The sequence below is a fragment of the Copadichromis virginalis genome, linkage group LG23 (genome assembly GCF_057382275.1).
Source record: "Copadichromis virginalis isolate Kocher_CV1m ecotype Utaka linkage group LG23, C_Virginalis_male_GT1.1, whole genome shotgun sequence".
Lineage (NCBI taxonomy): Eukaryota > Metazoa > Chordata > Actinopteri > Cichliformes > Cichlidae > Copadichromis > Copadichromis virginalis.
In genome coordinates, this window is record NC_140639.1 from 5343895 (window position 1) to 5462819 (window position 118925).

Consider the following 118925-nt stretch of genomic DNA (forward strand, 5'->3'; position numbering starts at 1 on the left):
CCATCTATTAATCGTTAAACAGAAAGAAAAAAGTATAAATTTGAATAAAATTTTAAAATTCTAAAATATTCAAGGGAGAAATAAATGAATACACATCACTTGGGAAGAAGTTGTTGTTGTCTAATTAGTGTTGGTCATTCAAATACGTTAAACAACAACGCTTAACTCGATTAGTCTGCACTCGACTCATCGAGCCTTTAACATCGAATATCGCTCCTTGCGATTAGCTTGGTCTCATTTAAGATGGCTGCCTAGTGTTCTGAAGTAACGCGGTTATTACATGTCAACATGTCTCTTCTTAGAGTTTGTGCCTTTGCCAAACTTCTGAGTCGTCGGAGCGTAATTGAAAAATGCGCTGTCCGCGTGTCTTTTGCGGACTGCTGTCAGCTGTGTGCGTCGGTGAGAGGTGGCACAGTTAGATGGATATCAGGTGAGAAAACAACAGTGTAACTGCAATGTGAGGGGCACATTTGGCGACTTTCTTTTGGGACTCTTTGTTGTATATCATTGCCTTTGTATGCTGACTGAACGCAGGGATTCCCTGTCGGATTTCGTGTTAGTAATTCAGATACTGCTGGTGATGCGTGGGCTCAGTCGGAAGCTTGGCGGTGCTTTGCTCTCCTCGTCCTTGAGGAAAACGTTGAACCTACTCCTCTGTGCAGTAATGGTAAAACTAAAGTAAACTAAATTTTAAGGTTTCACATATCAGGATATAATTATAAAGCATTTGATCCGTACCAGGTTTTAAAATGAGGTAAATGAAAGTTGAAATGAGGCGCAACACATGACACACCACACGTGTCATTATTTATTTAACAGAAATCGAGCCAAAAGCAGCTTGTAGAACCTCTATTAGCAGCAGTAACTTGAAGCAATGTTTTTTATCCGACTTTATCAGCCTGTCACATCGTTGTAGAAGAATACTGCCCCCCTGTTCTTTGCAGCATTGCTTCAGTTCATTTGTGCTTTAAGATTTAGCATGCCATCTGAACAATCTAGGGTCTGAGATAGAGCTCTTTGGGTTTGTTTTTTTTTTTTGTAATTTCTCTGAGAATTGCAGAGAGTGGAGTAGGATCACTTCCTTTTAAGATCATTGCTGATTTCTCTCCTCATTGTCTTGGTGTCAGCACACACCTGACAGCCAAAACCTCTGTTTTCATAGAGGTGCTCACACTTGCTCATGATCAGTTAATAAGATGCATTTAATTAATAGCAGGTGGCTGCTAGTTACCTTTTTAAATCCAATGGAAGCAAAGGTGTACGTAGATTTTCAACACACTGCTTCTGCATCTTGGCTTAGTTTCTGATAAATAAATAAATAATGACACAGCATTTGTGGCATTTGTTGTTGTTCATATGAGATTGTGTGTGCCTAATTGTAAGAGCTGGTAAGTGTCAGATGATTATTTATTACATCCTGATATGTAAAACATAGAACTGAAAAAGCAAATACTTTCTTTATACCGTGATTGCATGTGGAGGTAAAATACAGCCCGGGGTCAATTCAATTCAATATTGCCAGGATTTTTGACGTTTTGACACGAGGGAATGGGGGCTGGTGGGAAGGTGGCGGGTTGGGGTATGACAAATTTCAACTTTAATCTCCTTCAGATTATCCCTTTAGCTAATTGGTCCGATCGGCTCTGCCATCCTGGCGGTGTGGCTCGGACGACTGTTTATGAAGGAGTTTCACCACTGGGACAGCTTCTCTCGGACTGACTCCTGTGAACCATGGTGCATAGAGAGCACTGGTAACACGGTTACTTTGCTGACATTACGCAACTGGCGATATCAGAATCAGAATACTTTATTAATCCCGAAGGAAATTAGGGTTACAGCAGGCAGCATGCTAATGGCGCACTTACAAAGGAACCTTCTGACCAACTTTACACAAACATCACATTGGGCAGACATGTCAGAAAGGTAGGCTGATAGGAGAAAAACAACGAAAATACATAACATGAGGTAAGAGGAGGAGAAAAAAAACTCCACTCAGACTGAGCTCCTAGTGGGAGAACAGTTTGATAACAGAAAAAACACCTCAGCACAAAAAGCACATGACTATCAATACACCATAGAAACACAAGACGAGCAACAGGGGCGGGTAAAGGGTGAGAGAGAGCCGGTGTAGACAGCGCATCCGGTCCTGCAGCATGTCTGCGCTGGTCCAGTTGACTGCCATCTTCCCCGGTAGGGCACAAGCATCGAAGGCGTTTGGAAAGGGAGGGGGGATCAGTGTGTGCATATCAGTGTATGTGTGTGTGTGTGTGTGTGTCCAGAGTTCAGCTGAGACAGTGTCCTTCGCCCCGCCAGGCTAAGTAAACAGTCTTCCAGCCAACCCAGGTGGCCTTGCATGGAATGGGGGGAACAGTCTAAACACAGTTGTTATCAGGGTGTTTTGTTCAGCTCCTGCCTTGAGGCCGCAGCTGGCGCCAAAGGGGTCTCCACATGAAGTGATGATAGTTTTTACTTTAGTGCGAACAACTCATATGAATTTCAAAGCTGTTCTAACAGTCCAACACTGGTCTCTCAATCTCCCTTTGGAGAGCCGTGAGCTTTCTATGATGTTATCCAAACTTACGTTCCGTGATGTTGTCGTTCTTTTTGCTCAAAGAGCAGGTTCTGAGAACTCACGACCGCAGTGCACTTCCCCAAGATGTGATCGAATTTGCGCTCAAAGGTGTTGTTCGAGCTAGCCCCTCCAGATGTAATCCAGTTTTTCACTCAGAGGTCTTGTTCTGAGTATTCACGGCAGCTGTGTGTTCTCCAAGATCTTTTCCGTGCTGCACTCAATGAGCCCATTTTTAGAAACTCACGCCTCGTCCCATCATTTCAATCCCAGCGGGCAGCCTTGTGGGGGTTTGAACAGCCGGTTCCGCTTCCTTAATTCTTCGATAAGTCAGGGCCAAGCCAGCTCCGATCAGCAAGAACCCTGTTACCATGGTTCCGAATAGGTAGATATCTTCAGCAGTCAGGCTCACCCGAGCCCAGACTTCTCGTTGAGAAGGGGTGTCAATTGCATTCAGAGACCAGTTGATCAAATCCAAATCCATAATTCCTCTTTTAGGTTTTAGAGAACAGACTGTGAGAGAGTGTTCCAGGGAAAAGTAATACAAAAAAACCCACGAGACTAGACAAGGACATAAGAGGCTAAGCAGGGAAGCTAAGGGAGAGGAGGAGAGAAGAAAAAAAAAATGCAGCTTTTCTGACTCAGGCGGTGTCTATGGGCACTGTGCAGTCGGCATGTGGTCATTACCTATCCAGGCCTGTTTGGTTCGGAGGGTGTTCACGAAGGGCAAACTGTGAGAGGTCTCTGAAGCAGCACTCTCCAGCAATTGCACATAAATTATCTGGGGCCTCTCGCTTTTGGGCTTCTCCAAAAGCGAGAGGCCCAAATCACGTTCTTGTGAGGACAGACAATGTCATACCAGCCATGCCATACCAATACCAGCGTTTTATTTTCATGGGCAGGGCCTATAAGGGCACGTCTATCACTAAGCAGCGGCTCTCACAATGGATTGTGTAGGTGATTGCTCTTGGGTAGGTTTAGGGCAGCAGGCACCAGAGGGCCTGGAGGCTCACTCCACTTGTGGTCTGGCAGCGTTTGGGGCCCTTTTCAGAGAGGTGTCAATTCAGAACATATGAGCAGCAGCAAGCTGGTCTTCACTTCTCACATCTTTCCGGTTTTACAGGCTTGATGTTTCCAGTGTAGCCTAAATTGAATTGAGTCCGTGTGTGAGTGGCCTAAGTGATGGCGGTTACTCAGACCATGGCTCAGATTAGTGAGGTGGGTGGGCAGGGGTGAGATGTGAGATAAATGCTTCTGAGGAATACGCAGGAAGGCACATTCCATAGTTAGACATCTCACTGATGCTGCTCTGAGAACCAGGGTTACACAAGTAACCTAAATGTTTGCATTGTAGTTGTCTGTATCTTTAAACAATAAACAAAATGCCTTCAAAAGTGAAAAGCCAGGCCTAAGATCCAAAATAATATCTCATCATTTGTTTGTTTGTTTTATAGGAACATCTTTGCAGCTTCAAAACATAAATGTTTCATCTAGAATTCCAAAGACAGATGAAGCAAAGAAACGCGCACTGAGACAGTTTCAGCTGTTAGACGGTATGTGACTGCAGATGGCAGTTCTAGATCTTTGTGTTGTTTGTGATATGTTATTATAGTATTTTACAGGCTAATGTAGACTGTGGTGCTTTCTGTATTACTCCTTTAGTAACATTTTTGTTATGTTCCCTCTCAGTGCTTGAGGCCAGAATCCAGCAACTACAATCTGACGTCGTTCTAGATGTCCAACATGCAAAGGTGCAGTTTATGAAGGCGCCTTCTCATGGAAGAGGTACTTCATCTGGTAAGGGCCACAGAAGCACACCCCAGGAGAAAACTGATATTCCTAAATCTGGACAGACTGGCGATAAAGGCTCCTTTAAATCTCAGCCCCGCCGCTGGATAGAAAAACTAACTCAAGAGAAGAAGAACAAACTTAAAAAACAGCAGCACCTCCAGCAAAAAATGCAAATATGTGTCAAAGAGAAACTACAAACATCATCATCTAAAGGTACCAAAAGCAGCTTGATGTCCACCGGTACAACACATAAAACAATATCTACTGGAGTTAAAAAGAGCAGAGGTCATTCAAAACTGTCAGATGAAATACGAGCTGCAGTTTCTTCGACAGCTACAGCAGCTGCTGCCACTGCCATGGCAGGAGCAGCCACCGTGCCACAAAAAGCATCTAAAAAGAAACGAAAAGACTCTAAAACACATGCTCTTGAAAAAAAGGGAACTGAACTGACTGGTACTGACCCTCAGGGCACAGCCGAGGAGTTGGCTGAGGTGGAGGAGCTGGAAAAGAGACTCAATCAACAAGTAAGCCATTGGACATTGTCAAGTAAACCAGAACGCATGCAGGAGGGCAGTGTGGGAAATGCGTGTCAGGACATCAGTCTTAGCATCTGCTCATACTTGGAGGCCTGTATATTTGTCGGGGACATCGAGCGGGCACATAATTTCCTGCTCAGTCAGCACAGAGTTATGAGTCGACGAAAACATCTCAACACAGGCGTTTACAACATCATGATGAGGGTGTGGGCCAAAAAGGTGAGTTCAGAAATAAAATTCAGGAGATGAGCAAAGCAGCTAAAGGAAATTCAGACATGACTTTTATTGCTTGTGCTTTTTTTTAAGTGTAATGCGTCAAAATATGTTCTGTGACAAACATCCATGGACCTAGGGCTGTGCGATATGACCAAAATCTCATATCCCGATATAAGAATTCTATCGTCCTGATAACGATATAAATCACAAAAATGTAACATTTTCTGTAAATTCTGTGAATCTCGGGCAGCTCGTCTTGCGGGAAGTCGAGTGTTTTAACCGATGCATGAAACTATACATTTTTAGACATAAGTTGTAAAGGTGTCCAAAGACATGCACTTAGTGGGGATAGGTTAATTGGATAACCCAAATTGTCACTAGGTGTGAATGTGCGAATGAAAGTGAGTGCGAATGGTTGTCTGTCCCTGTATGTTGGCCCTGCGACAGACTGGCGACCTGTCCAGGGTGTACCCCGCCTCTCGCCCTATGACAGCTGGGATAGGCTCCAGCGACCCTGAAAAAAAGGATAAGCGGAAGCGAATGGATGGATGGATGGAAGTTGTAAAGGCCGCTGTTTTCTTTGTGAGTATTTGTTACACGGTGTGCTGCGGGGAAAAGCCTGTTCTAACGTTTGAGTCTAAGGTTTATTTTTAGCACCTGGCGGCTCTTTTTTAAATTCTCACCCGTAAATAATCTGCTCTTTCACGTGATTCAGTTTATTTTGAAAAGTCTCAACAGGATATTGAGCTTTATAGTGAAAGGTTTACGTGGAATATAAACAAGCGGACACGCGATGCTGTTACCGTCGTTGTTGCTAACCAAAACGCATAAAATCAGGCGCTTGTCCGTCCTTAGTGTGGTTATATAAAATATAAGAGAAAGAGAGAACTTTAAGAAATTAATATATCCACTACAGTGACCATCAAAACGATGAAAAAATATTGCCGTAAACAGTTTATTTTGCGACACCACGAAACAAAATGAAACGACGATTCATATCGTTATATCGAACAGCTCTACATGGGCCCACTGGTACTTAATTGTTTAGGGCCCTTTTCAAATATCTGTGGGCAAACATGCAGTTGAACATGCTCTTATTCTCTCTGCCCTTTAATAATGATCCGAAGAAACTAAACTACGCCTCATCTTTGGTCACTAATTCTGTTGACTTTAATTTTCACTTGTTTGCTTGGTATCATGGACTCAGGATAATTAGGCTCACTGCTCTCCCTTATATCTCTTTCATTTGTAGGGTACATTAAATCAGATTGGCCGCATGTTTATTCTTTTAGAAGAGGCTGGTCTGAAGCCAAATCGTGGTTCCTACTTTGCTGCTTTGGAGTGTATGGGTCGCAACCCAAACTGCTCCCCAAAGGTTGTTTCAAGGTATGTTGCAAAGATACACACGCACAGGGATCATAAAGAGGTGTGTTTATACCAACGTGTTTCACATTGCATCACATGTATTTCAGCACATGTGACATTTCAGAAGAGAGCTGACACTGTGTAGCAACATCAAGATTTACCAGCAGGGGTCATAATCAGCTCAGGCTTTTTACTTTTGGGTGAAATTTCTGTGAAAGTGCATTTATCTTAAGGTTTCTGCTGATGTGATAGTAACATACTTGCTCATTTTAAGAGCATCAATTGAATGTTTTTCGTGTAGTGTTCAAGGAATCATTTTCCTTTAGCCTGCAGGGCTGAAAAAATTTGATTTCTAGCTGCATGTCCTATATTCTCTTAATATGTTTTTACAAAGGTGAGCTCCTTAATACCATGCACATCTAAGAATTGTGGTCTGTTATTGTTTTATAAGTCTGTTTTGCAGTTTGGTCGTCTTTTGTGTCACTGGAGAATTAAGGAATGCTTTTTTTTGATAAAACTGTGTATTAAGCTGACACCTACCAGTATTCCTTCTACTTGTACTAATCACTTTTGTGGTTTCCATGGAAATCCAGCATGGCATTATTATTATTTCCTCAACTTTTTGTCAGTTGTAAATCTCCCTATTAATTAGTGCTGCTCTCACAAGGTCGCTTGAATTTGTTTTGGTTGTGGCAGCATTTTGACACAGTCTTAATGAGACTGGGTGAGGACTAATTAAATTTCTACAAGGCAGCTGAACCATACAGATAATAACTGTAGTGTAGTTAATTTCTTCTTGGATTTTGCAAATGTATTAATCAAGGACAATCTTGACAGTGTGTAGCCCAGTTCCATCTCAGCAATAACTGGGTCATCCTGACAGATCGCTGCAAGCTGGGTTTGGATGCTATTTAAAATATAAATAAAACCAATGTGCAATTATTTGCAAATAATTTAAAACCTCTAACCCTAAAAAATGTATTTTTTTCAAAAATGCATGCCTTTTAAAAATTTTATGCAGCTAAATGCTAATATTGGAGGTCACACCAGGACTTCAGGGAGGTCAGCTTAGCACCCGGAGTCTTTTACTGCGGAGCCCTGGTGGAATATATTGATACTAGCCTGCAACCAGCCTTTCTTTAAAATGTCCTCTTGATGTCAGCATATGTCGCTCCTTCACAGATGTGCCTTATGCACTACTGCACACCTCTATACATTTTTGTATAGAGGTGTGCTTTTGAAGGGTATCCTAATAACCAACCTGAGTATTGCTCTTTGTAGCAAAGAGAAAGTGGAATCCATGATTTCAAATAACATTTTATAATTTTGATTCATTACACTGTAGGAAGTTATTCCACTTCATCTTAAAAAAGTTTGGACCAAAAGTCAGCTGTTTTAACTACATTTGTGGATCCCGCTAAAAACCTTTTTCACTTAAGTGTTTCTGAGCCCATTGAATTTTTTTTTTAAGTTAGATATTATCTTTTAAATTGTGTCAATTTTAGCTGCTTTGAATCATTCCAAAATATTTTACCTGGTAGATTATAAATGCACCATTTGTTTTCACAAGATTTAATAAATTGTAGAATTTTTAAGCAGTAATCCCCTATTTAATTTTTCCTTTGTCATTCTTATCCCAAATATTTTAACAGATGCTGCTGGCATCCCATTCAAAATGTCTGTATATGTTTGAATAAGCAAGTTCCAACCTTTCAGCATGTCTTTGTTATGTTCAAATAAAAATGTGGTTTCTAAAACACTTTAAAAAACTTTCTGGAAAGAGTTATATTAATTTAATTTCTGAATTGCATGAGACTCAGAAAATATAAACTTGCTAAGCAAAGCTCACAGTTTCAGGAGAAGCCTGTATGTTGTCACAGCACCGGTGCCTGTTTGATAGCAACTAGGAGAAAATGCAGGCAGCTGGCCTGCTGCCGAGGCAGAGGCGGGGCTCATATTTAATTTTCTTTTTTCCTTTCTGATAAATCTAACATTAGTCTTATAGCAGATGAAAAACTACAGAGCACAGGGGTTGTGTTTTTTTATTATCTCTCTTTTATAATATGCAGCCCCTGTTTGAACACAGCTACATAAATGCTGCGTCCTTGATGAGAATGCTGTCTGACTACAGAAGTTATTCTGACAGCAGCTGAGAAACATGGATGATAAATGAATACAGGTATCATTCTTTATACAGAAAAGATTGACTTTTAAAATGTCCTGCTCAAACTTCCTCTTAAGGCTTTTAAGAATTCTCTGAGGTCATAAACATCCGTTTCTGTTCCAACCATGCAAACTTTGTTTGTTTTTGCCTGTCTCGTTCGGCACTGTAGCAATCAGAATTATTGTCTAAAGGCCAAGAAAAATGCCCAGAAAATTATTTTCCCAGGTGGATCATTACGGCTTTGTCATCCTGGTCCACTTAATTGATGTTTATTATTTATTATTTTTTTTACTTTTAAGTTATTACAGTGGTAACAGACAGGACCGGGGGATAGGAAAGACAAGTACAATTGGGGAAAAAGCTCAAGAAAAGGAGCAGGAAAGAAAAACAGGGGGAAGAAAGACAGAGAGAAAAGAAACAAAAAATCTGCTTGATCACCTGCTGGGAAAAAAGAACAAGCAAAAAGAGAACAACACAGTAGGGAAACCACAGCAACAACCAACATAAGCATAACTAACAGTAAATAATGAATATTGAATGTTACTGAGCAGCACGCAAGACCGACAACCCTCACATCACTTCTGGCTGTAATCAGTACTTTTCCAGATTTCATCTGCTTAGTCATGTCACGTGCTTTTGCTGAAAACGTGTACAGAACAACACGGACACTTAAGTCTTTGACTCTGAGGACATCACCTTAGGCAGTGTGCTCCAGTGGCGATACAGGTGGCAGGGCATTAGGGTTGGCGGTGGGTATCTGGTTGGTCCATCGATCACTGTAAGCTGATGCTCATATGACATTGTTGTTCAGCAGTGCTGCCCTCCCGCTCTGTCTCTGGCTAAGCAGCTTCTTCTTTCCCTTACCTTATTCATTATCTTTCACTACTTTTTGTTGTTGTCATTAAATCCCTGTTTTCCCTATGCCCTCCCTCCCTTTTTTTCTTTTTTTATTAGTCCAACTGCTATACTCTTCTAATACTGAAATCCCCAAAGTCTCTCCTGCAGCATCCTTGCCCTCAGTGTAACAGTGTGCTTCTTCTCTCTTTTTCTCACATGCACAGCAACATTCTGAAACACACACTCTCATCCCTTTATATTTTGCCTTTATAAGTCCTGTATCCTCCAGAGCGCTATATTCCCTAAGGTGCAGCCGAGCGGTCACAGGGCTGATTGTGCTCTGTCTTTCAACCTCTCTGCCCTCTTTGTTCCTTTGGACCACATTGCCAGCACCCAGACTAATCCTGTCTTTGTTCAGGGCTCTCTCATTTACCCAGGACAAAATTGCATCTTGCATCACAAGAGACTCTGAGGCATGAGTGAAAATGCTTCTTTTTTTTTTTCTTACCTCTTTGGCCTCGTTGAAAATATTCCCAAACTTTTGAGTAATATTACAGTCCCTCTTTTGTTTGTTAATCAGTGACTTCAGAACAGTGCACTTCTGATGGATCTCAATAGGTGGAAACTGCTGAGCCAGGGTTTTCTCCAGTTGCTAATTAACGTGCTGTTATTTATAATTGTCTTGAGTAAAAGGTGTGCTGGGTGAAGCAGAGCTCTGTTATCCGTGTTGTCAGTGATAAATGGGTTTTCCTCACTCCTCTCTTGGCTTTGTCATGTAGTTCTGTTGTTAACTTTAAAGGAGCACTGGTGCCAAACATGCTACCTACATTTTATATGTACATTATTTTTTAATAATATTATCACTTTTTGTCTAGCTAATAGTATCTCAAAGATGCTGCATGCACAGGACTGATAGTCTGTTATTTTGTTTTTTATTTGTACAGTTTATAGTAGCTGTGTTTCTCCTGAATCCAAGGCTTAAAATACTTTATAATATGTATTTCATAGTTTGCATATGCAGATTCTGAATTAAATATTACATCTAATAGGACTGCATATCCATAATAATGTACTCAGACCTTTTAACCCCTGAGTCGCACTAGTCATAAAGGAATAAAGCTGCAGCAGACGGAAAAAATATTAATTCACAGACCTTTTTAGGCATCGTGTATCAAACTGAGTTATAGACTACTCATTACATTACACTTCTCATTTATATTCCAACAACACTGGAGTTTTCTGCATTCTGTAGTCCAGTCATGGAGTCTGCGCTCTCTCTAGGAGATTCTGTTTAAATAAACATTTCACTGGTGTCATCAGTGGCCATCTGCCTCTTGATTAAACTCATATTTTTGAGACTGACAGAAGGCTTGTCAATGCAAATACTTCAATTGATATTCTGCAACTCTTGATCAGGGCAGAAGAAACATATACAATGATGCCAGAGAGAGGTTTGTGTTTTTTATTAATCAGAGAGCCAGGAAGTTATATAATTAAGTTATCCTCTTCCCACATCAGCAGGCAGGTCAGATGTTATAAACTCGACTTGTGATCATACTCTGTGGTCTGATCCATCATAATAACCATAATCTCCTTTGAAAATGAAAATCTACCTCTTGTGTCCTCTTAGTGGCATTCCAGCTAGCTTTGTGAGTGCTCCCTGGCTAATCTGATGGAATGAAGAGGTGCTAATACCTTCTGCGACGAGTTTGAGGAACATTTTTTAAATATACAGTACTATGCTTTGCTTCCAGCACATTCATTTGGCAAGTGAAAGGTCATTGGTGTGATTCCAGCCAGAGACACAAATCCCTGTTGGTGTTGCGTCAGGAAGGGCCTTGGATGTAAAAGTTGACATGCAGAGCTACCCGCTGTGATGACTCTTTGCGGGATGGGAGAAGCCTATACTGTACTGTGCAAAGTCTTGAGCTACCCATCATTTCTTGATGTTTTACTTCCACAGAGCCAGAAGTTCTGCTAATTTAATTAAATTAAATTTCATAGTTTCTTTTTTTCCACTTTGTTGTATCAGCCTGTCACAAAGACATTATGTTTCCTTTTTGTTAGTCGAATCTATGAAAAATGCCAAAGACATCACAGTTTGGTAGATGTAAAATAGCATTTTTGCACCAACGAGGTGAGTTAAGAGCTATTGACCAAACACTTGTATGTCAGCATGGTGTGCAGTGTGTCCTTAAAAAATTGAGGAAACTAAACAGTTAAAAAGCCTAATTACAGCTGATGAGCAGTATCAGAAAGTCGTGAAACAAAATTCAGCAAAGACCTGACGCTGGACCTGAGTCGACCCATTTAAACAAACAACAACCTTTATTTGTCACTTACAATCATACAGAGTACAACTTGTAGTGAAATGCTTGTGTCTGAGCCGCGCCATTCCAGGGCTTGGTTTTAGCATGTGGGAGTCTAGCCAGGACTCTTACTGGATACCAAGTGGGAATCAAACTTGCGACTCCCACTCTGTTTGCTGAAGCCTCATCAGAAATGGGTGGCTGTGAAGAAGCCCTTTTTAAAGAGGGAAATTGGGGGGAAAAGAATGAGGAATGTTAAAATTGGTCATACTGAAGAACATTCAAGCTCAGTAGAATTGTAAAAACTCTGTTTTGGCTTATATGCTGTATTTTTTTTTTTTCAAATTAAAACAGGGTTTAAATTCATTGCAAATGATTGCATTCTGGCTTTTTTACATTTTTTTTAATACTGTCACAGCTTGTCCCACTGACTAGTATCTTTAGCTTTCTACTGACATTACATAAGTAAAACCCTGTTTTAAGAGATAATATACATGTGGCACAAAGACTGTACGTTTCTGCATTTCCAGGTGTCTGAGCCAGATGGAGGAGGATGGCCTCTCTGTGGATGATCTGTTCAACCAATGTGTTTTCCGGCAAGATGAGAAGGACATGCTGCTAAAAGCCATACGCATCGTAAAGCCAGAGTATCAGCCCAGGCTCAACATGCACACAAGCAAGTGTTCTTCATTGCTGGTTCAAGACTTCTACTCAGAGGTATTACAGAGTCAGGTCTTTTGTTATCAGCGAACTTATTTACTGACAAGCTGGCACATGGGATTATTAGATGCCCATCTTTTCTGCTGATGTCAAGATAGTGGAAGTTAAATAATTAATCCACATATGCACATGTTCATCTGGTCTTTGATCTTGACATTATCTTAAACTGAAATCATTGGAAATCATGGTGACCGCTGCATTTTTTTTTATGGTCGGATGACAGAATCTGCATCTTTGTATTAATTAACCATTAGCATTTACTTTAGTTGGCGTTCACAAAAATCTTTAAAAGCATTATGTAAAGAATTTATTTAGAAACTAAATGTGACTTAACACAGGAATTATTTTTAAGGCTCACTGTTTTGCATGTTTCGCCAGTCAAACCGTCAGAGCTGGGGAAGCTGTCACAAGGCTCCAGCTTGACTACGAAAGATTTGATTGTCAACCCTTCACAGCCAGACAGGCACTGTTCTATTTATAGTGAGCCACGTCTGCTTTCTAATGGGTCCTCTGCTTTAGTTGCCTCTCCTCCTCTCACCTCTCCTCCTCCTTCCCACCTTCCTACTCCTCGTGATTCTCACACAATTCGTTAACAGCTTTTCGTGCCATTGTAGTATTTTTAGCCTCAGTCCATGCAGCATATTCACTTTTAGACCTCTCAGTCTTATTGTTAGTGTGTGTGTGTGTGTTTAATAGAGGGATGGTAGCAAGGTCAGCAGGTCTTATTCTATGAGTGTGAATGTGGGACTGTGCCACTTCATGATATGCCAAAAAGGTCAAATGTGACCAGATCTTTCCTGCTGGCTTTTAATGCATTTATAAAGGTAGTTTGTCATTTATCTGACTCTGGCTTTTTTTTGGCAGGTCGTAGGGGCTTAAAGGCTGTTCAAATAACTGGCCCATTTGATAACAGAGTGACACAATGAATGATCTCTGGAGGGTTTTCAATCAGTTTGAGCAGCACAAGCACAGACTAATTAAAATACTGTTTGCTGCTGTGAGAAGAGATTTTGATTAAAGCTTCAGATCGTACAAAATGCAGTTTGATCTAGTTTCTACTTGTCTTTGGAGAGTGTATTATTCTCTCATTTAATTATCTGTTTCATTGGGAAAGTGTCCTATATTTGCATACTTTTTTTAAAACCATGCTTTTAATATTGCTCATCTTGCTGTATTAAATACAGCTCACTTTTCCTGCTCAGACCTATTCCAAAAAGTACATTATGATCACTAGGGCTGTGCGATATGACCAAAATCTCATATCCCAATATAAGAATTCTATCGTCTCGATATAAATCACAAAAATGTAACATTTTCTGTAAATTCTGTGAATCTCGGGCAGCTCGACTTGCGTGTAGTGTTTCCAGCTGCGCGTCATGTAGCTGGAGTCGAGTGTTTTTACAGATGCATGAAACTATACATTTTTAGACATAAGTTGTAAAGGCCACTGTTTTCTTTGTGAGTATTTATTACACAGCGTGCTGCGGGGAAAAGCCTGTTCTAGCGTTTGAGTCTAAGGTTTATTTTTTAGCACCTGGCGGCTCTTTTTAAATTCTCATCCGTAAATAATCTGCTCTTTCACGTGATTCAGTTTATTTTGAAAAGTCTCAACAGGATCTTGAGCTTTATTGTGAAAGGTTTATGTGGAACATAAACAAGCGGACACGCGATGCTGTTACCATCGTTGTTGCTAACCACAACGCATAAAAACAGGCGCTTGTCCGTCCATAGTGTGGTTATATAAAATATAAGAGAAAGAGAGAACTTTAAGAAATTAATATATCCACTACAGTGACCATCAAAACGATGAAAAAATATTGCCGTAAACAGTTTATTTTGCGACACCACAAAACAAACGATAGCGTAAAATGAAACGATAGACGTTTTTATATCGTCATCCGATATATATCGTTATATCAAACAGCCCTAATGATCACGGAGTGGCCTCACCAGTCTCCAAAGCGGCAAACAAGAAACCTGAAACATTTAGACAGTTCTTGTAAAGAGGAGTGGGTCGACCTGGTGACGAAGGTTTCTCCACCAAGTACTGTTTTCTTTGGGGATCAAATACTTATTTCACAGAATGAGATGTGAATATATATGGATATTTATATCTTTTATGTATTTTTTTGTTCTGGATTTTTGGCTTATATTCTGTCTCTCTCCGTTCAGATAAAACCACTACAAAAATTAGTAGCCAATACCATTGAGCCATTACCTAAAGAGCTATTCGCCACAGGTGAAGCTCCGAGTTTTAAATGGAAGCAGAATTAGATAAGTGGCTATGTTGGTGGTTGGACAGGTGCCTGGGTTGAGTCGAGTTTGTTCCGTTAGGGTTTTTGGTTTTGAAGGTTAGGCTCAGGCCAAGAAAGATCTGCACTGTACAAGATATCGTTTGTGTCTGTCTGATGTTTGGTTACGTGTTATGTTTTAGAGGGCGGACCACATCTACCCAAAATTGGACTTCACACAGGAGGATCTCCAGGAGCGTTTTAAACGTCAGCTGAGTGTGGAGCAGGCCTGCACGATCACCATAGACTCTGTGGAAGCTGCCAAGCCCGTCACTGAAAACATGGCGAAAATGGTAAATCAACCGACTCGGTTCCCCTTTTCGTCTTCAGCTTGTCCTTTATGTTGACTGTTGCTCTGATGCTCATGAGAATGGATTGTGTAATGAAAAGGATTCAGGTATTAATGACACACGGCTAGTTGTTTTGTTTTAGAAACAACAGCTGTCTTAAATGACACAGATCAGGTCAGTGGTGGTGAAGCGTTGCCTTTGCTCTGTTAATGTTAGTTATGGGTAATTAATTATTATAATTTGGGATAAGATTGCATGCAGGTGATCTAAACTCAATGCAAACATTATGTATTTTGTTGCCCACACCCACAGTAGTGTTCTGATTCGTGAGCATGTGGTGGTATATGTCTTTTAAAGAAAGATACGTTTCACGGTAACTTTTTCTTCTCTTCTCTTTCTTTGGTTGTTGGAATGAAAAAAAGTTTCATTTTTGCTGGAAGAACATTGCATTCTTGCTGTTTTGTGCTGACAGTTTATCCTTTTGAACCACAAAAAAGCCTACAGATCTCCAGCAAAACACAGCATACTGGCACCCAGTGTAATATTCAGACTGTAGAGGATGTTTATCGTCTTGGCAGTAATCTGCTTTTTTTTGGTATAATTATGATAATATTTATAATGTTTTACTGAGATATAATTATTTTTCTCTGATGTAAAATTTAAAACGATATGCATGCAGGCTCGACAGGTTAGATGAAGAAACATTGTATTCCTGCGGTGTGCTTTTTTACGAACTCTGGCATTTACAGTCTTGGCTGGGCCGTCTGTCTGTGCAGATGGGCTATGTGGGAAGCAAGCAGGCAGAGAGTCCCTGGTGGTCAGGAAGCATTTACAGACAGGCAGGGCAGAATAATAATGTATTGTAATGGAGGCCGCTGGGGAGAATGCGGAGTCACCCCTCTATTCACAATCCAGACTGGGTCTCTGTTTCAGTCAAACTAAAGAGAAAACATTAACACATGCACACGCAGACATTTAACTTGAGTGCAAGTAATGTAAGAGTCAAATGTTGCTCAGGTTCATAGCAGCCATACATCTGCTAATTCTTAGTTGGCAGTTGATCAGCTTTGGAGGTGAAAAGGGCCAGCCTGGTCCACGCTTCTCTTCATAAAGCTTGTTTTTTATAGGTCCTTCTAGAGTAGTGTGTCTTGGTAATCACTTGAACTAATCAATCATTAATTAGTTTGATGCATTCAAATTGAAATTTCTAACAGGCTAGACTTTGAAAACACAGAGCAGACTCTTCCTTTCTGTTTTAGCCTTAGAAAAACAAGTGCTGACCCAGTTGTGTTGTCTCAGAAGGCTAGTCTCGCTTCTCACTGTCATTTGAATATATCTGGGCCGAACAAGCTTAAACAACTAATGAAATTCATGGCCATGTTAGAAACAAGGCTTCCGTCCAGTGTGATATGACCATTTCTACTGCATATTTCAAATGATCTTCCATTTGGATCATGTAGTTTCTGATAAAGGCTTCTGGATTGGGTTTTTTTTGTTTGTTTTTTGATTTTCTTTTTCCCCCTAACAACTTCAACAAATTCACCCTTTATGGTTTTTATGCTATCGGTCACTTTCATGAAATTGATCCCGTAGTGTTGTCCTTTCAGAGAGAGCTGTTGGCAGAGCAGCGGATTCAGTGGCAGAAGATCCTTCTCCAGGCCTTAAGGGAGAGCAAAATGATCCTGGCAAAAAGCAACACCAGGGACTACAGACTTAACCTTTATCCGTATCTGTGTCTCCTGGAAGATAAAGAGTATGTTGACATCATGATACAGGTAATACAAGCCACCTAGCCCAGCCTACCGATCAATGAAAAGCCAGAATTTTAAGATATTACAAAGACTTGTCTCTGTTTTGATAAAGTTGAGATCAATTTTATTTTACTACAGCATTACAAAGTGGTCTGTACTGATGTTCTGTCTTTTTTTTTTTTGTCGTTGCGTTTGTGTAATTTGACACAACCAATATGGGAAAAACCATAGAACACAAATCAAGTAGCTAACAGTGGCAATGTCCATCAAAACATCACATTGTAAGAGTTAAGCAGGACATGCTTTCATCAGATATCTTTGCTTCCAGTACAGGAGAAATATGCAGGGTTATGAGAACCAATTCTAGAACACAGTTTGCATTATAATCTTTCCCTCTGATCCCCCCAAACCCCTTTTTTTCCATTAGACTAATAAGACTTTACAAAAGCCCTGAACATTCATTTGCTGTTTTTTATTTATTTATATATTGTTTTTTAATGTAAGATATCTTTTAACTGTGTTCCTTTGTCCAGAGTGTTGCCAACTTGCCTCCTAGCGGAGAGTCGCTAAAGATTTTAGCTCGAGATCTCGGCAATAGGGTCTTCACCAAGTACTGCGTGCGTCAGAAGCACCAGAATCAGACGGTGGAAAAGCTGGGCAGCATTTATAACGCCTACACAGACCTACTGGCCAAAGATACTAAGGTAAAAAGAAAAAACTCCTCATACTTGTTAGCAAGAGATATGCTTTGCATGCTGTACTGCATGGCAGTTGTTATAAAATCTGCAATATTATGGCTGAAGTATGATGTAGCTACTACTGATTTGAAAGCACAATACAGATTTCTAAAGTTTAATCTTCTGTTTTATCATCCAGTGTGGACTATCGGCTTTCATTTCTCAGCGCTGCATTCTTTTTTTCTTTTTTTTATCATATTTTACTTCCCAGAAGCCAGACCGAATTTGTTTGACCAATTAAACTACAATATTTTCATGTTATGAAGCCAAATGTTATAGACTTCTGTAAACTTTGTTTGCGACCTTGTTCTCAAACTCATTGAAATGCTGTTTACTCCTTTTTAGTAAAATGAAGGACTGTGTTTCCTCAATGGGACTGTACAGGCAGGATCACTGACTCACTGTTTTGATGGTTCTGGAGCACTCAGGGAAAATGCGTATGTCATCAAGACTATAATGAGCAAGAGCTCATTATAGTCCACCAGTTAGTTAGACTCGATGTTAGTTAAGGTGTTTTATGAAAGGCACTTTATATGCAGCCTTTGTAGTTAAAATGCTGCCTATTAAAATGTTTTTCATTGTTGTTTTGACAGCGAGTGTTACTTTAAATTCTCCCTTGTCAAAGTTCTCACTTTACATATTTACGTGTTCAAGGATCAATTTTGAAGATAAATGTCAGAAACAATAGGCAACGCTCCCTGTTACTGAAGGCTAGTAGTGTTTATGTAGAGTATTTATTATTAAACGTCTACGTAAAATTAAAAATTGGGCACCGGGACTCCTCATATTTCGGGGAGAGGGTGGACTGCTATGGTATTAACTGACATTAGCGGGGTTAGTAAGCTGCAGCAGACAGGCACATTTATGCTAATCAGTAACAAATAAACAAAAGACAAGAATTAGACTTTTCAGAACTAAAGCACAAATTTCTTTTCTGGACTGTAGCACACAGTGAAGCCATATTATTTGTCAGATAATTCAACTAAAGTGCTCCAAAAGGCACCAGAAGCACAAACGTAGTCAAGGGGTCCAATCGGTGATTGCAGTCAGTGGACGTGAGACCTGGCAGGCAGTAATAAGCTACAGCTTCCTGTGTTTGCACATCTAATGATCAAAGCAGCTATTCTAATAACCTTAATTGTTTGTCAGCCCTGGGGTTGCCATTTGAGTTAAATTCAAAATAACCATAAAGCAGTTTTAATTAAAAAATAGCCAGAATAAATAGAAAAATTTGTTCATTTATCTGATGTAATATCTCATATGGCTTAGGAGGAGTGTGAATGTAGTCTTGGTCTATAACCAAGCTCTGGGAAAGTCAACCGACCGATGTAGCTTGCATTTATGAGTGCTGACTAGTAGTGATTTAAAACTTAATTTCTTAATATTCAGTCATTTCACCAGTTTTGGGGGTTTTTTTGTAAAGTTTTCTTGTATATTTTTGTATTTCAGTTTTCCAAACTTTTTAAGAGCCTGGTAAAAAGATTTAGATTTTCTCTTCCCTCTGGCGTTCTTTGCTTGAGTCTTCTCCTCTTTTAGCCACTGAATAAGCAGAAATAACAGAACGAGCTGAAATAACTCGGAGCCAGTGGAAATTATAATCACTAGCAACTAGATACAGCGGAAACAAGAAATGCAGAGACAGGCATGTGGGGTACCCGTTCCATCAGTCGTGGTGATCTGGAGGATCCAGGACTTAATACCAAGGATATACGTGCAGACCAAATAAAACCAGCAAATATAAAGCTTGCTCATGCTAATTTTCATAAAAGAGAAAATACTAGAAAGTGGTTGTAACTCTGAATCTTTATGTCTTTGAGGTATTTACAAAATAACACACTTTCCTCACAAAATTAAAACAGCCAACCTTTTATCCATGCAGGTGTATGACGTCCTTCCAAGGGAGCAGTGGTGGAAGCTGGAGATGGAGCAGAGTTCAGGACCTACGCTGCAGGGGGGCGAGACAAGCTGGCCATACATAGTAACTCTGGAGCTTGGCACGTACATGGTGGATATGATGGTTAAAAATCTTAAAATTAATAGCGACATCCTGAACCCAGCCTATGACAGGAAACTCATCCCCATCCTCTACCACATGTACACCTTTCGCAGCACCCGGCAGGTACAGTGGAAGTTCTCTCCTGGTCTGTTCCACAGAGGTATCATTGAAGCACATGATTTGATAACCTAGGGTTGGTGGTGACTCTATTAAAGCATTTTTTAAATGAAGCACCTATTACAGATTCCTGACTAAATAAGAAGGTTGACACAGATCCTCTTGATTAGGTTCCTTTTTTTGCGTTGCAGACTGAGAGACATAAAGTAAAGTAAAATTTTATTTATATAGCACCTTTCAAGGTAAACAAAATCGCATAAAAATCATAAAAGTTCTTCAGAAACGGACATACAACCTCAAACAAACAAAATCAACCAAAAGCAAGTTTAAACAGATACGTTTTTAACTGCTTTTTAAAAGAAATGAGTGAGTCCACAGATCTCAATCTCAAAGGGAGCGAGTTCCAGAGTCTGGGAGTCACTGATACAAACGCTCTGTCATTTTTCTTTTTACCCTTGTATGCTGGACAACCAGCAAGTCCTGGTCACAAGACCTCAGGGACCTGCTGGGGCAATAAGGAAGAAGAAGATCACTGATGTAAGTTGGGGCTACACCGTGCAGGGCCCTGTAGGTCATGATTATAATCTTAAAATGGACCCTGAACTTGACAGGGAGCCAATGCAGTTGGATCAGCAGGGGAGTGGCATGGGAGTATTTGGGATACTTTGTCAGAAGCCTAGCAGCAGCATTCTGGACAACCTGCAGTCGTTCCAGGGAGGCATTACTTAAGCAAGTAAACAAGGAATTACAATAATCTAAGCGAGATGAAACAAAAGCATGAATAATCATTTCCATTTCGGAGCGTGACACAATGGGACTCAGCAATATTTCTTAATTGGTAAAAACATGAGCGAACCAAAGATTTAACGTGTGTGTCCAGCGTCAGAGCTGGGTCAAGTGTAACACCAAGGTTCTTAATAGAGGGTTTAATATAAGAAGCAAGAGGGCCTAGATTTTTAACCACGAGGGGAACAAATTTCTCAGGAGCAAAGACAATGATTTCAGTTTTCTCAGCATTTAGTTTAAGATAATTTCAGTCATCCAATCTCTAATGGAATCAAAGCAGGGCTGGAAGATTTGAAGCTTAGAAACATCAGGTGGCCTAAAAGAGATATATAGCTGAATATCATCTGCGTAACAATGATACCAAATATCCGTAATCGAGCTAAGAAGTTGCAGAAGAGGGAGTAAATACAGAAACAGTAGTTTCTGTTGAAGTCCAATACCTTCTGATAATCTGATAAAAGGATGTCTGAGTATTAACCCAGACCAAGAAAAATATTCTTTCAATTGAGATTTATGGGGGAAAAAAGACCAAAGATTAGGGGATCTCCTAGAAACTAGGGAAAATTATATGATGGATTAGAAAAACAAAACACAACTGTTGATTATAAGGACTCTCGATCAGGCAAATCAAATTAATTGTGAATTTTTGCTAATTGTGTAAAATTAGTCTGATTAAATGATTGACCCAAAAGAGTTTAAGAATAGCAGACTTTTCATTAAAAGAAAGAAGCCATGCAGAAGCAGAAACAAAGCGGGAAAAAACTTAAAAAGCCTGACCTTCACTTTGGACAAGAGAACTGTTCTAAAGCCCGTTACCTTGAACACTTGAGCAACCTCCTATCCAGTGTGACGCTCAAAAGAGTGTCTTTTATAAAACCATTTACCCACAGTGTGAATTGGCAAAGGGAACAGTTGAGTGAGATGAATAGGTCTCACGCTAATCCCTTTTTTAGTGTCCCCTTAATTGGATCGCTGATTTACTGCCACAGGACCCTGCAGGAGGGTGAGGCATGTGTTGGGGGGTGAGTACAAAGAGAGAGAGAGAACTGTGGATTTTTGGGACTTGATGCACTTTGGCAGCGGGGCATACCTATTGCTGAATTTCATTCGTGTGTAATTTTCTGTCTCTCTTTGTTCCATTCTACCTTCTTTTCTCTTATTCTTCCCGTCTCCCTTCTTTCCCTGGGTGGAGGTTAGCCCATCAGGGGGGCATCCTAATGATTTTACTGCGCAGCATGAAAGTCTGACTCATTCGTGCAAAGCTGAGGTGTTTCTGTCAGGTTACAGTGATTTTTTTTTTTTCTTCTTTTCCTGTCACTGCGGTAACTCTTTAACATCAAAGCCCTGTTCTTGGAAAAACTATCGTGCCTAATCCTCTGGCTCCGGAGCGGGGTTGGCATGTAACAAATATAACTAGAAAGTGCATTTTCTGAAGAAACTGCAGTGTGAATGCTTGAATCTGAATGTATGCACTGAAATGAATTAATTGCTGAATTTTGAGTTAAAAATATTGAATGAGATTAAAAAAAAACAAAAAAAAAAAAACGAATTTAACCTGAAAACAAAAGTGCTGAACTGCTAAAAGCTGAAGGTTACACAGAAGAAGGAGTTGGAAAAAAACTGAAAATGTTTTAAATGTAAATTAGAAAACCCTAAGAAATGAGAAAAGAACATTTAGAGTCAGAAAACATCTGAAAGAATATTAAAAGGTCATATTCTTTGAATCACTGAATGACTAAAATGTGATCCCTCCACTTGGACCCACACAGTTTAAAAAGTTTACATCTCTGAGCTTTGAAAGACAAGATGTTGGAAAAAGAACAACGATGGCGACGTTTTGAGGGTAAAATGATGGCTTTAACACTGTGGACACAGCAGCAGTTGAAAGAGAAGTGTTTAAGATGAATCTTGGCAGAGTGAGAGAGAGAGCTCGTTAAGCAGGCAGGTGTGAGCCTGGTTGCTATAGTGACCGCACCCAAGGGCTCCATACACACGCACACAGACATGCACCTCACTTTTGCTGCTTAAAATGAACAGAAAAGTCAGGCCGAAACAAATCGCTCCCAAATGAAAAGTAAAAGTCGTATTGACAAAATTCTTTCACCGTGAGCGACAGCAATGTCTAGTCTACCTAATTCTCAGTTTTCATGCCTGTGGAGCTTATTATATGGACGTGGTGACAGTGGAAAGACACCATGCTCTTCTGATTTTCAAACGAACCTTCTGAGCCATTTTAACATTAGAGTCTATGGAAGAGTTGGAGGGAGGAGGCTGTGCATTGGTGGCATTTATGAAAGAACCATAACACCTAGTACAATAGTAAACACATTGGATGAAAGAGGACAGCCATGGCTACGTTTTGAGGGTAAAATCATACCTGTAGAGCAAACGCTGTGGACACAGCAGCAGTTTTAAAAAAGATTTTAAGATTAATTTTTTTGCTCCTCTCACTCTAGCAGTTGAGCTGTCTCACTCTAGCCCCAACATTCCGTCCCATACACACCCATTATAAACTCTGAAACGGGTGAAAAAACATCATGAAACTTAAACTGGAACTGAAGAAAAAGTATAATAGATATTGAAAAGATAAATACAAGTTGAATAGTTGAATGTCTTGTCTTCGTTTTAAAGTTTGAATGGTGGCTCTATGTCAATGTATGTGGAAGTAGTAAGAGTTTAAAAATGAGTAAGTTGAATGAGGATTTGAAGGGTCTCCCCATTGAAATACATGGGAAATTTTGGGAAATTTTTGTTGAATAAAGTTGAATAAAATTAAAAATATAAATGTTAAAAATGAGAAAAATAGAAGCAGTCATGTCCAAAAGAAGAGGAATCTAATGGTGTTTGAATGGTTTTTCTAAGTTGAACGGTTTTGAAGGAGTAGGAGTACAAAAAACGTACGGAATACAGAATAAAATAGAATAAAGATTAGAAGAACAATACTGTGAATGCTTTTCAAGCATTCACACTAATAACAGTCAAGTAAAGATGTTACACTTGTTTGTTTTTTTTCACATTTGCGGAGCTACAGTTGCCCATTTTATTGTGATTTTCAGTAATTGTTTAACACAAGTAGTATGAATGGCAGCACTGATATTAATATATTTTTTTTAATCTCAGCTGTTAGTTTTTTTTAAAGATAAGATTCAGATTATAAGATGTTCTCACATGTCAGTTATGATTCAAACTTATGATTCAACAGAAGTCGAAGCGTGTTGCTTTTATACCTTTATTAATCAAATTTGCACTTGATGCTGACCATATCCTGTCATGATTAACCAAGCTTTAGAAATAAGCTGAGGCAGTCCCTTTCATATTGTTGTAATTGAAACAGCAATCTCTGTTCACTGGTGTGTCTGCTCTTTTTTAGTTTGCGACTGATTTTCTTGTGATGTTTTACCCGCCAGGTTGGCTTCATCAAGCCCCACCCCATCCTTACTCAGATGCAGCAGGAAGCCATGGAGACCAAGTTGACTTTTGACTCCTATGTGATGCCGATGCTGTGCCCTCCAGTGCCCTGGACATCAGTCAAGTTTGGAGCATACCTGCTCACGCCGACGAAGCTGATGCGCACAGTGGACGGGGCGACCCAACACGAAGAGTTGTTGGAGAAATGTCAAAATCTTCATGCCATCTATGACTCTCTCAACCAGTTGGGCAACTGTGCCTGGAAGATCAACAAACCTTTGCTGGACATTATTATCTCCATCTTTAATGATCGTGGAAGCGATAAGCTAGACATCCCACCTCCTTTGTCGGAAGCCCCCAAAATCCCCCACTTTAACCCTCAAGACCACAGTTATACAGCTAGTGAGAAGGCCCACATGAAAAGACAGGTGATCAATGCCAAAAAGAAATGCAGCGAGATGCACAGCTTACGTATGGATGCTCTCTATAAACTGTCCATCGCCAACCACATGCGAGACGAGATCTTCTGGTTCCCTCACAACATGGACTTCAGGGGACGTACCTATCCATGTCCTCCATACTTTAATCACCTGGGAAGTGATGTCACACGGGCAATCCTTGTGTTTGCGGAGGGGAAGCTGCTTGGTCCCAAAGGCCTGGACTGGCTAAAGATCCACTTGGTGAATCTTACAGGATTAAAGAAGAGGAGCTCACTACAGGGCCGACTTGAGTATGCCAACACTATCATGGAGGACATACTGGACTCTGCCGACAACCCTCTAAATGTTAGTACTTGCTGCTCATTCACTGTATAGTAAGACGTTCCACGTACACTCGTCACAGTCATAGAAATCTTGGTAATTTGGGGTTTTTAATGAGTTATTTGAACTTGTTTGTGCTGTGGGCAACTTTAATGACTTTATTAAAAAAGAATTGAGTTTTTGGATTTTCTCTAATCCATACAGACTCAAATATATACATACACACTCACTAATATTTGGTTATTTTCTCTTTATACTTGTTTGTACGTATATGTATTTCATAAAAGTGGATAAAGCATTTTTTAATTACTGGGACAATGCCAATGACACAATGGTTTAACTGTCGGTCTAAACATTGAATATTAGAATATGTCAATTTTTTTTTTTGTATTCCTATGAAAGGTATGTATGCAGTATAATGTGCTATGTGCTTGTGACTTTTTCTCTCAGGGTAGAAAGTGGTGGATGAATGCAGATGAGCCATGGCAGGCTCTGGCCTGCTGCATGGAGATAGCCAATGCTGTGAGATCTCCTGATCCAGCACAGTTCATCTCTCATTTTCCTGTTCATCAGGTACGTAACAGACTGAGAGAGTCATGCTTAATGAGTAGCATATCAGTCATGTAAAAGTCCAAATAAAATGTAAAAACTTTTTGAATTATGGAAAGCTTGTTAGAGTTACTCATCTTACGTCTTCTTATTGTAGTTCAGGTTTATGTCTTTCGAGGAAAAAAAAGGTTGCATCATTCAGTGGGTCTATTTTAGATGGCAAATCAAAGTTAACAAACCAAGACCTCCTGTGCGATGTTCACCGTTTTGTCATCTGCTATAAACCTGTCAACCTTATCTTGCAAGCCAGAAGCCTTTTTGACATATCCTGCACGAGGATCTGACATTTAAACCAATGCGTTTTCTCAACGGAAAAAAGCAACAGAAAAATCATATGAATGATTGTTATTCTTAGTGACATGCTATATTTGTAGAACAGTGTATATACATTAACTGTGGAGCATCTTTTTGTCAAGAATTCCCTGATTTAGACCATTAACCAAAATATGTGGCTGAGTAAAGCCTCATCTCATCTGCACCGCAGGCCTTTGTTAATAAGGTTCTTATAATGTTGTTATAATGTAATTTTCTAATTTTATTTTCACTTCTCAAAATGTCTCATTTTTGTTGCAAAAGAACATTTTAATCCCATTAGTGATTACAAGCTATTGTCTGTCTGATTAATTATACCCAACATCGCTGGAACGCACACTAATAATAATGCATGAAATGTAAGGAGCAACATTTTCCCATGCCTTCAAAGAATAAGACAAAGAAGCTGAAAAGAGGATTTATTTTTTATTTTTTAGACCATTAGACCAAAAGTGAGTGTAATTCACAAAGTATTTAGCACTTCCTCTTTGTAGATGTGTTAAAAAGACAGTATCTCCAATACTTCACTTCGGGGGCGATTGTGGCTCAGGAGTTGGGAGTTCGTCTTGTAATCGGAAGGTTGCCGGTTCGAGCCCCGGACAGTCTCGGCCGTTGTGTCCTTGGGCAAGACTCTTCACCTACTGCCTACTGGTGTTGCCGATGGTGGGGCCGATGGCGCGATATGGCGCTTCTGTCAGTCTGCCCCAGGGCAGCTGTGGCTACAACTGTAGCTTGCCTCCACCAGTATTGTGAATGTGAGAGTGAATGAATAGTGGAATTGTAAAGCGCTTTGAGGGTCTCAAAAAGCGCTATATAAATGCAATCCATTATTATTATTATTATTATTATTATTATTATTATTATTATTATTATTATTATTATTATTATTATTATTATTACTTAATTGAGTGGTGAAGTTCAGCTAAACTACTTTAGATAAAATTGAGGCTTAGGGTTTGAATGAAATTAAATGCATATAAAAGTAAGCCTCAGGGCTCAATTTTATTTACTTTAATTCAATTTTATTTATTTTAAATCTGATTGATGTAATTTAGAGTTTACTGCCTTTGATAGATATTGAAATATATGGATAAATAAAGTTGATGACCAGGAGTCAAGTTGGGTGAGCTTAGACTTACAGTTGTGAAACTTAAATGTTGCCTCTCCACAACAACACATGCAAGCACTATATTAGTGTTACATAGGGGACGAGGATCAAAGAAGGATGGACAAGAATGAAGATTTATCTGTCCTGATACCCAGATACATATATCTACGTTGCTTAGCTTGGTGTTTAACAGCTGTAATTATGATAAAGTGAAACCCAAAGAAAAAAAAGATGAAACTGTATTATTTTATACACTTGTAGGTTACATGTTGGTTTGAATAGAGTGAAAAATTAAGTTTAGTCTTTGGAATTAAGTGCAACAAAGCCTCAACCACATAACATATTCCCAACATATCCTCACGTTCATGCAATTCATCTTATTTATTCTTTTTTTGTGCTTTATTATTTGTTTATTGGCAGAAAGGCAGACCTTTAAACCTTGCTCCTTGGATGACTTGACCCAATCAGTGCGGATCCTTGTGATTCTTTCTCTGCTGTCTGCCTCCACAGTCGTGCTTTAATCTTTTTCTTCACCTCTTCTCCAGGACGGCTCCTGTAATGGTCTCCAGCACTACGCCGCTCTAGGCAGAGATGTTATTGGTGCTACATCAGTCAATCTCATGCCCTGTGATGTGCCCCAGGATGTCTACAGCGGAGTTGCACAACAGGTCTGCTCTGTTACTTTCTTTGAACTGCACAGACTTACGGTTACACAGATTAATGATGGCACATATCAGTTGCAAAGCATGTTGCAGATCTTCACCTGTTAGTATTCAGACGGCCCAGTGGATCCCACAGTGAGTGACAAGCTGAGGCATTGAGATTATATTTTAGTCTAGGCCTTGTCTTCAGAAGTGCTTGGTTTCTCTTGCTTTGCATGAAAGTGCAGAGACGAGACTGTCTCATGTCTAAAGTCTTGAATGGTGAAGCATGAGCCTGCGTGCTTTTAGGAGGCACAGTTGGAAGATAAGTGTGATGTGCTGACATTTCAGTACCGGAAAATTCAGAAAGAACAGAGCAAAAACATCCATTTCAGAAGTCCACACACAGTGACTGTAATGTTTGCCTCAGAGTATTGCGTTTATTGTTAGATACCATGATGACATTAGCTGTGATGTTAGAAGCTACATGGATAAATAAGTCGTCTTGGGGTTTACTGTACAATAACCACTGTCATTGGCTGGTTTGTTGACCTTGTCTCCAGGCACAGTTGCTAATCTGTAGGGACCCTGTTAAATTTGTGAATACCTGGACCAAGGTTTCCTCTTCTAGTGACCAGTCATCGTTCATGAATTCAAATTCATTTTAAAAAGAACAATAATTGCGAGGCAATAATTGCACTTCTGCTCCTCTTCTGCTCTCCACATGGACTCTTTGCCTGCGTACAACCAAAGCCTGTTTAAAGATGATTAGTCTAAAGAATTTGGAAAAATCGTAAAACCTTCCCTACAGACTCACTATATTGTTGTTGTTTTATGTTAAACAATAAGTAACACTGTCAAGAGTCACATTACTTAAGACTGCTTTACAACAAGAGCTGAAAAATAGCTTTGCTGATCATGAAATGAGTTTTCTGCTTCTAGTCTCAAAGTTGTGAGGACTCACTTCTGTTATAAGTGAAAGCAGTTGTGACATATTATATTAATGTCACGCAGATGTTATCTGTGTTCATTTTTGGGGAAGCTTTAAATTGTCCTCCAAAAGACCTCCTTTTAAAAAAGAAAATTCATATGTAAGTTGTCTACATGTTCCAGGTGGAGGAGTTACGAGCTCGGGATGCAGAGAGCGGACTGAAGATCGCCCAGGTGCTGGAGGGCTTCATCAGCAGGAAGGTGGTTAAACAGACAGTGATGACTGTGGTGTACGGAGTCACTCGCTATGGCGGACGCCTCCAGATAGAGAAAAGACTGAAGGAGATTGACGAGTTTCCGAAGGTATAGCAACGGTGAAAGAGGGTGGCGAGTGAAAGAGTTCCTTCATACACGCTACGCTATTTTTAGCACGGTATCAGCTCAGCATGACAGAGCGGCCCCTTAACACAGGACCTCCTCTGTGTGAGGGGTTCCTCTCACTTTGTGTATGTTCTTGCAAACGCTTTAAACTCTATTTTTAAGTAGCTTTTTTTATACTTACTCTTTTATCTTCTGCATGAGTGTAAAGGGTTTAAAGGATTTAATGCACTGCAAATAGCGGCCACATACTGTATTGTACAATCATCACATTTGTTTCTGCAGCCAAAGGTATTTCAGTCAGTTTGACCTTGACGTAAAGAGTCATACTACACTGTCTCTAAATGAGCTGCATGGAGCCTGAACCGATGCTTTTAATATTTACTTTGATCAGATTTATTTATGATCACATTGCATGGACGTTTCAGGGAATGCAATCCAACAGTAGCTATATTTGGTATCCTACGCACAGCCACTGCGTGTCTATTTTTAGTTATCTGCACTTTGATTTGGTTGGGCCTGAATTCTCCTTTGATGGACACACCCATTCTGTTACATGACACCAAGAAAGGAGAATGGAAGAACTGAATCTTCTCACAGCGCTCCAGTGTTCCATAGCTACACAATTCCTTACAACAGTTAGAGTTAATCTCATTGTCTGTGTAGATGGGATCAGCATAACTCTGTCTGCTGTCTACTATCTCACAGGCATTCTGCTAAATGACTTCTGGATAATGTTCCTAATTGTTTAAACAGGGAATTAGGGGGGAGTGTAATTGTGAGTGATTACAGTGGGATGGATGGTGAAAAGAGGGCAAGGCCTTCTGTAGAGATCATATCAGTGTAATGAGATGCAAATGAGATACACTAATTTGCATCATACATGTAGCCACCATTCGAAGCACAATTAAAAGCTAAAATGCATGTTTTTAATTTTTAAAATTGGACAAATTAAACAGTTTGACCAACTATGAAAGACTCCTGTGTTGTTGTTTTTCCAGGAGTTTGTGTGGGATGCATCCCATTACCTGGTGCGTCAGGTGTTCAATGCCTTAAAGGAGATGTTTACAGGGACCAGAGAGATACAGGTGAGCTCATCACACGTACATTACAACATATGCAAATGATAAAATGATCTCATCCAACAAATTATCATCAATCTGTGGTGGCACTTGATTAGAAATATTGTTAAACACATTATTTGGGGAGATATAATGACTTTTTTTTTTCCCAGGGAGTGCTGGTGTCCTTTGTTTTCTTTATACTCGGCACTCTGTATGTTCTTTAAAGTTTTGGAGATGAGAGCACTATTGCTATTCTGGATAGCAATGTTGTATTCTCGATATATATGCAAGTTTCACTAGAACACATGCAGTAAAAACAGCAAAAAAATACAAGTATTCATTAAAAACTGCAACTAAAATAAAAGTATTCAAGTCTCTGTGTTTATAACGAAGATACCATTTATTATGGTAACGTTTTATTTTAGATGAGTTTCTTTAAAATGTTTCACAAGAAAAATCTATTATTTGATACTATCAAAGAAAATAAAAGAGAATATGCCTATAATTAGTGTGTAACCTCTATATTTTTTTGTTTTATTTTTTTATTTTTTCAGTGTACAGTAAGTTAATTAACAAGCTACAGGCATATATTTCAGCATATGTGACTAATAATTAATCAGTATTTGCTTTGACATACAGACTTTTAAAGAAATTTCTGTGCTTCATATACAACAAAACTCAACTCATTATAGTCTTGCAAAGATAAATCTGGAAAAGTTTTAGTCGGCACTAAATTACGTTGTTTTTAAATGAGGTTTGTTTAAGTCGCTAGGACATTACAAACCTCTAAAGCATGCTCTGCTTACTGATCTACTGCTGCAGATAGGCTCTTATTTGAATTTTATTAATGGCGTGTTTACTTTACTGTTACCCTGCCAATGGCACCCATTCATCACATAGATTCCATTAATAGATTTAGGACGTGCACCTGGTAGGGGATTGTATATTATCTCTAGAGGCAGAGAGGAGTCTGCCGAACCATTATTACCACCAACCACTGTTTTTGTGTGCGTGTCCTGTGGGAAACACGCAGGGATGGCCCAGTCTGAGATGATAAATACCCTTCCTAACATACCTTGGTGCCGATGTGATGCTATTGCCAGCGTGAGTGCGTAAGTGTGTGTATCCCCCGCTGCTTTTATAGGTCACATCCACTTGCATTTCACAGGGAAGAGCTGAAGTATGAGGGGAAAGAGAGGCAGCTGAAGAGCTGAAGTATGAGGGGAAAGAGAGGCAGCTGATCAATCCTTGACGCTGTTATCCCTGACCTCGCCTACGTTCTCTGTACATTTCCCATTTATCCTGTCAACACTGCTGATCACCTCTGTCTGTATGTTTGCCAGTCAGTCAATTTTTCAAGATGTTTTTCTTGTTAATCTCTGACGTCGGTTTCTTTGCTTTTGCGGTTTTCTTATTTTGTGCTTTGATTGTAGGAGGCGAGGTGATGTTTAATGGACCAGCTTCTGGTCAGGTTGCTAACTCCAGTTGCTAGGACATATTTATCTTTCCTACAGCTCACTGAGTGTGCATTTGTATGTGTGACAAAACCCTTATGGGACATCAATAGGGCTTCCATTTTTGGAGGCAGACTATTCCAGACACATATGCAAACAGTGCTGTCGGATATTCCAGACTAAGCGACACTTCACTGTTCAGCAACAAGCCTGCAACAGTTGTTAGTAGGGCTGCCACGATTAGTCGACTAGTCACGATTATGTCGACTATTAAAATCGTCGACAACTAATTTAATAGTCGACGCATCGTTTGAAGCTTTGTAAGATCACAAAGGACGCAGGAATGAGTAGTAGGATTTAAGGGTGTAATAACGGACTGAAACAGAAGATGGCAGCACTGCATGTACAAGGATGCCAGCTGCCGTTAAACCCCGAAGAAGAAGAAGCTGTGTCCCAGAATTCATAGCGCAGCTGTCAACAATGGCGGCAGCTAGTTAGTTTTAACTTTACTCTTATTATTCTTTCTGGGTCACAAAATAAACGTTTAACATATTTTCAGGCGAGAATGTAGCTGTGTAAACCTCAAATATCTGCTCAGTTTATCAGGACACCACATATTTTCAAAAGCTCTCCGACGTTTTCGGAGACGTCTGTTACCCACTAGCTCGTTAGGTAGGCGGGGGCAAGGCTAACTAGAGCCGTGAGAACACCGGACTCCCGGCAAATCGTTTTCAAACCCACCACTGTCTTTCGCTACTCAGGTTAAACATGATATATAAGTCACTTAGATAACTTAAAATGTTATTGTTTGGCTTTCTTTAGTATTTTATTTGTTCCTGAGTAAATCGGTTTGGCTAAGATTAAAGTTATAGTTTTTGCACAGCTAAATAAACTTCAAGCAGACAGCTGATCATCAGAAGTTTGAGACGCTGGATAATATACTCCGGTGTCCTGTTATATTTTAGAAAGCAAGGAGTTTATTAAACTTCACCGAAACAATCTGCAAATTTCATTAAAAATTAATAAACTACCATCTTGTCTTTATTTTTAGTTAGCACAAACACTTCAAGCTGTAAGCTAATGATAGTTATATAAGACCAGATGCTGCTGGTGCAATAAGCTGTATGCTGTACGTCCAATGGATGATGATCTGATTAGTCGACTAATCACAAAAATAATCGGTGACTAGTCGACTATCAAAATAATCGTTTGTGGCAGCCCTAGTTGTTAGTAGGTCCTTAAAGCAGCAGAAGTAGAATGAGCAGTAAGTGCATAAATCTTTTGTTGATGCTCTAGTCTAGGCAATGAAGTCTCTATTTTTTTCCCTGCATCGTAGTGTTTTTTTACGGTTTAATTTTGTGAATGCGATAACTTGAGAACAAGGCTCCGTTGGATTTTGGGATTGATACCACAGGTGTGCCTACTTGGAGGCTCAGAGATAGCATTGGTGTCTTAGCCCTGTCTAGCCGAACCTGAAATCTCCATCAACCTCATTTAACCTGATTTAAATTTAGTTGCACTCTTGTCAGTAACATGCTCTAAACATACAAGCATGTCACACACGCATTCTTGACTAATATTAAATATTTCTATCACTGTGGCCCTTCATGTTACCTCTTATTGAATCCATTTGTTACAGGACTGGCTGACTGAGAGCGCCAGGCTCATCTCTAAGTCGGGTCACACTGTGCAATGGGTGACACCCCTGGGATTACCCATCATTCAACCGTACCACCGCACACGCAACCAAGTGGTAAGTCTCACCTTAAGACAAACGTGGAAGCTCTTTAACCTCCTCTCTGTCTCTCACCAATCTATTGCAGTTTTAACATGATATCTGTTGCTTAAGTAGTAACATTAGTGGCAGTTTTCTTTGTGTCTGACAATACCTGTTATCTCTGTTGGCCTTGTATGTTTTGATATTGATTGATATACCTTTATTAGTCCCACAAGGGGAAATTTCATAAGGTTAGTTATGTTAATCTGTTTCTTACTTGATGACTGTGTATCGCTTCTCTTCATGGTTATTCCGACAGCTGAGCCAATTCATTTCCAGTCTTCATTTCACTATGTTTTGAGAAATTCACCACCTGACCTTTATGCTGTTTTCTTGTATCTTGGCTTGTTTGTCTTTCTTCTCTTTATCTCAGCTTTCGCTGGTTTCTCCACACATCTACAATTGACCTTTTCATAGCACATACTTGGGGTGGCTGTAGCTCAGGTGGCAGAGCAGGTCAGCCACTAATCAGAAGGTCGGTGGTTCGATCCCAGGCTGCATCCTGGCTGCATGCCAAATGTCCTTGGGCAAGATACTAACCCCATGTTTGCCTACTGGTGGTGGTCAGAGGGCCCGGTGGCGCCTGTGTCCGGCAGCCTCGCCTCTGTCAGTGAGCCCCAGGGCAGCTGTGGCTACAATGTAGCTTGCTATCGCCAGTGTGTGAATGTGTGTGTGAATGACTGAATGTAGTGTAAAGCGCTTTGGGGTCCTATGGACTAGAAAAGCGCTATACAAATGCAGGCCATTTACATACTTTACACAACTTTTGACACGAGTTAGAGAACAAAGTGTTAACTTTTCTCTGACATACCAAGCATTTATTGAAACCTTCTGTCCTATTTTGTTTGTCACATGTAAGTTTTGATCCATCATTGTATTTTTGCTCTGACTAATATTTCATTGATGTATAAAGGTCTTTAGGTTAGTTGGACTTTATGGAATTTCAAATGAACCTGGTTTGTCATTGGCTTAACACATGAGCTGAATAAGCATTTACACGTATTTATAGTAAGTACCCTGTACTAAAGGTACCCTGGCTTTTAACCGGTTTTAAACAACCTGGATTTTGTTAGCGTTTGTTTGTTAGTTTGTTTGTTTGTTTAGAGAAGCAGGCCATCATAATGCTGCTGATAGAATATTGTAATTGTTGTGAGCGGACAAACTTTAATGGAGCTCCCCAGAATCACTATGGAGATCCTGGCGGTATCATATACAGAGAACATATCTGTGGCTTTTATATAATCAACAACACTGCGGTGTACTTATAGGTGTTGTGCTGTTGATTATATAAAAACCGCTGTGACCGCTAACATTCCTGTTTATGAATCAAGTGAAAGGTGAAAGGTGGAGACAGACATGTAGTGTGTGCCAAGTACAATCAGAGAGCTAGCTGTGGGCTTGCCCAGCATGCAGCCTGCTCTTTTAGTGCTCTTTTAGTATGACATCAAGCATAAGGTTAGCTTAGAAAGGGAGTGACACCTCATGAGCAGGTGCAAGAGAGCGAGGGTGACAGATGGTTTAGTCCCCTGAGGGTGCATCTCTTTCTCTCTGTTGGTGTAGTAGGACACGTTCCCCTGATTTGATCTGCTTCTTTTAGTGTCCAACAGGGACAATGGAAATGATTAGCTGTGCTTCTTTTCAAGGCCTAAATGAATGAAAAGATAACTTCATGGCTGATTGAGGTCTTAGCTTATGTTTCACAGATAGCTTTCTTCACCCCCTACAATAACTCACTAATCCAGTTGCATCACTGAGCAACAAAAATGAAACTAACTTGCAGAAAGGTCACCTTTTCTCTGCATAGCTGGATTAAATTCAATCTCCCAGTCTCCTCTCTGCCTCTTAAATCCAAGGCCACTGTGTTTTTGAGGGTCATTAGTAATTAGACTCTAGATAGAGTGGAAAGATGAAGTATAATGCACAATGAGAAAACCAATAACTGGGGAGACAGTAGCTACAGTGGCATAACATCAGAGTGTGTGTGTGTGTGTGTGTGTGTGTGTGTGTGCGCGCATGCATGTGTGTACATTGCTTCATTTCTGTTGGTTTTCCCTGTGCATACGGAGTTGGGATACAAATGCTGACCTTTGTAATCAAGGATTTTCCATGGCTGATGGAAGGTGAGGAAATTGGAGTAGGATAGAGTAGCTGAATGAAGCATGAACATACATCAGGGAGGCAGCCTAACAGGATTGGGAGATACTAATCGGATCATAGGTCACTCTGGCTTAGATACCCTGTTTATTTTTATTCCCTCTCCCAACACAGCTACAGTGAAATCTCACTCGCTGCGGATGGTGACACGAGGGAATCATCAGCTGGATTGGCTGGATTTGACTGGATTTTGAGTTTATAGGGTGACTAAAAGCATGTGATCTAATGTCCTCTATGCGGAAAGAATCAGTTACTTTGGTTTTTGGTGGTGAATGCTGATGGGCACTGTGCATAATTTCTTTTTTTGTACAGTACTAAAGAGTAAAGTACAGTGGTGGTGGCCTATAGCAATACAGAAATAGTGCAGTGCTAATAAATAACTAAATGTAATGGGTCACAAACCCTCGGAGCTAATCCCTTTGAATAAAAGTTTTAGCAAATCGGTCATGGATGGATTATGAGACAGTGGGCCCCGAGCACAGAGATGTAAAAGATTCCCTGCTCCCTGATATGAGAGTGAGATACATGCACATTGGTGGTCATTTTTTTTATAGCTTTCTGTTTGTTTGGTTGGTTGTTTGCAAGCCTTTGCCATCTTTTGGCTCGCCTTAAGTTTTATTTTTTTTCCTGATTTACTCGCCAGATTTCTATGAGCTTGGTATGTGTTCTCACTTCTACCTCTCTGTTCTCACTTGTCTAGTAATGAAAAGATGGTAGGCTGTGTCTGTGAAGCTTGTTTTTCTTTTGGATATAAGCACGTTTTCTCAAAAGTTGAAAAACACGTGGTCTGCACAGAATAAGTTGGCTTTTCATTCAGATTCTGGTGAACTATCTCTAAATGTCGATGTGATGCCCTCCATACCTCCTCATGCTTTGGAACAGAAGAAATGCTGTTCCCAGGAGAAGCATGATGTTTCCTTGAATGTGCAGAATCTTGTGGCATTTTGGGGTGAAATCATAAATGCAGTTTGAGTATCAAAGACACCCCCCAGAGGTAGGCAGAAAAAAAAAGTTTGTAAGAAAGAAGATTTGGAAAAGGTCAGTGAAAGTGTTGCTTAGGGGGGCGGTGTGAGATTGTGAGTCTCCAGCTGTTTTCATCGGTCTTCTGGAGGAGAAGGGAGAGGCCCAGAGGATACACAACAGCAGAGAAAGGTGGCGTGTTAAAAAATAAGGTGTGTGTTATAAACCATCATGTGATGAATAGGAATACCCCTCTTGGCTTTTATGTAGTTACTGATGGCTTTTGTATCCATGACCATCTGCACCACAACCCTGACGTGATTTAGACTACAGGACCTTATTCCCCACAGACACACAGCAGGACTGGCCGAGATCTCATTAATCACATCCAGGGTTTCAGTCGGGTCCTGTACACAAATCACACACGTATACATTAAAATGAAGGTTATGGCTTTTGGTAGTGACCTCATTAACAGCGTGGCAGTCCATTACTCACATCGATGGTAACCTCCATTTCTTTCTCTCTCGCCACATCCATGTCAGTTTCTCCTTTCCTTTCCTTAAACATGTTCCCTCACAAGTCCCCCTAAAGTGATGATTGATGATGTGGCAACCATTGCAGAAAGTAAAGGGATGCAGTGCACATCTGTTCCACAAGCCTTCATTCATAATCGTTTGATTCTGTCATTCATTACTCACCATCCTTAAATGCAGTAGAGCCACTAACTGAAGCATATAAACCACGTCACCTTTCCACCAGACCCTAGAGAGCTTACCATATGACATGTTTGCTTTGCAGGAGGTAATTATAGACTCATGGGGAAAAAAAACAAACAGCTGAATTGGGAATAGTTAAAAGAGAGATGTGCACCCCTGTGAGTCCTCAGTGCTCATTGAGAAGAGAAGCAAGCTGCATCAGATAATGGAGTTGTCCATTAACACTTGACTTGCGGTTATTTAAGTCTCCTAGGGGTGTCATAATGGCAGTGGTCATGCTGTGGTTCTTTTAGAAGTCATTTGTGCAAACTTGGGATGCTGTGCGGTTGTGATTCAACCTTGTGCGTTAACTAGAAGTTAACTAGTAGTTCAATCCCGAGTTCCTCTGGGGCGTCAAAGTTCCAAATGCATCCATCAGAGATGGGTGTGATATTTAGTCTTTGAAGGCTTAAAATAAGCAGATTTGTATGAATGTGGCTTGGTAGAAAAGGACTTGTTGTGTCTCACATCCTTTAAAAACATCTGAGGAAACCAGTTGTAGTTTTTGAAAGTAAAATGTTCCCCCATTTTTCAGCTGCGTAACAGTTTAGGGCTTTCTTGTTATTAGCACACTATGGGTCAGATTTACTAAGGTTCTGTTCCAGTAAGAAACCCACTTTTGCCTATGAAAAGCTTCTGTCAGGATTTACTTTGCAGTATCAATTTTGCAACAAGCATTTTTGTGGCTGGTTATTTACAGCACACAATTTACTGCAAGTTGGGGAAAAATATTTGAAAGATGAACAAGTGCATCCTGGATGTAAGCCCTGTGCCTCTTCACTGAGTCCTCACCATCATCCTCACATATACTTGGCCCTCAGTATTACTGTTTTTTGGTTAACCGAAGGAGAACTTATATGAATTGAACTAAACTTAACATAGCATGAAAGGGAATGAGGACGAGTATCCCAAAACAAAACACCTACAAGGACGTGTGTTGTTTCACAGACAGCCAGGTTACTTTTTACCACGAGGAGAGATCTGTACACACACAGACATAGAAAATCTTTTCTCAGCAGTGTGCACACACACAGCAACTTTTCATGTTTCTTTTTTCTGTAATTTATCTATTGAAGCCATTATGTACTATACTGAAATGCCACTTTTAATGAGTGAATGAAAATAGGGGCGATCTGTGCATTTATGCATGCGGCATGGTAACAGTATCTTCATTAACACACCAAGGGCTTAGGATCTGACTATCAATAATGTTTTGTGCTCTTCTACATATTGTCCAGGTCAGCTGTTACAAACAGCTTTCAGGTTTATATGATGGAAAAGTTTGTAATAATGTATCTATCCTTTAGATAAACACCACACTCAGCCCCCAGCAATTTCCAACACAAGAGTTTGTCCGTAAAAGCTTATTGATTGTCCTTCAGCTGCTTCTCATTCATCTGAGTTTTCAGAGAGAAATACATGTAGAATACCTACACTTACTCTGTAATATTTTAATTATTAGGCTATTCTTTACCTAATCAGGTCTGCTTATTTTTGGCTCACTAATTTGTAATGCTCTTGATGGAATTCTGGTGGTTGTTGAAATTAACTGACCGTGTCCTTGTTTATAAATTAGCATATTGTTAGTAGATGAGCCACAGAACTTTCCGCTTTTTTGCAATTGCAGCATCATGCTAATTTTTCATATTACAGTGTTCAATGTTTCAATGTGCAGGTACTCCAGTTTTTGTATCTGAACCCTTACTTCATGCCACGGTGTTGTGGTAAGTGTAGAATCTGGTTTAGCGTAGTGTTGGTGACAAAAGGCCTTGCCTGAAAAAGACACACAGATCATAGCGTTTATGCTAAAGGAACTCTATATATTAGTATTATTATTATTATATAAAACTCATGTCTTGAAATGCTATTTTTACACCCAGTTTATACTAGCCTGATGCCAGTTAACGTAATTAGTTGTAACTGATGTGCAGATCACTGGAGTCACATTTTACACAGTGTGTTTCCACCACTTTGAAAAAGTTATCTTATGAAGAGTAAAACGGATGAAACGATTGACCCAATCCAGAAACAAATTTTGACAAAACAGATTTTACGGTGAGTCAAAAACAGCCGGTGACTGATAGAAGCATCCATCTAATGGACACCTAAGCCACCCAAACTGAAAGGCTCATCACTCAGCCATCATGCTACTCAACATGGATTTGATGATTATTATTTGCCTGTTTGTGTTGCAGTCCACGTGTTGACCTAAAAAGCAAGGAAATGGATGCAAATTTGTTTTAATGAGAGCTCATTAATTATTGGGAACAAACAAACTCAAACACATTTTCCATTCAATCATAATGCTGTGAGTTCAACTTGTTCTGAACAGTGAAAATGATATGCGATGACATTAAAAGCACTTGGACTACTCTTAGTACAGATAAATGTGTTTCACTCTGAAGGTAATAAATGGCATCAACCAGCGTCAACGCTCCATTCCAACAGTGAAAAGAATAAAATAACATTAGTTTAGGCTCAGTGCAAGGCAAGCAAATTCATCAGTGTGGTTGCCTGTTCCTAGAAGTATCTCTTTCTTGATAGTACCCTTCATTCCCACCCAGGCATGGTTCCAAGGGTCAAGGAAAGACTGACCTGATATACATGTTTGGCACAGCTAAATGGATGGACTCCAATCTTACAGGGACCAAGTCTTCTCTCTATCAGCAATAACTATGAGTAAAAGCCTGAGTAATGCTGCATTTCATTTATCCTTCCTTTTAATTTGGTTTGCTAGTTATTTATTAGGGTTAAGTGGATAATAGCCCTATGGAAGCCACTTCTTGGTGGCTCATACATGAGTATTGGACTCATGATGGATATCTAAGGAGTCAAAGCCTACATTACCCACAGTGCACAGTTCAATTTAATTACATTTTTTCTACTATGGCTCTCTTTTCAATCTCTTATACAAATGCAACTTCTAGATGTTCCCCCCCTGTCCCTGTGTGTGTAAGTGAATGCTGGATTCACTGGAATCGATCCCTGTTTTGTTTTGTTTTTGTTTTTTTAAAAATCAATCTTATTGTGGGGTTGGACCACTAAAATCCTAACTGTAGACAAAAACCACAGATATTTTAATTTAATTCTTCTTGGTGGAGTATCTGTACCGCTCCATGTATTCATTGATCTAAATAAGCAGTTAATGTCTGAAACTATTCTATGTGTTATTAAACCCTTTGGTGGCGAATAATGACATTTTCAGCCTATAATCAGGTCAGGGTGTTGGGCGTCTACTAGGGCTGGGCGGTAATACCGGTATAATGTTGGGCAACGATAAGAAAATGAAATATCGCGATAGAATATGGGTAAAACGCGCATGCGCAGTGCCTTTGTTTTCATACGCACATGGCGGAAAAAGCATGGCGGAGAATGAGAAGGGCGAAAGCGGATCGTTGAATGAAACAGATGAACCAGAACTGGTTTGTAAAAATGCTGCAACTTCAGTGGTGTGGAACTGGTTTAGCTTTCGCCCATCAGATACACAACAAAGCACTATTTTTGGTAGCGCATGCTAGCGGGCCGTCGTTATTACCGTGTTTTTTGGAAAATACGGCACACTTAAAATCAATTCTTTGATTTTTCTGAAAATCGACAGTGCCCCTTATAATCCCGTGTGTCTTATGTATGAATTCTGGTTGTGTTTACTGACCTCGAAATGATTTTATGTGGTACACGGCGCTCGAAAATCTGTCAAATGCTTTAGTACGACTTTGCTAAGCTATGAACCCGCACCGCTTGATGGATTGTTGGAGCATTACGGCTATCGTTGGCAGGAGCCTCGCGGAGTGATACGTACTGCGCTTCAACATAATATTACTGTATTGTGTGTGTGTGTATAACCTCTTTTTAAGTTTTGTAGATATTCTACATGGTTATGCTGAGGATATGTCGGCCAGTTTCCACTGGAAATGCCTTTTGGTTAAACTGTCAGCAAGAAATGTGCATTTGCACTGAATTTTTATATAACTTTAATGCACATAAAAACAGCTGCTTGTTTAAGTGAAAATACATTGATGGTTTGTTTTTTGCACTAATAAAGTTGTGGAGTTGTAAAGTATTTTGTCTAGTGTCAATTATATCGTTATCGCAAATTTTCAAATGTATATCGTGATAAATATTTTTGGTCATATCGCCCTGCTCTAGCGTCTACTATAAACAATTTTAGTTCAGAGAGGGATGATCATTAGCCCTTTACCTTGTTTTGTTTATTTTTTTTCTCAGTTTTTGAAATGTCCATTAAACAACTAGATTTAAATGAGAGCCTGACCAATACAGGAGGAACATCTTGTGCAGAATTCCAGTATCATTTAAGAGTTTGACTCTGTCTTTTCCTTTTGTCTCTCCAGCTGAAGAGTACCATGCAGCACATAAACCTCAAGATAAGCCACGACACCAAAGAGTAAGTTCTCCTGTTTCTGTCAGTTTCTCCTCTTGCGTTGTTAACCTTGACCCACAGCATATGTAAAGTGACCCCATTGATGTCTTCAGCTGAAAGGTCCATTATTGACCTAGAACAAGAACACAATGCGGGTAATTACTTCAGGCTCTTTGTTTCTTTCTTTCTTTCTTTTGGTTGCCTTTGACTTTTGTAGTCACAAATTTTAGAAATGTACCTTCAGACTACTCGACAAATCTCTTGTTAGCTTATAGAGGTAAAGAAATGTGGAAATTAGAGCTCCCTTGGGGCCGTTAGGTTGCACTTCGAGGCACTTCAGCCACACTGTCTCCTGTAGCTGTTTTCACTAATTGCATACTCAGACTTTGAAATATCTTCGCATTTGTCATAAAGTAGAAAATGACATCAGAGGTTTTTAGGAACCTCTTTGAAAGCATAGTTTGAAAGCACACTGTCTGTTTCAATTATAAGTGGAACTGAGATCGAAATGAGTTGAAAAATAAGTTCAGGCCACTTTCCACAAAGCCTCATTTATAGATCTAGTAATGAAAGTCAAATAACTGGCTCAATACCTTATTAACTTGAAGAAGATGGGATTATGCAATAAGAAGAGGCTGCACAGGCTACAAAATCTGTCAGTCAAGATAAGAAAGCATTAACATGTGAGAAATGGTGAAATATATTCCACTTATTTTTCTATAATAAGAGGCACTTTTTACAGTAGTGTGCAAAGGTTCTTAACCACACCTAATTTCTTTATATTGTTCTAAGAAATGGGAAGCGGGTACAGCAATTGTTTGAAATATGTTCAGACATACATGGAAATCCAGTATATAAGGAAAAAACAGAGTTTGCACAATTCGAAAATCAATATTTGGTATTAGCACCTTTATTCTCCAGCACAGCTTGAACTCCCTTAGGTAAGCATGTGTTTTCTTCTTAAAGGTATGCTTTTACTACATTGGCAGTGTGTATATGATAGTTACCCCGCTGAAAAATCAAATGTTGCCAATCAGAAGCTTTCCACATGGTATCGTGTGGTGGATCAGTAAATCATAATTACGTCAGATTTGACAACAACCCCAACACAATTGGCTGTAAAGCTCCAAAACACAACAAGACCTGCATAGTGTTTTACTCGATGTTGCACCTCTCCCATGCTCTCCTTTGTAAATATTGATAATGATTTGAACAAAAAAAAATTAACATTTTAATTCATAACTCCATAAGACCTGTAGTGGCCAGTCTGACTTTACAATGAATTAGGGCTGCACGATTAATCGTTAGAAAATCGCGATCTCGATTCATACTTATGTGCGATCTCATTTCCAAATGACAACGATTTAAAAAAAAAAAAAAAAAGACGACGACGACGACGACTGTACCGCATTTTGATCCGGGACGTACTCTGCATGAAAACAAGCGCTCACTCTTCCTGCTCAACAAATGACAAGGGCGGAGCCTTATACAACGTGATACAGAAGCTGTGCCGTGTGATGCTAACATTAGCAGGGAAAAAACAACGGAGAACACGTCAGGGATGACGAGAAAGTGGCAGGAGAAAATCTGTCCCGGTCAACCACCCAAACATCAATAACGGGAACCTTATACAGCGCTTCCCTATACCTGTCGAACTCCCGCAGGCACAAAGAAATTACGGAGGCTATCACTTATCACCTGACCAAAGATATGGCTCCCATCAACACTGTGCAAAACGAGGGATTTAGGAAAATGATCAACACCCTAGACAAACGCTACACAGTGCCGTCCCGCAACTATTTTTCTATTGTTGCACTACCTGCTCTATACACGCAGTGTCGAGCAACGGTGGAGACGGAATTTCAAGCAGTACAACATTTTGCAGCAACAACAAAACGTGAGACATTTGTTGTTTTTATGTTTATTTATTGTTTTTATGTTCAGTCTCAACTGTTACGAAGTTGATGTGCAGTTAATAAGTGCAATAAATATTTATACTGGAAAAGAAAATCGTGAGAGAATCGTGATCTCAATTCTAAGCCAAAAAATCGTGATTCTCATTTTATGCAAAATCGTGCAGCCCTACAATGAATAAAATATTCCTCTGAAAATGGTCAGGCAGCCGATACCCAAAGAAAGCCTAGAGAAGTTTTGCTCGATACCACTATAAAAAAGTTACAAGTCTCTTTTTTTTTGGAGGCAAAATGAACTTTTGCATAGTACTCTACATTAAAGATTGCGTGACACAGCCTGAAAAATGCTTTTTAAAATTTACTTAAGGGTTAAATTTGAGTTATACAATTGTCATACAGCAAAATAACTGTCTTCATGACTAGAATTTCAATGTTGAAATTTAATAGTTCTTAAATGTAAATTGGCTTCACTCCTTTAAAGCCAAACATTCATCTTCTGGTACTGATGAATTTACCAAGAGAGGTTGAGCTATAACATGCCAATGAATTCAACATGTTGAAAGATGAATTATCACTAAATTTCTTTTTGCCATCTACAAAACTGCAAAGAGCTAGAAATGTGTGGATAGAGAGGTTAAAGAAAAGACAGAGAGGTGAGCAGAGAACAAAAGGAGACAGAGTGAGAGACAGCAATGGAGTCTAGGAATGACAGAGTGAGAGCACTGGAGACACAGATGACAAAGACTGACAGCCATCCTCCTCAGTCTGACATCTACAGTACACCACAGATCCAGTCCTTTGAATATCAAAACAGGGCAAGGGTTAGAAGAAGTCAGAGGGAGGAAAGAGTTCAGTCCGAAACTTGAGATTTGCTGTCAGCGGAAGCAAGCTGACATTCTGAGCCAGACTCCACACAACCATTGTGATTTTCTTTGGCCTTTCACTCCCCACACACAGATACACAGAACCACACATATTTGCATGATCTCCTTAAGGTAAACTGATCCAGCAGTATCGTTTTTAAGAAGGCGCAGTAGTAAGGGAGTACTGATGGCTTTTTCTCAGTTCTCTTGCTTTTTCCTTTAGTCTTCTTTTTTTCTTTTAAAAAAACAGGTGTTGTTAATCCAGGCCTGTGCTGTGAAATACAGTCTTTTTGATTCAAGCCCTATAAGAGTTGCTTGTTTGCTCTGTAGAGAGAGCAGTTTCACCTCAGAGACTCAGAGTACTCCCTGTCTACCTTTACATTCTGTTAGGCTTATGTGATTTAAATCTGACATTTTTGTTTTTTGTGTATGTGTGCATGTGAGGAAAAAGAAAAAAAAAATTTCTGTGCACTGATACGCAAGCGAGCTTGCAAACAAATGTCCAGAAATCTTGATTTTGCTGAGCTTAAAGCTCAAACAGCAGAACTGAAAGCACTTGGTAAGTCTACATTTCCAAGCCAAAAGAAAAATGGACAGACGGAAAAGAAGACTGACCGAGACAGTCATGGTTTATGCCTGTGTGTTTGATTTAGCTTTGGCTCAGGCTGTCTGTGCTCTTTCTGCATTCCCATTAGAATGTTGTCGTCTGTGGCAGCCCAGAGGATTTGAATGGCACAGGCACAGGGTAATGGGAACACAGGGGATGCAGATTGGCAGGATGTTTTTTAACCACCAATTTCATCATCAGAATCACCAGCATTGCATTTGTATTACTTCTGTAAGCATAAAGCAGGCTGCGCCCCGGAGATCACATAGCACAAAATAAATATTGATGTTGAAATCCGTCCACACAGCAGGGCTTTATTCCACAGTGTGACTTTTATAGCTCAATTATGACTAATAATCTTAGCGATGCATCCATTAACAGTAATAAATTCATGTGTGCTCTTCCTCCTACATTGATTTTTATTAGCTGGACATTATTGTCCATAATCAAATAAAGTTTATTAGACTTCTCGACCTATAAAAAAAAAAAAAACGTGGACAATTAAAGATAGGGCTGGGCCATATTATACCGTTCACGGTAATACCGGTATAATGTTAGGCAACGATAGGAAAATGAAATATCGCGATAGAATGGGAGTAAAACGCGCATGCGCAGTGCCTTTGTTTTCATACGCACATGGCCGATTGTTGAGTGAAACAGATGAACCAGAATTGGTTTGTAAAAATGGTGCAACTTCAGTCATGTGGAACTGGTTTGGTGTTTGTCTGTCAGATACACGACAAAGCACATTTTTTTGCAGAACATGCAAGCTGCCGTTGTTATTGTCATATTTGTCGGACTAAGATGCTCTTAAATCTGGGAGTAATCTGGGTCCTAAACTCCGTGTGCTTCAGGTCAAACAACACTGCAGCATCACTTAGAGTTAAAAACTGTCTAAATTCTTTCATCTTTAATAAAACGATCAGCATTGCTGCTTTACCAGGTGTAACTATAAAGTTTAACTTCCAGGCATCCATGAAAACAAAAGTTATTACATTTAACGGAGTTAGAAGTTAGCAGGAAGCTAGCGGAAGTTAGCTCGCTAGTTTCGCTAGTTACCTAAGCATGATATAGCATGTTCTGACGGAGAGATTTCTGAAAAAAATCAAACGTGCAGCTCTGCTATCACTTCCAACATAAATGAAGACAGGAAACTAAACAGCATTGACGTTTGTAGGGTTACTGAAGTTGGGCTAGCTGGTATATAATGATGTGCTACGTGATCGCTAGCGACACAGCTATGTTAGCATAACATAAACAGTGAAGCTGGAGGACGAACACTAACACTTTTCCACTTATAAAAGTTAACGTGAAGGTTCTTCATGGTTAGAGACAAATGCAATCGCATGGCAGGATGCTGTAAACGGACCAAACTTCAGTCAGGAGAACAACTGAGATAATCCATCCACAATACGAGGTTAGTCATTAATATACTGCAACAACATGGGAATAGAGCAGCTGCCAGAGAATTCAACATTAATGAATCAATGGTACAGAAGTGGAGGAAGCAAGAAGAATGAGTTTAATAAAGTTTGATTTATCTGACTGCTTTGTTTCGCTTAATGTGCCTTATAATCCCGTGCACCTTATGGTCCGAAAAATGCGTACTGCACACTGCAGTTTAATGTTGCAAAGCACCTCTTTTTAACTTCAGTGGATATTATACATGGTTATGCTCAGGATATGTCAGCCCATTTCTACTGGAAATGCCTTTTGGTTAAACTTTCAGCAAGGAATTTGCATTTGCACTGTTACATTTTTATAAAGCTTTAATGTACATAAAAACCAGCTTCTTGTTTAAGTGAAAATAAATGGAAGGTTGTCTTTTTGCGCTAGTAATGTTGTGGAGTTGTATTTTGTCTCGCATCAATTATATCGTCGGTTATATCGTTATCGCAAATTTTCAAATATATATCGTGATAAATATTTTTGGCCATATCGCCCTGCTCTAATTAAAGACATGTTTAAATAAAACACAGTTCTTAAGCTCCAATCTGTGCGTATGTCTGGCGAAAAAGATAATATGACATTTCATTGATAAGGTTTTCTGAAGAAATAATCTCAGTAACTATAAAGTTAATGGAAGTTAAGCCTGGCCTAAAGACAACACAGCCTTCATCTTTCTGTACCGTGGCAGGTTTTTATTTATCACTCATTCAGTATGAATGTGGATAGATTTGGTCAACATGTGAACCACAGATGTGTAGTTCAAAATAGAGGTCCAACATTGGTCATTAGTACTAATGTAATAAAGACCACTGAACACTCTTGGATCAGAATGTCAACTTGTTAATGGGCATTATGGCTTCCTTATCTTTCAGCCTCTGATCTAACAGTCCATAATGGTTAGCACAAGGTGCCATTATAATGTACAGTGACTCCACCTACAAATCTATTAGCCATATGTGATTTCATTCTGGTAGACCTCCCCTTAATGGCTGTCTCATCGAACAGCACTGCATTACTTTGAGCACAGCTTTCATTTTTAGTCTCCATCTGACCACATGCTGGATTTTCTTCAGTGAGCTCAAAACTGTTTTAAGTGAATTTCATTTTGGGGACAAGGACATGTATTGTAGATCAAAGACTTTGTAGTTGGGCCTGAAAAACTCCCCCTCCTCCTCCTGTCTTTACAGTGTGCTGCATTAAAGTGTACCATGTCATACCATGACATCTCCACCAAATATTCTCCCTCAAACCTCTGAACGCCCAACATTTCCCCACATATCCACACAATGTGCACACAAGGATTAGACACATGCATATAGACTGTGCACCTTATACTTTTATAGATATCTAAATATAAAAGACGCTGTTGTAAACAAAGTTTCAGTGTGTGTCATATTTGGTGAACTGCAGCAAGCTGCATGCCTCCACATTGATATAACAGCAGGATCATTGTTGCTCTCTAAAGTTAGTTTCACATTTACACACCTGAAGCAACAGCAGTCACTTCAATAATGATCCTTGACACACAGACAGCATGTGTCAACATTCAAGTTAAATAGCGTGTACTCTCTTTATCAGAAGAAAGTATAAAACAGGTTGTTTTTTTACAGTGGGAAAGTTGGTCTTTATTGATATACTGTACATTAAATTCTTGTTTACAAGAAGCTTATACTAGTATAGAATGTAAATGACTATTACACCGACCTATATTCGACCTACATGGCTACCCATGTGTACCCATTTACTTTATCAATAGTTAAGTAGTTATGTGATAAGGCCACAGTGGCTGGGACATTTGGCACTTAATATGTCAGACAGTTAAAGATGTTACAGTAGAGCTCTGGACGGACACTCTGACCCTGTGACTGTTGGAAAAAACAAGAAGGCTTGCTCCGGGTCATGCTCCTGACTTGAGTATTGCCTCCAGGCTTGGGCATGAAGGACTATTCCACGGAAAACTCCACTTTTGTCTCTGAGCTGTAGCCAGGGTCTCCGCTTACTCCACACCAGTGAAATCCTTAACGTGAAGTTTTATGCAGAGTTTGGGGTCTGCACAAATTTCCCCTGTTGCTTCGCAGATGTGTGCGTGCAAGTGATTGGAACGTATCTTCGATGAAGCAAAGCTCACATAGTTTCTGAAGTAACCTGAGGTGCACAAGGAGACACTATTGATGGGGATGGTGGAAAGATTTTATTTTTACAAAGACTTAAACATAAACAAAAATGATAGATTGGTAACTGTCTCACTCTGGGGAATTATGAGCACGGTTCATAATGAGGCCATTTCAAGCTTGTGTACAGGAACCATTAGAGAAAATAACTATATAAGGTATTATATGTCTGCGCTTTGTTCTCTGTCTTTTCACAGGAGACCAGACACAGTTAAACAGAAGAATGCTTTTCCACCAAACTTCATTCACTCTCTGGACTCCACACACATGATGCTGACATCTCTCCACTGCTACAGGTAACGTGTCAAAAGCCTGAAATAAAAGATTCTTTACGTTTTTTGTTGGTGTTACAGAATCATTTTTATAGAGTCAGATATTGGCACTCTCTGTATTTGCATGATCCCATAGGAGTGCAGTCTCATATTAAGTCCATTCATCACCTCAAATAGGGATTCTGTTAATTCATTCCCTCTTTATGACACTATAATTGGCTTTGAATGAATAACTGCTGTTGACTTGCTAGGTTTCTAATAAAGTCCTGTGCACTTACCTTTTATAGACCACTGTCTACTCTTTCTTTTGTCCTTTTTCTGTGATGTAATTGCTGCACGTGACCTGTCATGATGCCTTTGTCTCCTCTCTTCTTGTCCTCTCTCAGTTCTGGTCTGACTTTTGTCTCAGTTCATGACTGTTTCTGGACGCATGCGCTCACTGTGGACACCATGAACAAGGTAATGTTTTAAAGCAGTCATTTTTTTGCTCCCGCCTGTGCAGATTACTTCATTTTTTCACAGCTGTTTCCAGCATGTTTTGATCATGTATATTCAGGGTTTTGTGCTTGCCTTCTTTTGCTGATTAATTAAAGTTAAAAAATGACACCACTGATTATGTCTTGCTTTCTTTAGTCGAAGCTGAGCAGTGTTTTTGTGTTTCTGAAATCACTGAGACCTGAGCTTCTTTTAGCATTTCTACAGCCGAAGCAGGTGATAAAAATATTTTGTGCAGCACCTATGACTAGTGCTTCAGTTTTGGGAGAACAGCTTGGTGATGCCAGTGAAACAAACTTCTTTTGTCACTGCTTTGTACATATACAGGCTGCAGGTAGCACCAGCAGACAGGCTGATGTGCTGAATAAATGACTGCCTGCCCCCGCCAGCTGAAACTCAGTCATCAGGCCCAGACTGAGACACAGCATTGAATAAAATGGATCAAATTACCATAAGGCCCCAATTTTCTGTAGATGTAGCTTCAGAGCAGTCAGGATTTTATGTCTTCACCCAGTCTCAGAGGAGTTAGAACCAATGAAGCAGTTCCCTCTCACTATATTTATTCCCTTGCATATTCTCCGTCTCATCTGTGTGAGTGTACGCCTTCCTCATTACACAGGTAATTGAACACAGCAGTAGACGGAGGGTATTAAATATCTTGGTCAACACCTAAGCACACGAAGTAGATCCTTGTTTTAATGGCAACTGATTCTTCCTTCACCTGCCAATTTCTCTGGACTGCGCATCCTATTAAAAGGGCACGGATCCTATCAGTGCTGGGTGAGGTGTGGAGTACACCTCTGATTCACTGTGAAATGCACCCACAGATAACAATAATTAAAAGTTTAAGGAAACTGATTTAAACAACATAATTGATAAAGGTAACTCATAAAGGAAAGAAACTTTAGTTCTAGCTCTTCTGATACGTTCAGACATATAAACTTTAAAAAGGTGGTGTGGATTTTTTTTAACAAGATGTGGGGGAGAAATAGTCTGATAGTAAAACCGTATATGTTACTGTATATTTACAGTACTGTGCAAAAGTCTTGACCCACTCTTCGTTTCTTTATATATGGTGAGGAAAATTGTTACAGCACTTAATCTGCAAACATACATGCAAATACAGTTTAGAAGGCAAAAAAAAGTTTTTACAATCCTAAAAAGCTTGAAAGTCAATATTTGATATTGACTTTAATATATTTTGTTCTGATGAGGAGTTAAACCATGAACTTTCAAATCTGGATTCGTGACTCTATCAGATGTGTTATCGCTGATTTTCAGTCCAGTTCTTGTGTAATTTGGCAAACACCAGTCTTTTCTCCCCATGTCCCTTCCTTTAGAATGGCTTCTTGACAGCCTCCCTTCCCCTGAGATGATTTCAGATTAGCTTTCACTGAACATTAGAGAAGATAAATAAGCTGAAGGTCTAGGCTTGATCTAGGTTTAGTCCTGACACATGTTTTGGTTTGGTTTTTGTCCTCCACTTTGTTTTCTACTTTCTGGTTTTCTTGGATATCTTTTTAAGGATGCATGGTGCAGTGTGCTGCGATATTAGCTTTCAGCTAACTGCTCTTTGGGAATCACCATGTTGGTGCAAAAATGCAACTTTATGCTGTCATGGTTGTCAAATTGTGTTATCTTTGGAAATTTTCATAGGTTCAAGCAAAGAAATGGAAGAAGAAATGTTTTTGTGACAGGCTGCTCGTAACAAACTGGCTACATTTTTATGTGTAACAACATAACACAGGTTCGTCCCTTGAGTATTGGTGCCTTTTTTATGTTGAAGTGATTCATAGGTCAGAGTTAAGGTGCAGCACACAAACAAAACAAGTTCCTCTAAAAAGGTTTCGGCACAATGACTGAACTGAAAATGAGTCCAAAGGAAAGTCAAAGACCTTTTTTTTTTTTTTTTTTTTTTTTTTTTAAAGAAAATTACAGAGTTTGGCTCCTTGGCAACAAAATCTAAAGAAATGACGAGTGGCTCAAGACTTTTGCACAGTACGATATCAGCATTTACAGAAGGGTGCAAAGGTTTTAGGGTCTCTGATAAGCAGTTTGACGTGCCTGTAGAGATTCCGTGTGATATTGTGCTGGATGATCTATGATCTTCTCATGAATGACTGTTAATTAGCTATTAAATTAAGTCACCTCGAGCCAGCAAATGTGTATCATGGGGTTCTTTCAAGTTATGGAAAATAATTTGATTTTAATTAGACCTGCGTGATATCCAGACCTGCATAAATATGGAAATACTAACGCAATAATATTACAACACAGCTCATCTTTTCCTGTTATCTTCTTTAATAAATTCTTTCCACCCTACCTTCTCTTTCAGTACATTTGACAAAAATGGGTTTTGAAGCAGAAATGGAGAAAACATACAGCCAAGGCAAAGTTGTTTCAGCTCTTGGAGCTGGTCCATTTGCCAGATTTGGTTGCATCCCTTGATTTTTTTCTTCTTCTGTGCTCCATTCATTGTTCAGTTGGTCAGCAAGCCAGAGTCAAACGGTCAAACGTTTAAACCGAACTAACTCAAAGTGCACTTCTCTCTGCCTCGTCTTCCTGCCAGGTTTGTCGGGAACAGTTTGTCGCCCTGCACAGCCAGCCAATCCTTCAAGAGCTGTCCAACTTCCTGCTTTACAAATACTGCACAGGAGTCCTGTGAGTTTGCACCCACATGGAGGAGCACTTTTGACTGGGCTCATACACACAGATCCCAGGAGCGCTACTGTGGTTGCTCAGGCAGCAAAATATTTGTCATACAATATCAACATTTCAGTGAAATATTATGTAATAGCTACTAGTTCATATTTTCATACTTAGTTGCACCTATCTGCTGTCTGTCCCTCTTGTTCTTACATAACAAGCCATCATTCTCACGAGTCTGTGTTTATGCTAGATTGTATTACCTTTAATGAGATTTTTATGATATTTGTGATATGTGCCACCACAGATTGAACATATTCAGCTACTACATGTGCACAGGTTATAAAACAGAAGCTAGACAAACATAAGAGGGCTTTATAGCCACTAATCTCAGGGCTTTGTGTCCTTGTAAAGCACTGAGATTTTCTACAGTTTCTACATGACATTAGATACAACATGATTCTCTCTCCCCATGTCCGTCTTACTATCCTCCGCCTCAAGATGGGTTATGCTCATCATCCACTTCCACTGCACCTTCTTTGTCTCTCTTACCATTGTTACTGCCTAGTTTCACGAACACATTTTTCATTCTAGGATGTGTCAGAGAAGAGGAGATGTGGAACTACAAAGGCATTTTGGGTTTCTTTATTCATCAAAATGTTAAAGTAATTTTTTTCTAGTATCAAAAAATAACCCAGCTCACCTGTGCACAAATGTACTTTGCTGTGTAGAGTTTTTATGCAGAGTATAAAGTTGCTCTCACACTGATCTGCAGAATGACAAAACTGCACAGACAAACAGAGCGGACTTTACAGTGGTGGCAATGAGACCTTCTTCCCAGTAGTTACATTTTTAAACCAAAAAACATATTTATATATTCAATTAGTTTTATTTTTGTTAATAAGGAAGAAAGAACAGGTAACTGTGTTTGTAGGAGGGCTGAAAATCCTTTGACTTTGTACTCCTATAGAGACAAAAGCACATTTTTCTCTGAGTTAACTTTATTACTCTCCTCTTTGTGGCAGGACTGAAGCCAAGAGCAAAAAGTACCAGGAGTATAGAAGGCTGATGATGCTGCTGGCCAAAGTGCCCCAGACAGGTCAGTTTGAATGAGGCTGTGTGGCTCCCAAACACCTGGACTTGATGGAGTGTTTACAAGGACAAGGTACAGGCTGATGGGGTTTGTTCCTAATTGGGCAGAAGAGAACTTGTACAGGTATACCTTAAAGCTCTTAGCAGAAGGGCAATACTGGTGGACCGTATGAACTGGATCCATTCACAATTCTGCATTTTCCTCCTTGCTTTATAATTCTGATTAGTGTTGAATATTGTCCATACATATCAGACTTGGTCAAATAGCCTGATTTGGTCCCAGATTAGAGTATCCTACATTTTCAAAAACTAAATAACTAAAAATAATAAGTAAAAACTAATAAGCTTGTGTCATTGTGTTTCGTAACCTGCATGGCCACTTGCAGGTCCAGCTTCCTCACTTTACCTTTTGATGTAATTTGCGTTTCTATCCATTGTTCTCCTAAATGGATGTGGTGCACAGAGGCAGTCTCTCTCTCTGTCAGGTGGATGCAGGCTTTTCTGTTATGCAACCTCTTGCTCCATCTCCATTTGTACACTTATGATCTGCTTGGCACTGACAGCTGGGTTGTACCAATTGATTGCTGTTAATTGTGTCCCTCCTCTGCATAATCAGCTTATGTGGCTGAGACCGGTCAGGTGTGCACCTCGGGCGTCTGTTTTCCCGCATGTCCGCAGTTTTCATTTCAATAGAAGGCCCCACTGAATGTGGAGTATAATCTTTACTATAAAGGATCCGAAACGTATGATTATCCGGTTTCAACGTGTGTGTAATGAAGAGCATCAGTTGATGAGGTGTATTTACAACTATAAATTTAGGGTTTTAAAAAAGGCTGGAGAGAGAACTCAATAACCTGTGAATGTTTTACCGGCTGGAGTCTGAGTTTGGGAATAACTGATTGGCCGTCTGTGAGAATAATGATGGCTGTCAGCTATTCTGTTTGTGTGCTGGACTTGGAGTTAAGAATACAATTCAATGAATCGGTTGTGGGTGCAGTATCTTATTATCAGTCTGACAGAGCCAATAATTGAAGGAAAAACATAATAAAGACAATAAATTATTATGCATAGTTTATGGGGCAGTTTGGATGCCTGCTAAGAGGGCAGCAAGTATCCAAACATGAATGAAGGAACAAAAAACTGTATTGATATCTATGTTAGTTAGTTAGTATATTAACTTGATGTCAGCATGTTCCAGCTATAATAAGCCTTTTCACTCTTCACTTTTTGTGTCCTTTCCTCAATAATTTATACAGCAGCTCCTGCTGGTGTACCTAACTGTCAGAGAGGCAGAGCACACAAGGCTAAGCACAGAGTGCAGGACAGGACCTCATTCAGACCTAAAATTAGCATTCATGTGGTAATGGAAAATTTACTTGTGCCCTCCAATTTGAACATTAAAGTTTCACTTAAAAAACCCACTTAAAAGAATAATTTTCTCCTCTTCTTCTGTGGCATAAAGGTTGTAGTTGGTCTTTTAGAACAGTTTGCTCAGATTTAATCAATTTGGGATGAATCATAGATTATTTTTAATAATTTGGATTATGCAATGTATTATGCAGTCACTTAAAAATAATTTTAAAAAAGTATGTGATTTAAATTTGGCCAATCTGCTCTTCAGGATCATCTTGGTTGCTGACTGGAAGGAAGTGACCGCACTTGCTCTCGTCGCGTTTTCACCATGGTCTTCAAACTCCTACAGATAGCAAATATAAATGTTCTCATTCAAACAGACCCAAATTTGCAATGGTGAATCAGATTCTGGGATGCGAGTTGACTTGGTGACTCTGTTATGCTGTAACATCCTGAGGCATCAGGGGGAAGACATTTAGTGGAAACAACCTAAACTGTGGTGTGTGCCAGCATGCCACTGAGAGCATGAACAGAGCACTCTGAAAATGGGTTGTGTTTTGTGGGCACACCAACATAATGTTCACTCATTCCTCCTCCTTGACTTCATAGCACTTCCTGAAAATGAAAATCAAGTTCAAGTTTTGACACCCTAAAGCAGGGGTGGGCAATCTCAGTCCACGAGGGCCAGTGTCCCTGCAGGTTTTAGATCTCACCTTGGGTCAACACACCTGAATCACATGATTAGTTCGTTACCAGGCCTCTGGAGAACTTCAGGACATGTTGAGGAGCTAATTTAGCCATTTAAATCAGCTGTGTTGGTTCGAGGACACATCTATAGCCTGCAGGGACACTGGCCCTCGTGGACTGAGATTGCCCACCCCTGCCCTAGAGGATCCAGCAGATAGTACAAAGAGGCATAATGGACCTTGAATGGAGTGAGCTAAAAATGGTACCTGTTCTAAAAACGACTCAGACTTTTACAAGAAGTTGGTCTTCATTTATATATGCTCGATCCCCCAACCTTTTGATTGCACCTAATATTTTGGTTTATTACCAAATGCTATGCTGCTAAACTTTTCCCTTATCATGCAAATATAACAGCAGCTTAACTTTAGCTAATTGTTGCTGTTCTTCATGCATTTATTTTAATTTTCAATCCAAAAGTAGCTCACAAATGTTCCTTTAATAAAGTAAACATGATAGCTCACGCTGCCTTTAATGTGTTCCCGTGGAAACTAGCTCTGTGAGAATGATTCAGTTGGAGGAGATGTCTGCACTTTTTTTTAAATAATATAAGAAATCAGTGTTACACAGCAGTTTTTTTTTTTTTCTTCCACCAAATGCAGCAATACTGCGTGGCACTTATTTATTTGTTTTTATGTAGGTCATATAATTTGTATAACTACTGTCCAGTGACTAAATGTGCTCTGACACATTGCGTCCTGCCTCTCCAGGTGATTTTGATCTCCAGCGGGTGAAAGAATCTACTTTTTTCTTCAGCTGAGAGCTTGGTGAGAGCGAACCAGTAGAAGGAGATGAGTGGAATTGACAGAGTGCAGCAGGGAAGCTGCAGGCTCCAGGGTCCCTACCGGCTTTTCTTCCACAGACATGAGGACATTGATCCAGCCGCACCCTGCCTGCCTCCTGGTCCTCAGCCTGGCTGGAGCTGTTGGAGGCGTACACAGCGAACTCGCCTTATTAACTGACTTCTAGACTGATGGGAAAATGGTGGATTGTGGGATACTCATCCAAGTGAAAAATGAGGGAATAAGCGTTGGATGGAAATGCTAAGACTTCAATTACGGAAAAGTACCTCTGTTAGTAGACTCTACCTGGCCATATTCAGGTTTGTGTGAGTGTGGGTGGGAGTGAGTGAGTGTGTTCATTCGCTATACTGAATACAATGTGAACTGTGCCAGTCTGTTCATCACTCTAATATTTTTGCTACTCGAGCAAAAAAAATTCTACCTACAGTGTGTTATTGTGGATGAGTGTGTGTGCGCGTGTGTGTGTGTGTGTGTGTGCGTGCGCGTGTCTGCTGGTATCATGATGTAAAGATTTCCACTGAGCACTGACCTGCCTCTGCAGCCCCTACCTCTGAATGGCAGGGTGGTGTCTGAAACATTTTGTCTTCTTCAGAAGACGTTTAAAGAAGAGACATTTGAAAGATGTGTTTTACTGTAAAATGAGTGTAAAGGACACAGAAACCAAGACATGTCCGGACGTGTCGGGGTCTCTGAGATGGAGCCATAATATTCTCACCTTCTTGGAGTAACTAAACACTTGACGGTTGCAATAAAATAAACATGCTTCTTAAAATGACTCCTTACTTATTCAAAGCTTCAGTCAAACATTTGGTATTCTTAGTGTGCTTAAACAGGATGAATCGGACTGCCTGTTATTTAATCGTATCTGCATATTTCAGTGCTGCTGTTTAGACTGTTAGATGAAGGCCTCCTTTTAGATGTACCACAAAGGGTTTGCAGGCTTCACTAATCAACTCAGATCTTATTTTTCTGGGCCAGTGCCACATGTAGAAATAAAAATAGCAGAAGTGCTATCTGATCATTGCTGGAAACGTTACAGCAGTTTCAGACAAAAGGTGCCATTGATGTTCAAAGGCAAATGTAGGCTCAGCCAAACAAAGCTGGCTGAGTGGCAGTGTAATGAAATGGAAATGATCTTTGAGGGGGCATAAGTAGTGTGTGCTGATTGCACTGCAGGTTTTTGGGGATGACAATTAATGCTGAGTACTATAAGAAAAGTTAGTTAAACATTTGTCTTTTAAATATATGTGTGAATTTGTGTGAATGGGTGAATGACTGAATGTAGTGTAAAGCGCTTTGGGGTCCTTGGGGACTAAGTAAAACACTATACAAATACAGGCCATTTACCATATTATTAGAAATTATTCTCAAACTGGTGGGTGCAGAGCCACTGTAGGTGAGGTGTATCAAATAATCAGTAAAACTAAGCTGAATATGATTTTTCAGGGCAAATATGAGTTTGATGGTTGTATGTGCTAAACCTCATTTACTAAAATTCATAAAAGGTTTGAAAACCCCTGGTATGACCAGGGCAAAAAAAGGCTTTCATTTTGAGAAATGAGCATGTTTGCTGTCTTGTAAATGGCATTAAGGTAAGCTAACCTGGTGCAGTTAGTTTTTTTTTTTTTTTTTTTTTTTTTATAGCCAGCACACCTTTAGAATAAAAGTAAAATCTACAGTACTGTGCAAAAGTGTTGAGCCACACCTCAGATCTTTAGATTTTGCATCCAAGGCACCCGTACACCAGACTTTCTGTAACTTTTTAAAGTGCTCTGAGAAAAACTTCAGGGTCTTTAAAAGTTTTACTTTGGACACTGGTTGCTTTTTAACTTATTTTCAGTCCAGTCCTTAAGTTACTTAAGTAAGAGTAATTTGAATGTTATTTCTATAGCATCTTTCAAGATAAATGTCAGAAAGTGCTTCTCAGCAAAATACCAGAACAGAAAATTGAGTTAAGCTCTCAGATCTGATGCTCAGATGTAGAGAGTTCCAGAGTCTGGGGGCCACTGTTGTAAACGCTCGGTCTCCTTTAGTTTTAGTTATGATTCACAATCAGTAGACCCTGATCACATCACCTCAGAGAAAATTTAGGGACGTAAGGATGTAAAAGTTCACTGTTGTAAGCTGGTGCTTGTCCATGAGGAGCACTGAAAGTCAAAACTTAACATCAATGACTCATTCAAGCATAAAAACACCCCAAACTCAAAGAATAAAGCAGTGTAATCTGGCAATTTACCAGTTGTAAAATGGATCCTTGGGTGCTGTTACTAGTAGTTTCTCACAAAAACACATCACTAATTCTCATTTATTTAGTTCAACCTATGAGAAATGCCAAAATTAACAGTTTGGCAGGTATGGAATTGTATTTTGGGTGATTCCCAAAGAGCTATTAGATGAAAACTTGGCATATCTCAGCACGTTGTGCATTGTGTCCTTAAAAAAAAAGAGTAAACTGGACAATGTTAGTTTTTCACACCTTAAATTTCATTTTGTCTGTCTACAGCAAATGAACAGTATCTGAAAGTCATGTCTTTCAGAAATAGGAAAGAATGTCAGCAAAGACCTGACACAGAAGCTGAGAGATCCATCTGGACGTGCAGCTGATCCATCTACTGTTCACTGAAGCCTCATCAACAGGATTCAGTCACAGTGCAAGAGTGGCTGTCAAGAAGTCATTCTTAAGGAAGAGAAATGGGGGGAAAAGGCTGAGCTATGCCAAAGAACTGGACTGAAAGTCAGCGACAACACGTCTGTCAGAGTATAAGAAGGCAAGGACAGATGCACAACAGTGAGTGCCGCAGCGATCTGTAAAACAATGTGGCTGCTCTGTCGTGGTTTTGGCATTTCACTCAGTGGCGTTAGAGAACTCGTCAGAATTGATGGTCATACAAAATGTTGGCTTTCAAGCTTGTACAAACTTAACTTATGCTCAGCATTTCCAAGCATTTTTGCACACGTATTCAATGAACTGCTTCAAGACTTTTACACAATTCTGTGATTCTGATTTAACTGTCATGTTTTTTATTGATTAATAAAGAAAGCTATGATTTTGACTTTAATCTTAACCTGATGCACACCAGGCAAAGGTCTCTATTCAGCAGACAATAGCCCAGAGCTGCCTCTCCTTTCCTTTGATTTTTTTTTTTTCCCAACTGGGCTTCAAGGACGGAGCTCTCTCCTGTAAAGTGCTCTTAGGATCACACATACTTAATACGTATCATGTTTCACAACACGACTGCCTGACAAAAAGTGTTACTTGACCTCAGCTTTGCACCAAGGAGTGGTCATGAATGAGCGCCGCATACCAGATGCCTGCGTGGGATGTCTGACTATAGTATAAGCTTTAAAAGTATTACTCTACAACACTAAAAATGGTGGAACCTGTTAGCAGGTTACTGTAGAGGGGGGGAGGTCAAGGAACAGACATCTGTTTTTGTTGGGAGGAGGTGTGCTGTTTGCCAGAACTGTGGATGACTTTGGCTAAGGGAGTGCACAGGATATTGAAGATGATATTACAGCTGACGTGTGGCTTGATGGGCCTGTCGTGTTGTCTCTGAGGTGATTCCCTGGATGTTTGCTGTTAGATCCTTTGAGCTTCGCTGGTCAAACCTGCACTAATGGAGCAAGGCTTGAAGCAAGAAATAGTCAGGTAGCTTCCATTACAAGCCTGCATAAGAGAATATATGTATTACGAGCAGATGTTGGGGCAGATGTTTGACAAACCCTTCACGTGAAGGCCTCTCTAGAGAGATTAAAAGGTAGAGCATAATCTTCAAGATTGCACATATGTTCTTTTAATGTACATGAAACAAGATTCTTTAAGCGCCTTATTTTATAGTCACTTTTTAATAATCAAACCTCCGCTAGCAAGTCTCAGAACCTCCATCTAATACAAATCTGGTTTGTTATAATGCTTTAACCAGATGCTGGATGCTTATTTCATTCATTTACATAAAGGTGTAAATCACTGTATTCTGTTTTTAATTATATTTTAGGCAGTTTCACAAATGTTATGGAAACGGGAAGGGTATTTGTGAATGTAAGGAGTCGCTGAGGTCTGCTTTCTGTTGGCAATCCAGCTACAGTAGATTAGAGTTAAGTGGGGACTCTAAATTGGTGATAAGTGTGAAAGTGACTGGCTACATTAGAGCTGTGATAAAGTGAGGGCATATGTGGGGTGTTCCCCTGTCTCACACTCTAAGCATTCTGGCATAGTCTCTAACCCACCATGGCCAGAAATAGAATTAAGATATATGCATAGAAGCAATAATACATTAATTATTCAAAAAATCTTAAATCCAAAAACTTCGAATATTTATCACGGCCTACCTTGAATGTACTGTATGTCACTGAATGTAGAAGCACCATCAGACATCAGTGGAGGGCTTTTACTAAGCTCTTTATTCTAGCTGCAGCATCATCAGAGAGGAGACACCACAGAAGTGTTGGTCGCTATCTGTGAGACATGCCAGAACTGGTAGTCACTCTTCGATAGCCGCACCACTCACTTTTGCCGAGAGGACTTTGATTTCCTTGCCAGGCTCCTGGGCTCTCCTCGTCTATCTCCCAGCACTCAGCAGCACTGGCAGGGGAGCACACTGTACAGACAACCCTTGTGGGAGCAAACAGGGTCGTAACTCTATGATAGCAGGGGAGAGGAAGCAGAAGGCACTGCAGGGACGGGGGCTGGGTGCTCTGGTGTTTAGAAGACGGGTGGTACAGTGTTGGCAAGTGTGTGTCAGGTATATTAGTATTAGTTGGTCTGACCTTTAGTCTGGCTGACTGGCGCTGATGCATGATTAACAAACATCAATTTTCCTTTAAATTTCAGATGGTAAGAAGTAAACCCTTCGAGGCTTCTTTAATCATCTGCATGTCAACCTCTAAGTGGCAAACTCACACAATAAGTGTGAAGTCTATTCAATTCCCCCTTTGGAGACCATCTGTCTCAACACTGCAGGGAAAACTGTGGCTTTTGAAATGGCACTCCAAAAATGTCTGAGCAAGGACGTCAAGAAGTGGAAACTTTTGTGATTTCTGTGCTTGAGAGTTTTTGAAGGTTTTCAAAATGGTTTAGATTACTCATTTAGAATTTTAGAATATTTTGTCTGCAAAAAAATATGAAAAAGTAAGACACAAATTCATTATTTTATTTACATACTTACTTTAAACAACTGAATATTTTATGATTCTTCAGTTTGATCACATACAACTCTTCTGTGCCCACTAATCATACAATTTGACTTAAATATATTTCCACCTTCCATGTGCTGGATGTCTGTTGCAGCTGACTTTGCATTTTTGGCCTTGCTCCCTGCTGTTTTTATGGAGCGCTGTGTGTAAAAATTCATCCTGCACAATATATACATTACTTTTCCTATATGTCAGTTAAGATAAGTACTTGGAATGTTAAAGGGTCCAACAATATGGTGAAAAAAAAGTCCATTTTAAATTCTCTGAAGAAAGATTTGACTCACATTGCTTTTTTGCAAGAAACCCATTTGACAGATGATGAACACAGAAAATACTGTAGAGAATGGGTTGGTCAAATTTTTTTCTCATCCTACTCCACAAATAAAAGGGGGGTTATTACCCTTATACACAAAAATCTTCCCTTCAACGTTATAGCCACTCACAAGGACAATGAAGGAAGATATATATTGGTTAAAGGGATGTTGCATGGGGAAACTGTTCTCCTAGGTAATATATATGCGCCAAATGCACAGGATGGCGAATTTTATACGGTATTATTTAGTCAATTAGTGGACATGGACTGTGCTAATATAATATTAGCGGGTGACTTTAACTGTGCTTTATGCCCTAAAATGGATAAATTTCCCCCACAATCTATCTTGACCAAAAACTCCAAAGCCCTTTGGCAAATTATAAATGAGCTTGACCTTATAGATGTCTGGCGACACTATAATCCACTATCTAAGGAGTACACTTTCCATTCTAACCCTCACTTGTCAGCATCTCGTATAGATTATATTTTTATGTCCAAGTGTATCAGTCAGTTAGTTCAGCAGGTAAATATTGGTCATATAGGTCTCTCTGACCATGCTCCTGTTGTCTTAACCATTCAACCCATGAGACATATTGAGCGCTCTAGGTCTTGGAAGATGAGCACACTGTCTCTTTTGGATGAGAAATTTATACATTTCATAACAGAGCAAACAACAGTATTCCTAGAAATAAATGATAAAGAGGAGATAGACACGAGAACTTTATGGGATAGCTATAAGGCTTACATGAGAGGGATGATTATTTCATACACAAGTCATAAAAGGAAGCAACGATTAACAAGGCAGTTAGAGATCGAGAATAATATCAAAAAGCTGGAGAAACAATACTATGTAACAAAATCAGCTGAAACATTAAGTGAGCTTAATATTGCCAGGACATCTTTGCGTAATTTGATAATGCGAAAGGCTGAAAGAGATGTCCTTCTTGCCAGACAACGGCTTTTTGAATCAGCTAGTAAGCCTAACCGCTTTCTGGCTCGTCTTGCAAGGAATACTCCATCAAGTTCCTTTATCACAGCTATTGTGGATGTGAATGGTGAAAGACAAGTAGGAAACCGTCAGATTAATGAGTGCTTCAGAGAATTCTATACAAACCTATATCGATCTGAGATGGACATAACAAGGCTTAACTCAGGCTTCTTCCTAAACGACTTAGTATTCCCTCAGCTTTCTGAAGATCAGGTAAGCCTGCTGGAGTCACCCATAACAATGATAGAGGTGGATAAAGCTATATCTGCACTCCAGTCAGGGAAATGTCCTGGGGCAGATGGTTTCCCAGTAGAATTTTTTAAGGTAATGAAAATGAAGTTAAATAGTTTATTATTAAGGGTTTTTAATAAAGCATTTGAAGAATCGAAACTCCCAGAATCTATGTACCAGGCTAATATAACATTGATAGCTAAAAAAGATAAAAATCCAGAGTCATGCTCATCTTACAGGCCTATTAGCCTTCTTGGTGCTGATAATAAGATACTTTCAAAGATACTGGCTCTTAGGCTAGAAAAAGTAATGTGCTCTATCGTGCATGCTGATCAGACAGGTTTTATTAAGGGGAGGAATTCTTATAATAATACTCGACGCCTATTTAATATTATTCATTTTTTAAATTTTCATCAGATCCCTGGGGTTGTTGTTTCTATGGATGCCGAAAAGGCATTCGATAGAATTGAATGGGAATATATGTTTGAAATAATGAGAAGATTTGGGTTTGGAAAAAACTTTCTGGGGTGGATCAAAATTATATACAAATCGCCAATAGCATCTGTGTTAACTAACGGCTTGTTATCTTCCCCATTTTCACTGAGCAGAGGTACAGCACAAGGTAGCCCATTGTCACCACTATTATTTGCTTTGGCCATCGAGCCCTTGGCCATGGCCATTAGACAAAATCCAAGTGTTCTTGGAGTTAAAATTGGGGATAGACAACATAAAATTCTGCTTTATGCAGACGATATTCTTCTGACACTGACTGACCCGGTTAACTCTTTACCCGTTCTTATTAGGTGCATCAAGGACTTTGGTCTTATATCTGGATACAAAGTAAATTTTGATAAATCTGTTATAATGACTTTGTGTAGTGGAGGGGATAATGAACCTTTATATGTTAAACCCTTTCATTGGGCACCATCAGGTTTTGTATATTTGGGAGTTAAAGTTACACCAAATGTTGGACACTTATATAGAGAAAATATTAATGGAATGGTTCAAGATCTTCGGGAGATGCTGACAAGATGGAGATCACTTCCGATATCATTTTTGGGAAGAATAAATCTCATTAAAATGGTAATCCTACCGAAAATATTATATCCCACAGGCATGTTGTTTGCAATCTTGAAATCAGAAGATATTAAAGTAATTAACAAGGCTATGGTGGATTTCATTTGGGCAGGAAGAAAACCCAAAATTAAATTGGAGACACTACAGTTACCGAAAGATCTGGGCGGGTGGGGAGTGCCAAACATAGAAAATTATGTCCTCTCAATACAAGCGAGGATTCTTTCTTCCTGGATACATGAACATTCTGATCTGCCATGGCTAAATATTGAGGAAGTATTATGTAAACCATCCTCACCTGTTAACTTCTTAGGGAAACGTCTAAATGACTTACCTCACGTAATAAAGCATAACCCACTGATATATAATGCTATGTGGACGTGGGGAAAACTGAGAAAAATTTTTAACAGTAGTCTTCCGTTTAATATCTTGTCAACGTTTATAAATAACCCAGACCTTCTGCCACAAAACATAGGGTCAAGCTTTGTGGGATGGCATAAAGTAGGTGTAAAGAGACTGACCTCTTTAAACATGGTGAGTTTAAATCATTTGAATCCTTGAAGTCCCAGTATTCTATGTCAAAGACTGAGTTTTATAAGTATTTGCAATTGAGAAATTATGTGTTAAAAAATGCTAAAACATTACGAATCTCAACTGCCTCTTTTCGGTTGGAGAAATTTTTTTTGGATAATAGGGAGCATAAACATTTTGTATCAAAGTTTTATTCCGAGATTTATGCCCTAATCGAGGATAAACTGGCATGGTTGAGAAAATCTTGGGGGACGCTGCTTAAATGTGAAATAGATATACAGGCATGGGACAAAATCTTGCTCCTTCCATCCAAAATCTCTGTTTGTAACCGATTTAAAGAACTGCAGTACAAAATTTTGCACAATGTGTATATTTCTCCATATATTTATAGTAAGTATAATATGGGAATATCTCCAAACTGTCTCAAGTGTAAGGTCAGAGTGGGCACTAGATTCCACTGCTTGTGGGAATGTGCTATTATTCAGTCATTTTGGAAAGAGGTCTGCGCCAATATTAGTACAGCCATTGGTCATCAGGTGACAGAAAACCCATTAATGTGTATATTGGGATATATTCCTGTCTCACTGGTACAACATGAGCATGTAATTCAGTCACTGTTAATGTTGGCCAGGAAAAGCATTATGTTGAGATGGGTGGGGGCTGAGCCTCCCTCCATTTCTCTATGGAAGTCGCTCATCATTGAAGTTATGACTCTGATCAGGCTGGGACATTATATTGATGGGAGCTCCCGAATTTTTGTTTACAAATGGAAGAGACCACTGGAAGCACTGGGAGTAACCTATAAACTGGATCCTAGAGGACAACAGTTATGGACATAATGTTGTAATATTCTAGTGCTGTGTAGTGTTATTATTTTGGATGTGAACCAGTCTTATATTTGTTGGGGAAAAAAAGTTAAATAAAAGTTAAAAAAAAAAAAAAAAAAAAAAAAATTCATCCTGCAGCAAAAACAAAACGAGGCATATTGGCATACTGATGATACAATCACATTGAAAATGTATCAGTGGATCACATGGCACAAACTCAGTGTGTTTAATCATATAGACATGGATTGGATAATGTGCTGCAGTTCAAAGTGAGCAACAGAATGATGAAGAAAGGTGCTTTATGAGACTTATTTGGATAATATTGGCTTGTTGATGCCAGATTTCAGAAGAAAAAGGTCAAACTGCTTCATAAGAAGTAAAAAAATAACTCAAGTGCCCACTACAACCAAAGTATGTAGAAGAGCATACCTGAACAAATAACACATCAAACTCTGAAGCTGATGGGCCACAGCAGCAGAAGACTACACTGTGCAGCACTCCTGTTAGTATAATTCACCATGTCCCAGAGCTCATCTCAAACTGGTTTCTTTAACCTGACAGTAGGTTCATTGTACTCAAATGGTCTATAAAGTCACAGGATCTCAATCCAATACAGCGTTTTGGGGTGTGGTGGGACAGCAGATTCACATCATTGACTTGTTGCTCACAAATCTGCAGCAACTGTGTGATGCTAGTTCGTCAATATGGACCAAAATCACTGAGGAATGTTGTGAACACCTGTGCATGAAGAATGAAAGCAGTTCTGAAAGAAAAAGGGGTGCAGCCTCAGCAAAGTCTACCAAATACAGTAGCCAGTGAGTGTATACCATAGCTTGGATTTAGGTACCATAGCATAAAGTAATGATACTATATAATGTTCTATAATTTTGGTTGTTGGAGGCTTGGGTAATTTTTTTGGTGGTGATGGGGAAATCATTTTGTGTTAGTATCTTGTCCAAGTACGTTTGCCAGTGATTACTTACATTACACGCTCCCTTGATCCTTTGCAACCTTTAGCTCGTGGAACCAAGAATGCACACAACTGAGACTTCAACTCTAATTGACATTGACCTGTTAACATTATTGTTGTCTATGATTAATTACAATAATTACATTGCATAATGAGACTTGTTATTCCTGTCCCAGGTGTTTATCTAGATCAGAGACTTGCAGGGAAAGGTCACGTAGAACAGCTGGGTAAGCTTTCCTTACCAACTGCTTAAGTCCCTCTTAGGAGATCCCCACACGAGCTGTGAGAGCATTTATATTAAACACAGTCTTCTAATGTATATTTGTATCAGAAACACATTTGTAGTTCAGTGGAAGTCAAACACTGTAGATGGAAAAACAATATATTAGACAGGTAGCATTTATTGATGTTAATGAATCTGCCTTTTAATCGAGACTACCAAAGGGGAGCACACCTCAGCACAAGCATTGTGTGGAATAAATCCTTCATGCTGAATGATATCTTGCATAATTAAATAAATATTTGCACAAGTAAATGAGCCTCTTCCAGCCCATGGTCAAAACGCTCAGAATGCCACCAAAACCACAAGTAAGCTGAAGTCTAATATTCACTATATGACTGAGCAAAAGATTTTTGATGATCGCTTTCTGTTTTCTAGAAGGTTTTCTGCTAAATCAGCTAGAAAAGCAGAATAAGATGGATATTAAATCTGTTAAAACACCCCTATATGTAGGTGATAACCTTTATTTGAATTGTAAATAATAACTTTACTTTCAACGTAAAGTTTTTGTTACAGGATCTTCTAGACAGATTTCTTGGTAAAAACGTTAAGATCCCTGTACATGCGAGATGCGTCTGTGGTAATTTGGTACATGCCTACTTCCACATACAACCTGGATTCATCATGAATTTTTCAGACCAACATGTAGCCAGCAAGGTAGGTGGAAGTGCAGCAGGAATCAATAACCCCAAGGTTCATGTAAATTATTGATACTTCCCAAATGCTCAGAAGGAAAGGACTAGGTTGAGTGGCGCAAAAAGGACTAATAAACATCACATTTCTGAAGAGAAATCTTAACCAGTTGTGTTTTTAAAATAAAAGCTACAGAGAGAGAGAAACTAGAGAAAGGCGTTTAAATTTGCAGAAAAACTATTGCAGTGTTTTAGATGTAAAAATCAATAACAGCTCTGATAAATGAAAAAATACCTTCAAGACCTACAGCGAGCAGAGACAATCATCTGCTTTTACTGTATTAAGAAGCTCTGAATCTATTATAACGCAAAATTATTGACTCTTTGCATGTTTGTGCTTTTCTAACATGCTAATCTAAAATAAATCACCTAAACATGAGGCAGTGGAATCATACTGTAGTCAAATACAATTTATTGGTTTAACTCTGTAGTGGGATATATGTAACAGTGACGTTTGCATTCTGAGGAGCTCGCATTTTTACAGCCACACACAAAGAATATAGTATATGTATGTGGAAACTACCATATTTGCTAGGCACTAGGTATGCACAGTACATGTTAGGACACATGACAACTGCAGAGTGGCTCAATAAAAGAAATTCAGGTCCCTGACTCAGAAACGCCTGCACTGCACTGTTGATTTTTCTTAAAGTGACGGCTGGAGATTGTCGGCTTGCTTCGAGGGAGTTTCCCAGAAAAGAGGTTGTCTACATTTGTCTGTAGATTTAAGGTATTGATTGGCTGTAAGTATTGGCTTTGTACCGAGTCACTGTAATATGGAAGGTTGTTAGACTCACAAGTCAGGGATCTGACAACAAGGAAAGAAATAATAAATAGAAACCGAATCATGTCACACCAAATCCCATAAAACACAGAAACAGCCAGTATAAAATTTGCATCATATATTTTTACCTTCTAGTTGCTTATTGGTCAGTAAGAGTGAAATAATCCAAACTCGTTCGCATAATTGTACATCTATGATAATGTCGATGACACAAAATCATATCGTCGCTCGGTTGTTATGAACAGCCCTTGTATGTAAACATTTTAAACACCCTGAATCCCCACGCATTCCTCCTATTGATGACCTCAGAGAAATAAAAACTGGAATGGTAGATACTGTAGTTTAGCGTCAGAGCAGCACTGAAGCTAAGAAAAACGAGGCTCTATGAAGAAAGCACAAAAAGAAGCAAATACAGATGCTTCTGTTGCCGTTTCCACTGCCGTGTCTGAGCGTGCATGTGTGTGTAAGCACAGCTGACTTACCAAAGCCTTGAGCGTGTACTGAAAAAACCGAACAGCTGAGTTTTTGTAACATTTACATAACACTAAATATGTTTGTAAAGTTGCAGAAGAAGAAAAAGTGCATTTACAGGATTGAGGGGAGCACGCTATTGACTCATCAGGGGAAAAAATAACCCCAAAATGCGCTGGTAAAAGAACCAGGCTTTGCAAGTTGACTGGGGTGTGACATTACAAAACTAACTTAAAACGCAAACAGTAGAAGAAACCATGCAGACCTCACAGCAACTGGCACGTGAGTATATACAAACTCTGTGTGGTAACTGTAGAAAAACAAGCGATGCATCCTCTGTAATACAAACAGCTTTTCTCTCCTTTAATTATTATTTTCAAGTAATATCAGTTCATACCAGATGATAATATGCATTCTGTCAGAGATTACAAAGAGATTCTTTTTTTTCAAACATTTTCTTCATCTGTTTTTTTTTTTTTTTATAGCAGATCTACATTTACAGTAAACTAAGTTACATTAATTAATAGTCTGGTTTACATGATGCACACTATGTTTACACATAGAAATACCATGTTTGTCAAGTTAGTTTGAGTGGACAGTAAGCGCGGTTTAAACGTATCTGTTTTCAAAGACAGATGTTCAACAAATTCTCAGTAAAGTTTGGGAGCGCAGTCTAAAATATGAAATATTGCATCTTCGTTAACACCTCAAGGGCAGAACATCTTCTGCATACAGTGGTCATTCACTCCATTTCAAACAGTTATTGCTTCATGTGATAAACATCACTTTCAGACAATAGGACTGAATGAGTGTTGTCTGATTTTTATGCTAAATCACTGTGAGGTTTGCATACAAAAGAATTGCAATCGTTGGAACTTTGGTTTCACTATTTCCACACTTAATTAAAACATGGGGTTTATTTATAATTATTAAAACTGAGCTAGTAATATCTTGTGATATGAGTAAAGGTATTGACTCAGTCTGGTTTACTCTCTTTCTCTGTTACCCCATCATCCTTTACTGTGTGCTTTCCACTAGAGTAAAAATATCTAGAAACTAATTTAGTCACAAATGCATTTCCTGTCCTAACAGAGTGCCTCCAGGAAACAATGTGAAGTTCAGCAAAATACCATTCTCATAACAAGCCTCTATTAATTATTTTGGAGTAGCTAAATAGGTTCCACAGGGCATAATTTGGGGATAAAACAAAAGCACAACAGACCTCAAAAACACGATACAAAAATACTTATAAACCTTCAACTTTGTCCCATTTAGAACTCTCAAGGTGGATAACAACGCCTGAACTGAAACTAAACAAAATGAAAATGCAAAATGATCATAGGAGAGGAACTCATTATTGGCACTGTATAATGAAATCCAATTGAACGAGAACAATAACAGTCCAAACAGACCCGGGGGATTCCAATTTCCACACTCATTACCCAGTAATGGTTCAGGCATTAGTGAGATGAGGTGAATAGAATAGCAGGTCCAGGAGAAAAGGTTCCCTTCCTAATGCTTTTGGACACAAATTGCCAGTATTCCATGACCTCTTATTGAAGCCTTAATGACAGAGGCACACTGCAATATACATCCTGCAAAGTATCGGCACGGTCCTTGGCTGTGGACCAAAACCGTAGCATCAGCAGCGGCATTGAGCTTCGCGGGAGTTTCATTATCGGTGTGAATTGACTTTGGCGTAGTGACACATGGCCCAAACTGCAACTAAAGAAAAGTGAGATTAGGGGTTAGGAAAAGAATGAATTTACATTTTGATGAGGGAATTTACATTTTAACTATAAAATTTATTTTACTTGGCTGGCAGTGAATTACAATTTGTAAGGTTAAACAGAACATTTTCACAATTGTGGGATATTACCACTTACATGACTTTAGTCCATAAACCTGCACTCCAGGGGATGATGTGTGTGTTCGTCAAGCTCAGGTCCTCCATCAGAGGCCATATATATGTAATTAAAAGGAATTATATATTTACACGTCTTTATGATCTACTTAAAGCCGCATGAATCAGTTTGTAGCTACTTGAGGGCAAAAGTCTGACGTCACTTACCTTAGAAAGTTGCTCACATGAGCAGTATTACACTACATATTATTGCATCACAGTTCTTTTTTACTGGGATGCTGGTTAACTCTGTTTTGGTCTCAACAAGGTCATTAAAACATTATTCAACAGCTTGTTGCTGAATTTGTCTCTGTTGTTGCTGCTGTGCAGGTCATTTCAATATTAATCATTTGCTGGAAAAAGACTGAACAGTACAACAAACTTGCAGGTGTTAAAAAAACACCTGATTAGAGTCAGTGCTAATTTAAAGTATAGTGATTAATGCAGCTTTAAATAAAACAAACAGGCAGACATATACTGTAGAAATCAGTGGCTTGGCTTGAAGAAACAATACAATCGTAATTTCAGCATTGAGGATATTAACTGTCTGTGATCTGGGACTTATTTATCTGAGTTAAGGGCTATCAGATCTTATTAGTCTGATTTTAAAAAGTCAAAGTAGACTGCTTTTAGACTGTATACTTTGAAATATCATCATTAATATTGTGTAGTCTTGTTCTTATAAATTTGGCCTTTTGCAGCCAACCTACTGAGAAAATCTGCTCAAATATAGCAATAAGATCCCACTAAAGTGCCAACTTCTGATACTTTAAGCACATCCCTGAATCTCTTTAACTCTCATCCAACCCCAAGTTTGCATAAAATGAGGTGAAGGAAGTGGTAGTGAAGCAAATCTCCCATGTGTTGTGGATTATGTTGTGAATTAAAAACACTACTGTACCATTACCAATCTGTGCAACTAGTACTTCTGTGAGTAGAAACATCTGAGTGCTGCAATTTTAAAAGTCACCATACCGACTTTATTATATTAGAATGGTCGCCTATCAGATTCTCCCTGCTGCATCTCATTCGACATTCATACGATCGGATAGTCAAACTGGAATAAAGAGAAGAGGAACTGTAGGAGAGATAACAGAAATCTCCCCATGTTCCTGTAGTCAAGATCCTTGTTGAGTCACTCTCCAAGTGTTTTTAATCAGGTTCACAAGTTTGAGGATAGCCTGGATTTGACTTTGATGTGGTCTGTCTCAGGAAGGCTCACTAAAGAGTCCTTCTTGGGGAGTCCCGATTCTCCCAGACCAGTTCCCACTCCTCCTACTGCTACCCCTGCAACAGGTGCAAAACCATGAACAGAACCAGGGAGGGATGCTACAGGAAAGGCCCCAACAGACATCTGGTGTGGGAGAACCACCCTGTGTGGTATGCCGCTCCGGATGCCTGTGTGACCCAGTGGGGTGTGAGGGGGCTCGATGGAAGTAGAAGAGACTCGTGTAGATTGGGGTGGACTAGGGACAGCTGGTTGTCCCATCTCGTGAGGCAGTGAAGGCTGAGAAGCTGACAGTGCCCTGGCATCTTGGCTCAGACTTCCCATTTGCAAAGAATGGGTGCTCTTATGTGTGCTGGGCCTGTGCACGGGGCTGGCTATGTGCTGCTGGACTAGAGAAAGCTGTGAGCCTGAGGTGGGACCAGCCAGGGCACTGGATCCATACTGGAATGATCGCCCACCGACTGCTAGTGGGCTTTGGACAGGGGGGCTGGACAGGACCGGAGGAAAGGCACCAGAAACAAGGAGTTGAGACTGAAGTGGAGAGGCTGAGACAGGGCTCGATACACTTTGCATCACCTGAAATCTCCTCATCATCCTGGGAGACTGCAGGTTACCCAATCCCACAGAGTTTCCTTGCATCGGGGCACAAAAATTCATGGCTACAGCCTGCTGGAGAGTGGCAACTGCTGAATTGTGGGCAGAGGAACTTGGAGGCGTAAAGATCCCACCGGTCAGTGGAGGCGTCATGGACATGGCCCGTGGGCGTGGCAGATCCACCTGTTGAACCATCTCCCGATCATATTTAACTATCTCCTGGATCATCTCGTTCTCACGATTGTTGAAAACACCTGAGTTGAGATCATGCTGAACTTTGTGCATCAGGATCGAGTTCTTCTTGCCTGTAAAGACATGGAAAAAGGAAGAAGTGTTGCTATAGCAAACAGAAACAATGCAAAAAATTAAAGCAAAAACAAAACAGACTTTAATGCTATATTTCCATACCCTACAATTTGTTAATAATATGCTAAACAGAAAAAAGCTTAATTTACACATATATACTGATATAAACAAATATACTGCCTGTATCCATTTTTTGCAAACAAGCAATCCAAGACTGATGGACACGCAGACACAGAAACACCCTCTGCCTACTGTAGGGTAATGCAGAGGTGCAGGCAACCATTATTTCTGCAGTGACCTCAGTGCATATGATGTAAGAGGGAGCATTTCACTGACAATATATTAGCCCTACAGGAGAAAACACTATTTACTTCAACGTATTTCTAACGTATATGTGCAGCTAATTGACGGCTATTGCAACTGCTAATTTAACAGGTTATCAGTAAACAGCACCAACTGATGCCTTTATTGCTAAATTTGATGATCGCAAGCATCATAAACTGCAAACGAGAGATTAGTGAAACCATCTGAGGAAAAGGTCTGTGTCCCAGTTTATATGGCATGGGGAGTCTCGCCTTGTGTTTGCTGGCAGATGCTAACAGACCACATCCAAATCAGGAAGCCAACCTCTGATTTTTATGTGAAAAAAAAAGAGAGAACCTGAGCTGCCAGCAAAGCACTGAATCCAGCCTTGCCAGCTCAAAGCACAGCTGGATCCAATGCTGGATGAGTGACCCCAATTTCAGAAGCAGTTGCACAGCCGACTTGAGGCTTTTCCCCATCATCATCTCAGCTGTGAGTGCGGTGGCCGAAAACACGCACTTGAACAAGTGATGTGTGATCTATTTTCTTAGCAGAAGCATACACTTGGTGAAGTAAAAAAACAGTCACGTGATGAATCCGACACTAAAAACTGCAATTTGTCCAAGGAAAGAAAAATACAGTATATGCACTCTGATCTACAGTAACATGGAATGCACAGGGCATGAATCAATGAGTTAGAAACCATCCCAGCATGCACCAGTTCATTCCTTAATTCAGTTGTGTGTTATAAATTCATGTGGTGGTCATAATGCTTTAAAATATCAAGCTGGTTTATGTGATCTCAGACTGTAAATGACTCACAGAAATGCACTGCTTCTTATAAGCAAAACCTCTTGAAAGCACTCAAAAGTAAAACAGTAAACCAGCTGGGATTATAAAGGCAGATTTGTACGAGGCATTATGATGTATGCCACTGAGGAGTGAACTGCAGAATCCCACTTAGTCCTGAAAAAACTGTCTGCACAGATAAAACTAAGACAGAGTAATTCAGGTGAAAGCAGGTGTGCATTTCAGCTGAGGGCCATCCTGGGTCACAGTAGTACTGCAGAGAAGAGAATAATGGGATCGCACAAGTTCAAACCCACTGCTGTCAGGCAAGTAAGATGACTGTGTTAGAGACTATTGTGTATGATACCTGCTGAGTGCCTTCCCTCTGATGTGAGGCCCAGATAGGCTGATAGTCAGTAAACAGGCTCTCTCTCTCTAACACTAACACCTATTCACTCTAACCAGTGGCTTACATGTGAGGAGAAGGCAACTAACGGTGAGATCAGGTGAACAAATCCTCAATATGTCAGATTTCAAGGAGAAAAGTAGAAGGTTCATTGCAGGTGAGCATTAGATACTGTTTAAAACAGGAGGCAATGAAGTATGAGAAAAAAAGATGGACACTGTGATGTGTTGCTGCACGGATTGGACATGTTGAGACCAAAGACAAGATGTTGGCAGCCTTCCTAGCAAAATCCAGATGACCCAACATCTGTTGTGCCCTGGTAACAAAAAGGGACTCACAGCAGAGCACAGCATGTAGAGAGGTTTGTGTGTTCATATGGAAACTGTAGTATTGTCAGCTCGATTCACCAGTGCGGATGGCAGCCTGGAAAGCTGACTTCAGAGCTAGGTTATTTGTAAGTGCAAAGCCTGAGATCTACTGTACATCACAAACAAAGATTATTATTCTACCACAACCAGCTGCTAAGCCAGAAGGAGAACATGAGGGGAAGGCTGATGATGATTTGGTGACTTGTGCTTCACCAGCATGATACATTTGCTGCATGTGTGGAATAAAAACACTCACAGCTTGGGAGTTTAATAGTGGAATTACAGTGTGATTATGAAAATCTGCACTAGAGTGTGCAAACACATCTATACAGGTTGATCATATTTAAACGTCAGCAGTTTTGCTTGATTCTGTGTATCAAGCAAGATTTTCCCACAGATGGGATTCTCCTGATAATGCCAACAATCAGAAAAGGGGGAAACGCTGTAACATGTGTGGCCCTGGAAAGGTATGATTCAATTTAGCTTTTATATAGACACACAAAAAATCAGAAGGCTTGGAGAAAATTAATCAAAAGTGTGGGTGTTCCTGGTAAGTACTGTTGCTTCATTCCAGCTCTGTGTTGAACTCCTCCTCCTCCCACTGACTTTTATGGGGATTTTATCTGCTGATAACACAGAGCTACTCTCTGAGGTGTTTGGAGGCTTGGAAAGAGGAGACAAAGGAATGCATATTTGTTGGCTTGCATCCTTGGAAATTCTCTTAGGGAAAACAGCAGTTGGAGAACTCGGCATCACACAAAATTATTGTATCAGTGTGCAATGAATGTGCGATCTAGCTGCCTTTGAAATGGTTGCATTGAAGGGGATCAGGTCTGCATCTACTCGCAATCCTATTGCGATCTTCAAAGCTACTTTGGTGCATCGAGACTGGCAATAAAACAGCAATAAGACCGAGTCAGTCTGCTATCAGTTTGTGATTGAATGACATCAAACAGATGAACAGGTTGAACTGTGATAAACTGGCAGATTGACAGAAAACTGACATTAAAGGTACATTTACATCAACTACTTACATTCCAGTCAGAACCTCATAGATCGTAGAATTCCTCCACAGACAGTAATGTACTTATTCTAAGACAGCAATTTAAGTGCAACATTACATTGGAAAAAGACCCATAGAAGAGTTGTGTATTCCACAGTACTTGTAATCAGTTGCCAAATCAAAAAAAAATTCAATGGATTCACCAGGGAACCACCAATTTGTCTAAGTCACAAGGAGGTTGCTACCATGTTTTTTCTCTAGTGTGACTGAGCCATTGAGAGATGGAATTTCTTATAGATATGGTGGTGTTTCTTGTCATACATCCTCCTTGGGTGCTTGTAAACTGGCCATGCTGTAATGCCAGGCTCTGCTCATCAAATGTGCATCATAAATAGCAGCGATGGATGACAATAAAAAGAGGAAAAGGCATACAACCATCTGATTGCATCCTCTAAAGTGCAAACTTGGTTGGGGATTATCATGCTTTTGAAGAAGTTGGCACTGCAAGTTGGACCACCCTCATCTGCACGGATAATACGTCACTGTTTTCACAGCAATACCATTGCCAAGTAACACCTAGAGTTTCTTTTACTAGCCATTGATTAGTAGAGAATAATGACACATACACAGAAGGTCACACAAGTGTCTCTATGTCCATTAATGGCCTACACAGGTCAAACACTGTTGTCATTAAAATGCACGGATGGCTGAATCAGCATTCCTCATTCAAACTTCTAGTCATAAATGCCCGCACAGAAAACAATACATAACTACTGAAGACAATTAAGCTTAAAGATTTATTTAATCATGAAAGCTATTTAACCAACAAAGCATGTCTTTTATTTAGACTCTTATGTTCTTAAGGCACCTTTTTATAGATCTCTGTGTCTTTGATCCACTTGTTTTCTTCTGAGAAAGACTGTTGAGAAAGCCAATTAAAAGAGCTCATCATTAGTGACTAGTATGCATCAAGTATGCACGGAACCCGGTGGGAATGTTTGATTGGAGGTTTGGTCTTGAAGCAGACAATCCAAGCCTCTCTTTAAATATGTGAGTTGCCTGACTGAAGTCTGCTCATGTGTGGAAACTGGCTGCTATGGCAACAGCTGGCAGGTGGCAGATTCAGGGCCTCGTGAACATATGAGGTGTGGTCATGTGATGAGGGATGTAACATTAGCTGACCTTGGGGGGCATGACGGGAGACGGAAAGTTGTTTTTAATGTGAAGGAAAATATAAACTGTCAATCAGCATTCATGAGCACATCTTTGTGTGTTTTTGTTTAATATTTGTTTTATATACATTCACTCCAGACTGAGGCTACTGAACAATCGCTGGAAAAAAAATCAGAATTATGCATTTCAAGTAAAGTAAAAGTTTTAACTGGCTTTGCTTTTCTTCCCAAAATGGCAAATATCTACCAAAAGAGTTAAACTGCACTAAAACAACTGAGCTTAAGGAACCTAATAACATACAAAGATACATATTCACCTTTGATTTCTTTCCTGAGCCGTACACACAGCCCTTGTTAGGATCATTCATAGACTACATCCCAGCTGTCAGACCGTGCAGTGTTTTGACAGAGACATCACAGTAATGAATGAGTATGTTTTCCTTATGCTTCATTTCATCTTGTGAATGACTCATAAGCTTATGAAGACAGCAATGCGCGTGGCTTTTATCACTGAGGCATAATTATCCAAAACTAAATCTCTGTTCATATCTCTGTTCATAAATCATGTCAGAATAAATACATTTTTACTGTTTATTGTTCTTTCGCACATTTTTTCTCTTTTCTTTATTGTAGCCTAGCATGTTTCTGCATAAATTTAAGAGACGATATTGGACTGAGGAGCCTGAGTGCTGCAGTACTGCACAAAAGCCTTACAACACCCTTAATTTATTTACATTTTGCTTCCAAAAAACTGACCTTTTTGCATTTTTAAAAGTGGTCTTTGAATACTTATTCTCTACCGTTTCTAAAGGTCTTTTTCATTTTCTATCATTTTCAGTCTTGTCCATGTACCTGACCATTTTCAGAGGATTGTTCTTTTTTGGTTTGCTGAACCATTTAACACTGAATCATTCGAGCATAAAAGGCCTCCTAACTCAAGTAGCAGCTTAGCAAAGAACCCGTTTTAAATTATATCTTTAGACATTGTGTTATCAGCAGCCGTTCACAAAAACACATAATTTGTTCCAAATTCTTAACAAGGTGATTCCCCAAGAGCTATGAGCTGAAAGCTTTGATTGGTGTGCAGTATGTTCTTAAAAAAATTGAGAAAAGTGGACAAATGGAGGACAAAAAAAGGAAGAAGTGGTAAGCCTTAAAAAGCTATCTACAACAGATGAATAGTATCTGAAAGCTGTGGTCTTAAATATCTTTTTAATCTTTTGGCTTTTGTTTTAAATTTCTAAACTTTTAATCACATCATAGTAAAACACCTACAGGAGACTACCCAAATCTATATTGAACATAATGGCAGTCTTCTTACCTATCCTGTCCAATCTGTCAATGGCAACTGTCTCAAAAGCCCTCCTCATCATGGGGTACTCCTCCAGCACCTCATTGAAATTGTCCACAGAGAGAGAATACAGGCGACAGTAGGTGTCCGCACGCACACTGGCTGTCCGTCTGCCACGGGTCAGCAGGCAGATCTCTGGAGGGGTGAGAGATACGGTCAGAACAGAAAATGGCAAACCCACAGATTTCAGTGCGTTAGACAGCAATAGAGAAAAGAAGAGAAGAGGTCTGTTAAGCAGTGCGACGCTCAGCCAAAACACTGTTACAGTACATTAAATGTTAAAATGTTCTATTATGTTTCCGCACAGGCTGTGGAAAACTCCTGGGCTTAAGAAAATGTGTGCTCAGAACAAAGGCTGTGTGTCATCAGCATGACCCGCTGAATGTAACCCTAGGTATTTCCTCATTCACTAGCACTACACTGACAGCAGTGTATAGCATATATAGAGATGTGCTCCATTGCATTCAGTTGTTTCCCTTCCCTTCTTTAGTATCTTCTTCTCTATTACTTTTCCCTTTTATTGGCTGGAGCTGACTGTTGTCTTGACAACCATATTCCCTCCTTTTCCGTTCCCTGAAAGGTTGACCTCCTCTGACTCTCTGGGGAAGGGGGAAGGGGATGTGGGGGCACCAGGATACTCCATTAAGAGCAGGCACTGCACTGGACTGTTCCTGTCTGTTTATATGAGGTTTCTCACGAACTCAGAGCAATCCAAGGAAGTCGCACTTTATTTTATTTTATCTACTTTCTAATGTCACAAAGTTAGTTATATTTCCATGTGTATCTGTTAAATCCACTACCAGACAGCAATAACATCTGTGTTTACACCCCTGTAGAAAAATAGTTTTGGTGTCTACGATGAGTAATTTTTAAAAATTATATATTTTTTGTTACCCGTCAGTTTGGGAAGTCTTAAAGCTTACAGTAACAGGTGTGGCAGACACAGGTAGCTGTAGCTGATACCTGTCTGCTAGTTGAATGAAATTCAAGTATTTTAATACTTTGTTATTGAGGACTAATTAGCACATATATGTGTATATACACATTTTTATAATATATACAGTCCATTAGATTCTCCGTTAGCATAAGCTTCTTTTCATACCGGCTGACTCTCTCTGCAAGAAAGTTTTTCCACCAAACAAAGGTACTGATGTAAGGCTACACATACATGCACTTACACATTTCTAGACAAGCGACCTATAGTGTGCAATAGAGTGCATTCATATTAATTCACTGACATCATATTAAAGCAACTGCTAGTGATTACCAGCAGTTGCTTGAAATCCACTTTTGTTAGAATTGTAGGAAAAGGCATCATGTTCAGAAAGCTCTCTTGAAATTGGAATATCCCTGTTTACACAAAACGCAGCCATTTAGATACTGGTAGCATCAATAGTGTCTACTGGGAAGTGCAGACAGAGGATAATAATACCAATGAAATTGCTGCCACTGAATTAAAAGGGTTTCCAAACCACTGGGTGACCATTTGTGGCTTGTAGACGGGGAAACTGCCATCCTTAAATATACTGAAAGAACAGAGAAAGGCTGGATGGTTAATGTGAACTGTGGCAATTTGGATCTTTGCTTCAATTTTGGATCATGATCATTGTAACCTGTTTCTGTGGCATCACCAGCTCTGTTTCCTGTTTCAGTTAATGTAATATCTGCAAATTCTCTTATTTACGGCTTCATTTTCTGATGTGTTGACAGGAATTAACCCGTTCCCCTGGGATTTTGTTGGGACACCAGAAGAATCTGAGTAACAAACTGCTTGTCCACAGGATCTGCTCACACACTGTGTAATACAGATGATGATTATGAGGTTATGTTTGGCTGTATTCACTGTGGACTTTATGGAAAGGGCATAGGGGTAAAAGAGGAAAAACCGTTCCTCAAAGTGCAATCTACCCCATCTGTGTGTGATAACTGTACAAAATGTAGTGTGGTGTGGAAAGGAGAAAATCCACGAAAAGGTTCCTTAATGTTAGAAAATCTACCAGTGGCTAAGGTTAAGTCGGATACTAAAATTTAAAAGCAGGTAAATCCAATCAAAAAACACTTTGTGCATTAGCTGGTTGGTGATGGTGACATCACCATCTACTTAGTGCTACTGACTTATTCAGAGATTTTACCACACATACACACCCCACTGGAAGTTTAACCGTGTTGTCCCCTCGGTTCTTAGCTCACTGCTAGCTGTGTGCATGGAGACCTGTGATTTCCTCCCTGGTCGCAGGCATGACTTCAAACACTCGATGTCTGACATTATAACTAAGCTGTAGTGCCTCTTCACCTCACTGTGCAATACCTTTTGTGCAATACTTTTGTAAATAGTCAACGGTGCAATAGACTCAATACTTGAAATGTGCAATTCACTTGTATTTTTATTTTTATTCCTATTTATTCTATTTATCCCCTTCGTATATTTTATTTATATTGTCTCTGTATTTATATATATGTGTGTGTGTATAACTCTGTAACTTCTGTCGGTGCTGTGCTTTTTTGGAAATCGAATTTCCCAGAGGAACCCACCCGAGGGATTAATAAAGTTCTATCTTATCTTATCTTATCTTATCTTATCTTATCTTATCTTATAAATGGCCCCATCATCTTCATTCTGCTGTGCTAATTAGGTGTTATTAATTAGGTGTGTGTGTGTGTGAATGGATGTGTGCATGTGCGTGCTGTGCAGTCATGTCACTACAACAGTGCTCTGGGCAGCTGGCACATCAACGAAACTGTGAGTGGACAGAGCTTCTGCAGAGGGCATCGGATGTTAAAAATGCAGCCCAAAGAGTCACGCTACAGGACCTAAAAAGTGTATGTTGGTGTGTGTGTGGGTTTATGCGTGGCAATAGTAGCACCACATGCTTCTAAACAGCCACAGAGGAACAACAACCTGGGAAAGTGGGACAGAAGTCGCCGTAAGGCTGAACAAGAAGTCCAAATAAAACATTGGGGTAGTTTTTTGTTTATCTGCAAACTGCAAAAGTAACACACACATCTGTGATATTACTGAAGTGTGGGGCTGTCAAACACAAGGCCCAGGGACCAGAAATGGCCTGACAAAGACGCCAATCAGGCCCATTGGACAGCTTTGGAAAATGTGAAAGAGAGCAGAGATTTTGGACTTTTAACTGTATTTTCATAGGTTTTACAGTATTTCCTACTGATAAAGACATTGTTAATCACACTACACCAAAGTAATTGAATAATAGATAAACAATACCAATTAAACTACAAAGCTCACTGCCTTTTCTAGGCAAAACATTCTCTGTAATTTTACATATTTAATTTTTGTGCCGACTGATTTCTGTCATTTGCTACAGCAGCATTTCTTTATCGTGTAGGAAAACTGAGATTTACTGTTGAAATTGCACATTAAATGAGATTACATTTGTAATGAATTATCTTTACACAGACAGAAAGGGGAGTTTTGCTGCTTTGGCCTACTTACGATCAAAGTGAGTTTTAGGTGGACCATGATGTAAAATGAGTTTTACATCCCTGCTGCAGTGGATTCTAGTGGGAAGTAAAGTGTAAATAACCCATAGAAGAACAGAAATGAATAGAACTAAGTAGATTACTGAGTAGTTACATACCTCCAAAGTAGGAGCCATCCATCAGCTTCATGCCAATGCTTCCTTTGGTCAGGACGCTCACCACCCCGTGCTGAATGAAGTACATCTTCTTGCCAATTGTCCCCTCTCTGATGATGTAGTCTCCAGGCTGAAATACTTCAAATCTCAGTTTGGTCAGCATGGCTGTCACAAAGTTGGGATCTGCGTTGGCAAACAGCGGCATGGAGGCCACCAGCTTACGGCAGTTGAAGTTGACAATTTCCTAAATGGCAACGGGAGATACAAATGGTTAATCTGCGCAGATTTTTAGCACAGGGATTTACAGTTAAAGATACAAACACGGGTTTGGTGATAGCTGTCTGAATTAGACCATTTTATAACTAAATACATACAGAGAAGGCTGGAAGTAATCGATTTTAAACACGGGGTTACATTTTTCAGATGAAACAAGGATAAATGACTATTTTATTGAATTTATTCCATCTTATTTCATCTGTGGAGGCATGTGTGTATTCACGGGTGAGTGAGTACATCACAGAAAATGTATGGGATTTTTTTTTTCATACCTCGCGCAGAGGCTCATTAAGCTCCTCCAGGATGCTCTCTTCATCAAACATCTTGCCCTGGTATCGGTGCTCATAGTAGTCATGGATTTTCTGTCGGAAGTCGGCTGGGAGTTTGTGGAATGACATGTACTGCTCCACTTGTTTGTACTGGAAGATGGAGAGAGGCATAGGAGAATATTAATGAGAATGAACAGAAGCATAAATCAATGAAAAGAGGATTCAGCAACTTTCTTGTTAATTTTGACACTTTGCAAAGTACGTCCGACTTTAAAGAATCACCACGGCCTTGATACAGAAGTTGCAGCAGCTGGAAAGACAATTCTCAAAAGACTGTTTCTTTGACTGTCCCCATTAGCTTCAGGTGTGCATGACCAATAAAGCAACTGAGATGTACAGCGCTGCACACACAGGGATCCTATGACCTATTTATACCTGGTAGCCATGGGAAGAAAATTGTGATGAAGTAGTTAAGGAAACATGACAGCTCTGTAAAGCCCATGAGGATTCCTCCCGCTCTGATGTGTTCAGAGAAGAAGGACGCTGTGATCATACATGCCAACTAAAGCCAGTTTCTCTCTCTCTCTCTCTCTGTCTAGTGATGCTGCTTTCACAAATGCTTTTTTTTTTTAAATGACAAATTTACAGAAAATACTATCAAGGTTTTCACCAAGGAAACGTGTTTTGTTGTTGTGCATTTCATTTTTCATGAAGAAAAAAAAAACGTGAAACAAATCTTCCATGATCTGTGAAGACTGAGGGGAAATAGGTAAATAATTAAGTGGAACTGGGCATTTGAGTGGAAAGAGTTTCTATTTAGAGAAAGGAAGATGTTTGTCACCTTTGCTTGATTAATATGTAATTATGTGGCTAGAAATAATCACGTGAAAACAGAGGTTGGCTTTGGCACATCGTGTTTGTTCACTGTAGAGTCAAATTGAACCCACTGATTCACACCATCGCGTATTCGGCACTGCAATGCTTGTCTGAAACAAATGCAGCCTGAATGTCCACTTTGTTGCTCTGTAACACATTTAATGCCTGGATTCCCTGTGAAAACAGAAGCTGCTGGACCTACTGCATAGCTTTTCCTATAATGTGAAATTGAAAGGCATGTTATTCACTGTACACAGACAGTTTTTGGATTGGCTTTACTTATTTATATCACAAATATCCATGATCCCATGGAGTTTCACATACCAGCTGTTGAGAATGGTGGGAATGAAAGAAACTGAAATCCCCCCAGCTTAGCACTCATTACATCAGAGAAGGTAAAAAGTCGAAACATCCAGTTAAAAATGTTAAAAGTGTTTATCTATATGTGCTTTTCCTAGTAAATCATCTTTACTCTTGATCAAAGATATAACTAAAGTACAAGTCTAATACTATGATCAATGAGAAGCTTGAGTAATGAATATGTTTGCATATTTGAAATGCAAAAGATAAGAAATGTGTCTCCAGCCCATGAATACACATTATTCTGAAGTTTAACTGATCTAGCAAATAAAAAAAATATAAAAATGTATCTAATAACAGATCTCTCTTCCCTCCTTGCTGTATAAAAAATATGTAAATCTCTACACTACACACGCTATTAACACCCTGAGGGCGAAAATGTGAGCATGTGATTTTGAAAAATAAGCCGATAAGATTACCCATGAAACCAGTGCAGTGCACTTCACTTCCTGTTATATCAGCAGGCACACCAACACAAAATGATGCATAAAGATGCAACATGCACACACAAAAAGGGAGAAAAAAAGACTCAAAGAAAATCATAAAAGTGGAGAATAATATTAATGAATCTCACAGAAAAGTTGCTCTAGAACTGTAATCAATACTGGCTAAAGAGAGTATGGCCCTGTGGATGGGGTTGCTTAATGTTACATAAGGCCCCTCTCTCTTTCCCTCCCAACTTTGTGTAATAAACACTGTGAGTCACACCTCTATAGAATAAACTGTCAGTGGAATGAGTAGTAGATTTTAGCCTGACGCTCACAGTTAGATTTAAAGGACAGCATGTATGGAGGGTCAGCAGCAGGAGCACTCACAGTGACCTTGCTTGTAGTGGTCAAAGACACATGCATTGGGAAGGATGGCTTGCTCTCCAGGAAATTACATTTTGCCACATTGTGAAGTGACATATGGCTTTGTGACTAAAACGCAGGCTTGACCCTGGTGGCATGGGTGTCACAGGAAATCACAAGATACTTTATGCAACACCTACTGTACTAGCTGTCGCAGTATGACATCATTTAACTGTTTTCTCTCCAAATATAAAGTGAATGGATTTGACAAAAACAACAACAACGACAAAAAAAACGTGGCTTTATGTAAGAATTGCAACAATGGCAGAAAGGAGTCACCTTTGGTCCTGTTTTCAGGAAAACATAATAAAGTTCTCGAGGCAGATGGACTGTTCTAAATCCGCTCCATCTGCTATAATCCATTCACAATATTTCTGTTTATTATTTCAGAGTTCCCTAATACTCTTTCATTCTCTTTCCTTGTAACTGTCTGGTATTATACTGTTCTGCGATGCAGGTACTCCACAAATAGATACATGTACATACATATAGTAATGAATTACCTTACATAGGTACATGATAAAATATATGCCATGTCTTAGGTAGATCGCCCACTTTAATGAACAGCATAATGAAATTACACCTGCAAAAACAATTTGATGCTTCCTCCTCTTTCTTATGTAAACTAATTTTAATCTCCATCTCTTTCAGTCTTAATTAATTGCCTTGGGTCTTGGTTAATTTAGCATGAAAGGCCAGTACTAAATGAAACCTTACAGGTTGTCTTCCTCAGCCATCTGCTCAGATTTTGAGCATATGCTGAAAGTCAACACATAATCCAAACAACGACAAAATGGTATCTATAAAATGGTATATACATAATGAAGGGGGATTCCTGCAAAATGAATGTGCCCTTCATGAACCTGATTTAAAAAAACGGTTTAACTTGACAAATTCCTTCCCGTTCACCATGTGTCAGTAACAATAAAGATTACGCCAACTTCCATAATATCTGACTCACTCAGTCAAGCGCAGGGATAAACGGGATGGCTCCAATTAAGTGTTGCCTGCCCAGTGATTCAGTATGTGACAGCTTCAATTAAACTAGAATGACAACTCTCTCGCGAGCTTGCTTCCTCGTTCTCCTACTACTTGAAATTGGTTGGTGAAGAAGCCGAGCTTTACTGCCTTTCTGATTTTCGCAGCATTAGACTCAGATTAGTGACTACGTCAGTCAAAGTTAGCAGGACAGGAGTGATGTTCAAAAGGCCTCATGCTTGAAGAAAAAGATGTTTATAAGTGAACAAGAAACAATTGATGGTCTCTCATGAGGATATATTAGGAAATGATGTTGTGGAAATGCAAAAGAACAAAGGGGAAAGATGGCCGGTGGCTGTTGTTTGAACTCGGTTAATGCTGTCAATCATGCTGGATAACAGAGACAATAGAAGGTGTATGAAAATCCAAGTTCATAGCCACATCCAGTTAATGCACACTTACAAATGTAATACTTGCCACTTAAGAGAGCAAGTTTTAAAAAAATTGAATACAACAGGGCTTGTTTTGTTTTCAAGTCTCAAGCAAAGATCATCATAATTTTTCAGTTTTATTTTGCCTGATCACTTCCTTTGTTTCTTTGTGTTAATACATAGCTTCCCGGCTTTCTTTACCCTGTTTATCTACCTGTGCTCTGATGTATATTTTACTTTGTTAATCACTTTGATGCCAGGTCTCTCTTGGAAATGAGATTTTTAATCTCAATGAGATTTTTTACCTGGATAAATAAAGGATTAATCACTTTCCTTGCATGTCTCTGTCAGTTTTACCTTTTTCTTTTTCTTTTTTATCCCTTATTCAACTTCTTGTGTGTATTTATAGTTTCCCTAAATATATCTGTGCATCTGTTTAAAGATTGCTCTTTCATCATTGTAATTGCCTTTGATTGTACAAACAAATACATCCACGTCAGGTGCAGATGATATGCTTCTGAATTGTAGTAATAATGGACTCTAAATTTACAAAGTGTGCCCAAGGAGAAAGATGACACTGAAATCAGGTTCTTCTGTAGGACTTGTATGAAGCAAAGTATTTTTTTTTTATAAAATTAAGTCAGAGAGTCTGGAGGTCATAGCTGCAGAAGTTGCACAGATTTTCTATTTTTTTGATTGGCCATAAAGCCCTAGTTGGTGGCTTGCAAGCATGATGCATGGCTGTCACTGTAAGCTGCCACAGAGGGAAAGGAGAAATTGAATTGGTGCTCGTATTAATGGGCCATGTCACTGAGAGTCATGGCATGAGATGTGACGGTCTTATATCTGTCTGTGTGTGAGCTGTTCTAAGTCTATAAAACCTAAGTCAATTTCAGCTGTACCCTTTTAGCTTTTGACTGAAGAGTGGAGACAGACCCATGGGTTATTATCATTATTACTGTTACTATAATAATAGATTTTAACATATTTCAAAAATTACACCGATAACACTGATTTCTTAATGGCACATAAGACTAACAAAATAGGATTACACATGATTATATCAAAGGATATAATTTACATTTTGACACAGATTCGCACCGCCTTCATGGATTTTTACACAAGTTTAGGTGTATTCATGGATGTTTAATTGATTACAGAAAGACTTTAACACGGAACCAGCAGAAGTCGCTGTTTAGCCAAACATTCGATAATGAGCGTCAACTGCAAAGGAGAGTCTGGCATTTCTCACTTTAAGCCTTGAGAAGTGTCTGTGAGCTCCACAAAGGGCAAGTAAGTGGATGCTAAGTAAAAATATTTTTGGGGGTCAAACTTCAGATGATGTAGATCTGATCTATCACATGCAAGAGATGGGTCCCAAGTTGTCCAGGTCAGGACTCAAGTGATTGTCTAGGTTATAAAGTGAGTAGTTCTTGAAGTCGCTGTTTGATGTGTTAAGGCCAAGTGCATCTCTGCTCATCATGTGAGTCCCCAGGGGTCACATCTTCCTCCTCTCACCACTGTTTGGACACACTGCTCCGTGGCTCTTTAGGGGAGGAAGTGATGGGGTAGGAGGAGAGGGAGTACAGTTACATAAGGGCTAATGCCCTCTGTCCATGTGCGGTGTCCGCTACCAGATGGTGTATTGCCCAACAGTCAAGGGCGAATGGACACATAAAACAGGGGAGAGATGGAAGAATGAAGACGGGAAGAGGGTTTTCAAAGATCCAGGGTCCAAGCACCAAAAGAACACTTCATGATATTTGACACTGTAAAAGTCAAAAGAATATCATCTAACAATTAAATAAAAAATTAAAACATGTTCTAAAATATTTATATTCTACTATTTTCTCTCTAAAATAACAGCAAATATCTGTAAAAGAATGAGACACCATTGTTCGGAGGTCTTGAGCAACCCCCCATATTGTTATATTTTGCAAGAACAATGAGTCAGTGAGTCCAGTGATACATTGAAATATAAGCAAACACAAATACAGTATTTGGTTTGCGCAATTCTTATAACAAACATGAAAGTCCATGTTTGGTTTGACCACCTTTATTCTTCAACACAGTCTAAAAGCTCTTAGGATGTTGGCTGCCTTTTGTTCCGTTCTCTGTCATGATCCCACGTTATTTCTATAAAGTTGAAGTCTGGGCTCCTGGAAGGCCAGTCCATGACTGATAGTGTTCCATTGTGTATGACTTTACAACACTGGTAGTGTGTTTGAGAAAATGAAGGTGCAGTAGGCATATTCCAGATGGGAATGCATGGTGGATCAAAGAAAGATGGTACATTTGCGCATTCAGAGTTACATTGACAATATTACGGAAGCGTAGAGCTGCCACCCAGGCAAAAGAAAAATACAAGTGTATCACGTTATAACGTGATACACTTGTATTTTTCTTTTGCCTGGGTGGCAGCTCTACGCTTCCGTACAATATCTCTAAAGCCTCTAGTTGAAATGCAGCCCCCAAACATGATATGGCCTCCACCGTGTTTTACAGATGACTGTTGTACTTCTCCCCTGACCTTGCCCTCCAGATGCATCTAGTTAATTCTTTGCTAAGCTGTCTGTTATGTGTAGACACAACATTGGTTCATCCCAAGAGTTAGATCCTTTTTTATGTTAAAATGATTAAATGGGGAGTTTGTATTGCATACTGCGTACTGCAAACACATGACGGACTATCATCATGTGACTATCACGTGGCCAGAAGTTCACCTCAGTGAAGTTATGAAAAGAAATAGGCAGATACACTAAATTTAAACCAAAATTAATGTTTTAAAAATTGAATTCAAACATCCTGACAGAAGCAATGGCTCTCTGGATCCATAGTCTTTGCTGTGAGCGGTTATCATTAAAGGTACTTTGTAGTTGCCATTTGCACCCAGCAACCTTAGATCTGTAGACTGCCCCACTCAAAGAAATCCATCACTAATTCAGCACCATCTTTTAAATCCACTTCTCAAAATACACTCCCGTAGACTTGCTTTTATGTGATTGCCTTTTGATCTTGCCAACTTTTAACCTTGCGATGCTTACCCATGCATTTAAAAAAAAAAAAAAATCTAATTTCATTTCACAGAGTTGTTTTTCCTTTTGATCATGTTTTCTATTTTTATTTCCCAGCTGCATTTTATTCTTTATTCATTTGTCTTTTCATTATTTAATTTTTGCCCTTTCTGCTTGCTTGTTATGAATTTTGTGAACTACATTTGGGCAATTGCTATTTTCAACGTTTCTCATTTTTGTTGTCATTATACTACCTCTTCAAAGGAGGTTATGTTGATTCTGCCCATGTTTGTCTGTTAGCAAAAAGCCAGAAAGGTGATTTCAATTGAATTTGCTTTGCATTTTTTTTGCCTTATTGGAATCAGTACTACACCACTCCCATTTGTACCTCAACACATCTTCGACCACCTTAAACTTTTTTCACCCTTTACTGAGCTTATTTGGTAGACATATACATGCTACTTTATTGTGACTGGGTTTCAGTTGGGCTGTTTTTTCATTAATGCCATAAATCTAAATAAGGCCATCTTGCATTAAACACAGATTACAGCCCTTTCTCTAACAGCAACTCAAGAGATACTGGGGAAAAAAACAGAAAGGGGAAATGAGAGTCTGACTCCATGCTGCAGTCTGCTTTGTGTCAGTTATATGTTTCTGTGTTTTATTAATGCTGTGACGTCTGTAGCTTCAATTCCTGCCGTCTTTCAGATCCACAATTCTTCCATGATGCAGAACAGTGAAATAATAAACAGCACAGCTAAACAGTGCAAGGCTGGACCGAGCCAACTTATCCAACATCCAGTCATTCGTGACTGTTTGTTCATCATTAACCACTGAACTAAACAGTGCATCACAGCGGTTCATAATACGTCCTGCCAACAGATAACAGGCTGGAGACAGAGCTATGAGCTGGAACTCGCCAAGCTGACAAAACAGATTCTTTTTGTAGGATAGTCTAAATGCTAGCAACAGCATTAACTTGTATTGACATAACACAAAGTCAACAGTTAGCGCTTGCATGCTGTGTCAAGACAGAAATGTCATAACTTCCGCACTAAGCATCTTCTCCTGTTTGCATGCACTGCCCAAAGAGAGATGTGGATCTGTTTACTGTGGGATGGAGTTTGACATGCTGGCATTTTTCTGCTTTTATCAGAGCTGACATATTGTTTGATTATTGGTCTGTTTATAATTTGGATCATAAATAGAGACAGTATGTGTGAGATAAGAGGGGGATGTTGTGTTAATGGGAAAGTGGTCATCAGTGCTTCCCAATGTTTTCTTTCTTTACAGCATATCCCTGTCAGATGAACAGTATTTCAACCAATATTTATATCTATAAGTAGTTTTATGGATTATGTGAGCAGTGTTTACCTGTTTTAAAGTTCTAACCTCTCTCTTAAGTATTTAAATGTTTTATCACTACTTTTAGCAAACTATATCTGCTTGCTTCAGTAAGTAGCTTTAAAACAATTGTTGGCATTGTGCTGATGTTGCAACTGGCTCGGGCTGATAGGAGGTACAGGGCAGTCCAGATGTAGCTAGTGGCAAAATCACTAAGGGTCAGTTTCATAGCAGTGTTGCTTTAATGTTTTTGTCTCCTAAAGATAAATGTGCAGACAGTGCTTACCACGTCTTAAAAGGAAATAAATGAGATGAACAAAAACATGCAATACGTTTCACCATATCATTATTTATTTAACAAAGCACTGAGCTAAAATGCAGAAGCAGCCGTGACTCAGGACCATTGTGGAGGAATTGTACCCAACTTTTATCTAGGTTTGTGAGCATTCATTTTTGCGCAGCTCTCTACCACAGCATTTCAATCTGGCTGAGGTCTAGGCCATAGCTGCACTTGTTTTTTTAATGTATGATATGCTATGTTTGGTTTTTGCCAAACAGAGAGGTGTGCGTTATGGCCTCTTTAGTCTTGTCTGTACAAACGACGTTGTTCTAGAAGTGTTGTGGTTAGTTCAGATGATGCTTTACAAATATAAGCTGTGCTTTCTCCTGGAAACCCTTCCTAATAATAATAATCATTTATACTTCTTCAGCCTTGTTGGCAATGGCAATTTTATTCATGCAATACATATTTCATTATACGCCAACTCAAACACGCTAAGTAAGGCTTGTAGACTCCGAGCTCTTGGGCTTTTCGCACTTTACCTGGGTGTAGGTTGAATTTCCTAGGGCGTCTACTCCTGGGAGGACTGGCAGCTGTGTTGAATGTTTTCCCATTGTAGAGTAATTAACTTCAGAATTGGCAATGGCCTTGCAACACTTTCCATATTGATGAGCAGCAGCAGCGATAACAGATTCTTTGAAATTATTATTATTATCTTTCCTCCATCACTTTGTGTCAACATGTCTGAATTCTGCAGAACAGCCAAAACTCTGTGTTTATAGAGATCCTCGCACTTGCTAATGATCAATTAATAAAGTGAGTGAAAATGATTTAATTTAATTTGATACACTTAACAAAGTTACCAAACACTTTATAAAGGAATAAAACTGTTGATTTCAAATCATTTCTTTATTATAATTCATTGTTTCACTTTTGGTAAATGGCCTGTATTTGTATAGCGCTTTACTAGTCCCTAAGGACCCCAAAGCACTTTACACATCCAGTCATCCACCCATTCACACACACATTCACACACTAGTAATGGCAAGTTACATTGTAGCCACAGCCACCCTGGGGCGCACTGACAGAGGCGAGGCTGCCGGACACTGGCGCCACCGGGCCCTCTGACCACCACCAGTAGGCAACGGGTGAAGCGTCTTGCCCAAGGACACAACGACCGAGACTGTTCGAGCCGGGGCTTGAATCGGCAACCTTCCAATTACAAGGCAACCTCCCAACTTTTGAGCCACGATCGCCCTATTTTACTAAATAGGGTCAATTCTGTGACCGTGCAATGTTTGCAGTTTATCATATCTGTATGGATCGGTATGGGATCAGATAGCATGAGACATCTTCACATCACCCAGTATCTAAGGAAACTAACAAGACACAGAGCACCAATAACACTGTCACCATTAAGAAAAAGCAGGAGCAAGCTCCCCTCCATGGTCTGCAGAGTCCTAAAGCTTTGATCTGCTGTTGTACAGAGACGACAGACTGGCTGAAGCCCAGTGAGCTGAACCCATGAATATCGAACTGATAGAGCAGAAGCTGTTCCTATCAAAATAGGTTGGAGCCAAATGAGCGACCCATCTCTGTTCATTAGTATGTGATAACCTTATCCATGTTGCTGTAAGGCACAAACTGTGAATTTTTATTTCTTTTTGGAGTCTCCTTATGAGATCAGAAAGGAACAGAGGGACCCCCTGATCTATGCCACCAGTGAGCTAAAGATAGACTGTGATAAACTCAACCCCCTTATTTTTTGTTGTTTATTTCAACAAAATACTAAAAATTACAGTATCGCTTGCAGTACAACTTGCTAACTCAGTTATGCTGTTAGATTTACCACACTGGTAAAGTGGAACTAAATTAAATTTTGCTTGTGTTGCTAACACCTGGGATAAATTGAATTTAAGAAAAAAATATCATCAGCAATCCTTTCCAGAAAAGGGGTCCCAGTAATCCAGGATAATCCACAAAAACACAGTCCACTGTTCTCAGGCAGATTATTTCCTCAGAAGGGAGAAACTGTTCCAAAGATGAGTGCAGATAGTGTGGTTTGAGGATTATTGATTTTAAAAGACATAAAATAAAATGTTTTAAAGTCCTGAAAATACGATGCCTCAGATCGAATATCAAGGGAAATAAAAAGCAAAACAATTATTTTGTGAACTCGCAAAAAAGTAGTTGTTTTGAGGGGGTCAGAATCTTCATTATATATCATCACCAAGCTGATTTGGCAAACGCGCTGGGAAACATTTGTCTATCCTAGGACTACAATATGCATTTTTATCTCACTTTTGCGTCTCCATCCACACATGAGTAAAAAATCTAGTGTCTCACCTTTCATGCAGTAATTAAACAGAGGCATTACAAACAAGAAAATAATACTTTTGTTAAAATATTAATATTAATACCAGCTTTAACTAACTGTCCCAAACATGTCTGCTTCACCTGAATTCCAGATTTTCCTTTTTTAAATGGTGATACACCAACGGTGAGTCAGAGCCCTACCTTTTCTTGGTACTGACGTCTAGATGAGTCAAGTGACTGGATGAGCGCGGTGGCATGGCCGATGAACATGGCATAGCAGGTGGCTCCTACAATCATACTGAGCATGGTCAGCCAGATGTCCGACATGCTCTCTGGGGCTTGTCTTCCATATCCAATGCACAGCATGTGGCTCATGGCTTTAAAGAGGGCAAAGGAGTACAGCTCGCTCCATGTGTCGTTCTGTAGAAAGAGATATGAGGGTAAGAATCAGTTTAGTAAACAAAATATAAGTTAAAGAAAAAAATATTGAAGAGATTGGAAAGAAATAAGAGAAATCAAGATCCTAGAATAACCTCCACTTTCATATTTTTGGTTTCATGCTTTGGCTTTGACACCTGAAACACTCTTCTTATCTTCTTTGCTGAAGATATACTGTTCATACACATTAGACTGATGCAAGAGAGGGTGAATTAAAGAATGAGTCATCTAAAGAGTAAGACATTCCTGTGGTCTGTGGTTCCGTGTGTGGTGATTGTTTCAGGTTTAGCCCAATCATCATCGTTGAAAAACATCCTCTCACCTTGGCTACGCAGAAGAAGATGGAAACACAGTGTTTGGTTAATGAGGAGCTCATACATCTACCTACTCCAGTGTGTCTTTGATTGGTTCTGGCACACTCATTCTACCTTAGGGTTAATTAGAAAGCCCTCCACAGGCACTACTGAACCTCACATCCTCCCCTCAAATGGTTGTATTCTCACACATACACACATGTACCACAGTATGTGTGTGTATGTGTGTTTCTTCTGCGGCTCCTCAACCTGTCAGCCACTGATTGACTACACATATTTTTCTCTGGCATTTGCATTAAATTTAAGATTCAAGTTCTGCTAGTTTTGGAAGAGGTAAAAAAGGATGTACTGGAGAAGGAATGCTGTCAGGTCTTTATAATTTAGCATTTTAAAGGTGATTTGGAGGAATGCAAATAAAGAAGATGAAATTTCAAAGGCACTTGGTCTCAAGGGATGGGGTTTACCAGAAACTCTTGTGCCCTTGTGTCACTCGGCCTGCTGATTTTGATTAGGGAAATAAACAGAGCTGTATAATCTGATGCAAAATACTAAAAGCAGCAGTTCTAAGAACCATCACTATGTCAGCTTTGTTATTTCTACACAATACCACCTTCCAACTACAATACTTCCTTTACTTTAATTCGTAAACATTAATCATTAAGCACATTAAAATAACAAATATTATCTGCAAACCCTGAGAATATATGAAAGTGCAGAGTTTGAGACTAATTGACAAATTATGGAGGTAGTGTGTAGGCAGTCCATTGACAGTCTGTGAGCAGACTGGTCATCTTCCTGCAGTGACTGCCCCCAGTGTCAGATATATATGCTACAACTTGTCTGCTATGTTTTGTTCTATTGGTCCATCAAAGTGAAATCAAGTGTTGGGAACAATAAAAAGTGTCCACTGCAGCGACTGTCTGTGCTGTAAATACAGATTTTTTAATTTCATCCTTAATGGTTTCTCCTTTTGCTCCCTTCCCTCTGCTCCCTTCTCAACCAATCAGCATTTGACTGCAACACAGCATCATCCGTTTCAAGGGATTTTGGAGGACTGCACAGGAGCTCGGTTGCAGTTGCTGAAAACCCCTCTCGTAAGCACTTCATAGGCAAATATCTCTGCAAATGGACACAACCAGGCTAGCATAAATTAAGCATAAGTCTCCCTGACTGCCACAGGTGGCGAACAGACGTGGAGTGGCCATCAGCATGTGGGCCACATTGCTGGTGAATAAGCAGCAGGAGCAGGGAGCCCCAAGGTGTTGAAATAAACACCCTCTTTCAGTCAGCTGCATGTATCTGCCTGTTTCCAGCTTATTCTCCTATAGTCAAATACATGTGTACATTAATATACAGTACACACTGTATTTCAACCGACAGAGCTTCACCGCAATATAAATATATTGATATTGACATTGAATGATATTACAATTTTTTTAATGATACAAAGTGCTCAAAAAACGAATAAAAACATATAAATAAACACTATTTGTATAAAAGATACTGTATACAATAAGTAATTACAAAGTCATCCATTCATACTCCTGGGTTACATCAGTTCATGAGCACATTCTATAAAATCATGAAATTGCCCCTAGCCTGTTTCTTTTTGATCTATACCACAACTCCTGATGATAAAATAGCTTATCTACTACTGCAGCATGCTATTGTGACATTTATAAGACATCATTACTATAAATTTACAGTCACTGGCAGTAGTTTTTTATGTTACTATCTTGGTACAAGCACAAGGGGTGAGAGTATAACTCATCTATGGGTGGAAGATGCAATACCCTGACTGTCTTTCATTATGGCCACGTGGCTGTTACTGAAAGCCCAGGTGTAAATTAGCGCATGCCGTGTTCCCAGAAATGATTTGGGCGACGTCATGGCTCATGTTGCAGGTAAGCTTTCTGTTTCTGATCTGATTGTCACACAAGTACATGACATAAGCACAAATGTAGGATGTATATGCATTACATGTGGCATGGCTACTGGTGCCAGACAGGCAATACCAGAAGTATTTCAGAAAGCGCTGATTTAGTGGTCTTTTCAATCATAACCAACAATAAGGTTTATACAGAATCATCTGAAAAAAATGAGTTATACAGTGAGCAGTGGGTCGCTGAACAAAAACCCTTATTTATGTCATAGGACAGAGGAGAATGGCCACATTACAGGAAGGTAAGTGTAACTTAAATTACCACTCATTATAAAAACATGTCAAACCTTGAAGCAGAGAGGCTAATGCAGCAGAAGACCGCACCAGGTGCCACTCGAGACTACAACTGACCCTGAGTTTGCTGTGACATTAGAATGGTATATGTAAACAACACAAGTGAAGGCCACATTGGCTAAAGATAGGAGAAGAAAGTGGAGGAACAGAAGAAGAAGTAGTATGGGGGTGGGGAAAAAAGTCGGGGATGAAGCAATCAGACATGCAGTGTCTACGACTGCTGCATTTGTAATGACAGACAACACCTGAAAGACAAAACAGAGGGAGGTAAACAAACAAATACACAGTTTTGCTGTGTGTAAACTGATGATGTTGAAATCTGCAGTTGTTTAAAAATGGCTCATCCACCTTCTGGAATGATCTCTCCAAAGCCCCGACCTCAACCCTAATGAAAACTTGTGGATTATCCTTAAAACCCGGATCAGTGCCAGGAAACCGACCAAAGAATGAACCCTGTCAATTCAGTCAAAAGGGGTGCTCAAATATCCAGCTAGATTTATGCCAGAACTTGTTGATGGCTACCAAAACTGTCTGACTTGTGCACCAGATTCATTTTTTTTTTAGTCATTAAAGATGAATGCTGTTCAATTATTCCATCCTGGAAAAAGAACACTTCAAAGAAATCGTTAAAAGCCCAAACATTACCCTGACATTCATGCCCATCATGAGTGGATGTAAACTCCTGATCACAAATCTATGAAAGTTAAACGTATGCCTGAGGTTTTGGCTCACAGGGTTTACGGTGTGTTCACACCGAACGCGATGGACGCGAATAGAGCGTCAGGTTTACATGTAAAGTCAATGGAAAGGCGCGATGACGCGCGATTGCGGGTCCCGCGAAAATTCGGAAGCAGATTTGCGTCGCGAAAACGCCAAAACGCGTGAAACGCGCGTCAGTGTAGCGCGTCAGGCGCGTTTGACGCGCGAATAAAACCACGCGCGTGAGTTTTTGTGTTGCACTTTGTGCATACGCGCGTTTCGCGTCTACCGCTCGAGTTGGAAAAATCTGAACTCCAGCGTCAAATCGCGCCGCGACAACCAATCAGGAGCCTGGTGACGTGGCTGTTACCTAGGTCAAAGGGGCAGATCCAGCCAAAGCCCTTCATTCTTCATTCAGTATGGAGGAAAAGCTGATCAGCGCCGTGGCTAACCACCCCGAGCTATATGATGCCAGCTCCTATTTCTACCGAGACAGGAATAAAAAGGACCTAGCTTGGAGACACATAAGTGAGGAGATCGGGCAACCTGGTAAGTTCATTCCTTCTTCTTTTTAATTTTCAGACTGACCCGATGAAGCCGTGCAAAAGCTAGCAAGCGCGCCTACTGTCCCGCGATTTTCCCACTGTTGTACAAATACCTTTCCGCTAACCAGATAATGCGTTTATTCAGAGGACATCTGCAGGAGAAAGTGGAAGAGCCTCAGGGACACATATAATAAGGAGAAGAGGTCAGAGAAGGAGAAGAGGAGTGGGTCTGCAGCAGGATCGGGGAGGAGATGGAAGTTCTTCGCGGTCATGGGGTTTCTGGACCCCTTCCTCACCCCGCGGGAGACCAGCGGTAATATGGTGCGGACCGTGGAGAACTTCTCCCCCGAGGACCAGGGACAGCCCGAAGAGGCAGCAGGGGAGTGTCAGTCAGAAGGTATGTTTACAATTAATTAATGTAGGCAGTTAATTTATGCGTGTTGTCATACAGGAATATATTTTGTTTATTAATAAACAGTATAAAGTAGTCCCGCTGTTCATCCGTCACTGCCTCGCCTTTTCGCTGATTTTTTTTATTGCACCGTACAGCTTTCAACGATGCGCATTGCATTCTGCAGCCCAAATGACAAATCTCCTCCGTGTCGTGTCTCCTGCGCTTGCCAAACTTATCATGTTTGGTTTTGATAACCATCACTTCAAATAGAAAAAAACAGCACAAAAACACTCATAACTATGACCCTCATTCGGAAATAGACACCTGCACCGGGAGCGAAAAAGGCGCACGAAAGTGGCGCCGCAGACGGAGAAAAAGCGCTGCATAATACTTTTACGTTTTAAAATCGACAAAGGTTTGCACTTTGAGAATCAACTTGTGAGAACTGTGACTACTGTTCATGTGCTGCAATAAATGGGAGACCACTGTATATAATAATAAGTATATAATAATATAATATTCTCTATGACTATTGTCTTCAACCTGTTAACATTTAATATTGTCTTGATAGAGTCAAGTTATCATGCAGCAGAGTCCTCCCCTGTTGCTTCTCCTGACTCCCCAGTCCCTGGTCCCTCCACTCCTGCTGCTGCACCCACAGGTATGAACATCAAGCACTGATAGCTTTTTACTTGCTTGGATTCCCTTGTGATCACCTTTACTAAATATCTACAACCAATCTGTTCATATCCTGTTTTTTTTTTCAATTTTGAAAATGACAATCTAGTAGCAGCCTTCTCATTTCTTTGTGGTGTTTTGTTCTGTTTTTTACAGGCCCACAGAGGAGGAGAGCTCGAAGGCGGTCGAGGGAAGGGTCCCAGGATGGTCCATCGGCGGTGGAGCTGGCTATCCTGGAGTCCCTAAAGAGGCCACGCCCGTCTGCAACAGAGTATTTCCTCCTCGGCCTTGTTCCTGCTCTGGAGAGCATGCCGCCTCAGACACGAGAATTCGTGAAATTCCAAATTCATAAATTAGTTTTTGACAACAGCACAGCTGTGCTAAATTTGGAAACATTGGACCCTAATGATCAGTAGTTTTCTGATGAGGCAGCAGCTCTCCAGGGCAGAAACAATGTTCTTATTCTTCTCCTCCTTCTCCCCTGAGGCTCTTCCACTCCAAGCTGGGTCCTTTTTATTCCTGTCTCTCTGTAAATAGTTAAATTTCATATATTTATGTTGAATCTTTTTATTACTGAATTTATATATTTTATCAAATAAACATTTATAATGACAAATGTCTCTGTTCTACTACACAGCAAATATTGGCACCCGACTTGACACAAGTAGAATTTATTTCATATTATACTAATGACAAAATATACTGATACAGTGGGATGCAAAAGTTTGGGCAACCTTGTTAATAGCCATCATTGTCCTGTACAAATCGTTATTTGTCACAATTTAAATTGTCAGTTAAATACATCATATAGGAGACACACACAGTGATATTTGAGAAGTGAAATGCAGTTCACTGGATTTACAGAAAGTGTGCAATAACTTTACACTAAACAAAGCAGGTGCATATATTGGCAACACATAAAAAGAGAAATAACATAAATATGTAGTGTATATCAATGTGTGTGTCTCCTATATGATATATGTAATTGACATTTTTTACTGTAACCGATTCATACAGGAAAATAATGACTATTAATAAGGTTGCTCAAACTTTTGCATCACACTGGTTATAGGAACATAGTGAAGACAAGTTACTTAAGAGAATAAAGAGAGGTTAGGTTATTTTGGAGTAGAGATCCATTTATTAAGAAAATTTTAAAAAGGAGAAAGTTCCCTTGTAGTTGTGGAACATGGATCCTGAGTTGGGGGGTGCCTTCGTCTGGACGTGCTTCCCATCCAGAGCTCCACAACAGAGGGGGAAGTTCCAGCGCTCCTGGAATCCCTCTGCGATGGACCGCCAGTCTTCAGTTGAAGGCACAGCCGTGAAATCGTCCACTAGACAGTCCCAGATGGCCGTCGCTACCTGGGGGATGATCTGGCTCACCATACCTATGACACCACAGCCATGCTATCATTCAACCACTGAACTGATAACAGCATAAATCGAATTAAATTAAATCGGGACTTGATGAGACCATCTGAGTATCACTAGAAATATTATAAACAGTACCAGTTTGCTATCGGTAAACACCGAGAGCATTCACTGTTAGCATAGCACATCCATGTTAGCAGTGTATAAACGATAGTTTATACACGCCGACAGCATTCACTGTTATAGCACATCCATGTTAGCAGTGTATACACGATACACTGCTAACATGGATGTGCTATGCCATCAGTAAACGCCGACAGCATTCACTGTTAGCATAGCACATCCATGTTAGCAGTGTATAAACGATAGTTTATACACGCCGACAGCATTCACTGTTAGCATAGCACATCCATGTTAGCAGTGTATAAACGATAGTTTATACACGCCGACAGCATTCACTGTTATAGCACATCCATGTTAGCAGTGTATACACGATACACTGCTAACATGGATGTGCTATGCCATCAGTAAACGCCGACAGCATTCACTGTTAGCATAGCACATCCATGTTAGCAGTGTATAAACGATAGTTTATACACGCCGACAGCATTCACTGTTATAGCACATCCATGTTAGCAGTGTATACACGATACACTGCTAACATGGATGTGCTATGCCATCAGTAAACACCGACAGCATTCACTGTTAGCATAGCACATCCATGTTAGCAGTGTATAAATGGATGGTTTAGCATATATTAGCACAGGTATCAATAAAGGACTACCGTATTGACCACTTTTACTAACCTCAGGCAGACGGACAGGCGCTCTGCAGGTGGGATTGAGCGCCTGTAATTGGTGTCTAGGCGGGCGATTCTGGGACCGACACGGGAAAGCAGGTCCTCAAACTGGCCGGGTGACAGACGATGATATCGCTGGAATCTGCCGTCATCCAGGCGCAGCTCCTGGAGCAAATGGTGAAACTCACCAAACTGCTCACGCGCCTGGAGGACCTGATGGACCCAGGTACGGCGAGGACGTCTTTTACGCTGCTGCTCTGCTCTCCACAGTACATAGAGAAGGGAGACTCTCTCTTCAAGCGCTAGCTCGATAGCTGCCATCTTGCAAAACCAGGTCTGGCACAACTCCCTCCCACATTCCTCCCACATTTCCGGTTCACGCGCGTCACGCGCGTCAAAATATCATATTTTGACGCGCGATGGATTTTTCTTGGACACGCGTTGAGACGCGAATGTACACGCGTCAAATTAGGGGCGTTTGGGGCGTTTTATTCGCGTCCATCGCGTTCGGTGTGAACACACTCGTACATATGCTGACACGTGACAATCCTCCTAGGTAACAGTGAAAACAGAAAATTAGGAGAAGCATCGTGGGTCCTCTAAACACACAGCAAAACTCATTCTGAGGCATACGATGCTTTAGAGATAAAGGTGGCATTTCGTGATGCGTGCTATTTTGCAGTCTTGAGAACAAAGAAAGTGAATAATCATGGCATCCTCAGTGTTGAACTGTTCGCTCGCATGTGACTGCATGACCAAGAAAACCCTCTGAGACGAGAGCAACACACACACTGACCAGCTGCAAGCAGTTAGCATGTGTTCAAGTTTGTGATAACAAGTGATTAAAACTGACACAGTGCACAGCTGTCTGTTACTATTGAAAATTACAACCTTCATAATAACACAATAAACTAATTCTACAGAGATACCACCCTATGTGAGGGTGGAGAGTGAGATGGGTGGGACGAATTAAATTAGCGCTTGTGTTCATTTTATTCGCTATCAGTCTTCACTGAGCAACGCCGATGATCGCTAATTGTACATAATACATTTAGAGGAGAGCACAAAGGGAGTATGGGACATCTATGATGCACGATGGCGTAATTATAGAATAGTGGGTGTACGTGCATGCTGGCACACCCGGCTGGGTGTACGAGGTGTTTGGCTCACAGCATCTATTCAGCTGTATGAGTGCTGAACATCTCTTAAACACACTGCAGTCCCTCTCTCTGAAAGTCTACAAGTGACAGAGGGAGTTTGGTTTGGTTCAAAGAGCCTACATTTAAAACTTTAATATGTAAAGTTCCATGAAAGTGCTTGTTAACAATGTAAAGATTCACTATTTAGAAGCAGTGGGTCCATGTTTGTATTTATTATTCAAATGCAAATGAGTCCAGAAAGTTGCAAGATGTTTTGGTGTCTGCTTGAATTACGTAACAGTATTAATTAAGAACGCTGACTGTAACAGCACAGCGTAATGTGTTTGATTAGAGTGTTCATGCATAAAGCTACTGTAGCTTCAGCGTGTCAGAGATAAATGATGGACTAACGAGGAAGACGCCAGATCAGATGAATGCTAAATCACAGGTTTTAATTTCTAATTTTATTTAATTTCTTTCCTTAATTAAACTACAAGCTTTTCATTCAGCATCAGGTGTGGGGCAAGTCACCTAAGGGTGAACCAAATGCAGTATTTTTTTATTTTCTGTTATTTGCTTCACTTACATGCTGTGATTTTACTTTAATATTCAGAGATTTTCCACGATTAAAGCCTGACGTTTCTGGGGGGAAATGCAGCTATTCCACAAAATTAAACTGGCGTCACCAATCTTGTTTTGTAAAAATGTAAAAAGCTGACGGACAAGCACAGCAAATATGATTCAGTATCTTTAATGTTTTTAAAATCCATATGAACATTCTTGAAATATTTCAGTGTAAACCAAACTGGTGGGACTGACATCCCCCAAAGCCATACTAGCCATCTACTAGTACGGCTACAATTTATAGGAATAGCCCATTAAAGGAACGCTTGTGATGTATGTGTCAATAATTCAGATTTTATGTTTCAGTCTGGTTTATTGAAGTCATACTCCTGTGTATTGTTTAATTGACTTTGTTGAATGTGAAATGAATGCCTGTAAATTATATGTCCAATTGAAATGATCTGTAAGAAGAATTTGCCTCTGTGGATCGAAGCTTCCTGCTCAATAAGCTCTTATTATTGGATTTTGGGTTTATTAGCCTTTATGTGGAATTTCTCCTTTGACAAATATGTGGAGGGAGAGATTCAGAATCATATTCACAATGAAAAACCCTCCACACAGATAAAAATGATCCACTTACTTGCTGGCTATGCAAGCAATATTTAATCTCTTCTCTTTAGCTCTCTGTCTCTCTACATATATATATATATATACATATATATATATACACACATATATACATATATACATATATACATATATATATATATACATATACATATATACATATATACATATATATATATATATATATATATATATATATATATATATATATATATATATATATATATATATATATATATATATATATATGTATATAAAACTGATATAATGTTTGTATTGTATGTGGACGGGAGAAGATCACAGCTGCCATCTATGCGCATTCAGCAAAACTGCAAAACTTGCCATGCAAGTCTAAGTTTTCTGAGGTTACAAATTACAGGTGGACTACAGTGATTGATAGTACTTTAAGTTCGCACGGAGTCTTTGCTGAAAAGAAATAAGGGTTCAGTCAGACCATCGGGTCCTCTAACAAACCCCACCTGCGTGGGCTGTATCATTTGGAGGATCCGGTCTCTAAAGTGAGATGCAGCTGTAGTATTCACAACTGCTGTTTGTGTGCAGCCATGTGCATCCAGAGATTCTGTCTAGTTAATGATGCAAGCTGTGGCCATATGAGTCAAGCCCAAAAGCATCTATTCTGTTCTCGACCAAGTACAAGTTTCAAGTTCGGTTGTTTAAACACTGACAATAAAAAGGAGAGGAAGAATAATTCTGCAGGGCTTCGAGACATTTTTAAGAGACATTTGCTTTGCTGTTTTGTTTTTTAGCCTTGGTAGCAACACAAGTCTGTGGATGACAATGTGATTAGTCACTCTAACAAATGGGTTGGGCCACAGTTGTCTTCCCCACCCCACAAAAGGAACTACATTCTCAAACCTATGAGATTTCTTAGTTAACTCAGCTCTCAGTCTCTGACATGCATTGTACAATATGATGCTATAGAAGGCATATTCTACTTATTTATACTGATCTTAAAAACTGAGCTGAATTAAAGGAGCAATCAGTCTCATTTTGGTGTGCAATTTTCTTATATTCATCTCTCTTTTTGCAGATAGGTTTCAGAAAAATATAAGTATTCCAACAATTGCTCATCCTAAGCATATTTCAAAAGCTTTTCCTCCCACATTTAGATTTCTAACCAACTATGGGATACACTTCAGGTTACACTGAGGTTTGTATTTATGTATTTATTTTGAAGTTTGCCTTCATTATAAAGTAAAGCAGCAAAGAGCATTCACTGCTTTTTACTACACGGCTAAAAATGACAAGACAACTTTTCTTCATAAAATGGGGTTGGTTTCACCGGGGCAACTTGGCCCACAAAGACTGCAGCCCCAACCAGCCTGTGAGGCTGTTTTTTCCTTTTCTATTTTTTTAGCTAGCTACAACATGACTTGACCTTGCAAGAATTTTTAATCCTCTTCAACAAAAATACATGTCTGTGGGCTGCAACAGTCACTCTGACTTAAAAATGCATTTAATTAGCTAAACTTTGTCAATTGGTTTCTTAAAGTCTCTCTGTTGTATTGCCTGCTGTAAATAGCACCACCCACTTTAACTTTTCTTAAAAATCTGTACCAAATTAGCACTGAGAGTGGCTGTCAGGTCATACACAGCAGTTATTATTCACACACATATGCAACATTTCCACACACAGACCTCACACAGTAACTGTCCATTATTTTTATATGCACTGACAGGCCTGTTTGCCGGTTCGGTCACTTCAGAATGAATGGAGGGCCTCGTTATCAACTTCCAAAGCATGAATGTTTCTTGAAGTGCATCTCTGTGTGCCTCAATACAGTGCAAATGCATAAATAGGTTCTCACAAATTGGTGTTCTGTTGCAGTTACAGCAGCTCTTCTGCTTCTCCAGTTATAAAGAAACGCAGTTCATTTTTGATGCAGAGAAAGAAGTCGAGAGGAAAAGAGCGTCTTTATTCTAATGCCATTGATATAACAGCCAATCAGGCCAAGGGAGATGGAACAAAACCACCTGTCATCTTTCACATAACAGAGAGTCACTTACATAACAGACCACGATCATCTGGTCTCTTGATCACTCTGCAGCAGGAGCCTGATTGTCGACTTACAATAAACACCACTGTCTGCTGCAAGAGTATCTTTTCCCTTATTGAGTGTTAAGAGGCAGAGATGAATACACTGCAGAAAAAAAACAGTCTGAAGGAGGATATTTTGACTATCACTTAGTTATACTGTACTATATATCACATGCACACAAATCTCAGCCAAACACAACACATCTATATAAAGGGACATGTATAAAAATGCACATAAGAATAGCTACTGAAGAAACGAGTCCCATGTTTTTCTCAGGAATGGCTTTCTTGCCCTATTTCCATAACCCTAAATGTCCAGTGCAGGCAGGCAGCCTGTCAGCCCGAGGAGGCACGAGGATCATTTAACGCTGGATCTCTTACTCAAAGCAGCTCTGAAGAAGATGTGACCTTGATTACCCTGAAATGGCAGTGACAGGGCACACCAGGCAGCCACACCCACATGTGTGCTCGCTGGCATTATGGCAGCGAGCTTGGAAAAAGGCACAAGCCCTAAACAACACACGTCATTCTGGAAAACTGAATGTATAAGGAAGGAGATATCAGCGAAAGAAGAAGTGGGGCATGAAGGATAAAAGAGTCACTGAAAAAGCAACATATAAAGCAATTTTCCATACATACAAATCCATACATTCAAGAAAGAGAGATAGAGGAAATAGGATGGCCAGAGATGAAACTAGAAAGAAAGGGATGGAGTGACAGAGAAGTAACAACAATCTCCCCTAGGGTCAATTGGTGTGAGATCCATCTGTTCCTAGAGATCACACACACTCATAACAGAACACACCTATTCATGTAAACACCATAGCACCATAGTACACAGTGTATTTCAGGGAACTGAATGCCAAAAATCTCTGTGCCAAAATTAGAAGGTTTTCTTCCAGCATATCAAGCATTTCTCAGCTGCAGCAGAGTCAGCCAGTGCCTGACAAAAGCATAAAGAAGGAATTATCCGGTATGCTGAACTTCCTTAGAAGAAGGAGCAAAAGATGTAATGTTCCCCATAAAAAATGGTTTCAAGACAGTTACAGTTATGTGGAGAAATAAGCATCCGGCAGCCAACCAATGACGTCTTTTAGCTCTGTCAGATAATTCGATGGTTTCTAGGACTGTTGATATTGCTGTCAATTAATTAAGATTAAGACTATTTTTTCTGTTTTCTTCCTGTAGTCAGCCCCTGCAATGCAAACTGTCCTCTATAACTCAATCTATTTACACCCATTAGAGCAGATCTCTTCCTCCTGCGCTTGCATGCAATCTGCTTCACCAGTTTACTTACAGCTGCTCACAAACCAATCATCACCTCTCTGTTAACAACATTGCACGCACACTGTACAAATCGCAGAGTCACAGCCATTCATTAAGCTTATCATCTCAGCTGCCGTATCCAAAATATCCCTTGAGTACTTCATACAAAATATTTAAACCAATTCTAATGTTTCTCTCTTTTTTTGTGGGACAAACAGGATTGACACTGACACTAATGCTTCCTTGAAACCACCACAATTCTTTTTCTGTTTGCCAACAAACATACTGTATGTGTGAAAGTGAATATATGTGTGAAATACAGTTTTATGATAAAAGGTATTTGTATCCTCTGACTTGTCTGTGCCTCCGGCCACTGCCACTCACCACCTTCCAATCTGTTATCTCCAAAGCAGAATGACATGTGAGACTGGATAAAGGGATTAAGTTCAAAATGATAAAAACCCAAACAGTATTTTTTGGGTGTTTCTCCTCTTTATTTGTCCACACTTGTGATTAATCGTGCAATTTAAATAAAATAGAGACAAACAGAGGCTGTTCTTTAGTCAATGTTATAAGGTTTTGTTTTATAGCTTAGACAATAAGTGCTTTCCAAAATGAACAAAACTTTAATGATTACTTTTCATTAATTATCCAGTTGGATTAGAAGATAGTGTGTTTCAATACTAGCTATCAATTTCTTTTTACATTTATGTATGCATTCATTTTATTAATTTATTTTTTCTCATGCATGCCAGCAGTAATTTTGGTGAAAACCTCTCCTAATGGTCTGTCTTCCAACAGACAGCTAGAAGCCACCTGCCACCCAGAAGGAGGACAGGACATTTGACAGGACAAAGAAAGAAGAGCACACCTAAATTACTGCATGAGCTTCTATATGAACTGAGTGACAGCAGCATGTTTTCTTTCATCCACCTCCTACTTGCCGTACACTGGCGTGTCTCCTGGGTTTGACTAGTGGGGGGTTAATTGAAGCTGAACGAAAGCTCCCAACTCCAGTCTGAATAAATAAGCTGTGTCACCACGCTAGTTGTGCAGTGAACACTTTTCCTGTGATTGTCTAACTTACGATCGCACTGAACACAAAAACATACACACAGAGCATTTTTTTCTTACCACCATCTTGTTGAGGGAGACCCAGCAGTCAGATGGAAAGTCCTGCAGCATGGGAACAAGAAACTGGAGACAGCCATCCCAGTGGCACAGCAGTAGCATCATACCAATCAGGTTGAATATTCGCACCACGGCACTGGCTAGGTCGTAGGTCATGTGGAAGATCTGTCAGGAGGAGGAGAGATGGGACGTGAGGGTTACAGATTTGGAGAGGAGGCCAGAATGAAGCCAGAACTGATGTGTGAGCAGAATGAAAAGTTGGTGTTTATAGCGATTGAGCGAGAGTTGAAAACAATGGTAAACACTACTCTATCGGCTCTCACAAACAGCACATCCAGCATGTTATCATTCTGCTGATAGCACTGGCAACAGTGATGCTGTGGGGACTATATAAAATAGCTTTAACTTGTGCACAATTTGCACAGTTGCAAATCCTGATCCACTCTGTAGGACAATTATTATATTATATTTTTTTAAGAAAATAAATCATACTCTTGCAAATTTAGCAGATTCATTTTGGGCACGTGGTACAGCTTAACAAGCTGTAAAATTTCCAGAAATGAGGAAAACATAGTTTTCATATGTAGTTTTTTTGTTGACGCTGGCAAATTAATATTCACATTTAGCCATGTTTTAAATGCTAGTTATGTGCTAACCTCAAAGGTTTACCTGAACACAGTAATGTGAGAGCAGTGGGAGTGAATTATTATAGTAAAATATAGCACTTCTGAAGCTGTGATGGAGAAGAGGTGACTGACCAAACTGCTCTCCATCACAGACAATCCTGCCCACTATGAGCAACACTTACTAGGCAGGTAGCAAAGCAACTTCTCTAACAAACTGATTGAGCTCTGCTGCCACAAGGAAGGATATAGGCAATCTTTCATACCACATGCTATCTATCACTCAATATATCTGTCTGGCAGGGAATCGTTCGCCAGATATTTGTATTGTTATTAATATTATTAACATTATATTTATAAATTTTCTGTTGATAAGTTGGTTGACAATGAAACATCTCTGTTATTAAACATCGCTCTCTCTCGCTCTCTCTCTCCCTCCATGGCATGCAGCCCAAAGTCTAGTTAAGCTGCCCATGTTCTTGCAATGGAGAGGTTGCTACAATATCCACAAACTGAAAGGAAGTTTGGAGAAAGTTTTTTGTGAGTTTCACACTCATACAGGAACCTTTCACACCAGAGGTTGTTATTCATCTCTTGCTAATATACAAATATCTATTAGGGCAGCTTTAGGTAACATGACGACCTGTGAGGAAGAACTTTAGGATTTGATATCTCAGTTTATTTATAGGTAACGTGTCTGTTAACAACTAAATTTATTGTTATATAAAATTTGAACAATTTAATGAACTATGATAACAGGTGGTATAATTTTGACCAGTTTTTTAGTAACTTATAAACAGCAAAAAACGTGCTTCGCATTCCCAGGCTGAGGTTCTCCATTATAACCAGGTGTGAGACCACAGGGCATGCAATGTGCATTCATGATAAAACCTCATTAGATGCTGATGAAGCTTTGATCAGCAGCCCAGGCCAGGCTCTCGCTGCTGTTTCTTAAGAAGCTCACCCCAGGTAAGAAGGCTAATTTGCGTGGAGCTGGTGATGTGGTCACAGCCTTGTAAACACCACTCACTATGGCTTGGCTGGCTATCTGCCAGGCCAAATTATCGTGGTTCGTGTGTGTTTTTGTGTGTGTTTGTGTATGGGTAGGTTTACAAGTATGTGGGGATTAGATCTTGAGAAATTCATCTTAAATGTGAACTAGGCCTTTGTGTGTGTTTGTGTGTGTATGTGTGTGTGCGTGTGATGACATGAAGGAGCCGCTTCTGTTTAGAATTTACAGTTTGGGAGCAGCAGGGTCAGGGCATGCTGTCACACATCTCTACACCTCAGAGGCCCTGCTGTCCTAAACATACAAGTCACATGAATATGGAAAACTGACACATGTTATACCCCAGTTGTTAATGTGCATGATCCTAGTTTAAATAGCTCTTGGACTTTTCATATGATTTGTGTTTGGATGGATAATGGCAATTGTATCAAAGTTTATTTAAATTCCTCCTAAATGTAATTTATAAAATGTGCAAAACAATTTCCTCAGAAATATGTAGCATTTCAGCTGTATGCTGCACATCACATTTTCCTTATCCAGTTCTAAAATGTCATCAGCACCTGGTTGTTTCACTCTTTTGATATATATTCATTTTTTCTCTTTACAGTAATTTAGTTTTGATCCCTTCCCCAGGCCTGCTTTGGGTCCATGTGTAATTAAATCAAAATCAACAAAAGAAACTACTTTCTTTGCACATTTTGTGTATATCCTGTATTGGCTAATGGCCTTGGGTCATTTAGAAGACGCAGAAAGGGAAACATGCTGTGAGGCCCTGCCCTGTGATTAGAAAGCGTTCCCATTATGATTAATGAGCTAGGACTAATGTTCCCCCCAACACCAGAACAGCACCTGGCCATGTGTCACTGTCACACCACAATCTGGGTCAAAGCATAGTACTGTGACTACAAGTCACAGCCTGAAAAACACAGATAAACTATTTGCTGCTTCTTTCTGTCAGACTGCTAAAATGCTTTTAGAGTAAAACTAGTGCGTATGACGGATATGAACCTTTTTATCCTTCCATCCCTGACGCTTGTGCATTTGCTCTTGTCCATTCCCCATCATTGTCGAGCTCATGAAAAAGGCATCAACGCAAGCTTCCTGCTTCAGCAAATTGTTTTTCTCTGCTTCTGTATCACCAACATAGATGCATAAGCGATTTATTCTGAGATCATTCCACATAAATGGTTTTTTAGCACGACTGTTACCCAGTGCTCACCTCACCTCTGTACTGGCCTTCAATAGATCTATATGGTGAAATCATCACAATACTAAGACAAGCTTTTAGGAAACAGTGCTGCAGCGAGCGGACTTAAGCTGAGCTGAGCTGAGCTGGGCAGAAGAGGCAAACAGTTCCCCCCGTTTGGATCAGGCAGAGCAGAGCAGAGCTCAGCTGAACTAAGAGGATCAGGGCAGGGCCAAGTTGAAGCAAAGGAGCACTCGCGTGTGTGTGTTTCTGTGTGTGTGTGTACGCGTCTGTGTTTGAATGAGTAATTAGGGTTTTCGTCAAACCCAAATTACCACTGTGTAATCAGAAGAGCAGTGGTTATTTTCAGAGTGAGGGGACACTCATTTGATTGGAAGATGCTTGTTTAGGCCAAATAAGGAAGCACAAAGAAGCACACACACAGTCCAAGCTGTGGAATGCTGTGTTTATGTAAAATGGGGCCATATGATGGATGATAATGCACTTTTCTCTAGAACATTATTTCCTGATGCAATTAGAGATGCAAGGGGGTTTGCATTAGCAAGTCTTTCAGCATGTGGTTGCAGCTGTTTGATGCCTTAATTGGTTGAAATGCTGCAACAAAACATTTTTTACTATGTGGAAAGTTTTTTTCTTTCATACAGTTTTAAATGCATCAACAATGTGATGATCAAGTAAGATGACCTATAATCCACTCATCTTGGCTTGCTGCAGTAGAAAACTCTACACCTAATTTTTTGTGCCTTCTCCTGTGATACTAGAATGACTTATACTGACAGAACAAGCCACTGCACTGGAAACTGCTGCACAATTCTTAATTAGAGCCCAGTTAGATTAGTTTCTCATTATTAATGAGCACATTTGAAAGTGGAGGGGTAATAGTAAGCAGATCATCTGATCATAATTGACTAACTTCTGCATTACAGCAATAATCAATGCAGCTGTAGTGTCTGTCAGGTGTAGCAAACGTGATGCTAATGAGTTTTTTTTAGACATTAAAGCTATGCAGTAGTAGTAGTTCATTAAAAAACATACATAATTGTATGAAGAAGTTAAAAACTTAATATTTTCTTTTGATGCTTTTGGGAAAAAAGTCTTCCTCTGTAAGATTTCAGTAACAAAAAAAGACCTTATACCACAGGGGATGCATATGATGAGAAAATGATATGAAAAACAGACTGACCTACATTATGTTTGGACCAGTAGAAACCCAAGATGTGACACATCACATGCATCAAGTATTTAGTATTGATTAAGGGTTTATTTGAACAGTTTAAAAAGTAGGTAGGACCAAATGGTAGTCAGCATATGCTTGATCTATTTCAGGATCATGAGATAGTCCTTGTAAAAGTGGATTCCCTGTGAGCGACCCCTAGCCTTACAAAGTTTGAGAACCACGGAGTAAAAATCTAAAATAGAGATGTTCAGTGTGGAAGTTATGTGTTTCCTTTCAGTATTATCTGTTTATATAAAAGTGTTACATAAACTGTGCATTAGAACCCCATCTGGTCCCATATACTTACTTTATCCAGTATTTATCCAAGCTAAACTTCAATACTGAACAAAACTTTCCTGTTCGTATAGAAATGCTGTAACTCAGCATACCTCCTCCCACTGATGGATGTAACGGATGAGTCTAGACAGCCTCAGCAGACGCAGCAGACTGAGGATCTTCGTGAAGCGGACAATGCGGAGTGCCCGGGCAGTTTTGTACACCTCTGAGTCAATCCCCTTCTCCACGATGAGGAAGATATAATCCACAGGTATGGAGGAGACGAAGTCCACCACAAACCAGCTCTTCAGGTACTTCTTCTTGATCTTCTTGGGGTCGAGGATGATCTCGGTGTTGTCCTCGAACACGATACCAGTCCTAAAGTTGAGTACTAGGTCCATGAGGAAGAAGGTGTCAGAGACCACATTGAAGATGATCCAGGGTGTGGTGGTCTCATCTTTAAAGAAGGTGATGCCTACAGGGATGATGATCAGGTTGCCAACCATGAACATTAACATGGTGAAGTCCCAGTAGAACCTGTCAGGACGAAAGAGTAGAAGATGATTAAAGGCGCTTGTTTAATCCCAACACACGCAAACAAAGGGCAGTATAGGGCCATGTGTACAACTCTGAAATCTGATAGAGAAAAAGATGTAATAATAAAGTAATAAAGGAGAAAAATCTGATGCTATGCATATGAGAAGAGAAACCATGTCTAAAATCTGATGTCCAGACATTGACAGTGTTGCTACATGTTATGGATATCACATATCAGGAAAGAAGCTGATTCTGCTTGATTTATGATACGGGGTAAGCATATTTCCGGCCCTCTCTGTGTCATGAAGCAATGCACTCTCACAGGCTGAACACACTCAGAAAACTAACCCAATCCAAACTGATAAATCTTTCAAATTTTATGAAATGCCTGATAGTTCCTTCACTTTACCCCATTAACCACAACCATGCAAAGAAAAGACAACTAAAGCAAAAACAGCAGAATACCCTCCAAACAAGTCAAGTACAAACAACAACCAGAGCCCAAATCAATAAAGCAGCCTTCACGGCTGTGGTGTTGTGCACCATCACCTATTTCCAGTAGTTAGTTAATGTGACATTTATTGGTTTGAACAAACATTCACACAATAGCCAGTCACGCCACAGCATTAGGTGCTGAATTATGAGAACCTGTGTTTTAAAGATAATTCAGCTGGTGAACTGACCATGCGAGGCATCTATGAATATTCCTCTGTTTATTAAAGTAAGAAAATTGTGTAAGTATTTTTATATAACTTTACTCAACTTACCTATTATTAACTGGCAGATTAATTATGAACGATGTTTGTTAGTGTTGCAGGATAAGAGGAAGACACTGTGGCTACTTATATTAGAGGAACTAATGGAAGCGGCTGCTGAGTCATGACTTGAACTCTTGTTATGCGCATCCTGCTGTTGAGCTTTGTCCGTAAGTTAACACAATCAAGCCATGTATTGTTAATAAACAGCAGGCTTTACATATTTGATGGTACTCAAATAAGAAAGACAAGAAACCTGGTTTCCCCACATTTTATTAGAGGAGCTGTCCTCGGTGCTGAAACCAAGCACACTTTAAGACACATTTAGAGTCAACTTTGTGACACCTCTGGAATATGGAGCTTTTGTGTAAACACAAAATCTCCCATATGTCATCATTCGGTGCTTCAGGAATAGAGAAATAGCTCTGTTTATGATGGGGTAAGGTTCAACTTTTTCCCCCAGATAACCATTGAATGTTTAAAAATAGCATACTTATGTTCATATTCCCACAATCTTCACATATAATGTTGTTTGACGTAAAGAATGGGCGCTGGGCAACATTCAAAAACACCCCTTTAGCTTCTTTACAGCAACACTTTCACTGACCTAACACAATTTGACCCATACCTGAAGTCGCTGTATGGGTGGATAATCCAATTACCCGCTGACTTTACGCGTTCTTGTTCTTTCTCCACTGCCTTCTGGCTGCCAAACATGCGCAGGGAGAATTTATTAACTCCAGGCTGAAGCATGGCACTAAACTGCCGCTGCATGTATGTCTGATTCCCCTTGGACTCTCCATCATCCGGCACTATCTGAGAGCCGTCCTCTGCTTTGCTGAACGTGACAGAACTTCTTGGCTGCTGAGCCAGTCCTTTACTACTCGGGGGGTTGGAGAAGGAAACTCTGGAGTCCTTTTTCTCCGTTGCTGCCGTCGTCTTGACCTCGGCCCCAGGCCCCTGTGTCAGGGACCCTGCTGAAGTGACAGAGCCGTCCATGCTCGCAGCCAGCTCCTTATCGTCTTCAGCTGCTACTACTCCATCTGCCTGCTTCTCCTGTCTTGAGATGAGAGAAGAAAGACTCCCTGAACTGGCCGGGTCTCTTCTACAGTCTCCGTTTTTGTTGCATATCATACCGATGCCCCCCTCTCCTATCACGCCCGCCTCAGACACTGTGTCCCCTGCACTCCTGTGGTCTGACTCTGTGCCGCCAGCAGCATCCCTCTGGCACAACAGAGCAAATGCACAGCTGCCGCTGGGAGTAAAAGGTGTGGAGTCCTCGCCTCGCAAGAGCTCATTGTTGTTGGAGTTTTTTCGCACAGGAGAGACGGCTCCGCCTCCTGGCGAGAATTTCTTCATATTGGTCCCCCTGCTACTCCCATGATCCTCGCATCCAGCCGAGCTGGCTATTTGAAAGGGTCGAGCCTTCTGGAATTTGGGCTCCTCCTCGCTGTCCTCCGCCTCGTCCATTACAGGCAAACAGACACCTACCTTAAACCGGGCGAGACTGGGCGGCGGCAGAGGAAGGAGTGTGGACTTCAAAGCCTCCGTCTGCTTTCCATTCACATCACTTAACGGCGTACCGGTGGCGTTGCTATGGCTGCAACCTGGCTGTTGTTATTGTGTTTGTGTGTGGTAGAGAGAGGGAGAGAGATAACAGCTTTACCCTGGGGCTTCAACCACCTACAGGTAGCTTTCAGCCTACTGAAGAAAATGTGCGCACAGAAGAAAACAGTTTTGTCAGACCTGGACACAAAAAGTCAGTGAATGCGATTTTAAAAGTGAATTCTTACTAACGAATTAAATAACGCACAAATACATTTTTAGAATAACTCAAACTTGTGTGAATGGAAAACTATGATGATTTTAAAAAAAAACTTTTAATATGCAGTGATGGCCTGAGCAGTTTTACATCAAAAGGAATCATCAGCGAGTATCCCATGCTGCCATGCTCAGTTGACCCAGTATCAGCTCAATTCTATCTAGACTTTCTCGGAGTCTGGCAGCAGCGTCTGCCTGTTGCTTTGGTTTCTGGCAGCCTTCCCAAGTTGTGGGGTTTTAATGGTGAAATGACTCCACCTTGTGGATAAAGGCACAATCTAGGGCCAAGGCACCCACGAACAGTGTGAAGATTTAGAAAAACCCCCCATCATATTTGCTACTAGCTTATCTTTTTTGTACTAAATCCTAGTGTCCCAATTAAGAGACCGCACGCTCGAAGTACGCATTTTGAGACCTATTACATCACAGCGACGCGACAGCGGCTGTCCCAATCCGAAGTGTACTCCAAATGCGCCGTCGATTTCCCCAAATATCAAGCGTGGTCCGGTGCACGCTTCGTGGTCCCATATATCCCTCAACTCATAGCGCGGCGGTGGGTGTGGATAATTTTACCGCAAAATACGGCAGAAGGGAGCGGCCGAAGAGTGAACTGTCAAAAGTAAGTACTCAATATCATGTCACTTATTTATGTGCGAATGTTTAATAGTGAAAAACATTACTGTTGGCCACATGTCGGCAAAGTTATGTGACATTAGTGATGTTTGTACTTTCAGCGTTAACTTGGTTTTAAAGCCTTTACTTTGAAATATACGCCGTTCAATAGTCGGCCTTAATCTTACAGAGAATGTGATGATTCTATGGATAATTAAAGTCAGTCATATATCCACAAACACAACAAGCTGAAAGTCAGTGATGCTGCTCGGTTTGCAGTCCTGAATATCACAGCACAAGCAGGATTCACTGCACTGTTAATGTTAGCTATGTTATATTGCTGCCTCTGTTCACCGCGGTAAAGTGAGCCGTCATTTGTGAGCCGCGGTCAAGCAAGCCGCCTCCTATCCGCCGCATAAATTTCCTTGCGCTTTTATACCAGTCCTTACGGTAGCGCCTTTTCGCTTTATATCCTGATTGAAAGCCTAGACTCGCGCACACGCGCGCGCGCGCACAAATTACAATGGAACAGCCCAATACAGCCATCGTGACAGTCTGGTTGCATATTCAAAAATTCATTAAAAATCATTCTTAAAAGTTGATGCCAAGCTTTCAACACAATCCTCTTCTCGGACACCTACTTTACCTCTGGGGCAGGTTTTACCCAGATTTACTGTAATATTACTCAGAAATCACAGTAAACTCATATTCAGTGCAATACAGTCAAAACACTACAATTATGTTTATTTCAAAAATTCATTAAAAGTCATCCTGAGTAGTTGATGTCCAACTTTCAACACATCCCTCCTCTGGGACACCTACTGTACCTGTGTGCCAAGTTTCATCCCGATTTACTGTAGAATTCCTCAGAAATTAAAGGAAACTTATATTCAATTCAATACAGTCAATACAATAGAATTATGTCAATTTTCAAAAATTCATTAAAAATCATCCATAATAGTTGAGGTCCAACTTTCAACACTTTCTTACTCTGGGCGTACTACCGTACCTCTGGGCCAAGTTACATCTCAATTCACTGTAATCTTTATCAAAAATTGAAAGAACAATTATATGTAAATGCTGGCTGTGTGTCCTTTCAAAGTGACACTAAATAACAGAACTCAGGCACATCAGGGAATAATCCAAAAGGCGGATTTATTAAACAAAAACAACATACAAAATATCTCTAACCCATACTACATAACCTAAAAAGAAACAAAGGGACACTTAGAAGCACAAGAAAACAATACTGAAAGGGCAAGAGACACAGCCCAAACATAATCCACAACTAAAGTGCCAAAAGAACAAGTCATCCCACATAGCAGACGGGTCTTGCCTGGATCTGGTGTCAAGCCGGCACTGCTGGCTGACTTCTGGCATGGTAAGATGGCACTGTTTATGTGATGGCATGCCACATTTGGCCTGATTGGGTGAATGTGACATGTTGTATAGAGCACTTTGAGTAATATGGGTGAGTAAAAAAGTGCTGTATAAGAATCAGTCCATTCACTGTCTGAACAGAGTTTCGTCATGTTACTTTTGCACTATTATGTTCCAGCACATGTTGTTATTACATGGCTTACATGGCTAAGGTACACATTAGGCTGACATCTGGGGCCAGAGCTGAAACTGTTCTGGGCCAGCACAGGGCCAACAGTGTGTCTGCAACTGGCCTTGTGCTGGCTCATGTGTGGGCCACCTCTGGTAAACCAGATCTGGGCCACCATAGGGCCGTCATTCTTTGCGGTACGCAGGCCATGTGTAAGCACATTGTGTAGGACAGATCCAGGCCATACCAATTTTGCTATGTGGGAGGAATTATGTAAAAATAGAAACATCATAAAAATGAAAATGAACATAAAGTAAAATGTACTGAAAAGAACATCAGTATGGCCATCATTATTTGCTTGGAAAGTCTAAAGTTCCATGGCTTTGAACAGCCAGAGAACGCAATGCCCAGCTTAGAATGACTAAAAGTAACTTCTTTTAACATTCTGTCATTCTGCTTCTATATCAAAAATCCACTAAAAATAGTCATTTGAAAAAAAATATTTGCCACTTTTCATCAGTTTGGATTCCTCTGTTTATAGCAATTTTTAGAAAAGAATCGAATACCTTTGTCACTATACAGTTGTACAGTGAGATACAGAGCATCTCCTACTCATTGCAAACATGCTGGGAGGGTGGCTCTATCCACCTTAGTGCAGCTGCTGTACCATACTGTGATGCAGTAAGTTAGTAGGCTCTCAATGGGCGAGTGGTGGAAGGGTGAGCTGTAGTCCACAAAGAGCATTCTGGCATAGCTCTGCCGCTGTTCTAGGTGACTCAGCACCGAGTGGAGGGTGATGGCATCTTCTGTGAATCTGTTTGCACGGTATGCAAACTGGTGGGGGTCGAATTCTGGGGGGAGGTAATCCTTGGTGTGCTGAAGGACTAGTCTCTCAAAGCATTTCATGATTACCGGTGTGAGGGCCACAGGGCAATAATAGTTCAGGCTGGTGATGGGAGACTTCTTTGGTACTGGGATGATTGTGGCTGATTTTAGACAGGATGGGATGGCTGCTTCATCCAGTGAGAGGTTGAAGATTCTGGTGGAGATGAGGGTGAGCTGGTGGGCACATGGTCTTAGCACTTTACCACGTATTCCGTCTGGACCGGCCGCCTTCCTGGGGTTCACTGCTAGGAACACACATCTGACATCGTGCTCCGTTACAGTGAATGGAGCGGTGCAGGAACCAGGTGAGGATGAGGATGGGAGCAGGGCTGAGGCAGATGAATGCTGCTGTTGTGGTGTTTCAAAGCGGGCGAAGAAGCTGTTTATTTCCTCTGCTAGCTGCACACTCAGGTTTTCTGTTTTCACAGTTCTGCCTCTGTGGTTTATGATGTCTATTATTCCATGCCATGTGTTGTTGCTGGACAGGTGGGACCCCTTTTCAGGTCAGCTCGAGCAGACCTGTACAGAGCTCTGTCAACAGACCTACAGGGAGTGCAGAATTATTAGGCAAGTTGTATTTTTGAGGAATATTATTATTGAACAACAACCATGTTCTCAATGAACCCAAAAAACTCATTAATATCAAAGCTGAATGTTTTTGGAAGTAGTTTTTAGTTTGTTTTTAGTTTTAGCTATTTTAGGGGGATATCTGTGTGTGCAGGTGACTATTACTGTGCATAATTATTAGGCAACTTAACAAAAAACAAATATATACCCATTTCAATTATTTATTTTTACCAGTGAAACCAATATAACATCTCCACATTCACAAATATACATTTCTGACATTCAAAAACAAAACAAAAACAAATCAGCGACCAATATAGCCACCTTTCTTTGCAAGGACACTCAAAAGCCTGCCATCCATGGATTCTGTCAGTGTTTTGATCTGTTCACCATCAACATTGCGTGCAACAGCAACCACAGCCTCCCAGACACTGTTCAGAGAGGTGTACTGTTTTCCCTCCTTGTAAATCTCACATTTGATGATGGACCACAGGTTCTCAATGGGGTTCAGATCAGGTGAACAAGGAGGCCATGTCATTAGTTTTTCTTCTTTTATACCCTTTCTTGCCAGCCACGCTGTGGAGTACTTGGACGCGTGTGATGGAGCATTGTCCTGCATGAAAATCATGTTTTTCTTGAAGGATGCAGACTTCTTCCTGTACCACTGCTTGAAGAAGGTGTCTTCCAGAAACTGGCAGTAGGACTGGGAGTTGAGCTTGACTCCATCCTCAACCCGAAAAGGCCCCACAAGCTCATCTTTGATGATACCAGCCCAAACCAGTACTCCACCTCCACCTTGCTGGCGTCTGAGTCGGACTGGAGCTCTCTGCCCTTTACCAATCCAGCCACGGGCCCATCCATCTGGCCCATCAAGACTCACTCTCATTTCATCAGTCCATAAAACCTTAGAAAAACCAGTCTTGAGATATTTCTTGGCCCAGTCTTGACGTTTCAGCTTGTGTGTCTTGTTCAGTGGTGGTCGTCTTTCAGCCTTTCTTGAACTGAACATAAGTTCCCTGCAATTTCTGAAGAATATTACAGTAAATCTGGCTGAAACTTGGCCCAGACGTACAGCAGGTTTCCCGGAGGAGGGATGTGTTGAAAGTTGGACATCAACTACTCAGGATGATTTTTAATGAATTTTTGAAAATTGACATAATTCTATTGTACTGACTGTATTAGATTGAATAAATGTTTCCATTAATTTCTGAGGAATTCTACAGTACATCTGGATGAAACTTGGCACACAGGTACAGTAGGTGTCCCAGAGGAGGGATGTGTTGAAAGTTGGACATCAACTACTCAGGATGATTTTTAATGAATTTCTGACATTTCCATAATTGTATTGACTGTATCGGGCTGTTTCATTGTAATTTGTGTGCGCGCGCGCGCGCGCACGTGTGCGCGGGTATAGGCTTTCAATCGGCACATAAAGCGAAAAGGCGCTACCGTAAAGACTGGTGTAAAAGCGCAAGGAAATTTATGCGGCGGATAAGAGGCGGCTGGCTTGACCGCGGCTCACAAATGACGGCTCACTTTACCGCGGTCTCTGTTCGGTGGTGTCGAGCCAAACGGACTTTAACGTGTGTTTGAACGAGCTGACGGTTCACTCGTTAAGCTGAAAGAAAGAAAGATGCTTTAATCACAGGAGTCACACATGTGTC

General features: G+C 40.0%; 3 protein-coding genes and 1 long non-coding RNA gene across 4 annotated transcripts; 2 read left to right on the top strand and 2 right to left on the bottom strand.

Moving 5' to 3' along the window:
• The first annotated feature begins 253 nt into the window (after window positions 1-253).
• polrmt (polymerase (RNA) mitochondrial (DNA directed)) lies at window positions 254-55821 on the top strand. The gene is made up of 21 exons (XM_085450033.1): window positions 254-430; window positions 4024-4122; window positions 4259-5115; window positions 6365-6498; window positions 12318-12504; window positions 14942-15091; window positions 16696-16863; window positions 17373-17543; window positions 19456-19695; window positions 23883-24668; window positions 25095-25217; window positions 27219-27341; window positions 28428-28607; window positions 29624-29710; window positions 32780-32893; window positions 41137-41189; window positions 48366-48464; window positions 48827-48899; window positions 51505-51596; window positions 52607-52680; window positions 55481-55821. Exons 1-21 carry the CDS (start codon window positions 289-291, stop codon window positions 55528-55530), a joined length of 4002 nt encoding a protein of 1333 aa, XP_085306159.1. The 5' UTR covers window positions 254-288; the 3' UTR covers window positions 55531-55821.
• A 9036-nt stretch (window positions 55822-64857) lies between these two features.
• hcn2b (hyperpolarization activated cyclic nucleotide-gated potassium channel 2b) lies at window positions 64858-113308 on the bottom strand. Its single transcript, XM_085448128.1, has 8 exons — window positions 112456-113308; window positions 110649-111072; window positions 106208-106369; window positions 92146-92364; window positions 81498-81644; window positions 80953-81193; window positions 77321-77485; window positions 64858-71957 (listed from the first exon to the last, which is right to left on the bottom strand). The coding sequence occupies exons 1-8, from the start codon at window positions 113295-113297 to the stop codon at window positions 70993-70995; spliced, it is 3165 nt and encodes a 1054-aa protein (XP_085304254.1). The 5' UTR covers window positions 113298-113308; the 3' UTR covers window positions 64858-70992.
• On the top strand, window positions 95676-98130 carry LOC146680072 (uncharacterized). Its single transcript, XM_085449251.1, has 4 exons — window positions 95676-96180; window positions 96322-96573; window positions 97142-97231; window positions 97405-98130. Exons 1-4 carry the CDS (start codon window positions 96051-96053, stop codon window positions 97662-97664), a joined length of 732 nt encoding a protein of 243 aa, XP_085305377.1. The 5' UTR covers window positions 95676-96050; the 3' UTR covers window positions 97665-98130.
• On the bottom strand, window positions 98367-99933 carry LOC146680073 (uncharacterized). The gene is made up of 2 exons (XR_014918161.1): window positions 99426-99933; window positions 98367-98636 (listed from the first exon to the last, which is right to left on the bottom strand). It is a non-coding gene; the product is annotated as an uncharacterized LOC146680073 (long non-coding RNA).
• Window positions 113309-118925: the final 5617 nt, after the last annotated feature.

What these genes read in the sequence shown, in the direction of transcription:
- polrmt (XM_085450033.1), top strand. Translation starts at nt 289, where the DNA reads ATGTCTCTTCTTAGAGTTTGTGCCTTTGCCAAACTTCTGAGTCGTCGG. An exon ending in CAGGGACCAGAGAGATACAG is followed by an intron (nt 29,711 to 32,779) that starts GTGAGCTCATCA and finishes CATTTGTTACAG; the next exon opens with GACTGGCTGACTGAGAGCGC. An exon ending in CTGTGGACACCATGAACAAG is followed by an intron (nt 48,900 to 51,504) that starts GTAATGTTTTAA and finishes TCTTCCTGCCAG; the next exon opens with GTTTGTCGGGAACAGTTTGT.
- LOC146680072 (XM_085449251.1), top strand. Translation starts at nt 96,051, where the DNA reads ATGGAGGAAAAGCTGATCAGCGCCGTGGCTAACCACCCCGAGCTATAT. An exon ending in AGGGGAGTGTCAGTCAGAAG is followed by an intron (nt 96,574 to 97,141) that starts GTATGTTTACAA and finishes TTGTCTTGATAG; the next exon opens with AGTCAAGTTATCATGCAGCA. An exon ending in TCCTGCTGCTGCACCCACAG is followed by an intron (nt 97,232 to 97,404) that starts GTATGAACATCA and finishes TGTTTTTTACAG; the next exon opens with GCCCACAGAGGAGGAGAGCT.
- hcn2b (XM_085448128.1), bottom strand. Translation starts at nt 113,297, where the DNA reads ATGGACGAGGCGGAGGACAGCGAGGAGGAGCCCAAATTCCAGAAGGCT. An exon ending in CACCCATACAGCGACTTCAG is followed by an intron (nt 111,073 to 112,455) that starts GTATGGGTCAAA and finishes TCGTCCTGACAG; the next exon opens with GTTCTACTGGGACTTCACCA. An exon ending in ACATCCATCAGTGGGAGGAG is followed by an intron (nt 106,370 to 110,648) that starts GTATGCTGAGTT and finishes TCCTCCTGACAG; the next exon opens with ATCTTCCACATGACCTACGA.